This window comes from Phaseolus vulgaris, chromosome 1, assembly GCF_051622355.1.
Source record: "Phaseolus vulgaris cultivar YP4 chromosome 1, ASM5162235v1, whole genome shotgun sequence".
NCBI lineage: Eukaryota > Viridiplantae > Streptophyta > Magnoliopsida > Fabales > Fabaceae > Phaseolus > Phaseolus vulgaris.
Window position 1 is genome coordinate 54241571 of NC_143498.1, and position 120670 is coordinate 54362240.

At 32.3% G+C, this 120670-nt stretch overlaps 16 protein-coding genes and 1 non-coding gene across 27 annotated transcripts; 8 read left to right on the forward strand and 9 right to left on the reverse strand.

The window, feature by feature from the left end:
- Window positions 1–15496: 15496 nt before the first annotated feature.
- LOC137816122 (putative clathrin assembly protein At4g40080) lies at window positions 15497–17812 on the forward strand. Its single transcript, XM_090294846.1, is given in 2 exon segments — window positions 15497–16128; window positions 17261–17812. Coding segments are annotated over 2 exon segments (1014 nt in total). The 5' UTR covers window positions 15497–15625; the 3' UTR covers window positions 17772–17812.
- Window positions 17813–19660: 1848 nt separating this feature from the next.
- Window positions 19661–21924, forward strand: LOC137815188 (uncharacterized). The gene is made up of 2 exons (XM_068618264.2): window positions 19661–20123; window positions 20642–21924. Exons 1-2 carry the CDS (start codon window positions 20064–20066, stop codon window positions 21725–21727), a joined length of 1146 nt encoding a protein of 381 aa, XP_068474365.1. The 5' UTR covers window positions 19661–20063; the 3' UTR covers window positions 21728–21924.
- Window positions 21925–24210: 2286 nt separating this feature from the next.
- On the forward strand, window positions 24211–26131 carry LOC137815189 (uncharacterized). Its single transcript, XM_068618265.2, has 3 exons — window positions 24211–24811; window positions 25373–25629; window positions 25711–26131. Exons 1-3 carry the CDS (start codon window positions 24312–24314, stop codon window positions 25992–25994), a joined length of 1041 nt encoding a protein of 346 aa, XP_068474366.2. The 5' UTR covers window positions 24211–24311; the 3' UTR covers window positions 25995–26131.
- Window positions 26132–27672: 1541 nt separating this feature from the next.
- On the forward strand, window positions 27673–28292 carry LOC150029706 (uncharacterized). Its single transcript, XM_090294849.1, has one exon. The coding sequence runs from the start codon at window positions 27737–27739 to the stop codon at window positions 28061–28063; it is 327 nt and encodes a 108-aa protein (XP_090150975.1). The 5' UTR covers window positions 27673–27736; the 3' UTR covers window positions 28064–28292.
- A 3589-nt stretch (window positions 28293–31881) lies between these two features.
- On the reverse strand, window positions 31882–32546 carry LOC137815185 (RING/U-box superfamily protein). Its single transcript, XM_068618259.2, has one exon. It carries the CDS (start codon window positions 32485–32487, stop codon window positions 32110–32112), a length of 378 nt encoding a protein of 125 aa, XP_068474360.1. The 5' UTR covers window positions 32488–32546; the 3' UTR covers window positions 31882–32109.
- A 3164-nt stretch (window positions 32547–35710) lies between these two features.
- On the reverse strand, window positions 35711–40745 carry LOC137815187 (uncharacterized). 3 transcript variants are annotated; one of them, XM_068618261.2, is made up of 15 exons: window positions 40286–40745; window positions 39100–39236; window positions 38878–38989; window positions 38595–38738; window positions 38271–38375; window positions 37979–38062; window positions 37768–37883; window positions 37533–37634; window positions 37324–37437; window positions 37173–37229; window positions 37021–37087; window positions 36817–36870; window positions 36604–36678; window positions 36354–36389; window positions 35711–36165 (listed from the first exon to the last, which is right to left on the reverse strand). In XM_068618261.2, the coding sequence occupies exons 2-15, from the start codon at window positions 39117–39119 to the stop codon at window positions 36052–36054; spliced, it is 1200 nt and encodes a 399-aa protein (XP_068474362.2). In that variant the 5' UTR covers window positions 39120–39236; window positions 40286–40745; the 3' UTR covers window positions 35711–36051. The 3 variants fall into 3 exon arrangements, with proteins under 3 accessions (XP_068474362.2, XP_068474361.2, XP_068474363.2); XM_068618260.2 differs by having other exon boundaries at window positions 39100–39233; window positions 40286–40649; XM_068618262.2 differs by lacking the exon at window positions 39100–39236 and having other exon boundaries at window positions 40286–40640.
- A 3231-nt stretch (window positions 40746–43976) lies between these two features.
- On the forward strand, window positions 43977–44049 carry TRNAR-ACG (transfer RNA arginine (anticodon ACG)). Its single transcript has one exon. It is a non-coding gene; the product is annotated as a tRNA-Arg (tRNA).
- Window positions 44050–47396: 3347 nt separating this feature from the next.
- SUFE2 (sulfur E2) lies at window positions 47397–48338 on the reverse strand. Its single transcript, XM_090294860.1, has one exon. The coding sequence runs from the start codon at window positions 48217–48219 to the stop codon at window positions 47656–47658; it is 564 nt and encodes a 187-aa protein (XP_090150986.1). The 5' UTR covers window positions 48220–48338; the 3' UTR covers window positions 47397–47655.
- Window positions 48339–51828: 3490 nt separating this feature from the next.
- LOC137815190 (alpha-galactosidase) lies at window positions 51829–57743 on the reverse strand. 2 transcript variants are annotated; one of them, XM_068618266.1, is made up of 14 exons: window positions 57548–57743; window positions 56757–56916; window positions 56397–56654; window positions 56031–56205; window positions 55557–55618; window positions 55278–55441; window positions 55042–55139; window positions 54209–54267; window positions 53958–54092; window positions 53632–53873; window positions 53387–53534; window positions 52814–52889; window positions 52644–52694; window positions 51829–52291 (listed from the first exon to the last, which is right to left on the reverse strand). In XM_068618266.1, the coding sequence occupies exons 1-14, from the start codon at window positions 57607–57609 to the stop codon at window positions 52077–52079; spliced, it is 1905 nt and encodes a 634-aa protein (XP_068474367.1). In that variant the 5' UTR covers window positions 57610–57743; the 3' UTR covers window positions 51829–52076. The 2 variants fall into 2 exon arrangements, with proteins under 2 accessions (XP_068474367.1, XP_090150991.1); XM_090294865.1 differs by lacking the exon at window positions 52814–52889.
- Window positions 57744–59190: 1447 nt separating this feature from the next.
- Window positions 59191–64587, reverse strand: LOC137815193 (O-fucosyltransferase family protein). The gene is made up of 11 exons (XM_068618270.2): window positions 64072–64587; window positions 63642–63692; window positions 63438–63528; window positions 62859–62935; window positions 62291–62379; window positions 61817–61936; window positions 61043–61159; window positions 60818–60961; window positions 60606–60729; window positions 60324–60515; window positions 59191–59944 (listed from the first exon to the last, which is right to left on the reverse strand). The coding sequence occupies exons 1-11, from the start codon at window positions 64366–64368 to the stop codon at window positions 59585–59587; spliced, it is 1662 nt and encodes a 553-aa protein (XP_068474371.1). The 5' UTR covers window positions 64369–64587; the 3' UTR covers window positions 59191–59584.
- A 3014-nt stretch (window positions 64588–67601) lies between these two features.
- Window positions 67602–75090, forward strand: LOC137815191 (sphere organelles protein-like protein). Its single transcript, XM_068618267.2, has 14 exons — window positions 67602–67921; window positions 68120–68184; window positions 68292–68546; window positions 69199–69396; window positions 69787–69993; window positions 70388–70424; window positions 71859–71942; window positions 72549–72738; window positions 72831–72868; window positions 73452–73646; window positions 73841–73912; window positions 74006–74161; window positions 74500–74695; window positions 74781–75090. The coding sequence occupies exons 1-14, from the start codon at window positions 67730–67732 to the stop codon at window positions 74969–74971; spliced, it is 2076 nt and encodes a 691-aa protein (XP_068474368.1). The 5' UTR covers window positions 67602–67729; the 3' UTR covers window positions 74972–75090.
- Window positions 74423–78504, reverse strand: LOC137815192 (protein-tyrosine-phosphatase MKP1). The gene is made up of 2 exons (XM_068618269.2): window positions 75878–78504; window positions 74423–75187 (listed from the first exon to the last, which is right to left on the reverse strand). Exons 1-2 carry the CDS (start codon window positions 77828–77830, stop codon window positions 75170–75172), a joined length of 1971 nt encoding a protein of 656 aa, XP_068474370.1. The 5' UTR covers window positions 77831–78504; the 3' UTR covers window positions 74423–75169.
- A 4215-nt stretch (window positions 78505–82719) lies between these two features.
- Window positions 82720–87983, forward strand: LOC137815195 (E3 ubiquitin-protein ligase RGLG5). Of its 7 annotated transcripts, none has more exons than XM_068618272.2 (13): window positions 82720–82906; window positions 83144–83452; window positions 84350–84434; window positions 84524–84664; window positions 84765–84878; window positions 84954–85051; window positions 85627–85706; window positions 85772–85877; window positions 85969–86096; window positions 86651–86834; window positions 87349–87405; window positions 87500–87635; window positions 87718–87983. In XM_068618272.2, exons 1-12 carry the CDS (start codon window positions 82895–82897, stop codon window positions 87578–87580), a joined length of 1395 nt encoding a protein of 464 aa, XP_068474373.1. In that variant the 5' UTR covers window positions 82720–82894; the 3' UTR covers window positions 87581–87635; window positions 87718–87983. The 7 variants fall into 7 exon arrangements, with proteins under 7 accessions (XP_068474373.1, XP_090151119.1, XP_068474372.1 ...); XM_068618274.1 differs by having other exon boundaries at window positions 82802–83055; XM_068618276.1 differs by having other exon boundaries at window positions 82866–83052.
- Window positions 87984–88350: 367 nt separating this feature from the next.
- On the reverse strand, window positions 88351–95480 carry GLE1 (nucleoporin GLE1-like protein). The gene is made up of 15 exons (XM_068618278.2): window positions 95293–95480; window positions 95014–95193; window positions 94783–94935; window positions 94312–94435; window positions 94015–94163; window positions 92806–92968; window positions 92350–92590; window positions 91549–91658; window positions 91203–91273; window positions 90845–90926; window positions 89774–89848; window positions 89586–89669; window positions 88968–89099; window positions 88762–88884; window positions 88351–88688 (listed from the first exon to the last, which is right to left on the reverse strand). Coding segments are annotated over exons 1-15 (1914 nt in total). The 5' UTR covers window positions 95295–95480; the 3' UTR covers window positions 88351–88463.
- A 2038-nt stretch (window positions 95481–97518) lies between these two features.
- Window positions 97519–100707, forward strand: LOC137815199 (sieve element occlusion protein). 2 transcript variants are annotated; one of them, XM_068618280.2, is made up of 7 exons: window positions 97519–97817; window positions 97990–98097; window positions 98190–98635; window positions 98794–98906; window positions 98997–99124; window positions 99364–99852; window positions 99977–100707. In XM_068618280.2, exons 1-7 carry the CDS (start codon window positions 97614–97616, stop codon window positions 100592–100594), a joined length of 2106 nt encoding a protein of 701 aa, XP_068474381.1. In that variant the 5' UTR covers window positions 97519–97613; the 3' UTR covers window positions 100595–100707. The 2 variants fall into 2 exon arrangements, with proteins under 2 accessions (XP_068474381.1, XP_090151006.1); XM_090294880.1 differs by lacking the exons at window positions 97519–97817; window positions 97990–98097 and having other exon boundaries at window positions 98531–98633; window positions 98794–98881.
- Window positions 100708–100852: 145 nt separating this feature from the next.
- Window positions 100853–106793, reverse strand: LOC137815198 (putative multidrug resistance protein). The gene is made up of 7 exons (XM_068618279.2): window positions 106550–106793; window positions 106346–106400; window positions 105820–106001; window positions 105277–105734; window positions 103975–104515; window positions 101709–103681; window positions 100853–101285 (listed from the first exon to the last, which is right to left on the reverse strand). The coding sequence occupies exons 1-7, from the start codon at window positions 106733–106735 to the stop codon at window positions 100916–100918; spliced, it is 3765 nt and encodes a 1254-aa protein (XP_068474380.1). The 5' UTR covers window positions 106736–106793; the 3' UTR covers window positions 100853–100915.
- Window positions 106794–112289: 5496 nt separating this feature from the next.
- TEL2 (terminal EAR1-like 2) lies at window positions 112290–115307 on the reverse strand. The gene is made up of 5 exons (XM_068618281.2): window positions 114466–115307; window positions 113672–114302; window positions 113208–113327; window positions 112980–113121; window positions 112290–112882 (listed from the first exon to the last, which is right to left on the reverse strand). The coding sequence occupies exons 1-5, from the start codon at window positions 115025–115027 to the stop codon at window positions 112586–112588; spliced, it is 1752 nt and encodes a 583-aa protein (XP_068474382.1). The 5' UTR covers window positions 115028–115307; the 3' UTR covers window positions 112290–112585.
- Between the last annotated feature and the right edge of the window lie 5363 nt (window positions 115308–120670).

The following is a 120670-nucleotide window of genomic DNA, read 5'->3' on the forward strand; positions in this document are numbered from 1 at the left end:
TCTCTTTTTGTCCTGCTTACTTAATTATGTGGATTTTTTTAATATTTTCCTTTCACTTTTGGCATAGTATATGATATATTCCTTGTATATTTAGTGGGTTTATTTTTGTTTATCCACGAAAATACTTGAACACGATGTGTCAACCATAGCTGAAAATCTTATATATACAGAATAATTGAGGTGTCCCAGCTTTCATTCATGGCTTATTATTTGATTAACTTTTGTGTATGATTGAGGAGGAAATTTGGGGATGCAGATTTCCGTACCACCATAAGAACAATATTCTATATCCAATCATTCGTGTGCTAGATTTTGAAAAATTATGAGTTGTACTCTATCTCTTTTGATGGGTGATGAATAATTTACACACATAAACATGATATTGAAAACTGATTACATGATTTCAAAGCGAATTATTTATAATATTAAATGTAAAAATAAGGATCCTGAAGTTCAACACTCGATGAAGATCGAACCGATACAACTAAATTGTGCAAATAAAAAATTAATAAGACTAAACATTAGGTAATATACTTATATTTATGATTCAAAAATTCTAATCCGATACAATAATAAATGTTACATGATAATTATATAAATAGACACAAATTTTAAGAATCATGTCCGTTCTAATTTAATACTAAAGACACAAGTACCGAACACTGAAATTTCACCTGAGCGTTGGACTGTTTTTTACAAGTACAGTTCGAACTTGGAGTTCACGGAGACAGAGCAGTACTATGTTACGAAGTGGACTTTAAGCCTAACTCAACCCCATAAAACCGGCTAATAGAGTTGAGGATTGCACCCACTTATATACAATGAATTGTCCTTATCTCTAATCGATGTGAAATCTCCATCAAAAGAAGATTACGAAGACTACTTAAAAAAAAAAAAAAACAGATGGACCGAAAAAAAAATCGTTGTTTTAATCCCGATCCGAATAGATAACAATAAATCTATTAAAACAAGTATTTATCATCCTGCACAGCAAATACATATCAGTATCTGTATATACAGTGGACGGTGGAAATGGATACACGTGATTGTAAAGTTGTTGGCAAAATAATTTTAAATTTTAAAATATTTTCTAATTTATATATTTTTTAAATGTTCAAGTATGATCCTAATTTAAATTTTTGAGAAGAACCAAGAAAAAAGAAAATGGTTACTTCAGTAATGTTGCAATCAAAACACATTAGGAATGATTAAAAGGTGTGATGAGGAATCATGGCAAATTCGAGTACATACGAATTGGTCAACAGCACATGTTAGACAATAAGGACCAAGACAGATTCAGCACTCATAGGTTCAGTCTTTTTCATTCCAATTGCTACCATTCTAGGCTGAAAGGGAAATTGTGATTTTGAAGCCCTAATATAAAATTGTAGTAAAATTAAATAAACATTCAACAAAATCTAAAACTAATTTTAATCACGTTGCTTATCAGCATATATAAATTATTTTTCTCACTTTTATAAAACAAGGTCTATATAAAGTAGATTATAACTAATTACATAATAATTTCAACGCCACGCTTTAAATATAAATATGTGAAAATAGATTCAATGCATCAATTTGAAAAACTTATAACTAGGACCAAACTAAACAAATCTGATTTTTTTTTTCTATTCCATTCAATATAAGATACAAATAAATCTAGGTCATATTATTTTTAAACAGTAATTATATTTCAAGAATATATATATATATATATATATATATATATATATATATTTGAACGGGGTTGGGGTACAGAGAACTATTGAGAGAGGATTCTTCTTCTACCCTTAGTTGATCGGATTGTACTTCAGCTTCCTTCCTCTCGCAAGCTCCTAACTCTTACTTACTCGTCTCACTTTTTGGTCTTCTCATAGTCCAGACTCGAAGGGTACCTGTAGAAGACACTTTGACGCTCAAGTCAGTAAAGGTGTTCGACGCTCGGTTAGGGAATTGGACCGTATTTAGGGATGCATTACCTAGTTCTTAATTGTGGATCCTGATTGAACGTAATTGAATTTGTTCTGTCGGTCGACCCATTGACGTGGGCCAAGATCTTGATCAATCCAGTGGTGGAGACCGAGACATGACATCAGTCATACTGCCCCTTACCGATACAATATATGAGTTGTCTGGATTTGTGGTCAAACCGGTCGTCACCGTCATAATAGGTTTCAACAAGTATATCCAGTATGATGTGACATCAAACCGCACATTACTATCTTAATTACAAATATTTTTATTATTAATATATATATTAATAAAAAATGATTTCATTACCATTTATGATTCTATGATGTGAAACATCATTAATAGTTTATTTATGTCTTTGACAATCAAAATGAATGATCATAATGAGCAAGATGACCACACTAGAAAGAACAAAATACAATTAGTGACTCAGTATTCATATACCATATCATTATCAAAACATTATAACTTATACCTAATTTCATTTCATTATAGTATTTTACTTTATCCATCAAGTTGCAACTTTGAGCCCTTATGTAAGAATTAGAAAGAAGGTCCTACAATGCAGAAGAAATAGTGGTTTGTGTGGGATAGTTGAGCCAGCAGAAGACGGCACTACATCTTATGTCTCTGTCCTGTGTGTTCACAAAACCATGTGACAACCCTAAATCAATTTCTTGTTCTCCCTTTACCCTCCCATGCGTCCCCTTCCCAAAACAACACAATCAACATAAATTCCTCTTTTTCCTTCTTTTTTAACCAAAGGGACCCATTCTTTTTCTATAATGTTCCCCATTCAAATTCCTCATCTAGCCCATCACTGCAAACACAATCATTCCTTTTACTCATTCATTACTCATTTTCAAAAAATCTACCAACTCTTACTAAACTTTTATTTTTATAATTTAAGTTTAACTCAACTTCATAAAATCAATTATAAAATAATGTTCGCACCTGTTTATGTACGATAAAATGATTTAATATCTAATCGATGTGTTATATATTATGAAATAATTTAATATCTAGTGGTAATTATTTGTTTAGGGTTTAACAAATTCACACCCATTAAACATTTTCTTAAGTTACTAAACAATGGATCATTTGTTGTTTTTAATATAACTAAACATCCTCAAAGATTCGGCAGATTTAAACAAATCAAAGTGATGTGTTTCTGAGCTAGAGAGGAAGAAGGAGAATTCAAATTGAAATTATAAGAAATTAGTGTGGACCTTGGATGTTGTTTGCTTTTTGGTTGTGTAATAGACACCAAATTTTGGCACTTTGTGGAATTAGTGCAAAGTTTCGATGGTGTGTTTGGCACGTGTACAGGAGACAAAAGAAGGTGGGATGTTTCTTTCTTCGTTCCTATATTTTTATTTATTTATGTATTTTAATTTTTGAAATATTCAAATTATTTTTTGATAGTTTTGGGTGATTTTGAAATAGGGAGAGTTTAGTAAGTAAAATGTATTTCTGGAATAGAAAATAAGGAAGACAAAAAAATCATTCTGAAACACAATTTTTTTACTTATATATGAGTTATAATATGTATGTAATTCCCCATCGTCATTGCTTGCTCTCAACCGTGTCCATGAAAATACATAGAAGAAAGAAGGAGAGTGGTATGCATTGACTTTGGGATTTTTAAAAACTCTCAGGTTATTTTGTAAATTCACATGAATGTAGGGTGCAGGAAACAAGTATAGGGGTGCAGAAAGAAAATACAAGATTGTGTGGGTAGTGAGTTCATGCTTTAGTTGGGCCCTTGGCCCAATTGGTGTATCGCGGTCCATTTGGATTCCCAACAACAAGACCTAAACCCAGCAATAAGACTTAAAAAGAAGATAAAATAGATAATTTTATATATTTTTATCAAAGTGAAAAAAATATTTTATTTATTTATTTTTCTGAAAAAAAAACTGTTAAACTGGAGGAAAAGGAGGTAATGATATTATTTAATAAAAGAAGAGAGAGATAAAATAATAAATGGTATTAAATGAAGTGTTTAAACTGTTGGAATATTAAAAAAAGAAATAGAAGAAAAACTGTCACAATATTAATGGAGAGAGAGAGAGAGAGGATTGAAGAGTTAGATAAAACCTTACTCAGTTGATGAGAATTTTGTTGCAGAAAATTCAAATCCTTAAAAATACCGAAGATTGTATTTCCTTAAGTTAACCTAAATTTCTTAACCTTAAATAGATAGATTTATCTTACTCTTCAATTTCTTTAGTTTTTTCATTAATTTTAAATTAGTTTCTTTCACTGCTTACTTTTCTAAATTAGATTAATGCTAAAATCTTACTCTTTTAAATATTTCATTGTTATTTATAAAAAAATATAATTATTTATAAATCTTCTTATTTAATAAGCATTTTTATTGATTCTGGATGTTTTGATACTTTAAGTAATTGTAGAGCGAGTATTAGAAACAGACATGTTTGAGAATTTTTTTTTTAATTAAACCCACATACAACCTTTTTTATTATATAATTGAATCTTTAAGGAAAATTCACTATATCCAATCGAAAACTTCAGTCCTTAATATATATAACATGAAAAAGAGTATATTAAACTTCCCTAGCGTGAGACTATATATTATAGGTGGTCCATATTATAGATGGTCCGATAGCGGGTGACACGATAGGCCCAACAAATATTCGCTAGGATAGACTCGAAATGACTCCGATACCATATTACGAAGTGGACTTTAAGCCTAATTCAACCCCATAAAACCGGTTCATAGGGTTGAGGTTTGCACCCACTTATATACAATGAAAGACTCTAATCTCTAGTTGATGTGGGATCTCCAACCGTTTAAGTTAAATTTTTTTTAAAAATTCTATTTTGACTTTAAATTTGAGAAATAACATTGTTAGGGTCAATTAACGTATTCGAAATATTATTCATTTTTAAATTATGATTTAGCTTAAGTAAATTTCTTTAGATTTTTTTATTTTGACTTCAAATTCGATAGATAACATCGTTAGGTCAATTAACGTATTCAAAATATTATTCATTTTTTTATCAACAATAAAAAAATTAATAAATATGAATCACTTCCTGAGTAGTTCAACTCTTGTACATAATTGCACTTTATGCTCCTCCTACTTACCAAGAAACGCCTATCATAATGACAAAACCGCATACCCTGACAAAATAAAACTTGCAAAAAAGACATTAAGAACCCAACTTCAAACAAACCAAAGGGTTCAAACACCAGTTAGAGTAAAAGATCGAACCAAATCGAGACTTTGGAATAAAACCAAGACCAAACCCTTAATTGAGTCATTGTGAACATTTCACGCATCAGTCACGTCATTTTTAAAGATGACATTGTTCTTATGTTTCCAAATTTCACTCACTATTCTAACTCAAATTGCACTCCAAACATCATTAACTGAATGGAAGTAGATGTTTTGTCACGATTTTATCTTTAAAAAATGTCTGAATGAGTTAAAGTAGGAAGGATAAATCATTATTCGCCTTGATTCCATGTGACGTAATACTATATTGACGGTACCGGAACAGTTTATATAAGGGAAGATGTTTTTGTAGCTTAGCATTCTCCTGGTGTCCCTTCCTTATTCCTTATGCTTCCATTTCACTTCCTCTTTCTTCCTTTCTTTATTAACAAGTTATTCATCATCACCTTTCACACCATCATCAAACACATCATCTGCATGAATTCTGCACACATCATGGAGGTGTCCCTGCACCATCTCCTCATTCTGCTGCTCTCTCTCGGCCATTCCTTAGTCTGCGCCAAATTTCACTGGAGTCCAACATACCCTGCAACCTACGAGGAGATGAGCCGCAGTGACAACGTGAAGGCCTCACTCAGCCTCTCCTTCTCCTGTCTCTTCATCTTCTTCCTCTTGTTCCTTTTCCATAAACTCCGGGAGCGTTTTTGCCCCCTCCCGACAACAATCACCGAAGCGATCAAAAGCTGTCCCACCTTCGATTTCTCCGAGATGAAGGAACTGAGCGTGGGGAACGGGGCAGAGGAGTGCGCGGTGTGCTTGGTGGAGTTCCAAGACTCCCACACCGTGAAGATGCTGCCGCTGTGCCAACACGTTTTCCACCAGCACTGCATCGATCAATGGCTAGCCTCTCGCCTCACGTGTCCCATTTGTCGCCAGAACCTCATAACACATCATACTCAACTCAACATCACCGAAGTCCCATCACCAGAACAAGAACAACAAGAACAAGAAGAAGAAGAAGAAGAAGGTGGTGAAGATGAAAGTGAGGTGGCAAGGGAACAGGTTTAACGATGAGTGGCTGAAGAATTTCGGAGTTTCGCCACCGTCACAGATTCGTAGGCGTTGATTGTCGTTTTTGTCTCTTCTCTTTGCTCAATTAATTGCTCCTTCTAGTTAGCTTCATGTACATATTCACCTGCATATTCTCTCTATAATAACCATATCTATTATATTTCTAAACTACTCATCATAAAATAAAAAGCAATATTACTTGTATAATCGTTTGAATTAAAATATCATTAATTGATCCAAATGTTTGTATTATTATGAACAAAAATTATCATTTTCCGAATAAACGTACATCATATGTAAGTGTAATGTTAAGGTGTTTGTTTTAGGAGGTGGGATAATTTTTTTTTTATATTTTTTTACTAAAATGAAATTTATTTTACGAAAATTATGTATATAGGTAAGTTGTGTGAAACTGACACAATTTTTCTCAACGGTTAAGGTAACGGTAAAGTTGTGTCAACATAATTTGAATGTATTTCACGTTAATCCAATTTCACTTTAATTGTATCATTAAAACATGATTTTTTTCACATTGTATTATGAAAATATGATCTTCAGAAAAAAAATTGTATCATATTGACATGATTTTTTTATATCTTATATCTGTATTTTTTTTTCATAAAGAAGAATCCATTTTGGTAAAAGAAGGCAAAAATTGCTTAAGGTGGAGTAGCACTATGAGTGGTCCATGGTGTAGACGATTTTGAATGGTGATTGATGTTTGAACTAGGGTTTGTTCCGAAGCAGGAAATTTGTGAAATAGAGTGAGGTGAAGGTTATAAGATAAGGTGCATGAAAACAAAAATGTGATGGGTGTGACTTTTATTTATTCATGAGGTGCACCTTATTAATAAATCATGTCACGTGAAACCTATGATCCATTCGATTACATCACTTCAACTATCAATTATCAATTATCAATTATCAATTATATATATAACTCCATTAATAATACTATTTTATACCACTTTTTCACTTAATTAAGAAAAAATTCATTCTAAAAGTGTCCTAATTTTATTTCCTTAGACACACTCAAACTCCATCTGCACCTATTTTTTCATTTATCAATCTATCAACTTCATCTCATCATATGACAAGTTTCTTAATATCATACTTAAGACTACGTACTATACAAATATCTATTTTTTTTTTATAAAATGTAAATATATTGAAAGTAGAATACAATCAAATCATAAAACAATCTATTAAAATTATACTCATATTTTTGTTAGTTTTTAATTAATTGAATACATATAACAATATATTTAAATACAATAAACAATATTGTTCAATTCTTGGTTTTTGAACTGAAAATCAAATCAAATCAATCATTCAAAAATAAATAAATAATTGTTTGATAGATTTTTAGTTGTTTTTTTTGGATGATTTGATTTTGAACAATTAATCCTGACTATTATATACTTTTTAAATTTTTATTTGTTGATAATTAAAATAAAGTGTATATAAAAACTATATTTGTTTGGTGGATTTTATTTCTTTCAATGAAACTTTCTATCTTTCAAAATTATATTTTCTATGATCTTTAATTTTTAATAAACTTAAATTAATGTAGAAATAATATTGGAGAAAAAGTACACTAAATGTTGGAAAAATAATATTTAATTTTAGAGACGTTATGAGTCTTTAAGTTGAAGGCTTTGGTAAGAGGGATATAGATTAAAAAACGGTTTAGATATTTGGAGTATTAGTGATAATTTAGGAGTCAATACAGTAGATAGTGGGGTGTTAATAGAATTCAATAAATCTCTTTGGAGCCCAAGAGAAGAGTACAAACTTTTTCTCTCTCATTCCTTTCATTCTAATTACATTCCTCACACCATCTTCAAATCCCTTTATGTAACCTTTATTTTAATTTTATTTATTTTAAAATAAGTTTTTATTTCATTATTTATTTAATTAATGAAATAATAAATTATTTTTATTTATCAAAAAATAAATTTATCCAGTTAAAAGATAACATTAAAAGAAGTTACAAATGATGTATTTTCTTTATAAAGACAGAAAATACACATCATTACATTAAAAAATACAATTTATAATTTTATGATTATTTTAAAAAAGAAAAATAATATAATTAAAAATGCATATATATATATATATGTGTGTGTGTGTGTGTAAGAATAGCATTAAAAATTTATATAACCGTTGTTTGTAAAAAGATAAGTTATTTAATTATTTTGAAATAAAGAGAAATTATTCTTATTTATTAAGAGGTAAAATTGTATAATTAAAATATCACTCTAAAAAATTAATAAATGATGTATCTTTTTATATAATGGTATGAATTTCACATTTTAATTTTTTCAAATAAAATTATTTAAATTTAGTCAACCTAAATTTAGGTTGAATTGCAAAATTAAAATTGAGCACATCGTACCAAATAATAGATACACATGTATGTTGAATTATTAAATATTTATTTTCTCATCAAATTTAAAAAGTATTATTTCTTTAATCATTTTTTATAATTAAATTATTATTAATATTTCTTATTACAATTCTTTATTTTGTAAGGGTGTAATTTCACCATTACTTAACAAAAAAATGACATTTCTATGCATATTTTTATTCTTATTATTTGAAAAATTGTAAAATTTGAAACAAAAAAAGTATATACTAGAATGTGGAAAATATTAACATTGTATATATTAAATTCGAGTTTTTTTTTTCTTTTGAGAACACGATTCTTTTCAACCTACTTGCTTTTTAGTTTATGACGTGTTTTTTCTTCCTTAATTATTTTTTATGATAACATTATTTAAATTTAGTCAATTACATAAATAGAACTTCTCAAACTAATAATTTGAATTTGTTTAAATATGTTAATTTTTACAAACTATACTGAATTATTGAATACTAAAAAACCTAACTTTTAAAATACTAACTTCCATGTTTCATTATTCTAAAGTCGTCATTGATTATGGTGTTCATTAAAATAGTGTTGGTGATCACTTTTAGGTTGTCATTCAGGATATCTTTATTGAAAGTATTATCCATCAATGATTTTGAATTTTTTTAACACTTAACCAATCGAAGTCTTGCTTTTTTATTAATTAGCACACGTCATTAGATAATTTTTTTAAATTTTATTATGGATAAATTTTTATTGTGTAAATGGTTTTTTTATCATGAATAATTATTTAAAAAGTAAAATTGTAAAAAGTTATATATAAAAATTTATATTTTCTCTACATTGTTATAAATATTTATTATTGATATTGTTCTCAAACAGGGTTGAAACTCAATAGAACGATTGTCTTTCTTTTCGGTAAGTTGGTCTACTCTCCTCTCCTTCATCTCGAATGAACTCCTTCATCTCCTATCCCTTCTCCACTTCTCGTCTTCGTAAACTCCGAATTCGAATGGTACCTGCAAAAGATACTCCGACGCAGAAGTAAGATTTAAATGTTCGACACTCGGTATTTTTAATACTGAATGATGACATACCTAATTATTGGAATGTGCCTATTTATATCATTATCATGGATCCTTTGGTAGTGGGTCAGACTAAGGACATTAGTCGTAGTTAATAATATATTACCTAGTGCTTGATTATTGATTAGTTTCATTAATCTTATTTGGAGACGTGATGGTTTTGGTCAGTCTTGATCGGATATGGATCTCTACTCAATCGTACGGACCCAACTGGTATAGAAATAAAAATATATTATTAAATTATGAACAAAATTTATTAAAAATAAATATTTTTATTTAATCATAGATATTTTTTTTCTTTGATACTTGTACTGTCTAGGCCGAAAGGTCAACCGAAAGGTTGTACCAAAAGTCTCGACCGAAAGGTTGTACCGAAAGTCTCAACCGAAAGGTTAAATATAAAAAGTAAATAAGTAAAATTAAATTAGTGATTATAGCAAAGCCCATAAGATGGGCCCAAATGTACAGGTGTGTGTTTTCAAAATGTTAGGTGCAAAAAGAAAAGACCCAAGTAACTCTTAAGCCCAATAAGAGAGCCTTATAAATAGAGGTTCAACTCAAGAGGTAAGTAAGATTCAATTGATCTGATGAACATAAAACTATATCTGACTTTGGCATCGGAGCGCCTTGCAGGTACACACACCCACCTGTGAGGAGAAGAAGCCGAGAGCCCAACCCGAGAAGAAGCCGAGAGCCAAACTCGAGTAGGAGTCGCGAGAGCCCAACCCGAGAAGAAGCCGAGAGCCAAACTCGAGTAGAAGCCGCGAGAGCCCAACCCGAGAAGAAGCCGAGAGCCCAACTCGAGGAGAAGCCGAGAGAGTCCAGCCCAAGTTCGGAAGATTTGTAAAGGAGTTGATCTTATCAACCTTATTCTAGTGTTCTTGGTCCTTGTTGTAAGAACATTTTGGCGCCCACCGTGGGGCCGAGAAGTAGCTGAAAAAGGTTGAAGACAAGATGAATCAAATGAGAAGAACAAGGTGGAGAGCAATCTGGGGAGCAGAGAGATAATCAAAATTCCATGTCAATGGCTATGCTCATGCAGTTACAAAGAGAGTTCGAAACACTAAAGAAAAGCAATGAAGAAAAGTTAAGTATGTTAAGGGCAGAGAATGCATACATGAAAAGGAAGTTGAATGAAGAGACGATTTTAAACACATCGTTTGAAACTGTTCAACCAAGAACACATATCCACCAAAGGGTACATAATGAGAAAAGATTTGAAACTACAAGGAAGAGAATACCAGAGACTTCTGGTATCTTTGTAGGAATATTTGTTAGGAGGCATCCATTTTCCGAAGCCATTATAGAAACCCCACTGCCCGAAAATTGGAAGAATTTTACCATGGAGAAATATGATGGAGGTACAGATCCTGATGAACACATTGCAGTATACACAACGCAGATAAGTTTGTATACGTGGAATGATGCCATTTTGTGCCGAGTATTCCCAACAACTTTGAAGGGAGGGGCTGAGTTGGTTTACTCGGTTGCCACCGTTATCCATTGATTGTTTCAACACTTTGGTAAAAAAGTTTGGAGCTCATTTTGCTACAAGCCGACCACATCATCTGACATTAATTGCCTTAGTGAATATAAGGCAAGAAAAGGGAGAATCCCTAAGAACATTTATGGAGCGCTTTGGAAAGGTAGCACTAAATATCCGGAATCTCAGTCCGAAAGTCACCATGCATCATATGATTACAGCACTAAAACCGGGACCATTTGCCGACAGTCTTTGCAAAAAATCGGCAACCAATCTTGATGAGTTAAGACAACGTGCATCAAAGTTTATGCAGATGGAAGAGTTGAGAGAATTTCGAGGGCGGATGAAAATGATAAGAAGATAAGTGAAAAGGAAGGAGGACATTCGTTTAGAAAAGAAAGAGAATAATTTCGTAGCTGAAAGTTTCAACAATATACACCGTTGAGTAGTAATGGAGCAAGAATCTTACAATAAGCAATGGCAATAAAGATAATCTCACCACCAAAGAAGGAAAGAACTTCAGAAAGAGCATATCAGAGTAAACATTGCCAATACCACAAGAATCATGGTCGTCATACAGAAGAATGTGTAGCTTTGAAAGATAGAATTGAAGAATTGATTCAAGTTGGGCAGTTGAAACGCTTTGTTAGAGATGGAGGGCTAAGGAGCAGACAAAGTCCAAGGCAGTTAAACACTCATCATTGTATGTAAAACCTTTCGGTCAAGGATGATTTTTCATGTACAAAGAAAGTCTTATTCAAGATTGAAACACTTAATGAAGAAGTTATTCATATGAAGAGTCAAACTGTTAAATCCATCAATGCTTCGCATACTTCAAACCTCTCGGTCCAGGATGTTTTCACTCCAGGTGAAATCCCTCCCGAGAGTGTATCTCGTTCTTCAAACCTCTCGGTCCTGGATGCTTTCACTTCAAGTGAAATCCCTCCCGAGAGTGCATCTCGTACTTCAAACCTCTCGGTCCAGGATGTTTTCACTCCAGGTGAAATCCCTCCCGAGAGTGTATCTCGTTCTTCAAACCTCTCGGTCCTGGATGTTTTTACTTCAAGTGAAATCCCTCCCGAGTGTATCTCGTTCTTCAAACCTCTCGGTCATGGATGCTTTTACTTAAAGTGAAATCCCTCCCGAGAGTGTATCTCGTTCTTCAAGCTTCTCGGATCAAGATGTTTTCACTCCAGGTGAAATCCCTCCCAAGAGTGTATCTTGTACTTCAAGCCTCTTGGATCAAGATGCTTTCACTCCAGGTGAAATCCCCTCTCGAGTGTGCTTCATTCAAATCAAATCTCAATCAACGGAGTTCTTATTTAAGAAGTCGAAAAGTTATAGTCCGAAAGGTTGGCAGAAAACAAAAACCGAGAGGTCTTCTCAAAAAACCGAAAGGTTCCAATACAAAACCGAGAGGTCTTATCAAAAAACCGAAAGGTTCCAATCCAAAACCGAGAGGTCTTATAAAAAAACCGAAAGGTTCCAATACAAAACCGAGAGGTCTTATCAAAAAACCGAAAGGTTCCAATACAAAACCGAGAGGTCTTATCAAAAAACCGAAAGGTTCCAATCCAAAACCGAGAGGTCTTATAAAAAAACCGAAAGGTTCCAATACAAAACCGAGAGGTCTTATAAAAAAACCGAAAGGTTCCAATACAAAACCGAGAGGTCTTATCAAAAAACCGAAAGGTTCCAATACAAAACCGAGAGGTCTTATAAAAAAACCGAAAGGTTCCAATACAAAACCGAGAGGTCTTATAAAAAACTGAAAGGTTTTATTACAAAAACCGAGAGGTCTCATTTTTTGCATGGCAGAAAACAAAAACCGAGAGGTTTTATAAAAAACCGAAAGGTTCCAATACAAAACCGAGAGGTCTCATTTTTTGCATGGCAAAAAACTAAAACCGAAAGCTAGGATCCGACACGTTGGTTATATTAGGTGATATATGGTGCGGTGAACGTGAACAATCACATCTTCACTTTATCTTTCATGCACATTTGTGATAAATAAAGATTATTCACTAGCAAATAATTGGGATACGTGCAAAGTAAATAGAATATTATATATAACTTGATGTTATACATCCAAAATAACCATCAAGTGGCTGGGACAAAACATGTTAAAGAACCCTGGAACTTTACTTGGGAGTTCTTACAAAACAACAAACTAAAACAAGCTATTCGGCGTCGGCATGCCTATCATCATCAGCACCACCATCTTCATCTTCATCTTCATCATAAGGAATTTCACTGATGGGCATCAGTTCGTCATTATAAAAATCTTTGCCCATGTCGAAATTTCCAGCATCCAATGGAATCTTGTAAAAATACTCGGCTTGCTGGAGAGGTTTTTCAAAACCCAACTTGTGTTGCTGAACAAAATAACCCTCAGCTCGAGTAACCCTTGAATTCAACTGGTTTATCACAGATTCTAAACGAAGATTATTATCAGCTTCAACTTTCTTCGCAGCAGAAAGATCAGCGAAGTTTCCTTTCAAACGTTGAATCTCCTCGTCAAGGGATAACTTATGAGCCGTTAACTCAGTAATCTCATCCTTCAGACTCTTTCTCGGCTTCATAACAATCCTTAGCCTTAGACAACTCTTCAACTTGGGAAGTTAAGGATCTGATCTTCTCATTTGATTCAGTTGCTTCCTTTTTCAATTTTTCAAGTTCAAAAGAAGAAACAACATCCTTAGTCTCTTGTCTTATTGCTTTGCCAATTAGTAAAGTCCGACTAGCAAGCTCAATCACCGAATTTGTAAGAGAAGGAATAGTAGCCTACGAGAACATGTCACGAGAAGAAGCATTGGGACTAGTATGCACAAAATTCGAAAGGTAAACGCCTTCAAACAATTGTTATCAATTTTCAACAAGTTATAGGCCGAAAGGAAATCCGAAAGGTAAACACGACTTCAAATATTATGTTATCAATTTTCAACAAGTTATAGGCCGAAAGGAAATCTGAAAGGTAAACGGCTTCAAACAATTATCAATTTTCAATAAGTTATAGGCCGAAAGGTTGACCGAAAGGAAATCCGAAAGGTAAACATCTTCAAAAAAAAGAAAAAATTATGTTATTCAAGACTCTTACTAGATTCAACCAACTCTTTATTCAGCTTCAAGATCTATAGCTTCTTCACTTGAACTCATATCACTACTAGCTTTATTCTTCACAACAGAAATGATTCTTCACAACAGAAATGATGGCAGATGAAATAATTGAATGAATATCCTCATTCATCTCAATTACTTTCCTGATAGCCTCGTTACTCATATCCAAAAATTCTGTAAATTCATCAGAAATAGAAACAGAGCTTGAAGAAGACATTATACCTTTTGAGAGTATTCAGTTCAATCTTTCTGAATCAATAAAAACAAAAAACCCTTCCAAACGAAGCGTTACGATATCACAATTATAACTCATCATGTCAATCGGCATAATCAAGAAAAGTATACGAAACAAGGCAATACTTTGATACGAAAGGTATTAAATACAAAATTTGTCCTTTTCATTAGGCATAACGTCTTTTTCAAATCCTCATGCCTGGGGGGCTAGTGTACTGTCTAGGCCGAAAGGTCAACCGAAAGGTTGTACCAAAAGTCTCGACCGAAAGGTTGTACCGAAAGTCTCAACCGAAAGGTTAAATATAAAAAGTAAATAAGTAAAATTAAATTAGTGATTATAGCAAAGCCCATAAGATGGGCCCAAATGTACAGGTGTGTGTTTTCAAAATGTTAGGTGCAAAAAGAAAAGACCCAAGTAACTCTTAAGCCCAATAAGAGAGCCTTATAAATAGAGGTTCAACTCAAGAGGTAAGTAAGATTCAATTGATCTGATGAACATAAAACTATATCTGACTTTGGCATCGGAGCGCCTTGCAGGTACACACACCCACCTGTGAGGAGAAGAAGCCGAGAGCCCAACCCGAGAAGAAGCCGAGAGCCAAACTCGAGTAGGAGTCGCGAGAGCCCAACCCGAGAAGAAGCCGAGAGCCAAACTCGAGTAGAAGCCGCGAGAGCCCAACCCGAGAAGAAGCCGAGAACCCAACTCGAGGAGAAGCCGAGAGAGTCCAGCCCAAGTTCGGAAGATTTGTAAAGGAGTTGATCTTATCAACCTTTTTCTTGGTCCTTGTTGTAAGAACAATACTACTTATTTTTATATATATTTACTTGACAAATGCTTTCTATAATAAAATATTTTATTATAATAATAAAATAATAATCTATGAAGTTGGAAATTGAATGTAAAATCAAACCATCATTATTTTTTGTTGTTGTGGAAGTAGTTTTTTTTATTATGCTTGATAGATAATCAATCACTAATACTAATAATACACCGTTGTTGGCCTTGAAGAAATTAAGGAGCCATAGTTTGCTATCTTGTACTGTCTTGTCTCTTAGCGTGTACGCCTGTGTCTCAAACTCTATTAGTATGACCAAACTCAAAGACCTCATCGGCATCATCAAGGACAAAGCTTCGCAGGGAAAAGCCGCCGTCCTCTCCCAACGCGCCACTCTCTCTCTCCTACGCGCCACCAGCCACGATTCCTTCACCCCTCCCACTTCCAAGCACCTCTCCACGCTCCTCACCGTCGGTGATGGATCACGCGCCACAGCCTCCGCCGCCATGGACCTTCTCATGGATCGCCTACAGAGCACCCAGAGCTCCGCCGTCGCGCTCAAGTGCCTCATCGCCGTCCACTACGTGTTAAAACGCGGCAGCTTCATCATGAGGGACCAGCTTCCGTACAGCGGCGGTGGCGGCGGCAAGAACTACCTTAACCTCTCCAAATTCCGCGACAGGAGCAGTCCCGTGTGTTGGGAACTGTCCTCGTGGGTACGATGATACGCTAAACACGTGGAACAGCTTCTCTGGGCTTCCAGGATCGTGGGCTTCTTCCTCGGCGTCGAAGCTGACCAAGACTCAACTCAAGGGTAACACTTCTCAAACTCAGTCTTTATATCCACCAATGAGATTTTTGTTGTTGTTAATGTTCGAAAATTCTAAATTCTAAATTTGTGATTTTTTTTATTATTATTATAGTTATATATTTTTTTAAAATATTAGTAATATTTACTCATATATTTTTTTAATATTTTGATTATCATTTAAAATTTATTAACAATATATAAATTTCTCATATTAATTCTTAGCCATTTAAAGTAAAATATCATCAAATTTTATATTAAATAAATTTCATTAAATATAAAAAAAGTTTTTAAAAGTGTGGATCCCATATATATATATATATATATATATATATATATATATATATGTATGTATTTTGATTCAATTAAATCTTATAAACTTAACACATATATTTAAGTATCAACAAGAAACAGGTTAAGTAATTAAAATGTATAAAAAAAGTAAACATTCAAGATTAAAATGAAGCCAAACATTTCAATTTTTTAAAACCTTGGTAAATTAAAATCACAGAAAAAAGAAGAATGAAAAATAGTTTGATGCATACCAACTACCAAACCCTATTAATATATATTATTATATTATTAAATAGGTTGTAAAGCGTTAGTGTCTTGTTTTATATGGTCTCAAAGAATATTTTTCATAAAATAATGAAATAGCATTCACCAATATTGAAACCTGGTCTTTGAAATTCAAAGGTGATGATGGTTAGCCACGAAGCTACTCAAATTATTTAATTGAATGTGAAAATAGTATCTCAACATTTTTTTTTTCACACCAATCTTTTAAGTTTAAAATATATAAGATCAACGAATTTATAAGTAATACAATATTTTGATCGAGTTGAGAATGCATTTGAATTTTGAAATATATAGATGAATAGATAAGTTAACTTAAAATATAAAGTTTTTAACATAAAATTTGTTACAGGTAGTTAAAATAGTATATTTATATTTTTTTTTATCACATCAATCTTTTAAGTTTAACTAAATATATAAGATGTACAAATTTGACAAGTAATACACTATTTTGATCGAGTTGACAATGCATTCGAGTTTTGAAACATTACATTTAGGTAAACAGACAAATTAAGTTAAAATGAAAAGTTTAATGTAAAATTTGTTATCGGTGTAATTTAAGATTGTTAGGTGGGTCATGGATGAAAGCAGGAGAAGAGAGAGCTTCAGGTCTTACCAACAGTGAGTTGTTGAGAGAGACAAAGGCTTTGTTGGCAGTTGTTGAAGGGATTGGGGGAATACCTGAGATAACATCCATGGAAGGGAACAAGCTAGTTTATGAGATATCAAGTTTGGTGAAAGAGGATGAGAATGTGACGTTGGACGAGGTGTTTGTTAGAATTAACGAGTTGAGAGAGCGTTTTGAATTTATGAGTTTTGGAGAAATGGTGGAGTTGGTTTACGTGTTCAATAGATTGGAGAAGTGCAGAGAGATGGTGATGGTAGGAGAGAAACAAAGATTATTGATGGATTTAGTAAGAGAAATGAAGGAGAAGGCTGAGAAGATGATGTTTAATGAAGGTAAAACGATGAGTACGCACAGGGCAACAAAGTCAGATAAGTTTGAATTTCCAAATATTTTTATCAATTCTGTTGATTTGGTCAAGTTTCCCTCTGCAAGATTACAATGTTAATTATTTTGTAAATACAAATTGTACAACTTTTCCCTTTTCTTGTGCTATCATGCATCTTCTTTCTTAAAAGTTCATATAAGCTCCACACTTAAATTAAGGTGAATTAATACTAGAAAAATATTATTTATGTTATTTTTACAACTGTACATTGAAAATCACTACTTTATAACTTTAATTTGATTAATGAAACTTCAAAATTGATTTATTGCATTAAAATATTATTTTTCATTCTAATTGTAATATGTTGCAACTTAACATATCAATACTCTTAATACTATTTTTTTTAAAATATAATACAAAAAGATTTGTTGAAATCATGGTAGTAAATATTATGCGATTCACGATATGCATTGCACAAAACGATATAGTTCAACCCTTCCATGATACAAATCAATTGAATAATAATTTTTACTCCCATAACACAATTGTATTGTGAAAATCGTTGAATCGCATAATCGTTTTGTTTCATATAGCGTGAATCAATAGAGATTTAAATATTATACTCACGTGAACCTCCTCTCCTACATGAACCTCTTCTTCTCTCCTTCAATAGCGATGATTATCAATCTTGTGACAACGATAGTAATTTACAACTTTATTTATTTAAATATGTATAGATCGGGGCAGAACAATTCAATACTCTTAAATATCGTTTGACTGACTAGTGTAAATACATTTAAGTAAATTGGAGATACATGACTCATTAAATATAAAGTTCATTACAAACTATATTTTTATTACTACATTAACAACCTCCAAATATTAAATATTCATTTGAACACTTCCAACCAAAAATGAATAAAAAAATATTAATAAAAAACACGACATTAAAATAAAAATCAATTGTCCAACCCGATAATATAATCCCTTACAAATACAAAATAAATTAGTTTACTATTCATATTCATACCAAGGATTCAATTTTCAAAAAAATCCTATTTTTAATCTTTAATTTTACCGTTCGTCACCGAAAACAAGTCGGAGAATCGAATTCTAACTCTTTTTATTTTCATTTAAATTATATTGATTATTATTTTATTTTTTTGTGTATTATTAAAAATATTTTAAAATAAAATCATGAGAAACGATAATCAATAAACATTTTAAAATTATATTAGTTTAAAAAAAAAGAAAAAAGATACGTATAAAAGATATATACAAATTTTAAAATAGTGTTTTAAATTACTGAATTATAAAATATAGTTAGAATATGTAGATGATGAATCATGTTCATACATTGTAACACATGTCCAAAGTGAGATGAATGTTACGTGCAATATTAAGACACAAATTATTTAGATATTTTTATTTTATATATTTAAATTACTAAAATTCTAAAAATCATTTAAATCAACACTTTCAACTTTATGATTCAGTGTATAATATTTTTCAAACAAATTTAAAATTTCATTTTAAAGTTATTTTATTTTTTACTTTTATGTAGCATAAATTAAAATGATTATTATTATTACTTATAATTATATTTTTAACATTTTTAGTAATACATTGGAAATTATTTTAAGGTTATACACTGTAACAGTGCGCATGGCCGTAGCTAATATTACCCAGTAAAAAACTGAACATCCTCGTAAAGAACGACATCGTCTTGGGTACTATGCTGTCTTATTCATAAAGAGAACAACTCACCAACGATGTAACCTATGACTTCGTCTTTACCACCATTGACATAGTATAATGAAAAATTTATATTTTTATTTATTTGCCCTCATTTTTTAATACACGCTGTTTACATTAAAAATCTCTTTTTTAAAGTTAAAATTTTGTAAAGGGTTGAGATCTTAATTTTAAGATTTTTGTGAATATATTTTAATGAGAATTTGTTATGAAATTTAAATATTAATTTAAGATGTTGAAACGGGTTTATGCGTGACTAAGTAATCATAAGATATGTTCAAATGAAACCAAACTGCGAATAGAAAAACGCGTGTAGAAAGAAAGTGTTTGTTTTTTTTATCGTTAATGGTGAGTTTTTGCGTTGGTGATATTTGTATAAATACGCATTTGGAAGAGGCGGTGTTTGAGAAGAACATCATCAACAGAACAAAAACAGCCAAAGAGGAATTCTGCAACGGAACTTCCTTTTTTCGGCTTTCAGTGTATCTGTTTCTGTCACCACTGCAACAAAAACCCTTCTTTACCCTTTCTTTCTCTGCTTTTACCCTTTAACGCGCATTCCTTGTTGTTTCTCACTGGAATACGATTTCGATCGGAGCGAGGGGGTTTATACAATCAATCTCGTTTCATTGGATTTGGATTTGGATTGAACTCTTTATGATGTGCTGTGCCGGTGGACATTACTGTTCTAAGAAGAACAGTGATGTTTGTGGCCAGGTAATTGCAAGTTTCATCTTTTTGCCGTGGTTTCGTTTGCCCTTTTAGTTAATCTTGTTTTATTGATTCTGGGTGTCTTCTGTTTGATGAAAAAGGATTGCATTTTATTTGCTTTTCAGTTAGGGCTGGTAATGGCCATTTAGTACACTAATTGGCCCTTTCACCTTGTGTTCATATGGTTTCTGTGCTCTAAATATTTTGCTATTTAAGAAAGGATGAGTTTCAAAGGTATTTTTAGCAAATATGCTGGACTGTTTCATAGGGTAAATGGCACATGCATAGACTCTCAATTCCTTCATCATTTGATTTTGTTCTTGACAGAGGGAAAGGGGTTTTAATGGGATTGGAATGGATGCAGAATTAACCAATTGTATTTTGGGGATTTTTTTGGATGTATATGATATGTTCATGATGTAGCTTTAGTAGGCTATAGTTATTGATTATAACATCAGTGTTCTTGTGCATGATGTTGGGGAGATTTTCTGATAAATTTCAATGTTGATTCTTTGATGATGCAGGAGACAAACATGTCAAGAATGTGCTGCATTTTGCGTGGGTTGGATGTGAAAACATTAATATTTATTTTTGCTGTTGTGCCAATGTGCACATTTGGCATATACTTGCACGGACAGAAGATCTCCTACTTCCTTAGGCCTTTATGGGAAAAACCTCCAAAGCCTTTCAATGTCATTCCTCATTACTACAACGAAAATGTGTCAATGGAAAATCTCTGCAAACTTCATGGCTGGGGAGTTCGTGAGTTCCCAAGACGTGTGTACGATGCTGTGTTGTTCAGTAACGAATTGGAGATACTTAACTTGCGCTGGAGAGAATTGTATCCTTACATAACACAGTTTGTTCTGCTTGAATCAAACTCCACATTCACTGGTAGGCCAAAACCTCTGGTTTTCAAAAGCAATCGGGAGCAGTTCAGATTTGTGGATTCCCGATTAACATATGGAACCATTGGTGGGAGATTCATCAAAGGTGAAAACCCTTTCATCGAGGAAGCATATCAGCGTGTTGCATTGGACCATCTCCTTAAGATAGCTGGTATCACTGATGATGACTTGCTGATTATGTCTGATGTTGATGAGATTCCTAGTGCTCACACTATTAACCTCTTGAGATGGTGTGATGATGTGCCTTCAATCCTTCATCTTCAGCTGAAGAACTATCTATATTCATTTGAGTTTCTTGCGGATGATAACAGCTGGAGAGCTTCTGTTCACAGGTATCAGAGTGGTAAGACAAGGTATGCACATTACCGCCAATCTGATCACTTGTTGGCAGATGCTGGTTGGCATTGCAGCTTTTGCTTCCGCCGGATCAGTGATTTCATCTTTAAGATGAAAGCTTATAGTCACAATGACAGAGTCAGATTCTCTCATTATTTGAATCCCAAGAGAATTCAAGATGTAATATGCAAAGGGGCTGATTTGTTTGATATGCTACCAGAGGAGTACACCTTCAAGGAAATCATTGGTAAAATGGGACCAATACCCCACTCATATTCTGCAGTTCATCTTCCTGCTTATCTGCTAGAAAATGCAGACAAGTATAGATTTCTCTTGCCTGGAAATTGCTTGAGAGAGGACAGATGATCCTAGGATGCTAATTGATGATGATGATACACTTTTATTGACACAGATAATCCTCATACGGTTTGTAAGATTATTTTGTTCTCCAGAATTTTTTGTTGTGTTAGGACAAATTCTTTGATCTTGGGGACAATTGTGTACATAGTTTACACTTGAACTTCTTTAAGTTAATCTATTATTCTGTTTAGTTTCATTTCAGAGTACATGTTTGTGGTCATGAGGTTGTGTATATTTTGGATTTGTGTGGCTAATTATGTTATGAATTAGTAGTGATAGTGATCATTAACTCAATTGGATTAATCATCATAGTTCTCATTCAAGAATGTTATTAGTGATAGTATCTCATTTTAAGATTTTTATTCAAGAAAACTGCAACATTACCTATGTTTTCATAGTTGATTTCTAGACTTACCAAGGTTTTGTTTAAATAAAAAAATAGAATTTATTATAAATAAAAATTAATTTATGCAAAAGTTTACGAATCAGTTTTGAAGACATTTATATAAGGAGAGTTGTAGAAAAAATAATACTACGAGCATATATACATTTTATGTGAAATTAGAACATTGATTTAAACACTTGTTGAATACAAGATTAGATGGGTTTTGCTGAGAATTACCAATAATCACATTATTAATGAGCTTAAATATTATTTAATAGATCATAATATTTGTTTTTTAAAAAAAAAAAAAATTTGATTGTAACCTAGAAGAATGTTTTGAAAATTCCAACAAATTTTTTAGAAATTAGTTTATAATATAATATAATCTAATTTTAGGGAAATTCGATCTATTGGTATCAATTACAAATCAAACAAGTAACACAAATTAAGGAAAACGAAGAAAAATAGAATTAGGTAAGAAATAACAATTTCACAATCCTTAAAGATTAATAATTTTAAAAAACTTATCATTTTAAATAAAAGAAAATAAAAAAAATGAGAATAGAAAATATTTTAAAATTTTTTAAAGCGAGTATTTAAAAAAAAACATATTTTTTCACTCACAAAACAAGTCAAAACTTCTTATACAAATTAACAAATCACTTAATTATACTATAGGTCTAATAATACTGTTAACCAACCAACATGGGTAATCTGTCGTTAAACTTAAGAATGAATATTAATATGATCTTAAAATATTAATTAACTCTAATGAATGTAAAAAAAATATATTCTGAAATGAGTGCATGTATTTAAGGATCAAAATTAACTCATACAAACCAATATGATGAAAATAATTAATGGTTGTTTAAGTTAATAATAAGTTTAATGTTTTATAATAAGAAACAGATTAAATTAGTATTTTTCCGCGAATAAAAGATGAAATTGATTAATGATATTAATTTTTGATATTTTAAACAGTGAATGAGTGGAGTTTGGTGGTGGAAATTGATTAATCCCTCATATGATGGTGGAAACATCAGAATTAACGAATGAGATGCTTTTCCATGGACTCTTACCAATTCAGAATCAGATTTCTTGTTTATTCCTACACCCAACCCATGCCAGTGGGCTTTGGAATTTTTTGCCACCAATTATATTATTATTGTTTGTTGTTGTGGTGCCTGTGGGCTTTGAAATTTTTAGCCACCAATTATATTATTATTATTGTTATTATTATTTGTTGTTGCTCTCTAGAACAGAGTAAATTTTATATTTTTAATTTATTATATCTTTTTTTTTTCTTGGAGTTTCATATCAGGTGAGAGAGTGGAAGATGAAAGTCACAAAACAAATCAATAAATTAAAAAGTAAAAAGAAGAGAAAGAGTAGTAGCATTAGCATTGCATGCAACCTATACTTAAATAATATGACATCGACATGAAGATACTTATAATCTCTAAAATGTAGGATAAGTGAATACAAATCTATATATTATATAAATTGATGTAGAATACGAAAATACAAATCTACATATTATATTAATTGATAGTAAAAATTTATGTGCATAAGAATGTTTCAGGTTTTTTTTAGAAAAAATGATGTTTTTCATGACTAGTTAAAAAAATTTATTGTTTATTTTTATAATCATAACAAAAATTTATACAATAATTTTAAGTTTTTAAAAAACTAATGTATTTTTTTTTTAAAATTATACAGAATTGTTAAAAAATTGTTAAAAATCAAACAAATATTTTTTGAATTCACACGTTACCGGCCATAGTATATATATATATATATATATATATATATATATATATATATATATATATATATATATATATATATATATATATATATCCAGAGACACACAATTTAATTTAAGAGTAATGTTCGATTCTAGTAGAAATGCAATGTACATATATAGAAATGGTGTGAAGTCTGAAACATATATTGTGAGGAACTGAAAAGAGGAAAATGGGAAGAAAAAACATGGAGGATTTAGAATAAAGCTGCTGCAATAATTTAATAGCGCACTCTTTAGTCCAACCCTACCTTTCTTCAAAATTCCCTTGAAAGTGGAGAAATTAAATTCCCATACATGGTTATCACGGTACAAGTATGAAGTGCCTATAAAAGGGTCAACAAAGATTGAATCAAAATCACACTAACATCAAACTAAGCTTGAGTTTGCAACGAATAAGCATGCAAAAGAAAATGGGGTTTAACCAGTACCAGCAGTGCTATGGTGATGAGAGGATGAGGATGGATGCTCGGTCTGAGGAAGAGAGCTATTTCTTCCAAGAAGAGTCTTGGAGCTACGACAACAACCACCACAACCAGCACCCACCCATGCACATGAACACCCTTGGTGCTTATGATCAGCAATTCACGCAAAAACAGCCATGCAATGTGGGGGGAATGTTTCAGGAAGGCATGCACAGTGGCCATGGCTATGCGCATCATGGGGGTGGCAGAAGGTTCCCTTATGGTGGCAGTGGAGGTGGTGGTGGTGGTGGGAGGTTGAATTCTGGTGGCCAACGCCATGAGTATTTCTCGGAGGAAACTAAGTATGAGGAGTCTTACAGAGAGGAGCATAAGGGTGAAATGAGATACCATCAGAATAACTGGGGTGGTGAAACTAGCTATGACAGGAACATGAAGTACAAACCACACAAAGTTCAGTGGACAACAAAGGGAATCTGAATTGCTTCTAATGCCAATAAAACAGTTCTGATAAAATGTGTGCTTTGATGTTTTCTTATTTGAATAAGTTTAGCCCTCTGTGTTTGGGTGTTACTTCTAATATCATTACAACCTATTATGCAATAATATGAAGTTGTCTATGATTATGATGTTCAACGAGACTATTATAATACTATTATAATATTTTAAGAATTAATTTTCAATTTTTAAAGCATCTTATTCAAATTGACACAAATAATAAGATTTAATATATGAAATCACATAATTAATAAATAATTTATTGATAATGCAAGAGTAAATTGTTTTAGATTACAACTACTGATAAAAATAGAAAAGTGAAAATAATCTTTTAGTGAGATGGATGAAAATCTTTTGTGCATTCCTTGAAATTAGTCATTAATTATTGGTGGGAAAGTATTAGTTGTATCAACAATCTTGCTTTGTTCAAAATTCCATTCAGATTGAAAAAAGTAAATTCGGATTGAAAGATGCAATCATGCAATAATTGTTATCTATCCAATTAAAATGCATAAAGTATATTGTAATATACACTATATAAGGTTCTCTCCATCATTTGAAATAAACAACAAAACTAAACTTGAAGCTTCCACACCAAACATCATGAGAAGGAGCCTTGTGTTTCAACAGAAATACTATGATGACAGTGGCACATGGATGCAGACTCAGTCTCAGCAGCAGAGCTACACCTTCCATCAACACTCTTGGAGCTCTGATAACCACAAACCATTTCCAGAGATGTCAAAGCATCACCATGGAAAGTTAGGAGCAACACCCAAGAAGAGATTTGGTGGTTTTGGTATGGACTTTGAACTAAATTATATAGTATTTTACACTTTAAAAAAAGTTATTGATTTATATTTTTTGTCTTTTTTTTTAGTGTTTCAAGAAGGCATGCACATGCAGAGTGACCATGGTTTTGGACATGCGCATCATGGGGGTGGTAGGAAATCCTCTTATCGTGCTTTAGATGGTGGTGGAGGTTCCAAGTTTAATTCTGGTCATGAGTATTTCTTGGAGGAAACCAAGTGTGAGGAGGTTTATGCAGAAGAACATTATGGTTCAGTCACTGCTAAGGTGAAAGAAATGAGATATCAGCATCAAAACTGGGGTGACAGGAACAAAGTTATGAGCATGAAGTGGTGGACAACAAAGGGGCTCTAACATACAAATTACTTCCTCTGCACTTCTTTTATGCTATATCAATACAGCAATAGTAAAGTGTGTGTTTTGTTGCTTTCTCATGGAATAAGATTCCCCTGTATTTCATATTTCAAGGTGTCCCAACTCTTATACAAAAAGTAGTCTTATACAGATACTTCAAGGTGTCCCAACTCTTATACAAAAAGTAGTCAAGACAAACCTGCTCAACACTTGACCTACAAACATACTTCAAACTGTGCAAATCACCAAACCAATCCTCAAATGAAAGATATGATAAGCCACATCAACAGAAATCATCATCTACCTTATCAAAGTCCTTATATCACGTCATAAAGACAAACTAATTGTTTTGGACTAGTAATGTAATACTAGAGAAATGTACACAATCGAAGTGCATCTTTGACTTTAAATCAAATTTCATCGAGTTGGATCTATTGCCAACCTTGTTTTGCTTCAATTTTGTCTTGAAATTCAGTTTGCAATTAAAGTAAAGGAATAATGATTTGGTAAAAAAAATTATCTATGAATAGTCTAGGTCTACAAACTAATGTGTTTGTTTGTAATAGGAAAGAGGTGCGATGCACTCATCCTAACAATGAAATGATCAACTTGAATCCCGAAAAGTTTTATGTGGTGAATTTTCAAAGGATGAATCAAATGAGGTGTTTGCATGTGTGGCTAAAATTTCATATAAGAGGGGATAATGCAGTTTTGTTTTACAAGCAAAAATAATCTTGTCACATCTAAAGTCCCCTTTTTTCCATTACTTTTTTTACAATGATTCTACACTCCACCACTATGTTGTATAATTGGAACTAATTTTTTTTTAAAATACAAAATGGATATTCACTTAAGCAATAAAGCAATAATAAAAAATAGAGTAAAATAGAATAATAACACCGATAATATTTAGTGTGGAAAAACTTCTTTAATTTCAAAAATAAAAACGCCCGATACTTAGTTCAGAAAACATCTTCACTATAAGATGGAATACAAAGTTTATCTAGCATCTCATTAAGATTTCTAATATCACCATTAAAATAAATATATATTATCTCATTTATTTCTATATTGTTATTCTCGTTTGCTTACTTCTCTCTTCTTCGGAAGTTTCTTTTATACAAAGAATGAGAGGAGAACTTATCACATAAAAAGATAGTAAATAATTAAAGTTCATCATATTTTCAAAAAAGTTATAATTTCAAAACTTTTGAAATAATCATCATTAAATATATTTAATGAATCGGTTATCAATTTTCATGAATGAATTGTTTCTAAAAAACAAGTCTTCTGAATTGCATAATCCAGGAATAATTCCCTTCAACCATCTCCAACAACTACAGCAGAAAATATAAAGAAATCAAATTGAATGGTGATGACAATATGCAATTGCCAATTATTCTGGTGTCCACTCCAACTAGCTTTAAGAGATTCCTGTCCATTATATATTCCAGTTCTCAAAGATCCACATTTAATTTTCTTCATTTTTGCTTAAAGCTCTTTATTCTGAGAGAGAGGGGTATTAGATTCAGCCTTATCATCACAGAATTTTTTGTCTTATTTTGATAAATGTCCTATCATCATAGAATAACAGCATATATGTATATAACCCACCAAAAAAGCAGAGTAGCAATATATTCACTTATAGTTGGTGTGTGTATATATAAACATAGACATGGTGACAAAAACAAACAGATACAGAAAGAATGATGAAGGTGTAAGTAACAGAAGAAGGTGGCAAAATGGGAAGCCAATACAGAGGGTGGTGCCCTTCCAACGATTACCATGTCCATGAAGTAACAGGACCTGCACTACGCAAACGCTCTGATCGTCCCCTACATCAGAAGGGTCGTGTGGCCTTCAAAAGCATCCTTGAAGAGCCCATAACAGTGGCAGCAGAAGCAGCACCTGTCCCTGATAATCCTGTGCCACAAACTCATCATGAGACCCCAACTGCTACCAACCATGCAAGTGGTTTCAGGAGCGTGGACCAAAAAGCTGATGCCTTTATCAAGAGGGAGCATAGAAGGATTGAACTTGCCAGGCTCAAGTCTTTGGGACAAGTTTAGTTGATGTTATGAGGCCATGCATGTGCAGGGTTGTCATATATATTGGCTACTCTGCAACTATTCATATACTCTTAAGGCCATGTATCTATCTTCATTTGAGTCTCTTTTCATTTTCACCACAATAATGCTTCAAGTTATAGTTAATCAGCTTCCACTATCTCTGTTCACAAATTGAATAATAGAATCAAAGTCTATTTCTTAACATGTATAAGAATTATATAAGAAGAATGTGTTAGACAATTACATCATGATGAGATTTAGACTACAAATTTTGTAAAAAGATGTCCATCCACTGAACATCCTCTTCAGGTAGCAGACCTGCATGCGTGTTCAAATCCTAAGTAATACAACAATTTTTTAAAAAACTGGTTCATCATGTTTATATTTCAAACGGGTGGCAAAAATTAGATTGATTCTTCCGCACATCCAAATATTCTTCTTTCACCTCCATAATAAAAAATGTCCCTCTATAAGAATTACCCGTAATCTAGAAGTTTTTTTTCTAAATTTTTATAATTAGTAATTATATAATCTAAATTTCAGATGCATGAGATATAGAAGTTTTTTTCTAAATTTATAATTAGTTTTTTTATTATATAATTTAAAAACCTTTTTTCGGATGCATGATTAGTTTCCGAATTAAATAATTCAAAAGTCTTTTTCAATATGAGATTAGCTTTGAAAGTCTTTTCTCAAATGCGTGTCCGGATTACATAATCCGAAAGTTATTCTCAAATCCAAATTTCCAGAGCTTTTGAATTATGTAATCTGAAAATATTTTCTCAAATGCGTGTCCGGTGTCCATATTACATAATCCGAAAATTATTCTCAAATCCAAACTTCCAGAACTTTTGAATTATGTAATCTGAAAGTTTTTTCTCAAATGCGTGTCCGGATTACGTAATTTGAAAATTACTCTCAAATCCAAACTTCTAGATTATATTCTAGAATACCATTTTTAAAAACTATAAAACTATATTTCAGTAAACTTTTTCCAAATTCAAGATTAACTTCAGAGTATGAGAGTGGCAAAAAAAGATTAACTTCAGAGTATGGGAGTGGCAAAAAAACATATGGAGATTATGGAGCTGCAGGAAGAAAAAGTCTCAAAATTAATGGGACACCTCAAAATGTCAACTTTACTTTGTAGCCCCAAAGCCCACTTTCCACCCACAATTCATTTCATGTTTTAGAATGAGTAATTTTTTAAACGATATCTGAATATAATTATAAAAACAAAAAACTTATTTTGTAAATCCGAGGTTGAAGTAGTTCTTAATCCAGTTTTAAAATATTTTTTAATCAGTTTTTCAAAGATAAAAACTATTTTCTAATCTATATTTTATACTTTCTAAGCATAATGCGTTAGTTGTTTGTTATTTTCGTTCACTTTTTCCCCTCTCTACTATTTTTTTTTATTCTTATTAACCCATTTTCTCCAACCTTTCTAATCCAATATTACAAATTCATTTAAGTTTTTAAATTTTTTTAATCTTAAAACTAAAATAACACTAATGGAAGCCTTAATAAGTAGTTAGTCGTTAGATTTATTGCACCCTACTTCACTTGAGTAATTTCAAAATATTTGTGTCACCGTGCTTATTTAAAAATCGGAATAAATATTTTTTAATGTATCTTATTTGAACTTAAATATTAAATTAATTTATTTCTCAAATAATATTTTATTTTATTTCTGTCTCAAAAAAAATGCCATTTAAAGAACTTTTTTTCATGGTGTTAAAATACTTTTTTTCACTATGTCAATCAATATTAATATTTACAATATTTGTTAAGAATAAAATATAGAACAACAATTTATTTAGGAAGTAAAAGTTAACTTTTTATTCAAAAACTAAAAGTAAAATTTGATAATTCATTAGAGAAAAATATAATTTATTTATTTCAGATAAATATCAGTACCTTAATTTGCGTAAACTCAAAAATTAAAAATGGTTTCTTAACTCAAACCATGTAAAAATATCATTCAAAAGTCAACTTTCTGAACCCAAATAACACTGTGTTTATATTTTATTTTATATTTTTTTGGGTGGAAAAGGTGAATTCTATTTCCATTTAAATTAACTTGAAAAAACTTTTCACTAACTTTTCATTTAAATTTACTTATTTTCTGTAATACCACTTTCTGTCAATCAAAATCATACCCTCACTACTTAATAAAAAAATAAGAAAAAATTAAAGCAAAAATTAAGATGCAATATTTAAATTAATAAAAAAATGAAGAAAAAAAAAACTTTACATTCAAATGAGTAATGTGGGGGAGGGGAATCATATTTAAACACATTTTATTCTTATGATATTATATCAAGTCAAACATGATATTGATCTATTTTTAGAATACTATAAAGGACAAAGAAGTACTTTTCTGATGAACAATTATTAATATCTCCCTTAAATTCATAATGCAATAATTGTACTCAATTTTTTTCCCCTTCTTTTTACAATATTTCTTAATAAAAAATACTAAAGATTATAGGCAGGAATGAAAAATCAAATGCTAAATATGACCAAAAGATTTTTCTTTCAAACTAAGAATATATCAAAATTCAACGATCCAAGATAAATGAGAAAAAAAGTGTTCTAATCCAATCTTACAAATCATTTATACAATATAATATAAAATCTTTAAACATAGCTTTTATGTTAATATCGTTTATGTTAATAGTTAATATAAGATTTTCGAAGAAATAATTTATGTTGAGTTGATATAAAATTTTCAGCGCATAGTTTATGTATGTTGATAGTTGATATAAGAGCATAGTTACGCATAGTTTATATTGAGATTTTCTAATAGATTTATTTTGATTTATATTAAAAAATTATTTATATTATGTTGAGATTTTCTAATAATCTTATTTTAATATAAAAATTATTTATATTATAAAATATTTTTATTTTATCGAAATTTTCAACACTTTTCTTTCAACAAACTACTCACATCTAAACATTCCAACTCTAAAACACCCTCATATATACAAAATTTTACTATAATAAAATCATTTTAATAGTTTTAATCATTTTAATACCATATTAAAATATACTCGTTTTAACATGATATTATAAATACTTTAAAATCGTTTTAACACGATATTATAAAAAAAATCATAAAATAAAAAAATAATTGTTATTATAATTAAAATAAAAATTATTGTAACTAAATTAGATATTATTTTAGAACTATAAAAGTTTTAACCAAATTTTTAATATTAATTATTTAATCAAAATTTTTATTATTAATTATTTAATCAAGATTTTTATTATTAATTATTTAGGTTTTTATTATTAATTATTTAATCAATATTTTTATTATTAATTATTTAGGTTTTTATTATTAATTATTTAACCAAGATTTTTATCAAGATCTTTATTATTAATTAATAATTTAATCAAGATTTTTATTATCAATTATTTAGGTTTTTATTATTAAGTATTTAACCAAAACTTTTATTATTAATTATTTAATCAAAAATTTAATTATTATTTAATCAATTTTTTTATTATCAATTATTTAATCAATTTTTTTATCAATTATTTAATCAATTTTTTTATTATCAATTATTTAGGTTCTAAAATTTTTTTATTATTAATTATTTAGGTTCTAAATTTAATGATCTCTAATTAACAATTTTTTTTCTTATGATTTTTTTTTATAAAGTTAATTCAACAACCTATTTTTTATATCATCATTATCACCTACAATATTATTATTTTAATATTTTTCATATTATTTAATTACAAAATTACCTTTTATTATATATATAATATTATATATGTATTTATATCTTGTTGATAAAACTCAATTGTGAAAGTATGATTTCTCTTTAGAAATTCTGAAATTCAACTCGAAATCGACTCGAAACAAAGAAGGCATAATTTTCAAGTTTCAAACACTGCCACTTACAAAACCAAACCAACCAAAGACAACCTCATCCGTCATTAACAGGTTTACAAAAAGCAAGAACTAACTAACTCTGCTATAACTGTGTATATATATATATATATTTGTGTATGTGTGTGATGTGACATGTCTAATCCATGGAACGACACAAGGGGCATGTGACGTGTTTGTTATCGAACCATTTTTCCAAACAACCTCTGTGGAAGTAATGTTTGCAAGGCAACTCGCTAACCTCTTCGTTGCCTTCAAAACGACACAAACAAACGCAGCACTCCACCATTGTCTTCTTCCACAATGCCTTGTACTCTGTTATCGACACCCTCCTTTCTCCCGAACTTTCACGACACTCCTGTTCACTGTTCCTTCTAGAACCTCCATTTTCACTGCCACCAACAACTTGCATCATGGATCTGAACATGCTCTTCAACACACCCACTGAGAGAACCGTGTTTATCACAAGCACCGGAAGCACCCCTTCAGATGCACTAGGGAAATTCGACAGACCCATCACAGAGACACCAGTTAACAAACCCGCTTCTTGTTTCTTAAATACTACAAAAATGTTGTGTTGGATTTTATTATGTTATATAGAGAGACACACTGTACTACAGTGAGCTGTGTTGGTTCACACATCCTAACTACACTGTGGTAACCATAAGCCTACGCTTAACCGTGGTTGGGTGACCGGAGGAAGCCTTTAATTTACGCGTGGCAACACGTGGAGAATTCTTACGAAAAATTAATAACGGTTCAGAATGAAGATTGTGTGAGGAGGACACGTGTCCACGGCGATATGCGGTGGCATTAATCCGAGGTTTCTAGATTTTCTGCTGCTCCATCGTCCAAAGCTCTTAACCCTCGCCAACGCTTTCATTGCCCACAATCAATTATCACACTTCAGATTTTTTTTCTCTTTTATCATTCACTGTTTACTGTACTCTGTTTGTGTCTGTACGATCGTGGAAATCTAATATATGCTAAAAATCAATAATTAAACATTAGATAATATATTTATATTTTTAATTATGTGATTTATGTTTTCAATTTTACTTAATAATAAAAAGTTTATAATAATTATATAAAATACAGATTTTAAGAATGAGTTATGTCTATCAAATATTGAAATCTCAAAATTTGAATAGTGTCTTTGTAAATATTATCTAAATTTAGAGTTCACAGTATCGAGAAGTAAAGAAGTAAAAGAAAGTATCGAGAAGTAAAGAAGTAAAAGAAAGTATCGAGAAGTAAAGAAGTAAAAGAAACGTGAGAGAATTATGCAAATAAAAAATGAAAAAATAAACAAATTGATCGAGAAGACCATAGTTCTCGAGTCTATAATAATTACATAAAACACAAATTTTAAGAATTAGGTACGTCATCACATAGTACTATCATGTGTTAAATATCAAAATTTTATATGAAGTTTGAAGTGTCTCTTACAGATATCATCTAAACTTGAAATTCACTATATTAAGTAGAAAAGTAAAAGAAGTGCAAAAGAAATACTCAAATAAAAAATGAAAAAATAGACAAATCAACCAAAAAGTAAGACAATAGTTCACAAATCTCATGAAAAAATAAACAAATCAACTGAAAAGTAAGACAATAATTCAACTAATTCTAATCTCATTTAATAGCATTTCCCATTCTTCATTTTAGTCTAATTTTAATATAGTATTTTAAAGATTACTTCAACTGAGAATTTTAACCTATATTAATTTATATTTTATGATAACAAAACAAATATAATTTCTGTAGTTTTAATAAATAAAAAACTACTGTTCATATGATTTTTCATTTTTACAATTTATGTATAAGATGGTCGTAATATTGTTTTTCTTATTTACATGAATTTGTTAAAAAATATTTATTTTGTGAGTAACATTATACGTATATATAATTTTTAGTGTTGTATCTGCGTACACGTGTGCGATGTTTCTTCTTAGAAGAGATGTGACATTACTGCCAAACAAGATACAGCGGCAACGCGGTTTTTACAAAAAGCTGATTGTCAGAATAATTTTGTTATGCTTTTATTCATGTGTGATTCCTTTTATTATGACAAACTGTAAAAAAAATGGAAAAAAATGTTTTATGTTTGTTTATCTCAGGAAATTTTAAATTAGTATTAAAATTACGCAGACATGATGTGTTTATTTTATAAAAAATAATTTTATAATATATTTATTAAAACTACATGAAATTATTCGTGTTACATCGAATTTTACATAATTTAACATATATATTGTAATAATATTATTTATATTTTGAAAACATATTATATGCTAAAACAAAGTGATGTGATGAAATATCAATCAATTTTTTAAATAACTTTTTATTGTATGTGTATAGGAACATGTTATAAGTTAAAAACAAAAACAAAAACATTACAGAGAAAGTATTATATAATGAAAAATTGATTTAAATCAATACAAATAGAGTTATAACATCATGATAATACTTTTCGTGTTCTATAAAAAAACATTAAATGAAAAATAAATACAATTAACATCTTGTTAAAAGTAATATATAATATATTTTTTGCTTAATTAAAAACATTTTTAAAATTATAAAACTAGAATTATTCACGTCATAAGCATGTAGTTTATGTTACGTTGAAGAATTTAACGTCTAATCCTTAAAATTAGCATCACTAATATGATCAAAAGAAATTTTGTTCATATTCACTTGCCTCTTGCCGTAGCATTGAAATATTTTTGAAAAATGATTAAAACATGTTGCTTTTATTTGTAGAAAAGGCAACAGATGTATGATAACAAAAAAAGAAAAAAAAATGAAATCTTCTTTGGTGTTTGGTCTCTGGGTGCTCTTGATAAGACCCGTAAGAATATTCTTTCACTAAAACCACTCAAGAAAGGAAGGGAAAAGTGAGAAAAGAAAGAAAGAGAAACGTGTCAAAATATAGCAGTTTTGTTTATTTCACATGTTATCATAATTCTCAGGAAGAGTTAGTTTCCTTTTCAGAACTCCATTTAGTGTTATTTACCTTAAGAGATGCATAAATTTAGTCTCCTACCACTTGAGAATCGAATTATTTACCTTATTTCACTGATATGTCTTTTACCAATAATACTGTAATAAAATACCAACCTTCAAAAGCAGATAATACTTTGAACATTGTAATTTTCAACAGTCCCAGTTGAATGTGGAGCATGTTTTTCAAGTTCTGTCAAACATGTCACCATCTTAACCAAACCAATTCATTCTTTTAGAAGTGACTCGTTATTTATTAAGCTTTCATCAGTGGTGATGATTTCATATTGCAATTTCAACATTTCTGATTTTCCCACTGGTGATAGGTGCTAATTGGCTCCATTTTCTCACCTTCCACTGTATTGGTATGGAAACATCATTTTGGTAGGAAATATTCAAACTCACATGTCCAAAAGTCTGTAGTTGTTTTCTTGTTCCTGAAAGCATACACTTGTTCAAATATTGAAGAATCTGGTTGAGTTGTCCTCATTGCAGAGAGTTATTAAAATGTTGGATTGATACTTGAACAAGTTGAGTTGATTAAACTGATGGCAATCAACAACAAAAACAAAAGCGTCCCCACAGGAACCATAAGGAAATGAATCTAGATAGTTCACAAGAGTTGAACATGTGATGACTACTTGTCTTCGTGTGGGTTTCTTGTGTCGACACATGGAAAGCAATATATTTTATAATGGAAAAATAACAAAAATGGACATTATTTGAATACTGTATGATGATATCAAATTTTAAATTTTATTACATTATCTGAGACATAGAATAAACAATAAGAACTGTAGGGTATGATGATTTAAGGTTGCACAAGCATATTTCTATTTCTAAGTATAAGGACTTGGATCATGTCACAATCGACTTATGCCGCAATAATAATTTTCTTCACTTGATTAGCTCAATTTAGGTACAGCAATTCTCCGTGGAATTGATATTTGATCTCTAGCAGAACTCTAGATTGTGATTGCAAAGGAATATATACCTTCTTCTAAAAAATCTGTGCCTAGTTATGGTGGTAAGTGGTAACGATATGTGTGTGTACAAGTTAACTTTGGCTGTGGTACCCCTAATGAGCAGTGGAATTAGATGTGTCAATTCCTATGGACTTGTAATACGCGTCTTCTGCACTTGCCAACCGAGTCTGAAACATGGTCCACTCCTTTCTGCATCTCTCCCTCACCTAGCATCAACAACATTTCAACATCAACAAATCTCATTACCAAAATCAGTGGCAAAAAGACTACTTCCATTATGACACACACCATGTCTACAATAGACTTTTAATGTGGGAGAAAAAAAGGCAAATTCATATCATGAGAAGGAAAGTAATTGAACTAGTAATGGAACTGGTAAAAGATAGTGACATACCCCCTGCCATGGTGCCTTTCCTGTTTTTGTTTCACCCTGCAAAGAAAGGAAATATTAAGAAGCATTTTACAATGTGATTTTTGAGAGAAATTTATAGTCTTTACGTGAGGGGTGGTGTTGGAGATCCCACGTAAACTAAACTAGACATTAAGATATTTCATTTTTTACGAGTGGGTGCAAACATCACCTTATAAGTCGGTTTTACTTAACAAAATTGTTTAGTTTGGAGTAATCATGGCAAAGAAAATACCTGATTCCCTAGAGAGGGAAGACCTTGGTGAACAATCCACTGAGAATCAACAACTCCAATCTTCTCATGTGCAGGCTATATCAGAAAAAGGACAATAGTTTAAAGCTCATAGAATCATGTATAGATTGCATTTTATTTTCCAATTTTTTTCTTTTCATTGCATGTGCTTATCCTGAGGTCACACCAATTGAGAAAATGAGAGAATGGACTCACCTCCACACATCTTCTAAGAGCAAAATCAAGACCCCACCCATGGACCAAGTCATTCTGAAAAGTCACGTGGTACAAGATAACTTTAGAAAGTTCTTAAAGAAATATTAAACAACTCATGGAACAAACAACTAGCCAAAGACTCGGAACAAACAACTAGTCAAGGGGCATCTTTAAAAACAATCAAGACTTGATTAACCAGAAAACCTGAATCATATGCCACACGCAGCGCCATGCATCACGGGAAAACACGGGAGCCATGATTTCAACAAATCTGCATTTGTGTAACAGTGACAACAGAATTATATACAGATCAGTAGACAAGATAATGTAATGATAATACATCAGCAGTTACTTACGCTGCACAAGGAGGCAAATGAGGATCCGAACACCATCCTGGTTTCTCCATTGTCACTCTAATAGAAATACAAGAAAATAAACAGTTAATGCATATTCTTTAAAATAATAACAAGCACTAGAAAACTGGTGCAGTATTCCAATCATACTTACTTGTGAACTTCGCGATCACCTCTTCTTTTTGTCATTTGCCATGTCAAGCCCTTATTAGGTTCCAAACCAGGCTGTGAAATCTCCAAGCCGTGCTTCCTCACCAATTTTATGTACCTACACATGAAACAAGAGAGGCACATGAAACTTAGCTTAAAAACAAAATACAATAAAAACTTTTAAAAAGTATCCCTCTCATATCCAATACTCACTCTTCTGCATCGAAATGTTCAACACCTAGGTCTTCATCCCATATGAATATATAGTCATACGGTGCCACAATGTCAGGATGCAGAAACCGCTTGGCATACCACCTAACAGGGAAAAGCTAAAATTGTCAACATAGTAGCATATTTGAAATTAGATTGGCAATAAACAACATTTATTGCAGAAATCACAACGAAATTCTATGATCTAAAAAAAATAATGAACAGCTTGGCTCCTTACCATTTGGTCTGTTTGCGAGCACTCACATGAATAGCCCGCTTTGACCATTCAAACTCATCCCATTCAGTTGTTCGGCCATCATAGTGAAATAGAAGGACACTGAAATTCCCCGAAAACTGTTCGAGCAAAATTTTTGTTAAACAAAATTTTAGTTAAAAGACAAATAAGCAAGCATATGCAAACAGAGAGAGATGAATGGACTGGTTAAAACCTTTTTCACGGCTGCATCAATATTCTTTTTCTGCTCATAGCCAACAGTGAAGGTTACAAGGTATTTTGGCTTGGACGTTAGATCCTGAAAGTGTTAACTTAGTTAAAAGCTCTGTGTCCACTTAATATTTGTTTGTTTTCTTTAATAAAAGCAAGCAAATAATCTGACCAAACATATGAAAAACTTCTTTTTCTAGTCCTTTTTACCACCATGTAGCACTTAAATGAAGGGTCGATATAAATTTAGCTTCATTCTTTTAATGCACAAAAAATGACAAGGTCAGGATACACACCTCACTGGGCTTACCCCACAATCTACGCAGATAAAAGTCCGATTCAGCTTCAACAATACCAGGAGGTAATCTTTCTGCACCTCTTGGATTTGATGGAACCCAAATCTGAATAGAAGCAAGAAAATGAGGAGCAAGTGATTGATCAATAATTAGATATACAGACTCACTAAGTAGCCATTCTTGGAAGTTGGAAGCTTTTATTAATATTGCATTTTTGAACAAGAACCTTGAAAATGAGAGTGTAAAAAGGCATGGATCATTAACTGCCTAGAATTCCCATTGTCTTAAAATGCCTTAATAAATATAAGAGGATACAGTTTGTACCTTTGATGTATCATTTAATGCTTTAACTTGAGATGAACTTCTCTTGTTACCATTATTCATAAAAGACCATGCCTGGCGACCTGTATATCTGTCTTCAATATAGGAAAGATCAATGGAGGGAAGCAGGCCAGATGGGAGATTCAACTGCAAATTGTTAAGTACTGTTAGCATAACATTATCATGTTCAACAACATGAAAGTTTCATGATGAAACCATTCACAAGAATTTGCTTCTGCACAGAGTATGATGTAAATATGAGAGGAAGGAGATACTCAGTCTGCACCTTTGTTATTGACAATGTTGGAACTGATACTCCTATAAAGAATCCGAAAACTATACCAATAAAAGTAGTCACAAAAAACCTCATAATTTCACTTGGTTTTCTACTAGCAGAACTGCAGCAAATGAAATGGAAACGTTCAATGTCAATTGAAGGGAGTTGATGACCGTAACTAGAAAAATTTCTTGTGAGAAAAACAAAGTTAGCTATCACAAACAATTAGACCTTCGAGTGATGATCCCCATTTATGTTGGAACTTCTGTAAAATGTATGTTCATAAAACTATATGCAGGAACTATTCTTCACAATTTATCAATTGGCAAGTATCCCCCGTATAAGAAACAGCTACGCTAGAAACCCTGCTAAAGGAACAAAGAAGAAAGAACAAGAAACATAAAAAATTTGGAACCAGATAATGATTCTAATTTCAAGACAACACAAGGGATAATTGTTTTATGAGAGAAAAAGTTTGCATAAATTGGAACACAAAGCATACAATATGACCTCAAATCCCCAACACAGCCAGTGGCATTCACAAGTAGTATTACTTTACTCCTATTCATGAAGTTGTTCCACAACCCAAGAAGCATGGCAACGTATCATAGCACCATTGTGTTGAAGTTTTCAACCATATCAATAGAATGGCAGCTATGAAAGCAAGAGCACCTCTACAAGGCACTGTGGGCTAGTGTACTATAAATTGCCAAGAAGCAAAAGCAAAGAAACCAAATTTAGCTAACAGCCATTGAAGAAATACACCGAGTTATATATGAACCATAAGCAAGAAAAGCATGTGCCTTTCCCTCAATAGCCTCCGAAATTAACTCAGTTAGGTTGGACAACTCATGTGACATCTTTGACAGAAGATGATACGGATTACACAGACCAATAAAGAGGATAATGACCCACAACTTCCTGGCTAAACAATTGCAAAACCATGCGGCAGTTCCTATGTGAATATAGAAACTGCCATTAAAACATTCAAATAAAAGGAAAGAAGAAAAAGGAAAGAGAAAATATAAAACTTACCATATGTGAATTATTTTATTTTCTTAGTAACATAAGGATTTACAAAAAAAAACTCTCTTGAGGAAACTAATTATAAGCTTTTAAACAGGCACAATTCTCCAGCGTGATAAAGACGCAATGATTGTGCCAGACAAAGACTGAATTCATAGATCATGTAGCAGCATCTTCGTCTCTAAACTGAACCTGTATTTTAAACTACGACCCATATCCTAAATTTATCATTCTTTTTTATCTTTCTTTCAGAAAAGAAGGGAAAAAAAGGGAAAACCGTTACACGGGGTCATGTTTTAGGGAAATTCAATCCTACTAATTGAAGCTTCCAACTTTAGTTCATCGATTCTGCAACAGTAAACACAATAAATAAGAGAAAACAAAAACTTACCAAGAACCAGTCGAAGATCTGGGCAAATTTGGAAGCTTCTCTGGTAAAAAGCAAAAAAAAACACCCCAAATGTGAGGAGTTTGATGGTGTTGATCGAAAACAGAGGTGGATATTATAGAAAGAAAAAAGATAGATTTTTTCAGAGGCAGACACGTATAGAGAAATTAATGAACAATGGAATCTTCTTCCCTCTCTCGGTTTGGGTTTATAGCACTACCAAACAAGATCTTTGGAGTTTAAACAGCATGGAGGGTCGTGTTGTGGTCCTGTATTTTGCACCCTTTTGAGGTTTTGGGTTTTGAGTACCCTATCTCTTCTTCTACTTCATCATACAAAATAAAATATGTGGAGACAGAAAAAACATAAACGGTGATCGGTGGTTGTATTTGAAAAAAATTCAAATATAATAAAATAAAGATAATAAAAAAATAAATAAATAATGATGTTATTTATGGGGTGCTGTTTGGTTAATTGGTTTAGGCAAAGATTAAGGTGAAATGAATGAGTTAATAAATTCCGTGAGGTTGTTTCTGTTCCACAGTGAGTGCCATGTGTTGTCACTAAACCAAACAAGACAAAGACCACTCTCCACTTTTTTAATTATTTTTTATTTTTTTATTCTATCAATGAATCTTTAAATATTACAGAATGTTTGTTATTTTAACAGAAAAAGAATGTTTGTTAAGAATAGTTGTTTAGATTTACTAAGGTGTAAATAGTTTATTATTGCATTCTTTTTTTAATAAATTTCTTATTTCCGACATTATTTAAAGAGCTAAGAACGTGTTGAGTTAAGAGTGTTTTCGTACATTTTCATTTCACATTTAATGTATATTTGTGTCTTTTTGAAAACCATTATTATTTTACGGTGCGTATTCTTCTGAATAAATACTTATTCTTTATCACTAAAAATCTTATAAATAATTTCATGTATTTATATTATTCTAAATTTATGATAAACAATTTATACTGTGGTACAACATTATTTTATTTGTACGTAATTTCCTTTTGAAAATTACTGAAATATTATCAAATAAAAAATAAAATATATTTAAAGGAAGAAACGAAAAATTTATAAAAAATGCTGTCTTACAAAAATAGCTACGATTGAATATTACAATTGTTTAATAATTACAATTAAAAAGGTTTTTGTTCAATATAACTATTATAGTTTATTAGGATAATCAAACTATTTGGAGTAGCTTTAACAGATTCTATAAAAAGAATAGAAAAAAAATATATAAATATTTGTGTCAGCGTTTTTAATATATACTGTGTAATCGTTTTTTGTGTTCACATTTTTAATATATAATATAATATAAATTATAATTCTATAAATATTTTATAAAAACATATTTTTTCACATTACTTATTGAAAAGATAAATTAATAAAATACAAACCAATTAAATAAAGACTGTGAAATAATTCATGAGATATTTTATATTAGAAAACATAAATGAAAAATAATTTTTAAAAACACCCTATTTGATTAATTATATCATATTATTCAAATTATTATCAGTTTAAAAACAATTTGTAAGAATGGAGTGATGGTATCATTTTCACAAGACTACATGATCTACGTAAGGACAACATTTTGAACATTTCTAATTAATTATATAATGATGGATAATGTTCAAATTAAAAAATTGATAAACTTTTTAAAGATTTAATTAAATGTTAAGTTTTTTAAAAAACATTTTATTAAATACTTGAAACTTTTATATTTTTCGGGTGTGAAGTAAGCAAAACTAACTTCATATTTCTTACTATATGAAGAGAAGTAGAGATAACATAATTAAATGGCAGGAGCTTCATTAAAAAAATATAAAATTTTGAATACTTAATAAAAAAAATCTAATAAAAATTTAATTAAAAATAAATAAATTTACATGAGACTTGAAATTTAATTAAGTAATTTTTAATATACTATAGACGAATTAATATTTAAAAAAAAAACAAGACAATTGTTATAAGAACATTACTTAATCATTGTTTGTTGTTTTGTTATTATCAGAAGATTGGTTTTATCTAGGTTTGAGGTTTGTGAGTGTGTGTTTTGGTGATAAACCATGCACATCAAAAGAGCTACCAAACAACATCATAAAGCTAAAACCCAACTATTGCACCACACAAAAGCTCATTCATACCTTCTTTTATCATCCCTAACCTTTCAACCAAATCGCAACATAACACCACCTACCACATGTTTCCATGGCTTTTTTCGTGTAAGTAAAGTGCATTCAACTCTTCAAACAAATATGACCACTTTTCATTATTTAAACAATCTTCTATTTTTCTAAATTGGTATCTAATTAGCTACCGAGATTTTTAACTACCAATTATTTAGATTCTAACGCAAAAATCTTAGCAGCTAATTAGATACCAATTTAAAAACTATTTAACAATGATAAAATAGATAAAGAATTCATTATCTATATATAGATATAGATACTATAGATAAACGGATATACCTAAAAAAAAGCATTTATTCTTTAATCGTCTCGGAACAATATCTAAATAGATAAAAGAAATATGTTATGTATGAGAATATAGAGTACAAATTTATCTGAGTATTTATTTCCGTGAATATGGAGAATAAATACTCACACAAATGAATTTTGTCTCAGAACCAGATTTGAGCTGGTGACACAAAAATTTTCAGTCCAAACTAATTTAGAAACCATTTAATAATAATATAAACTAATTAGAAACCAACAATTTTTTTAATTTTCAAGAGTCATTATAGCAACTAATTATTTTTTGTCTATAAAATTGATTTTTATTTCATAATTTTCTTGTAATGAAATTTATGTAATCATGTTTACAAAATAAGTTAGAAAATTATTAAATAAGTTAGAAAATTATTAAACCTAAAAGCCTAAATAATATACTAGCAACAACATTTCTTTAGAATGTTATATATTATTAAATTAATTTTTTATAATTTCTTTAAAAAAAATACCAGTAATAAAACGTTAGATAAAAATAAATCAATTAACCTAACATCCTTCTAATTCTATAACTTAAGAACGAATGGTTTGTGTCATATAATATTAAAATGAGTTTATTTGAATATACATCTATCAATTTTATATTTTAAAAGCGTAAGTTATAACAGATAAGAAAATCTTGAAATTTTATGATGATAATAAATAAATAAATAAAATATTATTATTTTAATAGTTGTTGTTTTTACCCAGTTGATTTACAGTTTCTTAAGTAGTTGAGTGAAATGTAAGTAAACTTTATGATAGGTAAATAGGTTATAACAACCAAGTACTTTGTGTGGTTCCACCATAGTACACTTTCTTTTAATTTCACCATTTTCAACTACAAAGAGGGGACCAACTTATTAAATGATCTCAAATACTCAACAAATTCAAATCACTTCTATAGTTAGGCATAATAATACCATAATTAATATTCATATTCAAGAGTCAAATTAATTAAGAATACTCAAAGAAATTACCATAATCTACTTTTTCAATAAAAATTAAAATTGCAAGTATTTAAACAATTATATTACTGCAGCCCCTTAGCCATCAAACACATTATTGGTTTGAACATTACAAAATTAACAGCTTTTAAATTCAGAAAGAAAAAAAAAATCATTTAATTTATATGTTTCTACATTTTTTGTTTAGTAATTAGGTATAATGAATGTATAATGCAAATAATTATCAAAGGGACTCCATGGCCCAATGGATAAGGCGCTGGTCTACGGAACCAGAGATTCTGGGTTCGATCCCCAGTGGAGTCGTTTTAAGTTTTTGTTATTTTTCAAACATTTTGGCATATATGTGAATAAATATAAAGAACATTTTTATAAATTAATTTATATATTTTTTTAATTAACTCAAAAAAAGGATCCCTTTATAGTACTATCTTGAATTAAGTTGAGGTCAGATTACCTAGAAAAATATCATCCATTTTATTCTAAATCTCAATTATTTATTAATTGTTTTTACAAAAAAAAAAAAAAAAACTTTTTCTAAGATTGAAAGTGACGGGGTGCAGGAAGAAATGTTTATAGGTGCAGAAGAAGTTGCCTTACGGAACTTGTCTATAGTTAGCTTAGTTTTGCTTCTATTTTCATAGTGGACAATTTCTTTTTACACCCCTGCTCTTTTTCGCCACTCCATAAATATTAAAATCCCCACTTTTTTTTCTTAAATTTAAATTTTTTCTTCACTATGCAATTTAGAAACGTGTCAGCAATCTGAAACTTAAACGTAAATAGGATTATACAATTTAAAATAATAATTTGAAAGTCAATTTTAATTTTCAAACTGTATAATCCAAAATTTGAATTTTTTTATAAGAAAAAACATTTGAATTGTGTAATAATGAAATAGACTTATATATTAATACTAAATTACAAATTTTGAATTTTTTTTATAAAGAGTGGTGGAGATTTAAACAAGAGATGCAAAAAAGAAGGACAATTTTGATTTTTGGACATTCATGAAAGTGAAGGAAGAAACTATTACAAAACAAAATAGTCTTCATGCTTTACCAAAAGAAAATCAAATCAAATGAAGGAGTTTTGAACTTTTCATTATTTCTCTCTTATTTTTTTAATTTCATTTCTTTATTGTATTAAAAAATATATACAAAACAACCACTTATTACTATTTTAACAACCTCTATCTTCTGCTATATTCGAAACTTCATACTATGTCCGATTATTACATCTAAAATTAGTTTTGATCAGTATTATCTAAATAAATTTCGTTTTATCAAATGCACATAAGTTAGTATAAATCAAAGTCGTTTTTAATAGAATTATTTTAATTAAACCTTTCTGGTGTAAACTTTAATTCAAATGCGTAATGAATAATTACATGTCTAAAAATAAATTTAAGAATAAAAGATCATTTTCGTTACAAAATGAGTAATTCACTCACAATTCACATACAGATAAAAGAAAAACTTAACTTTAAAACGTACGAAAATAATAAAATAATTATTGGATAAAGTTAAGTCTAGGAAGAGTATTAATCAAATCACACAGTTTCCTAGGTGAATAAATAATATAGAATCTTAATTTCTATAATAAGACAATGATGTCATAATCCAGATTTGACCAAAAAATCTTATCCATGCACTAGATCTGTGTTTTGACTTTTCTGCCTACCTTTTCTTATACTAACTATTCAAACCAATTTAATATATAACTGGAATAACCACTGCCACCCAAATAAATTTCATTTTTAAATACAACCTAATCTAAAGCTACTAAGTCTCCAATGAATTGGATTATAGATTAAGGAGGTTAAATCCTAGATTAACCTCATGTTCATGTAATTTTTTTTGAAGTGTCCAATTTCTCCTTTGCTCACTCTTCTAAGTATTTGGGATTTATTTTCTTTTTATGTTTAGTATTCAATTATTTATAGTGATGATAAATCTCATATATTACACTGATAATTCGATTAGGTATAAGTATCGGTAACTCAAATAGTGCACTACAAGACTCTGTCATCTTAACATATCGAATATTCGACCAATACACTATAAATCCTCATCGTCTTTTAGTAATACACTACAAAATCTTATTATTTTAATGTTTACTAATACACTAATCTTATACTGAAACAAAACAAAGTCTTAAAAAAATAAATTTTATTTCTTTACCATCATGATACCTCAATTAAAATTCTTAAGATAGTTCTCTCTTGAATTCTTTTATCAAGATAAATGGCAGTTTCTCTAATCCCAAACCCAACTAGTAAACATTATACTTATGTTTCATATACAAGGAAATCAATACTTATTTCTTGTGAGTAGGATATATTTTCAAGTTTTCTAATTTATGAAGAAAATAAATTAAAAATACTCAATAATGCATAACTTTATTTGTATTTGTTCTCTATAAAAAAAAAGAAGTTTTTTTAATAAAATAAGCAGGTCTTTTTATGTGTTTGTAATTTATTTATTTTAAAAATAAATAATGTTACGTTTTTAAAGAAATGAACTCTATCTACTCCTTAAATTATTTTTTAAAACTTGTCATGCGAATTATATGAAAATCATATTGAAATTTACCTAATAATTTATGAGAATCAATGCAGCAGTGACAAAGAAAGTATTGTGTCAAAACATAATCTAATAGTAACGTCGTGCATCACAAGGCAAATTGATAAAACCACCAAAGATGCAGAAAAATCAGCTAAGAAGAAATTTTGGTCAAAACCTACTTTCACACGGTTAACAAAAGACAGAACCAAACATCACATCGCCTTCACATTTCTCATTGGACAATATTTACATATTATACTATAATGACCTTAAATTAAATTAAATTTATGTATTTTTTTTATTGACAAAAAAAATGTGTTATAGTATTCAACTTTTATACACAACATCAACCAGAAACATTTTAACACATAAGACTACCACAAGAACTAGCTCACTTCAAAGATAACAAAAAACAATCTACCAACCAACCTCAACCCTTCAAAAGTTTTTAATCGTATACAAACCGGAGATTATAGACACCAATTCAAGATTTAATATCATTATTAGATAAGTTTTATGTTGCATTAACATATCATATCTTAAAATAGGGTCACATCACACATAACACATACTTAAGTAAAGAAGAATTTTTTTTATTGGTCTAAACATTAATACGATGATAATACATTGATAACTGACAACTTTTTATAAAATCACGTTACAACTTCTAATACTATTATTTTAATATTTTTTCATATCATTTTATTCAAAATTTACTCTTTATTATATATATATATATATATATTTATTTATTTCTAAACTCGAAACATCAATCCAAAACGTTGTTAAATATCATTATATTTTCCTAACAACATTTGTATTCACAAGAGAACAAGAAGTGGTAGAAAGAAAAAAAAAAAAAAAAAGATACCTAAATATTAAAGGTCACATTCATATGTGAGCATCAAATATATCAGCATCTGCATATTTGTTCTTCAGCAACAACCATCGATGAACCTATCATAATCATAATAGCACCACATGTACACGTAAATCACAACATGCCAACACTTCTCACTCCCCTTGTTATCATCAATGCTTCAAGAAAAAGTCAGCCATGGAATATCCAGGTTTTTGAAGCATCTGTTAGTTTAAACCAGTCATATATAAAATGTAATTCTTGGCAATATCAAATATGAGGACAAGATGATCCTAAAAAACAATAAAAAGTAACAGCATGATATTCCAAAGAAGGTGCACAAGGAATAGATAGAGATGTTGAGCATATCCAATAGAATGGAATTTGCATGCTGTGATCAAACACACGACCAAACCAAGAAAAGTTGAAGAGAAAACGAAAAACTACTGTTACAAAATTTGGTGACTGAGAGGGAAAAAAATGAATTCAGAGCAAATCTTTAGCGGCGGTTTGCATGGTGAACAAGACGTTGTGCCACGTGTTGGTGCGCGAGTGGGCCTTCAGACTCATCCCCAATCCGACATTGATGTCGGCCAAATCGTCCCTGTCGACCATGAGCACATCCTCCGGCTTCGCGCCGTCGAGCATCCAGACCAGACACCAGCAGAACCCTTTCGAAATCTCGGAGTCGCTGTCGGCGCGGAACCGCATCCGCCGCCGCTCGTCCATCTCCGCCACCACCCATACCTGGGTGGCGCAGCCGCCGACGCGGTTGGCCGGGACCCGGTCGGCGTCGAGGAAGGGCGGGAGGAGGGAGGCGTAGTGGAGGAGGCGTTTGACGCGGTCGATGGGTTGGGAGAGAGAGGTGAACTCGGCGGCGAGGTTGCTAAGCTTGTGGGCGACGTTGGATCCGAGTTTGGGTTTGGTGCATGGGGCGTTAATGGCGTTAATGGCGTTGGATTTTGAAGGAGTGAAGGTGTTAGGTTTTGGAAAAAGAGGGGAATTGAAAGAAGAAGACGAAAGGGTGAATAGGGTTGTTGGAGAAAGCATTTTTATAATTCAAAAATAATATTTATTGAATTGCCATTGTTGCAGATGAGAGAAAGGAATGAAAATGGAAGAGAAGCTGAGAAAGGTAAGAGACAAAGAGAGAAGCCCAATTCTTTAACCCGCCAATTATTCAATATCTCACTTTTCTAAATCACAAATAATAGTTTGATAACTCTGAAATTTGTATGAAATTTTTTATGTGATGAATTTGGGAATTAGGATATAAATATATATGATAAAAAATAAATTTATAATTAAATTATATAAAAAATATTTAAATAATAATATTAAAAAAAATTGAGTTCTCAGTATATTATTATTCTTTCTAAATATCCTTTTTTTCTTACTAAATTTAATCATTTCTACTATAAATATTTTTAAATTATTTAAAAATTTATTTTTATGACATATTACATTTTATACTACCAAATTTAATCTAAATATATTTTTGTTAGAGATTATGTAGACTCGACACGGATGATCTGATAAGTCCAAGTCAAACAAACCATAACTAGGCTACGATAGATTTGAAATCGGTCTGATACCAATTTGAAAAATAAATTTTAAACCTAACTCAACCTCATAAAATAATACAAATTTAAGAAGTGAACTTGAAGTATCACTCAATCTCATAAAACGGGTTTATAAGGTGAAGTTTGCACCCACTTATATATTATAAAATGTCTTAATTTTTAGTTAATGTGATATCTATGTATTATTCTTTAAGAGATACAATTTAAAATATGTTATTAAAAAATTAATAAAAAAATTATATAAGTATTTATTACATTATTCATCCAAAATATACTATATAAATAATTTACTATGATAATATATATTGTATTTATATATTTACATATTTTTAAATATAATGTATCTAAATTCAAAAGAAAAAAAACTACAAATATTTATGTACGTAAAATCAAACAACATCCTCAACGTAGAACTTATGATATTGTTTGTTTTTGTATTAAATTATAATTTCAACTATCGTAAAATAATACAATAAAATCAAACATGTATTATGATTTATCAATATTTATGATTCATTCAACTCATTACATGATATTGAACACAATTCATATAAATACTTAAGACAGCTTTTATAATATTTTACCAATCTCAAAGCTTAACATATATAAGATCTAATTAAATGTATTACATGCAAATGTATTTTCATTGGGTTGTTTATCTAAACTCTCACAATACCATGACTAAATCTCATGTTTGAGTGGTTAATAAAAAAATTTATAAGATTTTCACAACCTATATTTTAATCTTCTATATGTTTAAAGTTATCAAAGGAAATATGAAATCTCATTGTTATATGGAAAAGTTAATGTGATATAATAAAACTTTGTAACATTAACTTTGATTAAATTAAATTTTTATCGTTATGATATGCAAACTATAAATAATAACTAAGATATGATTTTTTTTATTTAAAAATATAATAGAATATTATGCTTTGATTATGAATTAACTCACTTATTTAGTCATGGATATAATTTAATGAATAGGAAGATTGGTGTTTAGATATTATGTTCTTGACTGAGGATAATCCATACCAAATTAATTTAATCCTCTTAAATCTTTCTCATGATGCAATGGCTTTCGTCACTTCTTTGAAATAAAATATCAAGTGCTTGACTTTAACAAAGAAAAAATTTCTTTGATGTAGTCAAATGCATTTAAGTGTATATATAATAATTTTTTAATGAAAAAGTTGATTTATTTTTTTAAATGGGTTTTTTTGTAGGGAATGAAAAAGCTAGCATAGGAGAAGAAATAGAGTGTGATTCAAGCACAACATTTTTTTTTTATTAATTAGGTTTAGAATTTGGCCATTTTTTTGGATGATTAATGTTTCACTAATAGGTGAATGATGTCATTGAATTGATTTGTTCATATAATCACAAAAAAGGAAAAAAAAAATACTCTTGTCAACAATCTTCGTAATATTATACAAATTTTCTACTTACCTTTACCATAACATTTCTTATGAGAAATTTGATTTAATATTTTTAAACAATTAAAAATTAATATAATCATCGAATAGAAAAGGTATATTTAGAAGGGTTAGTATAAAAATAATATACAGAAAAAAATCATATAGTTTATGAAACTTCAAAAGTTTATTAACATAATTTACTCACCGAATTTGTCAAATGACTAGATAATTATTGGAAAATGTAATGATCACTATGAAAAACAGTAACAAATATGAAGACAAAAGTATTTTTGAGAACCATATAATTAATTGCTCCAAACCAATACAATTTACCATAAAAGTAAATATGTTTGTTTGAATAAATAAAAAAAAGTAAGGGTTAGATATGTTTTTAAAGTTCTTTTAAGTAAAATTGTTTTTTTTTTTTTGTCTTTAGTCCAACTTACATTTTTTTTTAATACTTTTTCAAAATTTTAAATATCATAAATACTTATAGTAAGATTTCATAAGAACTTCAAACAGTTCATTCATTTGATTATATATAAGCTACTTTTGATTATTTGATTATATACTAGAAATGTATCATTTTCAGACTTTTTTTATGCGGCAAAAGAATTTATAATGTGAATTAAAATATTAAAATAATTTTTTATTATAATTATTTAAAAAATTTAAAATTTAAACTAAGAACAAAAATCAACTTCTTATCCATCATCTCGTCTCAACTTTTATTTTGACATGACATTTAAAGAAAAATAATTTTATATTTTTTTAAACTTTAGATAATGATCAATGTATTTAGCTTTCTAATTGGCATTTGCATAGACCAAATTGATTACGGGCACTATCAATAGCTAAAAACAAGAATTAAAGTTACTTTTTAATGTTTGTAGTAACATTAATCAATGTGTTGATTTGAAGAATTAAAACAATAATTCACTCTGCTTTTTGAAGTATGCAACAAAATAGGTTACTTCAGTGTGAAGCCATTTGGTACTTCCTCCACCTTCTAGTGGGTGCTCATTAGGAAAATCACTAACCCTTTAATTTAACAAATACAATGTGTTTTTCCTTCATCCCACTTGTGTGTAATACATGACCGTTGGTATAAGAAAATCATTCAATATAAATCAATTTCAAAGACAAAAAATAATTAGTTGTTATAATGGTTAAATTAGAGATATTTTAGAGACAAAAAAAATAGTTTCTAAATTAATTTATATTATTCTTAAATAATTTCTAAATTTGTATTTAATTAGTTAACAAGGTTTTTCCTACCAAATTTAGAATCTAAATAAACTATCTAACAATAATAGAAACTAATTTATAAAATAAAAATTATTTTAGTCTAAAAAAAGGTTGCTAATTTAGTCAATTATTTTTTATTTTTAAAATTGGTTTCAATTCAATGATTTTCTTTTAATGCACATTTTGTTTTCATATTTTACAGCTCAAATATAGAGAGATTTTTTTTTATCAAGACACTTCAAAAGTCAAAAGTGTCCCAACCCTTATATTGTTTTCATATTTTACAGATCAAACATAGAGAGATTTTTTTTATCAAGACACTTCAAAAGTCAAAAGTGTCCCAACCCTTATATTGTTTTCATATTTTACAGATCAAACATAAAGAGATTTTTTTTATCAAGACACTTCAAAAAGTCAAAAGTGTCCCAACCCTTATATTGTTTTCATATTTTACAGTTCAAACATAGAGAGATTTTTTTTTATCCAGACACTTCAAAAGTCAAAAGTGTCCCAACCTTTATATAGATAACCTTTATATAGATACAGAGAAATTCAACCCTTATACAATGAATCCCAGATCTAGCTCAAACATAGGGAGTGGAATAGAATAGGAAAAATTCAAGCTAACCACTGAAATGCCGTTTATCTACTTAAGGGACTAGTTGCAATTCAGAACAATCAGTGCACTTCCATGCATTTCCACTGTTTGTGATAAAGTCCCTTCAGTTATTTCTACAGCATCTCCACTCCACACTTCACTGCCCTCACAAGAACTCAAGTCTCTGCCAGGAAGGAACTTAGCCAGATCAGATGCCTGTGCAGATATCACCGTCTTCTGTTCACTTAGATTGAAGAAAGCAATATAGACTTCTCCTACACAGAGATACAAACTCCAATGAATTCTTTAATGTGACATGCTACTAGTTCAAACTCAACCAGTGTCTGGCAAATATACATAAATGTAGTTTGTCTAAATTTCATGGAAATCTTTACATGTAATACATCCATTATTCTTAAGTGTTCGTTTTCTGAATTCGAATAAAACCAGATCAATCAATTTCAATTGGTTCAGATGATTTACTCCCTCTAAAATTGAACCAGGCATTGATTTTTTTTTTTCTATTTAAGTGCTTAAATCCCCATGATCAGTAATTTCTGTCGGATGCTTGAATGAAGTTGCAGAAAGAAAACAATCAAAATTTATCTGTATTTTTTGCTAACAGACCTTTTCTTCCTGTCCCAATCCACGAGCGCAAGCCACCAGAATTAATAGTATCTGCAAAAATGAGCAACTTGCATCATGAATATTAAATCAGAGGAAAAAACAAGATAAACTCAACAACTGCATGAATAAAAAGTCATTCTAGAAAGTGGTGTGTATTTACAAAATTTCACCTTCGCTAGACTCCACTGTTGCACACAAACCAGAATAACTATTGACCAGGGTCCCATTAGGATTCAATTCCCACATCTGTTGAAGACTCAAAAATCAATTTCTAACAGAATACACAAAAAAATATATATGTAAAAAATGCATATCTAAATGTTATTGTTGGAGATCCTACGTCGACTAGAGATGAGGAGAACATTTCATTGTATATAAGTGGTGCAAACCTCATTCCATGAGCTGGTTTTATGAAGTTGAGTTAGGCTTAAAGTCCACTTTATAATATGATACCAGAGTCATTTCAAACCTATCCTAGCGAGTGTTTGTTGAGCCTATCGTGTCACCCACTATCGGGTCGCGCATAATATGTTATCCCATGCACGAGCTGTCACTCTCGGCATGAGAGGGGTGTGTTGGAGATCAAAAAACTTGCGAAAGTAATATTAAGATTGGAATAAAAGCGATGTGCACAGCACAAGCAAGATTATCTTTGAAATTGTATAAACCCCAGACAAGATTGCAAAAACTATGCACTGGAGCTACAAGCACCCTTGCAAAGCCTAAACATAGATTAAACATACCTGATTTGAATCCCACCTGCAGGGAGAAAATGTCCCTCTCTTGAACTCTTTAGAAGTGAGCTTGCGTTTCGGAGAAGCATCCAAGCAAAATTTTATTCTGCTTGGTGCAACTAAATGATGTTTCCCTTGATACATACTCACTTCATCTCTGTATCAGTATCCAATCACCAATTTCTGTTGTTAACAACATTATTATTCACATCAGGGTTAGGAAAAATGGAGAATAGAAAGATCAGCAAGATTACAATGGGAAGTAAAGTTCTCTTTTGTGCACACAGAAAGGGGCAAGATGCTTGTTTCCTAAACTCCTTTTCCAGCATATTCTTTCAAGATATTGGTTAAGGCTTTCACTAGCCCAACCCCTTGCCTTTGACTCGGTGCACCTTGTGAGGCCTAATGAATGCCTGAAAGTTGTTTTTATTTCTTTGGCACTTCTTCTCATACTAAGATCCTGATCTTCACTCTTCACACTTGTGATAAAAGGAAACTGCCAATGCAGCAAATAAATATGATACTAATTTGATGAAAATATTATTCCCTCCACCCCAAAAAATTTAGATGGCTCACATACCTCCATATTATTTGAGCTAAAAGAATTAATCTCGAGAAGGGTAGGATTTGTGATAATATCATATGTGGTAGGATCAATCTTCCGAACATCCCCACCATACATAAGGGGAGACTTTGCCATAGACCAAAGAGTCATCTGAGGGATAAAAAGGCATTCACTCAGTCTATTGATGATGCATATACAGTTGTAAGCAGATTAAAGTTAACACATGAATATATCAGAAAAAAACTTAGCTGTGCTTCTAGGAATACCTGCGTCTTCTTTTCTTCCGGATTGAGGTAACTAAACCTATGTGGACCTTCATTTGAACCTTCCAAAAACAAAGAAAAAGTGAAAATGCAGTGTCATAAACATAATCCGTTTTCCTGTCAGTCTAAATTTAAACAGCTTGTGGCAATTTTCCACGATGAGATTACAGAACATCTTTTGAGTTTTCTAATCGACCAGTTTCAGTGAACCTGCAATGTCCTCATCATAGTAGAGTGAATGCTTAGAATGCCACAATATTCTGGTTTCATATTAATGAAAACTGAAGTAATTCTGGTAGTAGAATCGAGATACAAGTAGTGTATCGGAGAGCTCATATTATGAATCGTAAATTGTTTCGTTATTGTGAATCGTAAGATTCATAAACATTAAAAAATTTAATATATACTTAAATATATAAGATATGTATACATGCAAGATACAATAAATTATATATATGTATATATATACCACACAATTTCACCAAAACAACCTCTATGGTGCATACATGTTATTAAACAAATTATGTCTATCTTTTTTTATTTACTCATTTTTTAAAATCCACACTGATTCACACAATACGGAATCGTTTCGTTTCGGGATTTAACGATTCTTTGTGCGAATCACATGATACAACTAAGATTCAGGGACGAAAAAAATTCTTCACACGATTCGTATCGTGGGAGGGTGAAACTGAATCGTTTCGTACGATACGTATCGTGAATCGTAAGATACTAACTACTATTCAGTCTGTAACCACGTTGTTTATAGCTAACTGATTAAAAGAACAAGAGTTGTGATAAAGGAAAGAGAAAAAGTAGCATCCCAGCCTCATTACCAGGATCAGTTAGCCATCCAAAGGGTAGCATGTCCAAATCAGGCCAGGATTTCCCCATTAAACCTTTATTTCCTATCATATTAGCATTTGAGAAATCCCTGATAGAATCAAATAAGTAAAATTGTATGATGTAATAATAATGGAATAACAGATAAGGGATTCAGAAATAAAATAATAGCGAGGTACTCTGAAGACAGATACAAATGTGTTGAAGTAAAATATAACGAAGTAACCACCTTGCAATATCAAAATGTGATTTGACATCCTTCCATGTATCCCAGTCATCTCCTGTTATACGATACATATTGACCAGTCCAATGACATCCTTGGCCATGGCTGGTGTCACACTAGTTCCTGGAGACAAAGAATATACAATGGGGCGATCAAACTCCTTGAGAACCTGGATTGAATGACACGTAATTAGTAGCCTCCAAAGGATCTTCCATGACATTACCAATCTCAGTTTTCAGATGAGAATAAGAGGGACAGAGGGTAGAAGAATTCCAGAATAATACCTCTGACACATAGCTTATTTCATTTAAATCAAAGTCATCCCCGAATACACAGTCATGTTTTACTGCATGGAAAGTAGAAAAGCTGTTAAAATAACTGCTAGTGGAAGGCATAACCCCTGAACTACATGCTATAGTTTTGAGTACTTTCCCTTGGTTTCTCACTTCAGCATAACCCCTGAATTAAAATATGAACAGATAGGCAATCTACAGTGATGTGATATGATATGAAAATATTAATTGAAGTTTATTTATAAGACCATTAAACACCTAGTCTACCTAATGAAGTGTCAACAATAATCTTAACAAAAAAAGGGTATACAACTATATCAGAAATAAATACAAATGCTTCACTCATCCAAACTTATTGGTGCAGATGCAATAAAACTTTGGAACTCTTCAAGATTTCTGTCAATGACATGAATTTGTTGTGATAGACCATTATAAAATTAGAATGTAAAATAGTAGTCCAATTACCAAAATCAACATCCCATGAAGCATACTGCTCATAAAGGGATCTCAGAAAAGCTTTCCCTGCTCCCAGCTTTGTATTCACACTCATGAAACCATGAGGCATCCATGCACAAGCCCTTTCTGGGATTGCTATGTCTCTTGCATACCACACTCGACCAGATTCTTGATAAGCACCTCCCTAAGAAATTGAAAGATATCAATGACAACCTTTAGATTAATGTATACACAACATCCTCAGTTCCTGCTTTGTAATGTTATATTTCAGAGAAAATGCCTTACATGGGGCATCCATTACGACTGATTTCTGTCCTTACGGAAGAAAGAAAGAAAGAAATATAGTTAAATTATGGCATAAATACAAAGCAATACCGTTTTTGTATCAAGGATAGGGGTGTTCGCGTTTACAGCTTGTGTGCTAATCCCTCTCATGACATGAATCCCAAATTTTAAACCCATTCCATGTACTTGATTAGCTACTTCAGCAAATCCTTTCCCATTTTCAGAAGAAGGCCACCTTCCTGGATCAGGAAGCATCCTCCCCCATTCATCAATCACATCAAATCCAAGAGAATCATGATAAGCACCCTCAACTTTCCTTCTATACCAGAGGTAATCCACCACAACATACTACAAAGGGTTGCAGGAAAGTGATCATATCTATATCTAACAAAAGTACTAATAGCATATCCAAACTCATTCACAAGCTATGATTCCTCACAGAAACTATACCTCATATCCATGACCATGGAGACGCTGAGAAACTATTCCAGCACTCTGTAAGAACTCTTCTTCAGATATTGTCCAGGAAAAGGAATCATAGGAGTTCCAACCTCTTGGTGGAATGCTAGCTTCCTGTCGGCCACTCTCGGATACATTTTGAGTCCACACACTGATATGACAGAACAAGGTCACAAAGATTTATACATCCAGAGATTGCACTAGGACATGATTGTGCAAATTAGAATTCAATTTAATCCAATCATCATTACTACTTTCTGCAATTAGTTAGAACAAAATTGAAGCTTGCTCATAAATTTAAAACTTGTTCCACAAACATAGTCCCAATTGAAGCTTGTTTATAATTATTCAAGAAACTATTCATGCTAATCAACATAAATGCTCCAAAAGTGTTGTTCCGAACTCAATTCCGAGAGATAACATCGCTAGGTTCAACCGCATCCAAGTATTGTCTGCTTTGGAAATTGGTGTTCCGTCACTTGACTTTAAAATACACCTCTGTAAATTGAGAGAAGAGTATCTAAACTGCTCTTGGTCTCGACTCCGGAGCGATACGAGACTATATTGGCACGGAACAATTGTCTTGGGCAAAGTGAAATTGAGATGCTGATTTTAAAATTTATCATAGATATATGCAGCTTTTATCATGCGGTGATGAAATACTATATTTGAACTTCAAAAAACAGCGCAAAAACTTGATAGGTTTTGAAGAAAATTTTGCAATGAACAAGAAAGCATGAGATGAGCGATGCGATTGGTGATCAGAGTCCGTGTTAATATACCTCTCAAAACATAGAGAAAGGAAGATAAAAAGGGAGATGGAGGATAAGGAGAAACACTTCATTGCTTTTGCCGGCGCCCCTGTTGCGTCACCAAGTTCAACGGACTTTATATGCCAACAATATATCCACTACTTTAGTTCGTTAGTTGAGACTTCGGAAACTATTATTCATGTCTTTAACATTCTCATTGAAAGCTAACAATTTGTTTGTAAAATAGGTTATTTATATGAATATTAAATATTTAACATTTTAAACAATTATTGACAGGGTGTGTTAGACATTCTTTCGTTGATGTTTAAATTTTATGAATAATACTGTTAAATTGAAGAAGGGATTTAAATTCTTTGGCTGGGCCTAACACGAATTTATACACTAGAACATATAACAGAAAATAAGATTTTAACATAAAAGCTAAAATTTTACACCATAACACACTTTATGCATCTTTATTGCAATAAAAAAAGGTTGAAATATATATCCTACATAAATTACAATTATTTATTTATTTATTAATATATTAATAATATTTTATAAATACAATCTTTCTCATCCACGGTTTAAAAAGTTATATAAAATTGAAGAAGGAAAATTAAAACTAAAGAAAGAAACACATACAAAACACTGACCTAAAAGTGTAACTTTCCCTTTAAATTGAGTAACTCCTAATTACAACTTTCAATATTATTATTTTAATATTTTTTTATCATTTAATTTTAAATATCTTTTATATATATATATATTTTAAGTTATAATTATCAATATTATTATTTTGATACTTTTTTATTATTTAATTTTAAATTTATCTTTTATTATATATATTTATTTTTAAACTCATCATATAAAAAATTGTACATATCCTCAAATTATCATTTTCCTATCAACATATATTTAATGCACTAGTTAAAGATGTTTTTGCTTGCATTTCAATAACTACAACGTTTTTTTTTTCTCTTTTTGGCATAGTCAGTGGTATAATGAAGAGTAGGGGGCATAAGAACACTTAAATTAAGAAACGATTGTGCTACTTCTTTATGGAACGTTGAATGAGGTTTGTTCCGCACCTGCAGATTCCTTGCCCAACATAGAACATTCAGAAACGACCCTTTCATTTTTGTATGGTTACGCTCTCTTCAGTCCAGATTCAGACAATAGGCACTACACACTAAACGCACACAGTAATATTTAATACATAAGTATATACTATGTATGGTTTGAGATCTTACCAAAGTTTTCTCATAAACTTCAAAGTTGTTTTTCGTACACATGTATATTGTTATTTTCTCTGTTACTTCTTTTACTGTATCGAATACATCAAATCCAATGTAACATGAAACCCGGAGAAAGAAAAGAATCCAAATTCAACTATCAGATAACCATTTACAGTTTTCCAGTTTCCAACCACTGGCTCGAGAAAACACCATGTTTCTTCATAAGCGACTGAAATATCATATCCATAAGTTTTCTTGTGATGAACATACTTCATACATTTTAGCTCCTCTATTAAAAGAAGTGAAAATAATAATAATAAATTATTTAGAAGATAAAAAGTTCAAAATTTCTATAGCATCTTTAATTACACTCTCCTACGTAATCATGAAAAGCTTTTATCAACCTGGCCCTCACATTTTGCTGCCAATGCATCGTAAAATCATAAAAACCTAGCAATGTGATTCATTAATGATTTGCACAATTTTGTTGGTACAAAAAATAATCATTTTTTTCCTGGAAGAAGAAAAGCGATCAGGGAATTGTTACATGTTAGATGAAAAGACACAATCCACCTGGTGTCTCGGCAAAGAGAATACTCAGAATAGGAAATCTGTTCATTAAAATGATAACCAACAGTCCAATCTCATTCCCTTCAAGCCATTATCTCTGCTTCAAATTTCTATTTACTGCCCCTTCTACCTCAAAGCTTATATTGACAGGAGCCCACACGTTTACCCTGGAGATAGATAGAATTCATAACTTAAATGGCATATTTCTCCCAATTGCATCTTGAGTAAAGTCCCAGTGTCGTTGATAAAATTGCGGTAATCAGGCTCTACACATGCATGGAGTCAGAGGGTTCTCCCAGAGGTCATAGTTAGGGAAAGTCTCTTCTGGCAACCCCGTCCGCGTCTGGTGAGTAACAACAACATCTTCTACAAAAGTAGCCCAACCCATGTACGGGTCCCCAAAAGACTTCGACATTAGCCCTTTGTCAGGCTTAATTGACTTTAGACGGTGACCCATGTATCTACGGGCGCCAATAATCAGCTTGGCAAAGTTGCCTCCATGGGTCATCACGAATACATCTGACTTCAAGCACACTAAGAAGTCAAGAGCTGCTAGGCTTGTCACATGCTTTCGGAAACCATCTAACTCATCTTTGGTTGCTAGCTCCTCCTTCGTAACCTGTTGTCGAGAAAAGATTAATCACATTGCAAAAGAATCAAAGGAATTCATACATGAATTGTGACAAGAAGATGAAGTGGAATTTTTTTTTTCTTTCCTAGAAAAACTTACGGAGAAGCCAGTTCAAACAGACTTATATTTGCTATATTATAATGGATAAATAAATTTTTTAGAGCAGGAGAACATTGCATCATTAGCTTGACTCCTTGATAGCCTTAACTGACATTAGAATTCCATGTCATGACATGACATCACCTCATTCACTACATAATAATGAATGTCATTTTCATCAAAAGCAAGAGAAAGGTTCAAAAACTTCAGGGCTTCAAGGAAGCACCGTGCTCGTTTTCTATAATTTGTGGTAGTGAAGAAGCCTTACCAGATTAGGGAACATATTTCTTAGTGGAGCCATCCGGTTCTGTCCACCATACACCTGGCCAGAAGCTACGTAAATTTGAGTTTCCTTAGTATAGCCCATAGCCCGAAGAATAACGGCCACTTCTCCAGGCTCTAGAGGACATCGTCCTTCCTTACGCTTCTGCAGAGCTAATTGCCACAGGTGGGAACCATTCTGCATTTTTAACAAAGACAATGTGATCAAAATGCTCCAATAGAAGGTTCTTAGAGCTCATGTTGATTTGATAAAAAGTAGGATGGCCACCTTGTACCGTCGAGGCCACTCCTTTTTTCTATACTCAGCCATTTTGACTTTCTCCTCTCTTGTCCCCACAAAATCACAGAATGATAATCCCACCATTCCTTTCTCAAATCTAAGATGCAAAGCCCTGTTTACAGTAAAATGCTTAAATCGCTTGGACACTATAACAAAACCCCCATAACTCAATCAAGATTGTGATCACAAATGTCACATACATATAAGGATTTGAACTGCCAGTTTGGTTTCTCATTCTCGATGCCAGTGAATCAGCCATCTGCTCTATATCAGGAAGAAATTTCAGCGCATGATAATTAACTCTACATCTCAGCTTGTTGATTTCAGGAGGAACATTATCATATCTGAAACAAGAACTGAAACATCATGACACAATCAATTACATACAAGAAAGACATAGAACATATATATCATCCTTGGCCTACCCCAGCCTGTCAACAAACGGTTTCAGAGCCATAATCTTCTTCTCCTTGATCCGTGGCAGAACATTATCAATGTAAAATTGTGCTGGTGCATATTTTGGAATGTTTTTTACAGTCCGTCTGAATGACAAGATACATTTGCTTTGTTAGTCAACACAAGTGTGTACTATATCACAGAAGGCATCAAATCAATACCAAACACCAACTATCGGAAACCTCTTGCTTGACATCGTTGGTAACAATATCATAAAGCTAAGAGAAACATGTAAGAAGTTAGATGATCGAAAGAATAAATATAGACAGAACATTATTTGTGTCTTCTCTGGCCATAAAACCCCCTCCCCAAAAAAATCATCACCAGTTTAGGACATGTTTAATTCACATGTAATTTAAATTCATAATTATCATTTGTCACAAGAACCAGCAATTCCACCAAAACCAAAGATAGCTAGTCTATGGATGAAACAGAAAACCGACAAAAAGCTAACTAGCTCTTTACATATCTATGTGTCTCTTATCTTCAAAAGAATCAAATAAAAAAGCACGGGAATCTCTAACTTCAAATTCATAATTTTCATGATATCAGGTCAATGGTCACGAAACCCAACACTTTAATCAGTACACCGATAAAAACAGAAAATAAAAGAGTGGTTGAGGACATATTACTCCATGTTTAAATTTTAAGGGGAAAAAGGGAAATATTTATCCATCTGGTATACCCACTAGGGATTTAAGTTTTCAAAAGATTAATAAAAAATACAGGAATCTCTATCAAACCTTATGCTAGAAAATAGCTCTGATTTATCAGTAAACCATGTTGGGATATCACGTACAATACGAACGTCATACTTAAGGTAGTCAATGAAGTGATCCACATCAAAAATGTCTTCAAATTTCCTGAAATCATGGAATTGCATCATCATGGTTAGAATGGAGGTCCGTCTTCAAAATCTACCACCCCAGGCAAGAAAACTAACAGATGACTAGTTAACCATGACTTTTACTTTCTGTCAAATGTATTTTACTAAGAATATCATTAGACAACTTAGGATTCCACTAAAACCATGATAAAAGAGGGATAAACAGTGGGTCTAATGTGTAAATGATTTTTCATGAGAGCCAAAATGCAGAGTTTTTCATGTAAGGATTAACCAAGAAAAAGGTGTCAACTGCAGGAACAAAATTATTAATTTAACCTAACTAAACTTGTCTAAACAACATGAAAAAAAAAAATTGGAAAAGAGATCTCACGTTTGGTCTTTCCAAATCTGATCCTGCTTCAAAACCGGCAAAATAAGAGTGGCATTCATTATTTTGGCTACAGCCACTGCATTGCATATCTGCATTTTAAAAGATTTGGAAAAGTAAATAACTGAGAAAATATTACATGATAATTTTATTAAACCTTCCACAGACTGTCATTCAATGTGTGAAACAAGAAAGTGAAATCAGAACCATTTTGCATGAAGACCTATTTTGAACAGAAATTCTAGTGGCATTGCAATTTGCTAGTGCACCAAATTGGATATAGTATAGTATTGGGATGGCATGGCACCTTAACAAAGTAAATCAGTCTCCTTAGGTGATTCTATCAAAAAATACTGTTCTTTTCTTAGTGTATTTTTTTACTTTCTAATTATATCATACATTTCGAAGAACATTATGTTCACATATAGTTTACAATTGGAAGGAAATTCTCCAGCCAATGGCTATGAAAGAAAAAGCAGGCAAACAGTAAAATGTCACGTTCAAGGTCAATTTCAGTAAAGAAAAACAGTCTAAGATAGAGAATATCACAATGAAAGAACATATCTCATACCGCAATTCTTTGCTGATTTAGACCACCCTCAGCATGGATGAATATATAGCCATTTGTTTCATTTTCATGAGGAAGCTCTACATGGAAGTATAAAAGTACTGTGAATAATAGCAGTAATACTAGAAACAACATACACACTGGTATGAACCTATTCCAAGTAACATAAGAGATGAATGGTAGAATATTACATTAAGAAATTAATGAAACAATTAATTTGAAGATCACTTTATCAAAAGCCATTGTTAAAAGTAAAAAAAAAAACTTAATAATTTGGCAGAGTTTTCCTTTTTAAATGAAGGAAGAAGAGAGTGGTGAAAATTCTTAAAGTCTATTCACTGCACTACAAAAATCACATTGCAGTGATAACTAAATGGTAACATCACAGTCTTGAGGGACAAATTTTAATCGCTCTGACTTGATGCTACTGGCAACTGCAAAATATGTTAAGTTGTGACAGCTTCTGGATGAAGAGATATCGTCATTACTTAATTTCTTAATACCCTGTTTTGGCATGGCTTGCAATGCTGATGAGATGTTAAATAAACAAATATATTAATGAACAGAGAAAACCATGGAAACCTGATAAAACACCATCCCGGCGCTCAGCACAGGGCCTCCAAGATGTTGTGGATGAGAAAGGATTTTCCCAAAGAGATGGCGATTCCTTAACCTGAAAATAATACCAAAGAGGACATGAGAAGAGAAAAAACACCATTGTCATTGAATAATAGAGAAGGAGGAAATGAAATGAAAACCGAAGCAGTGGTCCGTATGAGAACTTACGTGTGGGCAATGAAGAACAATGCCGTCCTTTTTACACAAGTAAGGGGCATTCTACAATAAATTGAACACGAATTCAGTCATTAGGAACTTGCCAAAAACAAAGAGTAAGAAATATGACTGCACCAGCCGAACTACTCCATTTCGTACGAGAAAAAAAAATACACGCATTACATGTACAGCTAATCGTAACTGAAGTTACTCAATAGCTGAACATTACAAATCAAAATCAAAATCAAAATAAGAACAATCTATTGACTCCACATACAAATTCCAGAGTAATTTAATTCAATTTCAGATAAACAAAATAACAGTAGAAATTACAGATGAGAGATTTCGTTTTCCACACACTACAGGCGAAAAAGGATACAGTGCATTATTAGTAAATCTCAACGCATTAGTAAATCTTAAAACGCAGGCAGAGAGGACTCACGAGTTTATGGAAGATTGTGAATACGGATACTAAGCCAACGAGGAGAAGAAGGAAGGTGAAAAACAGTGAGATCCTGGAGTGGTGAGGCGAAACCCTAGGGTCGTCGTTTAAGAAGGAGCAGACATGCCGGTCGCGCTCCTTGGACGAGTGGCGATCGTGCTCGTCGTCGTCGGCTAGGTGGCTGTCCGGAATGAGAGGGGATGAATCGCCGGCGCCGCCAACGGCGACGGCGTCACGCTTCATCGGAGAATTGGAGGCTCGGCTGCCGAGCGAAGAGGAGTGGCGGAGCTCCGCCATGCTCCGTTTGGGAATGGAGTTCGTTCGCTCTATCTCGTTCTCTTTTCACTTTCTCTCTCTATCACTAAACTGAGAAACAGTATGAAGTGAGTGGTTGTTCCTCTTCTCTTACCAACGCAGGAGAAAGCAACGTTTTCTTGTTGTGGGCGAGTCCCATGTGATTTCAGATCCACCTCCTTCCCCTATTTCTTTCTATTCTTTTCCACAACCAGCAACTCTATCATCATCATTATTATTTTTTTTTTTTTATTATTATTATTTCTTCTAAGTCTCTTAGATATTATTTGAAACTTAAAATTTCATAATAAAATGTTTTGATAGATTAAGAGAAAAATATGCCTATAAACTAATTTCACATAGACTCTTAAATAATGTAGAACTAAATTAAACATCTGTGAAAATTAATTATTATTGTAATGTAATATTATTATTATTGTAGTGTAATGGGTGAATATGATGTTGTGCGCTAATGAGTCGTCTGCTGATTTTGTCACGTAATCAGCATGTAAATAAAGGACAATATTTACTATGGAAGAATGTTGGTAATAAACTCAGATACAATAAAGATAGACCAGAGAGAACTAGTATATATGTATTAAGAGGTACATGAAAAAGATAAATACACACTAGCTAAGAATATATTTATTCTTGGCTACACTAAATGTTTTAGACTTGAAATCGTTAATACTCTTATTTATATTTTTTTTTACTGTTTTTATAAAAAAGACAATAACATTCATGATTTGTATGAACCAACTTTCAAAATGGAAAGAAATAAATTATCTGTATCTAACACATACAACAATTCATGATTATCTTATATTTACTCACATCTTCACCCAATATGGTAAGAGAGTTATTGTAATTTCATTGTTTGTCTTGCTTTATTATTTTGGGTTGAAGGGGGAAGATACATAAGTTTCTATTTTTGTTATGAAAAAAACTTCTACATATAAGGCATTTAAATTTTCATCTATACATAATCTTCATTCTACTTATAGTTAAGGTAAATATTTCAATTTTCCATTAGTCTTGCTATGTGAAAATATATCATATGGAAATAGAATGGATGACTAAAAAAACTAAAGTGTTTGATTCATAAACACACAAAGTATGAGATATAACTATACCATATACCATTATATGCACAAGGAAGATATTTGATAGTTTCTTTTGTCATCTTTTAATGGCACAATTTTACTCTAATAAATAAAAAATAATTTATTTGTTTATTTAATAAAACAAAACAAAACAAATTTTATCTTAAAATAATTAATTACATATTTTAGAATTAAAATTAATTATGTGTATTAAAACTACACAATTTTAAGTTATATTAAATAACTTTTACAAAATTAGTTAGCTTATTAAAAAGGTTAATTTTTTATGTGTTGTAAAATTGTATAGAAAAACTTATATGTATTTAGGTTACTCAGAATATTATAGGAGAACGAAAAAAATTCTTAAGATCCAATTAACATTTTTTAAGCAAGCAAGAGAAATTATAGATATATTTTTTATTTCTAAAATATTGGATCCTACTCATATTCCCAATGTTAATCCAACTAATGGGATTTCGTGTTTAAGAAAAATAATTTGTTGACATTTTAAACTTTGGTTCCTAAATCTTCTTCTAAAACAATGAAATAGTTTAATATGATAATTGAACATTAATATTAAATAACATATATATATATATATATAAAGAAAAAGATTTACAAATTTTTATCTTAATATTTTGGATTAGAAATAATATCAATCTTTTATATAAATTTTATTTTACTCATCTTTTATTAAGGTTGAATTTTTACGATTTTTTTTTCTCAAAGTACTCAATAGTAGTAACATAACCCATAGTTGGAAATTCAATGTATTAAAAATCTTTCTCCAAGTATGAGTCTAACTGTCCTATTTAATATAAAATGTTAAGTAACATATAAAAAAAAGGACCAATAAATCTCTTATTAATATTTTAAATTGAAGGTAGTTTCATTTTTTATATGGAATTGACTCATTTTCATTAACATTAAGCCTTTCCTATAGATTATCATAAAAACAAATACTTTTGTACTTATGAAATTATATATTTATATTTTCATTAAATATATTTTTAAATGTTTTTATTATAATTATTTACTTGTCATGTGAAATTAAATTCAAATCTTGAATATGATATTTTGAATATGAAATTTAAGATTCAGGTTCTTACTGTATCATATTTTAAATGTACGTTACTATTATTGATATTTAATTTTTTCAAATTTAAATTTTCTTATATTAATTAAAAAACTAGTCAAAACAAAATTATATTATATATATATTTAAATTAGATTAGTCAACATGAGAAACACAAAAATTAAATATTTTGTGGGTTATGATGTTGGTTTGACACTATATTCTATAATGCGATGATGAAAAAAAAGTGTATCTAAATAAAAATCATCATTATTTTCGTGTTTGTTGGTTTTTTTACTTTTTATTTTCCTTCTAATCTAATATGAGTTCTCAATGATTATGACTTTTGTGTTTTAAGTTTTAAGTTTTTTGTTTTATTTTTTTTCTCATCTTATTTTATTTTACAATCTTTGAAAACTCTTCCCAAAATCAACATGTGTTATCATTCAAATATTATGATTTTATTTTTGGTTGATATGAAATATTTATCATAAAACAAAATAAACTTATTAAAGTGATATGTGTTTTCATCTAAATATTATAATTTGGTTGATATGAAATATTTAACATAATCATTCCGAAATGCACGAGAATTGAAAAACAAAGACAATTTTTCCTTATTATTTTATTTAACTTATAATGTTTAATGTTTCGTTAATGCTTTAATGCAATTACTGAAGATATTTAAAGTGCTGTTTTATCAACATAATAGAATTTTTATCACTTTAATTTTGATTAGAAAATAATTAAATTAAGATTTCATTTTGTTCTTCTACCTTCCATATAACGTGTACTATGTTAGTAATAACCATTGTTATAAGAGGAACAACATATAGTATCTTAATTCAATTCCTTAATTCTTTCACCTATTAAGTGCATTTACAATAATAATCATAAGAATAAAAAGGTTAAAAAATTTAAATTCAGAACTTCATGGAATGTCTAACAGGTTTTTAAATTTAAAAAATGGGCTAACATAATTTAAAATCGAATTAAAAAACAATTAAATTTGGATTTCACTCTCAAATAATTGAAAAAAATAATAAAAAATAAAATTTTATATATATATATATATATATAAGTGGGAGAAGCGTTCACAGGCTTAGCAAGGGTTTAAGAAGCGAATCGGAGAGGAGCAATCAACGGTGGCCGGAAAATCCGTCTCAGCGGCGTCGCACTGAAGGCGATGGCGGAGATGGTGAGACTTCGCGTGGTGTTCGAGGATCGTGGCATGCTGAGTAAGTCAAAGAAGAAGGAAGGATTGAACCGTTGTTGGTTTCTGCTTAAACCCCAACACAGCACCATTTCTGATGTTGCCTCTCATCTGCACAACGCTTTCCGTCTCCACCGCACCTGTCCCCGTGGCATCATCCTCTCGGTATGTCTGCAGATGCATGCTCCATCGTTCTTCTGCACATCTTCATGTTCAACAATCATGAAACAGATTTCTTAGAATTTTATATATCGATTTCACGATTCGATATGTTTATTGAGTTGCCGAGTATATCTCTTTGCCGATTGAAATTTGTTGGACAAGTGTGGTGATTCCGTTTTTTCTTATTGTATTTTAATGCAGATGGATGGTTTTGTCATACCATCTTTTGAGTCTACTTGCATTCTGAAGGATAAGGACATTATCTGGTGAGTTTATACTGTTATTTCTGTGTTTTTAAACCGCATTCTATGATGTTCCTCTCGTTTCAGCTTCTGCTTACGGTGTTATATCAATGTGTGAATATATGTGGTAGTGTGAAAAGAAAAGGAAACACATGGACTGATGATAAACCTGCAATGCTGTCACCTGCGACTCGTGGGTATGAATCTATAGACCTTCCAAATGTTCTTGCCATCGAGGGTCTTGAAGAAGAGTCTGGAGCAGAACAAACCATGTCCCAAGAGGATAACGATGACAAACTAGAAGATGTTGTTTGTGTGGAATCTGAATCGGATGGGAAGGCAACCTCCAAGAAACGAAAAGCTTCAAAGAAGCTCAAGAGCCCTAGGTTAGTTCTGTCCTCAAATTTTGAATTGTTGGTGCTACAAAGCTTTCAGAGTTCTGATAGATTTTTTCCCAGGATTTTTAAGGGGTATTTTCTTTTCTGAATGTTGTGGAATCTAGTTTTTGTTTTCTTTTTTTGCTCCGGCCAGAAAGTACTGAAGTTAAAACAGGAGCAAAAGGATTTGTACACAGATTACTATTATCACGTTGACAGAACATATTTCAGAAAGCATCAGTACAAAAGTTACATAAACAAAACTAAATCTGATGGGCTGGTCAGTGGTTAGACATCCTAAGCTCACAATACCACAAGCTGAATGCCATGGAATCCATTCAGCCAAAAACTAATCCCGTTTGCGGTAATGTGAGCATAGGATTCCGAACACTACCCATCTGTTTTAGTTTTGTTCATGTAAACTTTTGTATTAATGCTTTATGAAATATGACATGTCTATGTTATCATAGTAATCCATGTATCGATCTTTCTGCTCCTATTTTAACTTCATTTGGTTTTTAGTGCATGATTAAGTAGGGATCTCCCTTTTCTCTTCAGAACCTTTTTTCTTTTTCCTTGTTTTTGAACTTTGGAAGTATTTATTTGACCATGTAAACGTTATCTGGGTTGTTGACTTTATTCCCTTATCTTTGACATTCAGTCAGAAGAAGATTAAGTTGTCTAATACTGAAAACCTGTCAGTCATTCCTGAGGAGGAAAATGAAGACTCTGTTCATCACCAATTGAGTATTGTCAAGGACAGGAAGAAGTCTTCCAAGTTATCTAGCGATCTAAATAGGTCAAGCAACCTTGATAAACAGAAGAATGACAAAAGTGATTGTCCAAGTGACGAAACAAGGTTCATTTTCATCACTTGTGATTTGTATGACATGTCAACTGTGTATCTTTTCCTTCTATGATTGTTCATTGCACAGTGCATATTTGGTACTTTCTGGGCAAGGCAACTAGCTGATATAATTTTATTGACAATTTTTTGCGTGCATGTCTGTGATCATTTATCTTGGTTATTTTTTGTTTATATGTTTTTGTTATCATAGTAATCTATGTATCGATCTTTCTGCTCCTATTTTAATTTCATTTGGATTTTAGTGTATAATTAAGTAGGGACCTCCCTTTTCTCTTCAGAACCATTTTTCTTTTACCTTGTTTTTGAACTTTGGAAGTATTTATTTGACCATGTAAACGTTGTCCGGGTTGCTGACTTTGTTCCCTTATCTTTGACATTCAGTCAGAAGAAGATTAAGTTGTCTAATACTGAAAACCTGTCAGTCATTCCCGAGGTCCACGAGGAGGAAAATGAAGACTGTGTTCATCACCAATCGAGTATTGTCAAGGACAGGAAGAAGTCTTCCATGTTATCTAGCGAGCTAAATAGGTCAAGCAACCTTGATAAACAGAAGAATGACAAAAGTGATTGTCCAAGTGATGAAACAAGGTTCATTTTCATCACACTTCTGATTTGTATGACATGTCAATGGTGTATCTTTTCCTTCCCTGATTGTTCATTGCACAGTGCATATTTGGTACTTTCTGGGCAAGGCAACTAGCTGATATAATTTTATTGACAATTTTTTGCGTGCATGTTTGGTGATAATTTATCTGGGTTATTTTTTGTTACTATGTTTATGCTTGTAGATTAAGAGGAGAGCTTTGATGGAGTAGAAAAACAATATTCCTTTTTGTTTTATGTATAGATTGTTTGATTCTTCAGTTCCTCTTATTATTTTCATGCAATTTTAAATCCTTGTCCCTTATGACGAGGATGTTGATTTCCGGAATATCAGAAATATAAAATGTTTTTCCTTATTTTTCTCTGATATGTTGTATAGGTTTGTTCAGCCTCAAGATGAAAGTGGAACTAAAAAGGTAACACTTAATTTCCTTATCCTGTTTGCACTGAACCAAGTTGTTAAACTTGAGATTCTACTTATACTTAAAATTCATATAGATACATATAGTATAACATAAATAAGAGAAAAGAACCCATATAACTCTAAATATTTAATTAAGCTTAAATTTATAATGATGGATTAATAAGCATAAGAAAGTCAATAGCTAAACCTATATAGAACTCGTAACTCGCAAGACATAAACAACAAACAAATAAACTTATAATATTGTATTAGTGCCTAGTGATTACTCCTAGTACAAAACACACACATGAACACCTAGACTAGACCTCTAAAATAGATCAACCAAATTAAATCATAATCACTCAAGAGATCCTCAATTCTTCTATCTAGCTAGATGATCAATGAAACGCGATGGGGACCAAGTGAACCACATAAACAGAGCTGAAGAGGCCAAGGAACCAAACAAAGAGTCAAATAACCTTAAAAGTGTGAGAAAAGTGTTGGTTTAGTGGTTTCGGCAACAATTTGGGGCCATGGTTTAGAGACGCCCAAAATTTGTGCCAGAGGTTGACAAATACATATAAATGACTTAGAGATCCCAATAAAAGATATTACCAAATAATAATATATAGGTGGGTGTAAACCTCACCTTACTAAACCGGTTTTGTAAGATGGAGTTAGGTTTAAATTCTACTTTCTCAAGATGGTATTGAAGTCATTTATAGTCTATCATAGTCAAGTTTGTTGGGCTTATAGTGTTACTCGCTATCAGATCCTCATGTATCCCAACACACGAGATGTCTACTCCTTGGTTTAAGAGGATGTGTTGGAGATCTCATGTCGACTAGAGATATAATCAAATATTAATATGTAGGTGGGTGCAATCCTCACCTAACCAAACGAGTTTTATGAGATATTGAGTTAGACTTAAATTCCACTTTGTTAAGATGGTATTAGAGCTTATCGAAGATCTATCTTAGCGAGGTTTGTCGGCCCCCCTTATTCCCAATCTTGATATCCTCAACGTGAGGGGTTGTGTTGGGGATTCCACATTGTTTAAAGATATGACGAAATTATAATATGTTTGCATCCACCTATATATTATAATTTGATCATATCTCTAGTCGATGTGAGATCTCCAACGTCAACAAAGATGTTTTCCTCTATTCTTATTGTTGGTGTTACAGAAAAGTTGGTTTTGGGGCTTGTGTTTTATGGGGTTATAGGTTTCAGAAGCCCTACATGCGACAAAAAAGAAACCTGACCCAACGTTGGAAGTTGACACATGAAAACGAGACCCATGCAAACTTGGAAAACTCTCTAATTCCACTGATTTTATTCTGTTTTAATGGTGAATACATACTTTGCTAGTGCATCTCTTAACTAAAGAAGGGGGAGTGACAAGTATTTACACTTTACTTTTATTGATTTTATTTTATCTTTTCAGTTGCCTAGTAGAAGTGCTCGGCGGAAGAAAGCTAAAAGAAGATGGCTGAGGGAACTAAAGTTAGAGAAGGAAAAGCAGGAAAAGGTAAACTAGTTTTATCATACTGCTGCAGATATTACCTTTTATGAGATTGGATCTTATGAACAGTGTTCTTAAATAGTTTCTACTGTAGTTCTATAGTGCTATTGTATTGTAGAATTCCTTGGGTTTGCAATCATGATTTTGTTCGCTGTTATGGCATAATGATCAAGGAAAGTCTCAATACCTTCATTTATGTTTGTTCATCTCTTGCATCCTCTTGACATCTTTGGCGAATCTTGGTCCGGCTAATAGAATTTTTTAGTTAATTTTGGGAAACTTTCTGCATTTGACATACACATATATTTCAACTGTTACGAGACTTCTGCTATTTGCCTGCACATTATTCTCTATATGATATATAATGAATTGTTCTCTTGCTTGCCATTTTCCATGAACTTGACAGCACTGCTTATGGATTCACTAGCTCTATTAGATATTGTTGAGTTATCGAATTTTTTTGGTTAGTAAGATGCCTAGCCCAGGCCACATAATTTGCAAGGGTTGAAATCATTCACCTGTTGTCTTGGAGGTCATTTGTTTATAAGCTTACTGTTCACAAAATGTATAATCATTATCTGAAAGGAAATGTTCTTCTCTTCAAATTGTCAGCTCCCTCAGACTACAGTGCTTGAAAAAGACGGACCAGTATTACCTATCAAAGATAATAAATGTGTTGTTTCTGATGTACATCAACAATCTAGTGAACATGATCAATCTGATGAAGAGAGTGAAGAAGATGATGACATTGTTCCTGTGGAAATTAGACCAGGGCACATTCGGTTTGAGCCCCTTAAAAAAGGTCTGAATGCAGATCTCATCTATAAAGTTTGATGAAGTAGAAATTAATTGCTTTCATGATCTAATATATGTTTAATGGTCTATTTAATGCAGATCAGGATCAGGCAGTACCACAGAATCAGTTTTCAGTGGTTGGTTTGATTTCCCTCAATTAAAAGATTCGCAATTTCAGCTGTGTTTTACTCTCAATCATAAATTAGTCAGTAAATAAGTCATATTGTTAATTTTGCCAAAAAAAAAAGTACCATGCATTATATTATCATTTGCATTTGAACTTCTGGGTTTTCAGACTTTAGCGTTTGATGAAGGATACAGAATATTCCTCTTGGAAGTGACTTTTGATTGGAAAGTACAAAATTTACTAAACAGCCTTTTCTTAGAAGCCTGGTAGGTATCAGGGAGAGGTGGGAGGAAGCTAACAAGATTCTTAGGATTATTTTTCGATTGATACTTTTAGAGGAATCAATGTGACTTGTTATAAATTTTAGAGCATTTGAACCATGTAATGTAATCCATTAAGTTCTAGAACTTACTATGTTGAGTAATTACTCAAAATTTTTGGTGCAAATTGTATTTCCATGTTAGTCTTGTATTATTGTCAAAATCTTGCATAAGATAGAGATTAATCTTCTTGGTGTTTGAATATCAGGAGATATGCATTTATTTTTGCCCTGATATTTCCATTGATTTGTAAATGTTATCTGGATCTTTCAGGAAACATTTCAGTGGAATGGAATCACTAACAAGAAGAAGGGCCAGAAATGGGGTAAAGAGAGAATGTCATTCCATAAACATGATGAGTACGAGCATTCTAGTCAAGAGTATCCCACAGTTCAAAATGCTGAAAAGGAACCCACTATCAATGTAGTAGATTTTGATAAGTTTCGCCCGCATACCGGTTTGCCTAAGGTATTTTTCTTTCCTCCCCCCCTAATTAATGTGTACTTATGGCAATTCTCATTCTGCTAAGAATAGTTGACAATTAGCCCATGGCTGTGAGTTAGGAGTCCTTTCAACTTATCTGTATTCTGTGCTTTGAGTCTGTAAATTATGTTGCACGGCACTCTTTTGGTGCTTTTTAATAACTTAATCATACACTGCAGGAAGGTGATGTAATTGCTTATCGATTGATCGAGTTATCAGCATCTTTCACTCCCGAAATTTCCTCATTTAGGGTACGTACATATCAATTTTGCTTTTGAATTACATTACAAAAAATCTTGCGTCAGAAGTTTAATTTAATATGTATTTCAATTATGCCCTTGCAGGTTGGGAAAATATCTCAGTATGATGCTAAATCAAACAGGGTTTGGCTGGAACTGGTTTTAGACTATCCATTTGACTTTAAGAAAGAATCAGAGGAGGATGCATCTTCTTTTGAACAGTCTGATGCATCCCTTTATCGGGAGGATGGTTCTTTAGAGGTAAAGTTACTTCATTTTACTTATTTTTCCCAATTATTCCATTTTTGTGTCATAGTTAATATGATAGGGGGAAATTCAATATGTCCACCATGGTAAATAATGTACAAGAGGTGTCTGGTTTATTTAAATCGAATGAATTCATAAAACGCAGGTTTGTATAAAACAATTAATTTCCATACATCTTGTGCCAATGCATGTGTATTTTATTTTATCATACTCTATATCATGAAGAAGCTATAAAACCTTGACTGAGATTGAATGTCTGAAAAACTTTTCTTTCCAATAAAACTATATGCTGATTGTTTATTTGCTTGGAAATGACTGTTTTCCTTCTACAGATAGATTATGCATCACTTGTTGATGTTCGAATGGTTAAGCATGGCCACCCTGATTCGAAAACTGTAGTTGTTTCTAGGGATGCATTCGTCAAACCAACAAAAGCAACTAATGGTAGCACTGATGGAAAACTTACGGGTGATCAAACTACCGTGGGAAGTTGCCAGCCAGAAAGGGAAGGTCTTATCCCTGCTAAAGGTAATTACACTTACGATTCTTGGAGTGTTGGTGTGTAGAAACATTAAAACATTTTGACGCGCTGAACATGTGGATTTCTTTACAGAAAATGGGGAAGTAAACGTGTGGGAAGAAATTAACAAGGAATTAGAAGCAAAAAAGGCCAAGTTGTCGCAGGATAACGGCTGGAGCACCAGAGGAGAGAGCTCAAGCACGCGCTCATGGTCCCATAGAGCCATGAGATGTAGTGCGTTGGGTCCCACAATGGCATTTCTAAGGTCCAACAATGGACTTTAAAGAAACAAGCTTGTACCACAATGTCACCTTTCCGCAGAATTTTGTATAACTATGAAGAAATTACTGAAACCAGCTTTTTGGTATATATATGAACAAATTACCGAAACCATCATCTGCAATGCTGGCTGCGTGTCCTGATCTCAGTATGTTATAGGCAAAACATTTGAAGTCTTATTCTTATAATCCATCTTTCAGATGTTATGAGTTGCAGTCCTCCTGAAACCCAAGTAGAAAATAGAATCAACTTCTACACATAATATGAGATAGGATTACTCACCATCTCTTTTAACACAATTTTCTGATAAAGTTCTGTTAGTTGCTAAACCGTATTGTATCTAAGCCCTGAAAACTAACACATGTTACATATAGGTTTTGAAATTTCGTTTTGTTTATTAATGGTAAGCAGCAACTAGTGACAGATGATGCATCATCATTCTACAACACCGTAACCTATTTCTACTAACTTTGTACACACCAATTTTATCACATTCTCGACCAGAAAATCATTGAAGCCGTAAACTAAGAAAGACAGACTCCATATTCACTTAGGAGCTTTAAACAACTGTTATATGCACAGTTCAACTACAATTATAGGTATGTACATAATCTATGTTATTCAGCACTCACGGAATAGTCTCAGCGTGAATGCAATTCTACATCCAACATTTACACAAATCGGGCTCAACTCGCATCTCATTTTCTTCTCCTGTATCTCAAGCTCGGCCATCATTTTACATAACTCTGTGCCACTATCCTCTTTATAATTTTTTTCACTCTTGGGTTCTAGACCTGAACTAATGATGTAGTAATCAGAAATTAGCCACGTTCCCTTGTTTTCACCTTGCAAATAGCATCTTCACCACACTATCATCTAAGTTAGGCAAAAGAGAAAGACAGTGATCTTACCAGGTTCTTGGGGATGTGAGAGGTCTCACTGGCTGAGGATAGCAACATCAGAGGTGGTGGATGACTTCCCCTGCGCTCTGCAATGGAAAGGGAAGAACCTTTTAAGGGCAAATTAGAGTTTGCCCCTTCGAATGAGTAATGAGCTGAAAATGCCTCCAAGGGTGAAGAGACAACTTCTTTGTGAAGTGAAGAGGAACTTTCTGAGAAAGATGTATCTTTAACATAAAAGGGTTCAGCTGATTCAAGGCCAGATGGTGATGGCTGCCGAGAAGACACAAAGGACAAGTCTGACCAATTGGTGGAGGAAGGTGAAAAGGTAAATGAGCTGCCGTAATCAGAACTTGAAGGTGAAAGTGTTGGAGACTTGGAATTGAATTTTGGGCTGCAGCTTATAAAACAGGGAAAGGGATTTGATGTGCCAGGAGGAGACAAAGGCAATGATGAAGAAACACCATGAACAGAGAAATCCATGGCTTCATGACTATCTTTTTCCCTACCTAAGCTGCTATTTGGATAGCATTCAAAGGAATCTGGTGATCCACAGGGATGTATAGATGATGGTGACAAAGGCTCATCTGCAGCATGTTGGTTTTCAGCTTCCACAATTACACTGGATTGATCATTGCATGGGGTTGAATCAGCTTCACTGGCCAATCTGGGGGATGTGAGTAATCCACTAGCGAACTTCCGTCTCAGTCTTGCCCAACCATGTTCTCTAGCAGGAAGACAAGTTTCCGATCCTGGATCAGACAAGGAAAAAGGTGGAACAACCCCACCAGCAAGTGCCTTGTGGAAAATCTCAAAATCCAAATCATATGCACAAACTTTTCTCCCCATGTCTTCAGAGGGCAACACTGGTTCTTCCTCCATGACCCCACCTTTGTCAGAATCACCAGAAAGAGCAATCCAAAACCCAGGTGGTTCTTCATCTTCATGGATGCTCAGAATTGGACCCTTTGCCTTCTCATAACGGATCACCTGAAAGGCTGCACTTCTTGCATAGCATGACATCACTGAGCTACAATGTTTCCCATTCCAAACATAGATAGCAGAAGGAATATGAACAATGAAGGCCCCACGAGAGTCAAGTGCTCGTGCACCTGGCTGGTTTACCAACTTGGGGACCAGATGAAGAGGGTCATAGGGGGAATGAGGAGTCATCCGGTACATCCTGAGAATAGAATTTGGACTTGCAGGCATAGCATGGACCCGTTTCTGGCACTGCAAAAGTTGACTGGCAAAACCCATGTTTGGGTTGGTCACAGCCCTTGCAATCTTCACAAACTGAAAAGCATCTTCAAAGCTCTGCCCCTCCCTCCACATGATATAAGCAATTACCAAAGTCGTTGATCGAGAAACCCCCTGACAGCAATGGACAAGGACACGCCCACCTTGCTCTCGAACATCCTCAAAGTAATCAAACACATCATAGAGAATACATGTGATGTCCTCCGTGGGGCTATCCTGCAGCCAAAGTGTCCTGTACACAAAATCACCTTTGAAATACTCAGGACAAACAAACCCCACACAGTTGAGCACATGAGTGATTCCATTTTTCCTGAGGAGTTCATGGTTCTTGGCCACTGTGTCACTCCCCAAGTATATGTGCTCAGCAATTCTGGAACACTCCTTGTCAAAGAAGGCCAATTTCTCCCTCTTGAACAGAAAATCCTGGGTGGGTTGACTTGAATCATTGCCTCTGACAGAGCCTCTGGGAGTCTGAGGAAGTGGCCAAACTCCAAGATCATCAGATCCAGCACTAGGCCACTCCTCCACGTTGCGCTTGTTGATCGAAAGAGGCTGAAGGGGTGGCAACAGTGGTCTTGCTTTGCTATTTGTGGGTGGCTTTCGGCTGTGAGGAGACCTATCAGACCATGAAACCGAACGAGAGTAGATTTTCCATGCAACACCGCTACCCCCGGTGGCTTTCTCCTTCCCCTCCTCCCCTAACATGTTGCCAAAAAAGGGTACTCTATAAGATGAAAAAGACAGACACTTGATCCACACCCATTAACGCATTGCTATTCAGTCTCGAGTACAGAGGGTAAAATAGAAAAGGGGTTAAAGTTCAGAAGCGTGAATTGGGAGGTATTTGCAGTTTTGAGTCTACCCTCTTGCGTTCCATATTCCCACCTAAAACACTTGACCCTGTCTTAGTCTCTGACTCTTTCTTTGGTACTATACATATGCATGTTGATAAAAGTGAAGGGAGAAGGAAAATTCGAAGAATAAGCCAGCAGTCAACACAGGAAAAGGTGGTTACAGAAAGAGAGTGCCCAATCTCGCCGTCCTGCAGGAAAGAGAGAAGAGGTTCAGGGTGATGTTCCCATGCAACAGCAGAACAGAACCTTGTCCATAAGAACAGAACAAAAGATGACAGAACAAAGAGTGTGGTTGTGTTGTAGTTTAGTTGGTTGGAGCAGTCGAAGGCATTGAGGCAGAGCAAGTAGCTAGCCACCTAAGAATTCCTCACTATCATCAGTCATGGTCTTACGTTTGGACCACGAGGGAATGAGTCAAAGTGCCACGTCAGGATGAACAATTTTTTATTTCTTTCCTTCGCAAGAGCAGTGGCAAAACTGAATTTCTATTAGGATAAAATAATTGTTTTTTTTTTTTAAGTTTATTAGTTTTCTTTTTAAGATTTTTTTCTATTTTGTTTTCATATCTATGTAGCATAAACACTTATACGGGATACAAACACAAAGATACCTATAATCTTTAAAATATAAAATACGAGATACGAATCTATAAATTATATAATTATGAATTATATAAATTGGTAATAAAGAAAGATTTATCTGTTCAAGTTACAATTTTTTTAGGAAAAAATGTTTATCATGACTAGTTCAAAATGATTTGTTTTTTATTTTTATAATCATATTAAAAATTTATATAATAAATTTAAGTTTTTAAAAAATTAATGTATTTTTTTTTAAGTTTGTGTTAGAACTAACTAGAATCGTAAAAAATCCAATGAATATTTTTTGAATTTGACACTTTCTTAATAGTGTCCTACAAATGTTAGTGTATGATCCAGACACACCATTTAAGAGGCGTGTCTGAATCTCATAACAGATAATAATTATAGCTATTTTTAATTACTTAATAAAGTAATATTTTATATTTTAATTATTTCTATATTACAATATATGAATAATCTAAATTTACAAATAAACAAATCTCTTAAAAATATTTAACTCTTTGGCTCATTATTTTCCCACTAGCTTCCTTTATTTTTGTTAGTTGTGTTGAATCTAATATAATTCTGTTTTTTCTCAAATTCTATATTTCATTTATCCCTCTTTCTCTTGTTTTTATTTTCACTTTTTTCAGTTCTCCTCCTCCATCCAAATATATTTTAACTGTTTATGACTAGTCAAATTATACAGTTGGACTTTATTAATTTTTTACAAACTAGAAAAACTAACTACCACAACAATTTAGCAGAAAGATTAAAATATGAGGTAATCTCATATTACACATTTTTTTAAGGATAGAACATTATAGCACCTACTTATAATTATAACATTGATATGAGAGAGAATTCACGTCGTAAAATTAAAATGAGTAATCATTGACCATGGAGATTAATTGATTAAGATTCAGTCAGATTAGTTAGAGATTTTAAATTCATTTGTTAATGTGAAACCTGAGTTTTTCTCAATAATTATTAACAATCATTCTGTCTAATGTCAATAGTCTTTAACAAAAAATAAGTGTGAACCATTAAAAAAAAGTGAAACGTGTAAAATGTATTAGTCATTTCAAAGTTACAGTCTCAACCAAGCTCCAACTCTCCACTGCTTCCCTATACTTAATACAGTCACCTTGCATATATATATATATATATATATATATATATATATATATATATCACAATTTAGATATTTATTTAATGGTGATGTTTAATTAATTTGAGATCTAAGATGTGAGAAAGTGTGGTCAAAAATTCGTTTGATCGAGTATATCCGATTATTTGATTATTCAGTGTTTGAGGTATTGTCTTCTTTAGAAATCGATATTCTATCTCAATGAATTAAAGTATATAAATTGTTATTAAACTCGATTTCTGAACAACGTAGAAATATAAATTGTTATTGAATTCGTCTATGGTATGGTCTGTTTTAGAGTCATAATTTAGCTCGAAGAAAACACAGAAAATAGGTTATGGTATCTTAATGCATACATAGCAAGCACAGTGAAGGATTCAATTTTTTAATGAGTCCACCACCCTTGCTGGCAAACCAATGATATATATGTATACATTAAAGGTGAGTTGTGAGTAGTTGAACATAAGGAAAATAGTGTAGAATAGGAAATTGGGAAGTTATTGGAAAATAGTGTATGAAAAGAAATAAAAATAGAAAAGGGTCAAAGAAGGTGGCGATGGAAGAAGAAGAAGCCTTCCAAAGTAGCCGCCGTAGAATTATCTTCACAATCACGTCATTACATTACATGATCATCCCATAATGCATTACCATCAATATTACTATTTCATCCTTGCAAAATCTTCAACCACCCCACTTTTGTCCTCTTCCTATATCAGATTAGTAAAAAAAAAATTAAAAATTTCAGATTAATTACAAACTGTTAGGTCAAGTCGTAAGTACGAATACTTATTTGAATGTCGAATAACCTTTATAGGTATATTTTTATGGGATCGAAACTTAAAATTAAAAGAAAGAGAGAAATCAATTGTTCAGTCAGTTCTAGTTAATATTTTGGCTCAGAACACAAATTAAATTAATTTATAATATATTTAAGAACTAAATATAATTTTAATTTCTAAATTTAGTACTTACAAATTAAAAAAATATTTTTCAAAATTTGAGAAATTAAATATTATTTTATTTTAAGAGATGAAGAAAACAGTTAAAGCTAATATTAATGTTGTTATGAGATGTTTGTACACTATGAAGTAGTGAAAAAAAGGTATAGAATAAAATAAGTTGTGGATAGACAAATTTAGATGATTGTGAATTGTTTAAGAAATGGCTGTTAGTATTAGTGGTTTTCAAAATATATATAACATTTTTTAAGCATTTGGTAATTGACATTGACAACTTACCAGTTTCATTTTTTAAGTAGCTTCTGAAAAACAGGCCCAACTAAAAAAAATATTACGGATCTTTATTTAGTCCAGCCCATTAAGATAAGGCCTTTTGGTTTTGTTAAGGGGAAGATAAGAAGCCTGGGCTTTCTCTTTCTGCACCACATGAATACTATCTGCACTCTCATACTAACAGCAAAAAGACTAGAATATCCTTCTCATTGCATAACAGTGTGGGCGTGCAGGAAGAAAAACGTAGGGGTGCAGGAAGAAGAAGCCCTGAAAAATAGGCCTAACTGAAAAAATATTACGGAGCTTTATTTAGACTAGCCCATCAAGATAAGGCCTTTTGGGTTTTGTTAAGGGGAAGATAAGAAGCTTGGGCCTTTTCTTTCTGCACCCCATGATTACTACTTGCAGTCTCATACTAACAGCAAAAAGACTAAAATATGTTTCTCATTGAAAATTTTATTCTAATTTTTTAAAAAAACTTATTTTAAAAGATTTTCAGAGTATATAATCCAAAAATAAATTTTATGAAAGATAAAATGATTATGGGAAACATGAAGAAAAAGTCTAAGCTTATGGAAGGACATTGTTATTGGCACACCCTCCAAACTACTATAATAACAACATTTTCCAAAACATATTGAAACCTTAGTTTATGTACAAAAATTAAATATAAAGCCATAGTTAAAGTATGTTTTATATACCAAATATATTTCAATATAAATACAACATCTCAGTATACAAGATTTGATGAGTTAAAATGTTTTTATTATTAATAAATGGTTATATATTTTTAAATGGTATGCAAACTAAATTAAATTTATCAGAAATGTTCATTGAACAGTTCTTATCAGTGGGGCAGAGTCATTTGATAATGGCTTATTGATGATGCAAATTTTTCAAGATGGTTACTGAATTTGAAAGCTTCCTTGAAATAATGTCCCACTTTTTAGGAAAAGTTTCGTAGTAAAAATGGCATTTAGAAGGAGTAATGAAAGCAATGTTTAGATTAAAGTTAAACATTATTTTTCTTTTAGTATTGTTCAATGGATTTTGCTAAACTGCTACAAAATCTTAACAAATCTTTACCAAACTCGAAACCAAATCAATAGGAAGAAGACAAAGAAAAAGATTACACCTGTTATTACGAGGAAGGATCCACGGAGAAAAATAATAAATATATGTTGCAATGTGCATTTTTCTATGGAATAAACAAACAAAGAACATTTCGTGTTAACTTTCTGAAACGATTGAAAAGTACAATCCTAGTTACTCGTCAACACGACACAAACAAAATGCGAAATTTCCCATGAAACCTCTCAAATGTGAACATAAAGAACCATTTAACATGTATGAAAAATTCAAGCATCATTATGTATGAAACATATTTATACTTGTAGTCAGAGATTAAACATAAAAAAACATGATTTTTTTTATATACTATTAAAAAATATATTAATCATTATTATAATTTTTAGCCGGAGTTTGTTTGTGTTATTCGCTATAGATCACTATCAAACTACTCATAACATATATTTTCACACACCACAAACAAAATTAATAGTTTTAGCTTGAGAGGTATTGAAGAACCTATATCAGCTAGAAATTAAAATATTTCATTATTTGTAAATGAATGTAAAACTTATCTTATAAACAAATTTTATGAGATTAAAAATCATTCATCAATTAAAAATTAAAATATTTCATTCTTTATAAAATATTCTTTATAAATGAGTGTAAAGCCGATGAGATTGAGTGTTTTAAGATATCCTTTTCTTATATAGATAGTTGGATAAGGTGGTGTTTTTTTAATAATTGTTGACATAGACTAATCTTAAAGAAGTTGTTTGAAGTGGAAGAAAGGGGTGAACACAGTTGACTTGACCTTGCTAGATTCCTTGTCACAGCACTCTTCTTCTCTCTGTCATAATTGATTTGGTGTTCTTGTTCAAACAATGAATCTGGAGGTACATCAAATTCTCTCACTGTCTCTCTTGCTCTGCTGTCGGTGTTTGTGACCTCCAAATTTCGTTCACAAATTTTGAGCTGAATTTTGCACACCCAAAGTTTTTTTTTTCAGTTTCCCAGAAATTTATTGGTTGCTCAGTTCAAAGTTGTGAGCTTTTGTCCCTTTTGGTTATTATAGTTTGATTCCCTCACAAAGTTATATATACAAACATGATGTGTGCGTTTTGGAGTTGCAGATAGAGACTTGGACAGTTTTGGTTGCTATTCTGTGCATCTTGGTGTTTGTTGTGAAGGAGTTTGTTATGGGGGCCAAGAGTTCAAAAGAAAGTGGTAGGAGGTATGAGTTTGGTGCTTCTTCATCTTCCTGGGATCATATCAATAATAATTATGGTGGATACCCCCCACAATCACCATATCCTTCTTATCAAACACCTCGGCACCAGCATGCATCTGCATCAACTCCATTTTATGATAATGCTCAGCCAAAAAGGAAGCTTGATAGGAAGTATTCAAGGATTGCTGATAATTACCGTTCCTTAGATGAGGTAATTGGATCATTGCATGTAACAGTGCTTTCTGCTTTTCTTATATCTCATCATCATAAAATATAATCAGTATAGTGTAAAATAAGAGTTGAAAGTACTTCTGTGTTATTGTTCATCAGCAATTATTCAATCTCCTTTGATTTGCTTCATGTCATTATCATTCACTCTTGTGTTGTTGGGGGTTACAACTTACAACATTGACTTGAGTTAAATAAGCATACCCCTGTTATGCCAATCTGAACTCGATTTGGCACAGTTCACAGGAAAAATAGAAACTAAGATAAAAGGAAGGAACCCATCTAATTCATCTAGTTCTCCAAAAGGGTGTGTTTTGAATTGTTCTGCCTGAAATCAGGGTTCACTTTTCTGAGTCTTCTGCTATGAGAATGGAAATATTTAAGCTCTTAAGTAGTTTCTTTATCAGTTGGAATTAAACACATTTCAGAATGTTTACAACAATTCACACACCCTAAGTTAGACTCCTTTGAAAGCTCTTAAGTAGTTTTAACAAATAATTATGAGAGCAATCTGATTTAGTGTAATGATAAACAAGAGATCCATCTCTTTGTTACATCCAAGATTTTACTTTTTCCAAGAAAAAAGGCCTCTAGAAAAGAGAGGTACAGAAAAACTTTCAGTATGTGAGTAAACTAATCTAATTGTGCATTGAGGTTGGCTTCAGATATAAGGATGAAGCCAACTGTTAGATGCTTTATGCACTTTTCTTTTCTCAAGTTTCAGTATATTTGTTTAACAATTTCTCTATTGATTGTACAAGTAATCTCATGCAGAATTATAGATATATCAGACTAGCTACTCTTGAAATTGATAGAAGTTCTACAACTACATAGAGAAAATACACAATATTTTTGTCCAATAATGAAGTAATGAATATAGGTTACTGCTGAACTTGCAAATGCTGGGTTGGAATCTTCTAATCTCATTGTTGGCATTGATTTCACAAAGAGCAATGAGTGGACAGGTGTTATCTCTTACTCACAATTTTTTTCTTGAATATTTTGTGAAGAGTTTATAATGCTAAATGGTTATATATGTTACTCTGAAAACCAGGGAAGAGGTCATTCAATCGAAAAAGTTTACATGATATTGGAAGTTGTCAAAACCCGTATGAGCATGCAATTTCAATTATTGGGAAAACTTTATCTGCTTTTGATGAAGATAACTTGATTCCTTGTTTTGGATTTGGAGATGGTAATGTCTGAAAGGAATCTAACTACTTTTCCAATGAAGTTGTTCTGGTGTCCAGATTGCAAACATGATTTGTGGTTCTCCTTTGTCTATTTTCTTTCAGCTTCTACACATGATCAAGATGTATTTAGTTTCTTTTCGGAAGAGAGGTTCTGCAACGGATTCGAGGAAGTTCTGTCACGATACAGAGAAATTACTCCTCACCTCAAACTTGCAGGTATTGCATTTAGATATTATCTTAGAAGTTCTTTAATTAGGTTCATCATCATAACTCACAACATTCATGTGACAGGACCCACTTCATTTGCCCCTATCATTGAAATGGGCATGACTATTGTTGAGCAAAGTGGTGGCCAATATCATGTCTTGCTGATAATTGCAGACGGACAGGTAATTCTCTAGTTCATATCTATGTAACACAAACACTGACATAGAATACAACACGGACACATATAGGGAGATACGTATAATTTTTAAAATGTAGGACATGCGGACACAAATCTATATATTATATAAATTGACAATAAAGATTTATGTGCATAAATATGTTTCAATTTTGTTTTTTAGTAGAAAGATGTTTCTCATGACTGATTCAAAATGATTTGTTCCTTATTTTTACAATCATAATAAAAATTTATACAATAATTTTGAGTTTTTAAAAAATTAATGTGTTTCTCATTTTAAAATTGTGTTAGAATCGTGCTAGAATTGTCAAAATTCAACAAATATTATTTGAATTGGATACTTCACCGATACGTGTCCTACAATTGTCATACCAATATCGGTGTTTGATACAGACACACCATTTAAAAGGAGTGTCTGAGTCTCATAAGTTCATATTCTCACTATTGAGCTGAATTTAAGTACTTTTCTGTATCAGTCGTCTTAAGTTTCATATCATATATGAAGTTGTGGTTGTGCTCAGTTATAGGGCTTCAAAAACTGATGCTCGGTATTTATCACAGGTGACTAGAAGCGTAGACACACAACATGGCAACTTAAGTCCACAAGAGAGGAACACAATTGATGCAATAGTTAAAGCAAGGTAAAATTTTTGTTTTCTGGCTTGCAGAGTACAATTCTGCATTCTTAAATTCTCTTAAATTGCAGTGAGTATCCACTTTCAATAGTTTTGGTGGGAGTTGGAGATGGACCATGGGATATGATGAGGGAATTTGATGATAACATCCCTTCTCGAGCATTTGACAATTTTCAGGTTTGGTGTAATTCACTTGTCATTGTTTAACTTTTCATGTTCAAATCTTTCTGTCATACTGAAATGTGATATTTTATTCGGGTGAATGTAGTTTGTGAATTTTACGGAAATAATGACAAAGAATGTAGATTCAACTAGAAAAGAGACAGATTTTGCCCTTTCAGCTTTGATGGAGATACCTTCTCAGTATAAGGCAACCATAGAGCATGGCATATTGGGGTACAATCTTAATATCATTTCATTTCATTAAAAATGGTATTTGTAGCACACACGGACACTGATACGACACAAACACATAAATATATATAATCTCTAAAATCTAGGACATAGGGACACAGATTTATATATTATATAATTATGAATTATATAAATTGACAATAAAGATTTATGTGTACAAGTATGTTTCAATTTTTTTATAGCAAAAAATGTTTCTCATGACTGGTTCAAAAGAATTTGTTTCTTATTTTTGTAATTATAATAAAATTTTATATAAAAGTTTGAGTTTTTAGAAAATTAATGTATTTTTCCTTTTTAAAATTGTGTTAAAATCGTGCTAAAATTGTCAGAATTGCAACAAATATTTTTTTAATTGGACACTTCACCAATACGTGTCCTACGTACGAGTGTCGGTGTCCGATATGTGTGTTCGACATAAACACACCATTTAAGAGACGTGTCCAAGTCTCATAGATATGTAGCCTCTTAAGCTGGGTTTTTCTAGTCTATAATCATAACTAAACTTGAAAATTACATGTCTTCATTGATACAAATAGTGGAAGGAGGGGACATTCACCAGATAGGGTTGCTCTACCCCCACCTCTTTATGGTAGAACTTCTTCCAACATCAACACAAAATCAACAAGGTCCAACAGTTTTCAGCAGAGGCCACCTACACGTACCAGCTATGACAACAGTGTTCACACAGAAGCATCTGCAAGTTCTTTATATGATAACAAGGTCTTAAGTCGATGCTAAACGTCTTTCCTATTAAAATAAGATATACTTTATCTTTCCACTCTTAATGCCACATCATACACTATTAGAAAATTATTAAATAGAAATCAATTTTAAAGACAAAAAATAATTAGTTGTTATATTGACTAGATTAAATACTATTTCAGAGACTAAAAATTATTGATTTCTAAATTAGTTTTGATTGTTGATAAATAGTTTCTAAATTGGTATCTAATTAGCTACCAAGTTTAAACTACCCATTATTTAAATTCTAAATTTGGTAGCAAAAACTTTAGTAGCTAATTAGATACCAATTTAGAAACTATTTATCAATAATAGACACATTTTTTTGAGTTTCCAAAATAGTATCTAATTTAGTCAATATAGTAATTAACTATTTTTTGTTTTTAAAATTTGTTTTTATTTAATGATTTTCTTGTAGTGATAATGATAAATTTTCATTTCTGTATCCCTTTAAATAGTGGTTTACATAATAACATGGCTTGGTTTACTGAAGGTTTGCCCGATTTGTCTGACCAATTCGAAGGATATGGCCTTTGGGTGTGGGCATCAGGTGACCAATTAAGTTACATGCTGCTGCTAATTATTAATCTTGATTCTTGAATTGAAGTTTTTTTCCTTCTCCAACGCATTTACTGTTGTTGCAGACTTGTTGTGAGTGTGGAGAAGACCTCCAATACTGCCCCATTTGCCGGAGAACGATCCACACTAGAATAAAGCTTTACTAGTTAGCTTTGCTCTAGAAGTGCTCTCAGTGGAAATATAGCTCCTTTCAAGAATAAGGTTGGTCATAAAAGTTGCATGAAGTTAGAAGGTTACAAAGTGAATGTTCCATTAACATGCATTTGACTTGATTCATAAACAGGGCTGCAAAAAGAATGTGCAGAGTTGGTGTGGTTCTTTTCACGGATGGTCGAAACTTGTATGCCCAGCTAGGATCAACAAGTGTTGTTTACATAAAGAATTGGCCTTCCCCGTTGGTGGTTGTATATATGAAGTTCGTGTGTGTGAAGGCCTCATGTATTTAAATAAAGCTACTTGTTTATAGAATACTTGCCTTGTTGGAAAGAGTACGTATCATACAAATACTTGTTATTTCTTTATGGAAGAGGAAGCAAATTTAAATGTGTTCGGATAAGCTTTAAATTGTTTACATAAATTGTTATTTAATTAAGCTTAAAATTCAATTAAAATTCAATTCTTAACATGATATTAAAACTATTTGATGTTTGAGTTTATTAGACCGTGTGTCCCATTAACCATAACTGTTATCAGACCACTCATAAACATATATTTTCACAAACAAGTTTGTAATTTTATTTTTTATAAGTGAATTCAAACATCGTCTTATAAATCAATTTTATAAAATTTGAGTTTTATAAGATTATATTTGACTGAAAATTTAAGTCTTAATAGAAAGAAACCAAGATCAACTTATGCTTTTATTGTACAATCCCCAAATCACACACACAATTACTTCTCATAACGTCAGTTCAAATAATCTGTAAATGAATTCTTCCATTTTCAGTGTAAAGGAACTATTATCCGTTTATGAGAGTAAAATACATTAAATTAGCTCAATTAACCTATTTTCTACTGTAGTAAATATTTTCAATAATTAACATACACATTAGATAACAAATTAGACTGCAGGCTCCTTCCTTCTGGTTCTTGAAGGAACTTCTTATCTTCTATATAAGTCTGTATTTCCGTAATCGTCTTCGTCAATTCTGGTATATTCCGTGATTTCAAATCAACTAAAAAGTTCTCAGAGACGACGTTCAGCATCTTTAAGAATTGAGATTTATATCTTCTAAAGAGAGCGAATCCAGCCATCTGAGAGAGTAGAATTTGTTAACCTTAACAGATTTATACAAAAAAAAGTACCTCAAAATTCTAGATTGCTTACTTGCAAGAATGCATTGAGTGCAACAGCTGTGTATTGATTTGCTGGGAGTGCGTTCAAGAACCTTGCGAGCCACGCCCAACCTTCTTGCAAGCCGTGGTAATTTTGAACGTTTGTAGTTTCAGTCTGTTGAAACAAACAAGCATGGTCAAGTTCTCAGTGAAATCTGGTCAATGTAAATCTCTCAAAATTTGATATTCGTGACAGACCTGAACCAGTGCACCATACACCTTCATGTATGATTCTAACCGCTTTAAATAATCTTCTGTACTTTCCACCTTTCCATCGGCTTCTCGATAACCAATACTTCTGAAGTATGACTCCTTCGATTGGAAGACAGACTGACCACAGCAAAATTATTAATACAGATTCAACCCCAACTTTTGTAGATTATATTTGAAGAATACATGTGATCATTTATTAGAATAAATAATTAACCTCCATCAATGATTAATGCAATAAATTTAGTTGAAATATTTGAGGCAGTGAAGAATAAGGACAAGTACGAACTAAAAGAGATTTTTTATATATCTATATCCGACATTGCAAAATTATCGTTTCTGCCTGAACTAAATAATCGTTCTTTATGGAATGTCAACACTGTAGCAGTTACAGTTAATGCATAACCGTGTTGCTTATCTCAGAAAAATGGGGCCAGACCTGTTATTAAGATAAAATGTGATATAAAAAAGGACCAATAAATTAATTTTATGTAGAAAAAGATTTCCCCACCTTCAATATGACTTAAAGACAATTCAAGTTTACAAAATTCACTGCTTCCTCAAAACCACACAACCATATATACAATATCTACAACACGAAGGTACCTTCTTGTAAAGCAGGTGCTTTGGAACGGTATACAGGCAAGCCATGTGAAGCTCAGCAAGCAAAATATCCATTGCGGGTGAGATCTGCCTTGCAAATGATAAATCAATGAAAACTGAACAAACAACTGTTTTTAAAAAAATATCCATTCACTCTATGCTTCTCTGGATGCTAGGGATTGAACATGTACCTGAGATGTAACAAGAACGATGACATAGGCACTTGCAAAGGGAGCATTGCCGGGGTTTTCACAGTACGAAACAACCTGTGAAGTATGACATCAGTTGGCAATTAACTTCGTCTACTAACATCCACAGATAGGTAATCAAATTCCCATTTTTAGCAAGATTTTGTACCTCATTTCGAGCATTTTAATGCCAAATTACATGGATTTTAGCCACATTATTTGATCATCATGTGGTTATGATCACGTGTCAAAAGAAAGGTCTTCACGTGGCTTACATCTAGGCTATACAAAGGTTCACTAATGGAGGCACGTATGAGGAGAGAAGATTGCATGTTTAATTCTATGAAAGGGGAGAGAGGGAGATCAAGAATGACAACAAGGAAGTTAAGAGGAACATCATGGTAAATAATATCTCTAAAAATTTGGTCTAACTGAGCCAAATAGCATCATGCAGTCAACCTCACCAAGCAGGATAAGCTTGTTTGCTTTAGTTGAACACTATTTTGCCTAATATCAAATTTTAGAAAATATAAAATCAATGAAGTAGGCATTTTTCTTGAATTAATTTACTCGTATATTATTACAAAACCATTCTCAATGCTGGAAATTATATACCAAAGAAAGGCATTAAAATATAACTCTCTTTTATAAGGATTCAAAGCAAAAAGGAGGATAATCATAACTTATCGGTAGTATTTTAACTGTCAATTGACATCTACAACAAATCACTGAACCCAGTTTAATATTAAGGCTTAACTTAATTATGTTTGTAGTTCTTGAAATTTAGGATAATTCTGATTTTGGTCCCGTTTTATCCCTTAAAATGGAAAGAAAATTATGATTTTAGTCCCTAAACACAATATTTGAAGGACCAAAAAGAATTTTTAAAACTGTTTTAGTCCCTCAAATTTAGGATTTAGGGACTAAAACCGTATTTTACTAAATTTGAGAGACCAAAAATGATTTACCACAAATTTTAAGGAGTAAAAACATATTTAATCTATTGTTACTGCCAGGCTGTGTTTTAGTAAAACAGAAAGAAAGAAACAGTAACGGTCAAAGATATGAAATTACCTTTTTAGCAAATATCTCAATGCTGATTGATTGAGGATATCGAGGATCATTCAAAAGTTTAATGAGTTCGGTGGCTTTTGACCTACAGCATGTTTGAAAGAGTAAACAGAAATGTATTACTAATACTGTGTTCAAGGATAGGGACTGCCTTTATTGCAAATAAAATCCTTGGGCAGTCTCCGTTTCTAAAAGTATTCTTGTTACTTTTAGGCACAGGTTGAAACATTTCTTGAACAGTTTTGCAACAGAAACAGATAGAACATAAAATTTTGCCCATTAAAAAGAATCGAAAGTACAAGGAACAATAAAAAGTTAATAGATAAAAGTATGCATTAGCAAAATTAAATATTCACTTTACCTGACATTGTCTCTTACACCCCTTATTTGCCTTATATTCCGGGAAATATTACCCTCATGACGGGTGTAATCCTGAACAAATGTTGACACAAACAAGTCACATGTCACAATCACAGTATGCTAGCTAGACAATAAAGTGAGATAGACAAGCAATTTTCTTGTGCTGCAGAAATTTCAAGCCTCAAATATGAAGGTGCATATAAAAGTCATTAAAAATGTACATTATACTAGAATAACATTGAATTAAAAAATATGACAAAAACAATCTACAAAAGTTTGTATTGCTTATTGCCTGTAGGTTAGAAAACCTTGAGGTAAATATCCCCAACATCTAATTTCAAGAATACCTCATTAGAACTTGATCTTATCACTTGGTTTTTGTCACATAGCTCTTTCAATTTCTGCAGTCTCCCCTGTTCTAGATTCAAAGCACTTGCTGCAACTCGATACATATTACCTGAAGATTGTGTATGCCAATGATTTCTTGGATGATAAAACATGTAAAAACTAACAATACATAGATGATAGATCTAAACATTCAAGCAGAGAATCCAGTTGGGGACAAGTTGAAGTGCTTGTCTCTCCCCCTACCCCCCTTCTCCAAGCAATCCAACATTTAGATATCAGTACACAAAAATTATTCTTTAGTTCATATTTAGTTTCATTAAGTATTTTAAACCCTGCAGTTTTGATACAATAAAAACAATAATCACGTGAACCTTTTGATTTACGAAAGAAAAATTAGTCATTGAATTGCATGTATATCTTATATAGAAAATTAATAATGAGACCGTGCATAAAGTTATCTCTTGCAGTTCAACACATCAATATTTTTATTTTCCATAGCAAAGCATCAAACCAAGAACAAAAGACGCTAAAGGTTTAAAAAGTAGGATGGGGGAGTGTATGAAAGGAAACTTTTGCAATTAACAATGTGGTAACTGAAGATTAAATAGAATATTCAAATGTCTTAAATCACACCAAATTATGCGCGTAGCCTCGCCAAATGATGTTGATATGACAGAAGAAAACTAATTTCTTTAGAATAGAAATATGGCAAGAAAAGAAAATTTCCAACCAAGTGATAGACTAATGGTCTGAAAAAAGGTATAATCAATATAATAGAAGGTAAAAAAAGAAACTAATACCATATTCCTTGGTTTCAGCATTTGGTAGGCTTGAAGTAGTATCTGTTGGATGCCCGGCAGCTTGTCGGGTTCCTCCAGAAGTAACCCTTTTGGAAATTTCATTTGCTTCCTTAACCGCTCTTTTTTCAGCTTCTGCCACTGCTGCTCTTTTTTCAGCTTCCATTGCTGCCTGATTTCTGGCTTCCATTGCTGCTTTTCTCTCAGCTTCTCGTTTTGCATCCTCAGCAGCTCTAAGTTTGGCCTGCACCCACAAAATTTGAAAATAATGAATGAAAGGGCATTTGGGCCAAAGTTTCTACTTTCTATAAGGAAAATTAAGAAAAAAGGTTGTAAAGATGTGCTAACTAACCTCATCAAGCCTTTTCAGCTTCATGTCAAATGAAATTTAAAATCATACATGCATAACAATTTGACAAATAACTAGCACAATCAACTAAAATATAAAGATTCTGGTACCTCTGCTTCAGCTTTAGCCTTTTCTTGCTGCAGCTTTTCAAAAGCAACTTTTCTCTTGGCCTCTTCATAAGCTGCATCACTTCTTATTTTCCTTTCTTCTATTTGTGATCTGAGTTCACGATCCCGTTGAACAGCTGTCAAGTGATTATCAAGTGCTTCTGCACTAAAAGAAATTGGAGAGTGAACAACATGATACTGTTTCTGGTACTGAATTACAGAACGACAATGTTACAAATGAATATTCAGTTTCTAACATGTCTCAGCTTCATACAGGTCCTAATGTTGTGTCTTCTCAAGAAATTGTAACAAGTAGGCCTTCTATGACAACAAGAGCTAAGGCTGATATATTCAAGCCTATAAAACCTATGCTGCTGCCATCAATACATAATATGATCATAGAATTGAATCTACCGCAGGAAAAGAGGCTTTAAATAAACCTGAGTGGTTTAAAGCCATACAAATAGAGAATAATACTCTTATGTCTAACAACACAAGGACTTTTGTAGATTTACCTCCAGAAATGCAAATAAAATTTTAAATCTAAGTACAATGCAGATGGAAATTTTCAAAGGCACAAGGCTATATTAGTAGCATAAGGCTTTCATCAAACAAAAGAATTTGACTTATCTAAAACATTCAGTCATGTTATCAAACCAGCAACTGTTCGTGTTGTTCTTTCTCTTGCAATCTCTTCCAATTGGCCCATTCATCAAGTTGACATCAATAATGCTTTTTTACACGGTGATTTAGAAGAAACAGTATCCATGCTACAGCCACCAGGCTTCACTTCAAGTGATAAAGGAAAAGTATGCAGATTAAATAAAGCTACCTACGGTCTAAAGCAAGCCCCTAGGTCTTGTTCCTATAAACAAAGTCAGACTCTTTATCAAATGGGTTTTCACTCGGCTAAAAGTGATACATCTTTATTTATAAGGTTGACCAAATCTTCTACAATTCTGATCCTTATCCACGTCGATTACATTATTATTATTGGCAGCTCTAAGTTGGAAATTTGTGTCATCATCTCTCCTTTACACAGGCTGTTTTCTTTAAAGGATGTCATTTATATTACTTCACTTTGAATTAGATCTTCACTTTGTTCAGAACACATTAGAAAGACAATTCATTAAAGTCTGCCAAAATGTAGAAGAAAGAAAGAATCATAATGCCTAGAAAGAAGAGATGAGTGGGGAGATATTGAAATCTTACATCCGACGCTGATATTGAGTGTCAAACTTCTTATCCAATTCCTGCCTTGTTTCTCTATATTTCTCAACTCGAAGGAGGGAAGAAGCAGAATTCTGAGTTTCATTCACCAAAGCTGTCTCCAATGCCGAAATCTTATTCCTAATTTCATCCTGTCAACCACAGAATAAAACAAACCATGAGTTTGATTCGCAATTTAACAGAAGTTATACAGTAATCCACCAGACAAATTATTCAACTTTCAACTGATCAGTCAAACAGGTAACAAATGCACTGACATCAATCAACACCATACCTCACCTTAACCCTAAGCTGGTGTTCCTGCGCCAACTCAAACAAGGAACCTTCTACCTCTCCCAATTCATCCATCAAGCAAGGTCGCACTTCAAAACCAGAAACAACGTCTGAATCGTCATCACTGTCACTGAGACACCAAAGGAAATGCAAACATTACTCTCAAAACACCCAATATAAAGACAACCCCAATTTTTCTAAAAATTTAAAAGATCCATATTGACATTTCCATTATTCAACAGACATAACTTATGCACGGTTCCCTAGGTACTTTTGCATTGTTCTCTGATCAGAATTATAGTTTCTCCTCTATAACCTGGATAATCCCTAATGTAAATCTTTATTACGCAAATTACCGAGGTGAAGGCCCAATTCTAATCTGATAACAAAAGAACCAGCACTTACATAACTGCAGCTAAGTTTTTCCCCTATTCAAAATATTTGAATAAACAAACATAGGGTTCAAGAAATACGCACCTCAGATAAAGTTCATCACAAGTGAACCGTTTGGCGCTGCCAGCTACTACCAATGCTTTGTCTACATGATCATCATCCTCGCTCTCTGAGTCCTCCATCTCATACTCATCGGCTCGCAATACGAAACCTCTACCCTTCTCGAGTTCTCTCCCACTGGACACGCCTCAACCGTCAACACAGTTCAAATTGGCATCAACCACGACAAAAAGTTGAAAGAGAGAAAAGAAGTACCGAGATCTGGTTTTTTCGAAAGGTATAGAACGCTCGGTGGAAGACGTAGAATTAGCGAGCCTCGTCTCCAAATCGTTGAGTTCCGAAACAAGATCGTCAAAGCTCCAATCAGGTTCCGGCTCGGCGGCAACGCCATCCACTCTTTGCGAACAATTACGAATATTCAATTTCACAGCTCCCCTACAAATGCCATACCAAATTGAAATTCATTTCTCTGGATACGAAACAAAACCACTGAATTTGAAATTGCAAAATCACTGAAAAGAAAACAGAATCTACATTGCTCGTTCGGTACTTGAAACGACGACGAGCGTTCAGCGGCGACACCGTTAGGGGTTTGGGAAGCTACACCGGCGACTGAACAACGTAGACGACACCGTTTTCAAATTTTGGGAGTAGAGTTTAGCCGCGATTAGGGCTTGAAAATATTATATTTGAAATCTTAAAATATGGAAGGTACTTAAAATAATTTATCAGTATTTGGATCGAATTTTAAAAATACACGAAATACAAATTAAAATTTTAAAAATCGAACTAAAATCAAATAAGAGAGGTTAATTTAGTTTGAATTTAATTAATACAAAATGATATTTAAAAAATTCGTACGCGGTTTTATTTTGTCATTGAAAAGGTTAAATAACATTTTTTAACTGTAACTACCTTTCTAAATAGTAACAAAAAATAAAATATATGTAATTATATTCAAATGTAATAATTAATTATAAATAAATAAATCATTAGTTTTATTCAAGTTATTGAATTTATAGATTATAAATTCAATACTCAAATCAATAATTATTAAATTAACTTATGTTAATAAATTAAAATCATAACAAGAAATTTGGTTTAACTATGAATAAAATTTTATGTTAAAAAAATTATATATATATTGAACTAATGTGATATTAATTTGATTTGGAAAGAAATATGCAAAAATGTTTGTCTTAAACATGTTTATGGGTATAGGAAGTTTTATATTAACCATCAAGCTTTAACACAATAATTAGTTTATTGAGGAAGAATAGAGACTCATGACAAAAATTGCATTAATAGTGGTGTTGTATTTTGTATATCACTCAATTTTTTTTTATTTAATGTAAGACTTTCAAATTATATTTACAAAGTCATGTAAATATGCAAAATAACTTCATTACAAAATAGTAAAAAAAATATTTATAAAAGTGACTACTATAAGTTGACATTCTTTGTTTTTTTTAGTTGTTACTAGTGTTTTGTAATATGGATACTACAACAATAAAATCTTTCACACACCCATCAATAACAAAATTAAAAATGTTTAATAACACTTTTGTTCCTAAAAAACTATCCAAAAATTAATTTAGTCTCTTAATGGATGGGTTTGCAAAATCAGTATAATTCGTCTAATGGATGTGCAAGTATGAGTTTACTCATTAGATCAATTTGTCATTGTGATTTTTTTAATATTGAGAACAGAAACTCGAGAACACTCACCGTAAAATTAAGAGATTAAATCGATTTTTTATTAGTTGTATTAGTAATAAAATTAGTATTAAGTGAATTTTAAAAAATAGAAAGAGAATAGAAGTTGTGATCAATATGCACAACTTAAATAAAATAACAATATAAAATGTATAGAAAACAAAAGTTATTGCAAACATAACTTAATGAAAATAAAATAAAAATCAAATTCATTATAGATAATCACAACTTATACATAATAGGAAAAGAAAGTTCAACTCTTTGCTTGTAAAATGGTACTTCTCTTAAATATAAAGGAACGTTTTACAATACTAACTTATTAATTCTCATAATAATTTATAAGTTACTCATTATAATCATTATTGTGAGAAATTACATAAGATGATAAATTTTAATGATATACAAAACTTTCCATCTTGGAGCATGGAGTGAATGTCTTCACACGATTATCGTAAATAATATGAAAAAAAAAGGTTCAGAATACTCTTTGACATATTTATTTTATAAATTTCTTATTTGAATTTCATAAAAAATTGTAATTTTCATATCCGATTTAATATATTTTTTTTATTTTGTAGTTTTTGATAAATTTGAATCAATAAAAAGATTAAAGAATATTTAACACCCTTATTAATTACACAGCCTTGGAGTGAAGAGTTGCACTAGCCATGATCAAAGGCAACAAAGTTTGTGTGTTGTGATGTGAGAAATTGAGAATCAATCTTTCCAAAAAGAAGACAAAGCTCTTTTTCTTGCCTTATGACAAGAGAAAAGCATAAGAAAACAACAGTTGTATTGATTTAACTGAATCCACTTTCACAATCTGAGGTTGTATTGAAAAAACTGTGATGGATAGGCACTTTCAACTACCAGGTTCGCATGCTAAGTAACACTAGTTACTTCACAAATCCAAGAAAAAGTTATGAGATACCAAAATAAATAAAGTGAAAGAGGAAAAGAAAAAGTAACAACACATTTTCCTTTTGAAGATCATATAAATTAGCATAAGCATAATAAGAATACTTCAGTGGCAGATTAGAGACATGTTGATGGTCCCCATTTAAGAACAAAACTAGTATTTGATCTTCTGTTTTGCCCAGATCAAAAGAATATAAATATACAGCAGCAAGAATTATCCAATGATAGAAGAACCTCGTAAATTTTCTATTGTGGTGGTGCATTTCAACCTTGAGTTCCTTTTTCCTTTCTCAGTTTCAAACATGCATCGTGAAAATCTTATAAAGAAGCTTCTCCTCACGCATGATTCAGATGGTCGTAGGTTGGATTCTGAGGCAATTCTTCTTGCTGTGGGCAACATTATGTTTCATTCTTCCAAAATAATAGTAATTTTTATGCCCCTTGATACGCCCTTCATGCTGTAACTATACACTCATGCAGTCTCATACCATCTTTAAAATTATTGGTAACAAGGAATTCATCAAACTGAGTGTGGCATAGAAAACATATTACCTGTATTGAAGCTTTCAGATTATGATTTCTATTGGCTTGTTTCAGGTGACTTCTGATTTATATTCTGCTTCCTTTCAGAAGAAGGATATAACTGAAATTGAAACCATTGGTTGTAGTGAATCAGTAGGATTCATCGTCACAAAAATATGCAAGGTACTTCTCATCTTCGTTGTTTTGACAATGTGAGTGCATGCATTTACAGTTATTCGTATGATTAACGATTAACATATCTATTTTATTGGCAGATGCTCTGCAGATGCTCTGTTGAAGGTGATATTAACTCAAGGGTCATAAATTTGTTTGATGTGATAGGGAAGTATAGCTGGGATGCAAAAGTAGTTCTAGTGCTTGCTGCTTTTGCTGTGAGATATGGTGAATTTTGGCAACTTATGCAGCTATATCGTGGTAACAATTTGGCAGCTTTAGTTTCAAGTATTAAGCAACTTCCCTGCAACTTAAAGCCACTGAAGCTACAAATCAAGGCATTGACCTTGTTGGTTGAGACCATGATGGATGTGGCTATGTGTATAATTAAGTTTGAATACTTGCCTCTTCAACACGTGGAGCATGGAAATCATATGTTCCAGGTCACAAAGTCTCAGATATACGAAGCTGCATACTGGATCGCCAGAAGCTGTTTAGCATGTTTTTCTCAACTCAAGAACTTCACAACCAAGCAACATGAGCAAGTGCATGTTTCTTCTCTTTGAGGCTCAGATCAATAGTGTCAAACATGCATAATTCTTTTATTTATTTGAATAGTGTCTCATAATTGTTCATAGTTTGAAATGCTTGTAAAAGAATTGCCTAGGATGATATTTTGATGTATTCGGTATTCACACATTTCAGGTACTCAGATTCAGCAATAATTGCTGCTTGGGAGCTTTCAAGTTTGGCTTATAGATTAAGTGGCACATGCTGCAATCTCAGAAGACAGGTGGATCTGTGTCGGGAAGAAATAGGTTACTTTTCAGCTTAATAATGCTTATATTGACAGGTTTATTAAACAATTCTGGTTTATGTACTAACATAAGTGATTTATAATGTTTCAGAGAGAAACTTGTATCAGAGGCTGTTGGATCTTGCTCGTGAGGAGCACATTGATAATCAGAAGATTCTCACTTTATTTTTTCCTTCCAAGAATTACTTGCCACTGAAAGATTGCTCAACAGAAGTAAAGGTATTATTGTCTTTGATTGTCTGGTAAAGATTTTGCCTTTATTTTTTGAAGAGTTAGATCAATAGGTATGTGCAAGCAACACCCACACATATTTTCCTAACCACAATCACTTTTAGAAGGATTACATTTCTTAATGGCTCTAGTTTTTGATTTGTTAAAATATTTCAAAAGATGCAAGTTGCAAATATATTCTTTCTAGCCTAAGCAATCTTGTAATCTTAATCCTCTTTTATCTACAGTTTGGTGTGTCTGAGCTGAAAAATAAGGTAGTTCTGTTGTTGATCACAAAACCACAGCTACTGAACCCAGTGGATATATTCTTACTTGTCCAGCAAACATGTGATCATCCTCTGAATGAGAGGCTGAAGAAGAGTTATAAGATTGTGTGGCTTCCCCTTCCATCCTCTGATTCATGGACTGAAGCTGAAGAAAGTAGTTTCAATTTTCTGTCAGATTCCTTGCCTTGGCATGCTGTCCGGAAACCAATGTTACTCAGCTCAGCAGTGGGCAAGTACATAAGGAAACAATGGAACTACAAGGATGAACCCATCATGGTGGCTCTAGATTCAAAAGGGAAGGTCACAAATTACAATGCTCTTGATATGATCAACATTTGGGGATCCAAAGCTTATCCCTTTTCAGCTTCCAAAGAGGAAGAGCTGTGGCAAGACCAGAATTTGACAATGCAACTTTTGCTAGATGAGATCAACCCTCTCCTTGCTTATTGGGTAGGAGTCTGATTCATAGCATATTTTCATGCAGATTTTAGCAGTTTTTTTATTATAAAAGCTTTCATACTATACAATTTAATTTCACGTGAGTTACTAGATTTGACATTGTACAATGTGTCAGGTTGAGCAAGGCAAAAATATCTGCCTTTATGGGAGTGAAAACTTGGTTTGGATCCAACAATTCAATGATAAGATATCTGAGCTCAAACGAGCAGGTCTGCAGCTGGAAACAATATATGTGGGTAATAGTCAATTAGGTGAATATGTTAAGCAAATAATGACAAGAAGTGGTGAAACGAGTCTCAGTGATCCACTTTCCTTCACAAACGTGCAATTCTTTTGGCTGAGGTTGGCGAGTATGAGAAGGTCTAAACTCAGACTAGGGAAGACACCAAGTTGTGATCATGTACTAGCAGAGTTGTCAGCTTTGCTTAAAATGGATGATAGGGAGGAAGGTTGGGCAGTGATTGGAAGTGGGGGTTCAACTGATATTATTAGGCTTCAAGGGATGCAGGTGATGGAATTCTCAAGGAAATGTTCTGAGTGGGGGGAAGAAGATATAACCAAGTTTGGATTGTGGGGTGCTCCAAGAAACATCCTAGAAACTGATTTTGTTGCAGGAAGTTGCACTCACTCTTACTTTGTTCCCTCAAGAGAAAATGAAGAACTGAGTCAAGGAACTGTATTTTGTCAAGTGTGCAAGCGTCCCATGAAGAAGTTTGTGGTGTACCAGCCATGAATGAGACACATACAATAGGTGAAATGACCTGTGTATTTGTTGATCGTGGCTCGTATTCTGTAGACAGAACAGATCTAGGGAGTGGAGTGGAACCAAAACCAATTCTATTTGATTTTTTTGAATCGATTTTGTCTCTATTTTAATGTAATTTTGAAGTGGTATGAATATCATGTCATCATCCTAACGACTGAGACGAATTACATTTTCGCATTTCATGTGTTTTTGTTTGTATTTCTGTTTAGTGAAGACATTCACCTATAACAATGATACATTTTTACAGAACTAATCTTTGGAATTCATGCGCATATTTTGCATATCAGCTCATGTTGAGAGGTCTTGTTGTAGCCTAGTCAAGGAGTAATAGGCCCCATTTGATCCAATTCTCAATAGCTCTGAGTGCGACCCTTGTTCCACCACCTTCCCATTTTTAATCACAACTATGGAGTCAACACTTTGTATTGTTGACAAACGGTGAGCTATAACCACACATGTTCTTCCAACCATCATTTTCTCCAATGCCTCCTGCACCAGATTTTCTGACAGACCGTCTAGAGCACTTGTTGCCTCGTCTAACAGAAGGATTGAAGGATTCTTTAGTACTGCTCGAGCAATTGCTATCCTCTGCTTCTGCCCTCCTGATAGCTGCACTCCTCTTTCTCCACAGTAAGTATCATATCCATCTTTCATTGAACTACATCACTTAAACTGTGTTACTAAAGGCAACAATGTTTTCTATGTTCTTATTGCAAAGAAAGGTTAAAAAGAGTAAATAGTACATGAATTCGCATAGAAATTACAAAGTGTCATCTATGTTAAGTTCATTGGCTTTTACTTGCAATAGCAAATCACTTAAGTTTGCTGATAGAGCAGTTATAACTTATGATTATAACTGGTAGAACAGTTATAACTGATAAAACAATTACAACTAAAAAAGTAATTACAACTGAACATCTAAAATATTATATGAGATCATATTTATCATCTAATAACTTTTACTGTAATGGTCTTAAATGTCATGCTAACAATGATTTCTGATTGGTTTAGTGAACAAATTTTAACAGGCTCAAGGCATTGAAATTACTTCTATTTAAAATAAAAAAGAGCTAGAGTCTACCTTATAAACTCATGAGCATTTGAAAGACGTGTGGCCTTTCTTATTTCATCTTCTGATGCATCCTTTTTCCCATACACAATGTTGTCACGTATAGTTCCTGCAAAGAGAGTTGGCTCCTGACTAACCAAGGCAATATGTGTTCTCAAACTTCTCAAGTTAAATTCCCTTATGTCACAATTGTCTATGGATATGGATCCCTTCATGGGGTCATAAAATCTTTCGATTAAGCCAATGATGGTGGATTTACCCGAGCCACTTTGTCCCACTAATGCAACTGTTTTGCCAGCTTCAATATCAAGATTGAGGCCCTTGAGAATCATTTGCTCTGGCCTTGTTGGGTATGAGAAAAAAACATCTCTAAGTTTTATATGGCCCTTCAAAGTATTTTTACACTTTCTATGCCTAGGATCTTCTGGTTCAATCTCACTTTTCCTATCAAGTATTGCAAATACTGAACTAATGGCTCTTCCACTTTTAGCTATGTCAGAAGTTGCACTTGCTGTCTCTGCAATTTGCCTACCAGTGCCCATCAAAATGAGGAAAACTTGCAAAAGATGTTTAGATTCCACCAGCCCTTTATTCAATAACCGGCCTCCATACCAAAAAGTCAAAGTTATAGATGCTGTTGTTACAAAATATGAGACTGACAAAATGGAACCTGAAATCCATGATTGCTTGATGCTTTCCTTCTTAGGGCCTTCCATAGAAGTTCTGAACAAGTTCAAAATCCTTTTCTCAGATGAAAATGCAGCAATAGTCCTGTGGTTAACAGTAGCTTCCATTGCCAATTGACTACCTTCTCTCTGAGCCCTTCTTGCTTTTCCTGCCATATTTTTCATGAGAATGTTTTTTGAGTAGAAACATGCAATGATCAAAGGCTGCATTGCAATCATGACAAGAGCCACCCTCCATGTGACAATTAAACTAAGAACAAAAGCCAATAAAGCCATAACAGAAACATTAACTAACAATGACATTCGTTCTGCAACAAGGGATCTAACCAAGTTGGCTTCAGTTGCCAAACGAGCACAAATTGCTGCACTGCCATTCTCCTCTTGGTCAAACCATCCCATCTCAAAAGTTAACACCTTCTCTAGCAAATTTTCTCGCACCCTTTTTAGCAAACTCTCCCCCATAATGGTAAAATTGTAATGCTGAAGGAGGCCTGAAATGAAGTAGACAACAGCTATGCAGCAGAAGATGGAGGAGTACAACCTGATTTCTGATTTGATGCGAGAGTCATCTTTTATGAAGTAGACAGATGCAACTATTCCCAAGCAATAGGAGTAAATTGGTTGGCATATTCCAGAGCCAATGGCCCCTAAACACCCAAGCAAAGCATGTCTCCACTCAGGGGAATTCATTCTTAGTAAATGCCATTGGGAGAAGTTTGTATGAGAAGATTTCTCAAAGTTTTCCATGTTGTAGTCATCAAAGCTAGAGTCTACAACACTGATTGAATATATGGGACTAAATGGCTGTGTTGAGCTAAATGCATGATGAGTTGGGCTACTTTGCCATCTCGAATTTTGGCTTCTATGTGTACCGGTAGAGTGCTGGTTCCAACCCACAGTAAGATTTTCCATAGCTAAGGGACTCTTGTTTATTGGATGCAATGCAATTTCGTTTTGACTTGTTGCTTGTTGAAGCTGTAGCATTTTTCTGTAAGCCCCTCCTTGTCCATTGTTCAGTTGGAGTAATTCATCATGGGAACCACATTCAAGGACTCTTCCTGATTGAAGAACTACTATTGAATCAGCATTGCGAATTGTTGAAAGGCGATGTGCTATGATGATTGTTGTCCTTCCTCTAGAAGCCTTATCAAGGGCCTCCTGAACTAGTCTTTCGGACTGTGAATCCAAAGCACTTGTGGCTTCATCAAGTAGTAGAATTTTGGGTTCTCTTATTAAAGCCCTTGCAATGGCAATCCTCTGCTTTTGCCCTCCAGACAACTGAGCACCGAATTGTCCCACCTGAACAACAAATTGAAAAGTCCTAAGCAATCAAATTGAACAAAATAAACAATGTATGTATAGTAAAGTACAAAAAGTTTAGATGTTGTCATCGAATTACAAAACTAATATGCATGACCATTTTTTTTACTTTGATAATAATTGCCTCAGAAGTCTTATCTATCAAGATTTGTACTTAGTTATCAGTAAAAGCTTTTATACTCAAGGCTCATAAAATTATTGTCTAGTTAGGATCTTGCTGATAAAAATCAAAGTGATGAGAAGTATGGAATGGGACAGAACTCGTAGCTTACTTGAGTTTCATATCCATTAGGAAGTTTGACAATGAAATCATGTGCATTTGCTGCCTTTGCTGCGCTTATAACTCCATCCATTGAAGCTCCTTCCTTGCCAAATAGAATGTTCTCCCTTATGGATGTTGCAAAGAGAATTGGCTCCTGATTTACCAGTCCCATCTGGGACCTTAACCACTTAGGATGCAGTGTCTGTATATCATATCCATCAAGCAATATCTCACCATAAACAGGATCATAAAATCTTTCAAGCAAAGAGATTATAGTAGATTTCCCAGAACCACTCCCTCCAACTAGACCCAGTGTTTTACCAGCCTGCACTTTCAGATTGAGTCCTTGGAGAATCAGTGCATCTGGCCTTGATGGGTAACTAAACTCAACATCTTGAAATGTGATTTCTCCTCTTGCATGAGTTAAGACCTTTCCTTTTTCTATATAAGAATTTATGCTTGGCACTCGATCAATCATCTCAAAAATTCGGGTAGAAGCTATTGTTGCCTCTAATATGAAACCAAGATTTGGGAGTGCACTCATCAGAGACCTGTCCATTTTAAAGTTAACAGACAAGGAAATTAGCAAATGAAGTCCCATGAACAAGAGAAGCACATATTTCTCCAATTCAACATTAGTTAAACATCATATAAATTCATTTTCCTTTTAGTTTTTGGATTGGAAGTGACATTAGTTCACTTATGAGTAGGCTCGTGAATATATAAGGGACCCACACTTATTTTGTGTCCAACCATGTTATTAGACTATTTTTTAATGTGTTCAACAAAGTTTCTGCATTTACATCCTATTTAGCATAAACACTGATACGGATACATACATGTAAATATGTATAATCTTTAAAATGTAAGACACGAAGACACGGATCTATAGATTATATAATTGTGAATTATGAATTATATAAATTGACAATAAAAATCTGTGTACACAAGTATGTTTCCGTTTTTTTTAGCAAAAATATGTTTATCATGACTGTTCAAAAGTATTTGTTTCTTATTTTTATAATCATAATAAAATTTTATACAATAAGTTTGAGTTTTTAGAAAATTAATGTATTTTTCTATTTTAAAATTGTGTTATAACCGTGCTAGAATTGTCAGAAATTCAATAAATATTTTTTAAATTAGACACTTCACCTATACGTATCCTATAAGTGTCGTATGAGTGTTGATGTCTGATATATATGTCTGACACGGACACACCATTTAAGAGGCGTGTTCGAGCCTCATAGCAGATATCAACATGTTCTCCCAATAACCTGTTAAAGTTTGAAAAATTATTGATAATACTCACAGTCCTCCCCAAATGATGCATATTTCAGCACAAAACACAGGGCCACCACTTTCTCCTTTTGTCCTGACAAGAACACTACCAACCCAGGATTGGAATGCCCAAGTAGCATATAGCAACCCAATGCTACCGATTATCACTCCCTTGATTTGACCTTGTTTTATGCCAATCTCCATACTTTTTTCAAGACCCAAGTTGAAAGCTTTTATTGTTTGCTTCTCACCCACATATGAATAAACAGTGCGTATTGATGAGATTGCTTGTTCAGCTATGCTGCCAGCAACTCCATATGCATCCTTCATTTTATTTCCCAGCTCTTTCATGGCCTTCCCAAATATGATTGCCGGCATGATCATCATGATTGAAAATGGAAAAGCAGCCACTGCAAGTCTCCATGAAAGGAAGAGTGCCACTATGAAGCTAGAGAAAAAGGCTGAGAGGTGACCCAGACAATTGGGCACCTGCAACAAACACACATAAATGATTTACCACTAAGAGTTCATCAAAACAAGGTGGAAGGTTCTATAAATAATTGAGCATGCATACCTTATCAGCTATGGTATCTTGGATTGTTTGAGCATCAGAAGTTATGGTGGCAATAACTTGGAAAGTTGTGGAATCAGTTTGCTTGTCGAAGAAACCAACCTCTTGCCTTAGGACTGATTTAAGATACTCAATTCTCATGCGGGAAGTTTGTCTCTCTGCAGTTCTTGTCCAACACACCCCTTCTGCAAAATAACATAAACACATGCACTCTCTTGAAATCAATATTCAACTCTTTCTGTTTTTTTTCAACCAATATTGAGCTCTCATTACATCAGACTTTAAAGCTTAATCAACCTCATAAAAACAGCTTATAAAATAAGGTTTACATACTCTAATCTACAAAAAAGTGGAACATGAATTCTGAAAATTTGAAAAGGGGAATAATTACTTTAGCTGTACAAGGTTTTTTTCACATAATGTTTTACACATATCCATGATTTGCTACACAGTAAAAAGCACAAAGTTCAAAAACCCTAGTTATCATTAACAATGGAAACCAAATATCTAGAATTGCAGCAGTGCTTACCTATAAAGGAGGATAAAGCAACCCCAATTGCAACACCAAGCAGCCTTAGAGCGTACTGAAAGAATGATGACAGAACTTTGTCAGAAGCAAATGAAAGATTTGGAATATAAAAAACTCTATTCATGCTGTAGAATGCCATCATAACTAACAGCAAGAGAAAGTAATGCAACCATGGCTTCAGTGATGACCTCACACACTAATTACCTTGTCTATAACATGGTTGGACACAGAATGTTCAGATCCACCTTCATAATCATCTATCAAACTGCCAAGAACAAGCATTGTCATAGGGGTTTGTAGGCCACCCCCAATGCAACCCAATGTCCCAAAGAGTAACAGAAATTTGTCCACTCCATCTGCATAACGAAAGAATCCACCTTTGCTACCCATATCCTGGTGGGATTTCTATGCATGCCACAAAAATCTTAACTTCTTCAACACCCTATTCTGTATAATACCTATCTTTGAACTTGTTTTTAAGTTATTGTAATTTTCTATTTAGAATTATGGCCACATGGATTGAGCTACATACATGATTTTAACATTTGCCGGCTGCACTTGTTTTCTAATTGCGGATTCCTCAATTAATTCCTTGTCACTAAGAGACATCATGTTATAGTTTGATTGAACAAGACACTATGATTATATTATTTTTGTATAGTTTTAATCACAAGAGACACATATAATGTCCACACACGAAAGACGAGGAAGATGGGTTACAATTCTGCATAATTTTGGTTAATTAATAGAGTAGGAAGATGAGTTAGAATTCTGCATAATTTTGGTTAATTAATAGAGTGCATGTAACATCACTAAATTCATAGTACGTCATGTTAATCATACGAAAATAACCATTATTTTTTCACTTTTTTTCAATGAATAATCTAATCAATCTCACTTACACTTTTGTGTTATGCATTTCCTTTAGCTTGGAATGATGAGAATAGAAAAAATTAAACTACATAGGACAAATGAAAAAATAGGTTAATGTGTCCAATGTGGGAATAAAAAAATATTTGTTACCATAAAAATCTCTAACTCCCAGGCAATAAGAATCTTATGAATATTTTGTTCTAAATAATTTGTTTTTGGAAGTGCAGGTAAACTAAATCACCTTGAATCTAAAGAACATTAGGAGAACAACATTTAGGTGCTGTTTTAAAAACAAAAATAATATTATGAATTTCATAGAAAATATTAATAGTTTTTGATACATTCTTTATTTATTTAATTAGTTATTAATTTACTCTAACCATGTTTTTAATATTTATTGATTAAGTATGACCTTGAAAAAAATGTATCATGGATTTTGTAAAACGATAAGTAATTTTAAATATACTTTTCTCGAAAACGTAATATATAAATTAAATCTTTTGGGTAGCCCTCAGTTTTGGGTTGAATTTTTTGAATTTGGTCATCGAATACAATGAACAGGTTAGGTCATTTGTTCTGATTTTTAAAGTTGTGAATTGAATTTGTTGGTGAGATATTTAATTTTATTAAAATCACTATTTAAACTTATATTTTTTTATCCATAAAAATTAAATACATGTTAAAAAATTTAGAACAACAGTGAGTTGTCGTACTTTGTGACAGAAGTAGATTCTCCAAAAACATCTATAGCAGGGGTTTAGAGAAGAACTAAATGGATTATGGATTATATAAATAAAAGTGATTAATTAGAATAAGGTTTTCTACGAAGGAAGACGCATAAAAGAGAGGGTGTCCGTACAAATGGTGTTTCCAATGAAGTTCAGTGTCCAACTATATAAAGACAAATGTTTATTAATTAAACATTATGATACTATTTCTACTGAAAAGTTTTAAATTTATAATATAATTTGTTATATAATTGTTATCGAATCATTTATAAATATATATAAACTGGTTGGTATTTGACGAGTTAGTCTCGGTGATCGACGATATCAAAACATATTTCAAGACACTTAATAAATGACATTAATGATAGTTATGAGAATTTTTTTTAGTCATGTCGGGATTATGCGGATAACATCTCTTCAAATATACAAACATATTCATATACCAATATACCTCCCTATAAATCTTATAAATCAGGGAGCACATTACAAATCAATGAACAACTGATATTCAGTCTATCACAAGTGTCAGTGACTAAACACTATAAAAATAAACTCTTTGCAGAGTTTAATCAATTTACAAATATACACTTTTTACCCAGATTACTTACTTGAGCATCGAAGTACTTTTTCATATCAACTTCGACTCAACGTTAACAATCAAGAGAAAAAACTCGAAGAATAGAACGAAGAGACAACCGACACGCCAATAATTGTACAACAAATTTCAGATAATATTTAACTCACTTTGTTTATGTAAGTACAATATAATTTTACGTATGAATTAATAGTAAAAAATAATAATGAAAATTCTAAATTAACTAAAAATTATATACAATATATAGGTGGAGAAACTTATTTTATGAGTTAATTATTTTACAGTGTTGAGATAAATTTCGAATAATATTAGATATTATATATAGTTTAAAAATTTGTGAAAGAATTAGACATAAACCGAAAGGTAGAGAGAAACGTATATTTATGTAAAAAGTATTTAGTTAAAGGAAGTGATACGTGTAAGGGGGCAACCGTGTGACCTTGATTGCATCGAAAAGTACATCCACCACGCATGTCTTCTCCTCATTACTAACAAATAGACAACCAACCATTTTAAACCCTAAACCAACATCTATCTTCAAAAATTAATACCTTTTCTTCTCACTATTATATAATTTTAAAAATGTCTTAATATTCAAAAGAAATTCCCATTCATCCACAATTTACAAATTTCTTCGTTACAAGAGAAGTTTGCATCGTCAGAGCTTGTGTATGAGAAAAATATTATGGGTGGTTCGATAACAATGTTTTCGTCGGTTGACCTGGGTCATTTTTATGTGTGGCTTGTCTTCACGAGCTAGGACACCTTCGTTCTACTCCGTTTGTGAGTACCTGAAAAGAAGTGAACAAAGGGGCGCCCTCGCGGTCGTTTGCACTCCGACGATCAAGTCAGCTAGTGAGAAACATCAGAGGGTGACACATGAATAACTAGTACTGTGTTGCCCTAATTGTCTGTGCGTACAGTGAGTGCATCGTGAAACAATTAGGGTTTTCGTGACTCTGTGTCAACTGTGAGAATTATAGCGGGTGACAGGATATATCCAACAAACATTCTTTAGAATAGATTTTAAATGGCTTTGATACTATATTACGAAGTGAATTTTAAGTTTAACTCAATCCCATAAAACTGGATGAGGTTTGCATGCACTTATATACAATGAAATATTTTTATATAGATGTGGGATCTCCAACATTATATAAAATTGATAATAAAGATTTATATGTATAAATATATGTTTTAAATTTTATTTTTGCTAAATTTTTTATTTTTTTTAACAGAAAAATAAAATATTTGTTCCGTTAGAATAATGAAAGTGTGGGAGTGGGTACAGAAAAAGTCATATAAATTCTAGAATTTAAAAAAAAAAATATGTGTTTTGAATATTTTGGATTGAGTTGGAAATAATGTGCAGTTAATGTGAGAAAGAGAGAGAGAAAGAGAGACAGGATACGAGGTTTAAGATGGGAAGGGGAGTGACGTGGGAAGCATCAGGTGGTCCAGGTGTCAAAACCCCAGAGAATCAAATGAGGAAAAGAACAGGTGAAAAAATCTGACAGAGATGTGAAGGTGGTGGTGCTGTTGAGTTCTTTCTCTTTCTTTTTCTTCTGTAACTGAAAGCTACACAACAACATTAAATGGTGTGTCAAAAATATCATGCTCCACATTCACCACAACACAAACAAAAAAACACCACACTACTAAGGATTTTTTATCAATCAAGTTTAACTTATCACAACAAATTATTAAAATAAATAAATCTTAATAAAAATAATTATATTATTAAAAAATTGTCTTATTAATTTTAATATAATCAAATTTCAATTAAAGTTGAATCACCTTTTATTTTATTTGTAGAAGTTGTCACCTGAGACTCGGACATGTCTTTTAAATAGTGTGTCGGTGTGTTTGTGTTGACACACGTATCTGAAAGAGAAAAAACAATTTTATTTAAGTCTTTATATTAATGAGTAAGTTTAGTTAGAATTCATCAATTATTATTATTTCATGTTTTAAATATTTACTATATCTTTACATGAATGATACAAGGGTCATTGATGATTACTTGTCTTATTAACGATTGATATGACTGTTGACTGTTGTGTGGTTTTGTTCCCTACACAATAAGTCATCAAGACATTGATATGACTGTTGACTGTTGTGTGGTTTTGTTCCCTACACAATAAGTCATCCACACATCTAAAGAATATCATTGATAAGTATACTATAAACTTAACTTCACATGTTACTAATTAAATATCTACTAACGCGATTTTTTGTATTAATCAGGTCATAGCGTGAATATAACATCCTAAAAGGTTGATCCAATTTAAATTTTTAAAATCTGAAGTGGATGACACTAAATGTTTGTAATTTTTGTCTTTATCTTTTCATACGATATTCATAAAACACGTATTAGTGAAATGTGTAATTTAAAAAATACATTTAACACGATTCTAACACTATTAAAAAAAGAAAAATATATAAAATTTTTAAAAATTCAATTTTATTGTATAAATTTTTATTATGATTAAAAAAAAATAATCTTCTATATATTATTCCAGAGAAAATAAAAACATTTCCAGGCCTATATATATATAAAAAGGAATATAGAAATAACCATCAATGGCCAAAACACAGTTTTCTATTTTATTTTACCTAAAAAAGGCTCTTGATTTTTTTAAACAACAATCTCGTTAAGAAAATTCAAGTTAAATTAAAAATGTTTATGTATGAATTACTGTTGAATCGAATAGCTATTTTTCTTTTTCAACTTCAGTTTTAATAATTTATTTATAGATGCAGCAGATCTTAAGAGACCAATAATTATATTTTAAGAAAATGTTAATTAATTAATTAATTAATTTATTTATTTATTTATTTATTTACTCGAGGCGTAATAAGCAATAAATTTTAGGTTTGTCAGCAAAGTCTTTTTCACGATTCACAGTGAAAAATTAAATCTCTGCAAGCATAATAAAAGACCCAGCTATGCCAACGATTTGACAGTCATGTTTTCACTGTATTAAATAAAGGTAAACCTTTATTTGGTACTAAAAGAATTTGAAAAACTAAAAAGGAAGAAAATAAAAAATAATCTTGCAATTCATAAAACCCATTTTGTATTTTGGTACTAAAAGAATTTGAAAAACTAAAAAGGAATAAAATAAAATAAAAATTTACAATTCATAAAACCCATTTTGTATTTTCTTTAGTTCCACCAATTAACATCTTCAATTTTACATAATTCTATCTTTTTCTGTTCGTTTAGCTTAATTTCTTCTCTACCAAACATTAAAAACTAGCTCATTTTTACCTTAGACTTAACACAAACTACAAAAACTTCATTAAATAATAATTAAAATAAAATAAAATTAATCATTACATTAACTAAATTTAATTTTAAATCTTAAACTCTAACCAAAAATATTATTTATATTTAAAGCAATTTCTGTGTCTCTATAATGATTTCTAATAATAATTAATTATTTTAACTTTTAAAATTAATTATATTTTGATAATTTTCTTATAATACACCTACACAGATATAATAAAATTAATTTAATTTGATGTTCTTTTTAGTGCACATACACGAACGTAGTAAAATTAATTGTAATGTGATGATTTTCTTTTTAGTGCACAAACACAAACTTAGTAATTGTGAAAAACAAACAGCTATGGTTTTCTATGTTGTCCATGATTGAGGTTTCTGTGTTGGTAAATAGTTCATTCCAAAGCAAAGTAAACACACTGCATTTTAGTAGCAGAAGCTAGAAGGGAACAGAAGTGATTGAAAGAGCAGAAAAAGAAAGGTAAAAATGAAATATCACTGGAAAGAAAAAGAAAAGAAAAAATGAAGAAATTGGAGGAAAGGTGAGCAGTGAGCAGCAAGAGGTTCGTAGGTACGAACACGAAGAGAAAGAGAGAGAAAGAGAACACAGGTGTGGCTCGTTGCTCAACCACCTTAAATGCTGTCTGTCTGTGCTACCTAGCTGATGCTAAATTCATTCTATCACACATTTTTTTTTTCTTGATTCATTCACAGTCACAACACTACAACTACACTATACTATGCTGCTACCCTTCTCAATTTACTAGGCTTCCTCCACCACCCACTTCTGCACCATTCGTGTCATCATCATCACACACGCCGCCGCTTTTGCTGCTCGACACGTCATCACCGCCATTATCATCGCAGCAGCTTGGAATTGAAATGGGTGGTTGGTGCTGCTGCTGTTTGTTGCTGCTGCTGTTCCCCACTAATGGAAGTGGCTCAGTGAGTTCCCTCCCATCTCGAGGTGGTGAAAACACCACTGGCAGGTAATGCTCCATCTCGCATGGGAACTTTGAGTTCTTAAAGTGCTCCTTCAATGCCTCCAAACCCTTCATTATTGTTCAAAACCATTCTTATGACAATCTACCGTGCCCCATCTGAGTAAACAAAACAAATTTGAATTCTTTTTAGTATCATCATACATACCTGAACTCTTGCATAGGTGACTTCACAGATTTTTCTTGAGTTGAAAACCTCCCAATGCTGAAGGTGGAAGGCCTTGTAGAGCCTGAGTGTGGCCTCCGAGGATGTCATGTTCACGAACCCATATCCCACGTTGCACTTGTTGCTGTTCCAAAACACAGAAAATCACATTTGCAGGGTGGTTTGATTAATGGGTTTTGGTTTAAGGAAAAAAGATTAAAAATTTTATACTTGAAATCAATGGGGAGGTACACGAAGTCGTAGGAGGATAGAGGCTGCTCATCGCCGTCTGCAACCTGCTCGTTGCAGTGTATGCAGTGATTATCCAGCATGTTTAATAGCAACTTCTGACTGCAACATACACACACACACAGAATATAAAATGCTCAAGAATTTCAAATCAAATAAAAAAAAAAAAAAATAGACAAAATACTAATTCATACTTTAACTTATTCAATACTAATTCATACTATCATTATACTTTACACAGTACATCTCACTCTCTCTCTCTCTCTCTTTCTTGATATGCTTTTATATAAACACTGTTTACATGACTAGAAAGAAGAAGCTCAATTGGTGATCTCTCATGGTTTGAGCTGGTCCTAGCAGGTAACATAAGATAACAGGAACAGGAAGAGAAACAGAAGAAAAGGAAGCAATGGAGTGTAATAAAAGTATAAAAAAGAGAAACGGACCTGTACTTGTTGGGAATGTTTTTGATCATGACAGTAGTTCTAGGATCTTTGGGACCAGACTCGACAATGGCATCCTCTTTTATTAGAAAGCGAGCTTCGTGTTTCTTTGCTTGCTTTCCCTTCCAGTGCCTACTTCTAGGTAGTTGCTGTGGTTGTTGTTGCTGTTGCTTAGTGGTTGCTACCACTAGCGTGGTCTCGCAATTCTGCTTTCTGCTAAGATTCCTCCTTGGGGGGCCACCACCATGTGAGTGCTGCTGCTCTTCAACCCCATTTCCAACATCCCCGGTCAAACTCATTGACCCAATTGCCTCATCCACAGATTCTTCAACCTTGACGGGACTCTCCAATGATTTCTTGCGAGCCAATTGAGGGTGGGAGCTGTGCAGGCGAGGAGCATCAAAACGGCGTGGTGGGGCATTGAAATCGAGAGGAGTGGCTTTGGATGAAGCAGAGTGGTGGAAGAACTTGCGAGTGTGACCACCGGGTCTGCTGAACTCGATGATGATGGGTTTCCCGTGAATTTGCTTGCCGTTCATGTGCTTCAAGGCCTTGGCAGCGTCTCTGGTGTCGAAGAACTCCACGAATCTTTGGTTCTTCTTCCATGGCGTATCTCTCAATTCCTTGATGGGACCTATGCATTCACCCAAAACAAAAAAAGGAGACACAAAAAGTCCAAGACAAAGACATCTCAATCCCATTATTTATCAAATGAGGAAGCTTAAAGCAAAAGTTCTCATCACACAAATATTATAATAACAGGAAAGTGCAGAGAGAGAGAAAGTTTGCAGAAATACCAAAAGGGTGGAAGAGTCGACGGAGGTGGTCGGTGGAGAGGTGGGGGTCGAGGTTGAAGACGACGAGGGTGCCTTGGTTGTGGGCGTCTGGGGTGGAGGAGGAGGAGGGGAGGACGTAGTGGGCGGAGACGGGGCGGGCGGAGAGGAGGCCGGGGGCGGCGGGGGCGAATTGAGGGAAGTGGTGGTGCATGGAGCGGATGGCGGCGAAGGCGGACTCTGCATGGCGGAGGTCGTAGAAGTGGACGATGAGGATTCCGTGGCGGAGGGCTTCCGTTTGGAGGGCTCTGACGTCGCCGAAGGCCTGGAGTTCGGCGCGTAGGGCGGAGTCGGAGGTGAAGGGGAGCGGCGTGAGGAGGAGGGAGCGGGTGGAGGAGGTGGAGAGGTGCGGCGGCGGCGGCGGAGGAACAGGGTGTGGGAAGGGTAAGGGTAATGGTAAGGGTAGAGGCAGAGGAACAGGGTACCAATGGCATTGAACAAGAGGGTTGCTTATGGTTGGTCTGAACTCTTCAGCTCTTGGGTCCAAGCTTCCCTCCAACCGGACAATGATTCCGGTTTCTCCCATTAGATCAACAACACTCTTTTTCTTCTTTCACTTTGCTTCTTCACCTCTGTTCTTATGTCTCTCTCTCTCTCTCTGTTTTTTCTGTGACAGACACAGAGGTTTTTTTGTGTTCTGTCGGAGTGAGCCCTCTAAAAAGGGTTACAAAAGAAAAGCAAAGAGAGAGAATGGAGAAGAAGAAGAAGTCCGAGTCACACACTCACTCACCAACTCACTAACTCGCTCTCTCCACTGTTTTCCTCATTCTCCACTTTCCTATTGAACCCAAAGTTACCAAAAATGTACTTTCTCTCACACCTAATGCTATCTTATGCTTCCACCATTTTACTTTTCTACCCCTCTCTCCCTCCATTACTCTATTCTTCTCTCCATCTTAATCTATTCATTCATTATTTCTCACAATTTACACTGTTCAAGACCAACATTCAATGACCTAATTAAAAAAATTACCATTCAATTTGGTTTATTTAATATGTTTTTGACTAATCTTCTCTGCATAATCTACTCTGCATACATTCTGTCATACCCTTATGGTATGTGTTTTTTTAAATACATGCCCATTAGTTAAAACAATATAAAGTAAGAATCTTTAGCATATTCAGGATTAAATTTCAGTGTTTTTTTTATAGACTCATACACTGTATTGTAACTGTTATCTCTTGCAATGTTATGACATAAATGGTCAAACCAGAATCCAATAAATGAACCCTTTGACCAGAGTGGCATCTTCCATTTGAGTTTTTGCAAAGAGTGTGATTTGTTTGTGAGACCTTTTCATTCACATAGTGAAACCATGATGCTTGATTAATTAAATATTAATTAAGGTTATTGATTCTCCATTGAAGGTTGTTGTTGAAGTTGCTTTGCTGCATAAAACAAGATATGCCAAAAGAGGACAGCAATAAATGGCTCCAATGCCTGCTTGAGTACCGTACTATTTCATGTTTTTGTATTTTCTACTGCTCATTATGCTTTTTCTGTGAACACTTCCTTACACCTCTGATTTTTGTGACACTCTTTTTCTTAGCTATTTTCACTTCTCTCCTTTCTCATTCATTCATTTCTTCTATAGGCCCAAACACACAGCCCATAAGCTGCCTCAAACTCATAAACTCAAATTATAAAAACAAAAACATCATGGTATTCTGCAATCACACAAAACAAAACCTCTCATGAACCATGAAAAACTCTACAAAAGACAGCTGAAAAAGAATGATGCATTATTATGCAGAGACAAGGGTGGATGGTTGTTGTTCTGTAAATAGTGGTTGGGTGGGATTATGAATAAAAAAATGGAATTTGAGTTACCATTGGCACTGCAATAATAAGTTTAATAATTGTCTGTTTCATTGAGTTAGGATTCCAATCTGCTGTGAAAAGTGAGATTTCTGAAGTGCTGAACCTATTTTATTCTCACCATTTGATTCTTTGCATCACACTGCCTCCATCTTCCACGTCTCTCCCATTGTCCTTTTCATGTGTATATCCATGCACCATTTTTTTTTATTCTTCTTGCAAAAGGTGATACAAGAGAGAAGCATCTCTCAGTTCTACTACCATGCAAGTTTTGTCACTTTTTTTTCAATTTTAGTTACAAAAAGTCCCTTTAAGAATATACTAATCTTTCTTTAACAGTGTAAAAATGATGTGTGAATATGATTTTTGATGAATAATTGTTGTATTTATGAAGGAAAAAAAAGTAGAAAAAAAATAGAAAAAATGGTGGTGTGTAGGGCAGAAGATGAGAAAGAAAAGTGGCGCTAAAAGTAGGTGAAAGCGATGTTTCCCTGTTTCTTTATTCACCATTCTTAAGAAGGGAGTAAGTACTACGTTATAACAAAACCATATTTACATTCTCATTTATTTCCTTTGCAATTTTGGAAGATAAATTTCTTTATAAATAATTTTTATAACCATTTTTAGGATAGAAAATAAAAATAAATATTTACAAATTCATTTTTTGGCCTCGAGTTCTAAATATTAGGAAGTGGACTTTAAGCCTAACTCAACCCCATAAAACTGGCTCATAGGGTTGAGATTTGCACCCAAAATGGCTCTGATATCATATTAGAAAGTGGACTTTAAGCCTAACTCAACCCCATAAAACCGGCTCATGGGATTGAGATTTACACCCACTTATATATAATGAAAGACTCTAATCTCTAGTCGATGTGAGATCTCCAACACTAAAAGATATAGGGCTATTGGATTATTCTTTCCTAAACATATTTATGAAAATATCCTCAAGGATTTTCTTTTATCTTCAACCAACCTCTTTTTTTTCTTAACAAGTTAAACTTCAATTATAATTTTATTTGTTGAATCTAAATGTTAACTATTTTATTTTCTTGTGAGAGGACACTAACACAAGAGGCTTGGTAACACAATAATCTTTTCAAGAATTAATCATGCACTTTTAAAATTATAATTTGTACAAATCATAAATTAGAATGCAGAAAATGGGGAAAGTAAGACTTCATTCTTCTTAGAAAAAGTTTTATTTTCTCTATTTTGGATATGTATTTCACAAATCTCAACTATATCTTTTTTAAAAAAAGTTCTCTAATTTAATTGTGAATAAGTTTTAAGAAATCTCATTCAATTAACATATATGAAAATTTGTAAGAAGATTCCACTTATATGTTTTTTTATTATGTATTGTTGCACTACTTATCCAGGTATAACATTCTAAACACTTGAGTCCAAACACCAGTACATCATTATATGAACATTGATTTTGGGTCTTAGTTCTTGAAACTGTAACAAAGATGTGATCTTATAAAAAACAACAAGTGATACATGATAACTTGAATCAGTGTACAACATTTTTTTTTTTACATAAAATTACAAAAATACTATTTTTTTTTATATGAATCGCAGATTGTATACTGGAACAGGTTGTCAATGCATCATTATTCCAGATACAAGTGATACATTGATAACTTGAATCACTTTACAATATTTTATTTTTTTACATAAAATGACGAAAATACTATTTTTTTTATATGAATCACAGATTGTATTCTGGAACAGGCTGTCAATATATCATTATTTCATGTACAAGTGATACATTGATAACTTGAATCACTCTACAATATTTTATTTTTTTACCTAAAATGACAAAAATACTATTTTTTTTATAGATGAATCACAGATTATGTACTGGAACAGGTTGTCAATGTATTATTATTTCAAATTCAAGTTGTCAATGTATCATTATTTCAGATTATGTATCATTATTTTATAAAAGAATGAAGAGAGGTTTGTAAAACGAGACATTGGTGAGCAGCATAAAGCATTGCACTCATCACAAGAACCAAAGTGCATGGGATGAAAAGAAAAGTATGAAGGAAGAGTTGATTAGAGACAAAAAAAAGTGGGATTTTGAACACAAAACCAGAAGGAACCATCCTTGTTACCAGCAATGTTTGCTGCAACCTCCACTAACCTATGCATATCTTCCATCATTTTAAATTAATCACCATAAACATCTCTCAAACAGATTTAACATTCTCAAATAATCATTTTCACTTTAATCCTTTTTCTCTCTCATTATTCAAGATCTTACATCAATTAAAAATTAAGACATTTCAAAGTATATAAACAAGTATAAATTTTATCTTATAAACTGATTTTATGAAGTTGAATTAAACATAAAATTTACCTTTTTAACATGGTATCAGAGTTATTTCAAACTTATTTTAAACGAGTTATAACCTCAATCTTAATACTCATTAATCCAAGTGGAAAAACATGATAGATATTATAATGTGATAAAAAGATATAGAATTTTGAAATGCGGAGTGTGAATGGAGAACCTTGGGGAGTGGTCGCGTGGCGCGGGACCACGGACCAAGATGTCATACTACAATGTCTGTCGGGTCACTGTGGCAAATCGTTTCGCAATCTTCACGTACGTGTGGCCAAAACCTTAGATTTTTACTCTCTTTTTCTTTCAACACAAAGTGCCAATTTTTTAATTAGTTCAACCTCTTCTCTTTCTCTGCTCTTTCACTGTTCAATCATAAACAAAACAAAAACCTTTTAAATATACAAATCAATGTAAACCCTATTATTTTAAGATTTAAGATACATGGTAGCTTGGATGAACTTCAACATAAATTGAATTCACTTCACCCGTCACAATTTCCTCTTTTAAAAGAAATCTTGATAGATTAAAAGAAGAATATGTATTTAAATTATTCTTAATTTCAACTCTAATGACATTATTGTGCATATCGAGACACACTTACGTAATTAGAGAAAAAATTGCACTGCACCCAATACATTGATATGAAATGTCTGTTTTGTCCTTAATGATTTAAAAAGTTGTCACGTAAGTCAAATTACAAAGTTTTGAATATGCAAGTCCGAAACTAATACATCTCTCCCAGATTTTGCCATCTGAAAGCTTACTTGAATAACATAAATGACCTTCCGAATATCAAGATCCGTAGACAAACATAAATGAATACTGGATCTCGATCTTCAATACCATTTACAACACAACATTCTAGATATGAAAATTCAGAACTCATAAATCATTTCCAAATATGATCATCCGGAAGCTTAAATGAAGTACGAAAATGACCTTCGGATATTAAAATCTGGAATATATAACAACCACTTCCGAATTTTTGCATCCGTAAGCAAAAATGAAGTGAAGGGCAATGTTGGGTTTTAAATTTTGTGTTGGGTGCATGTGTTAAATGAAATGGTGCATGGAGAAATTGCCCTCATTCGTTAGTGTGATTATTTTTGTTGGGCCTTTAACCCTCCTTGTTTTTAAAAATGGTGAATTTAGTAACATGGAAAGGCTTCGCAACATTGTAACATGGTTTCATTTTGATAAATAGAACAGACTCTGTAAGATCTAAAACTTTTGTTTTCTGACTTTTCTAATTGCAGAAGCAAACAAATGATAGCACATGCGTTTGTGGCAGCTAGATTTTGGTCAGCTTCAGGAAGTTAAGTTTCTACTTTATTTACTGTGGTCTTCAACCAGTTCATGGTATTATTACTATTAGTTTGAGGATCAGAAAAGGAAAGTGTTGCATGTCCCAAATCAGACTGTTTTTTCCTGAACCTCCATATGTTCTTCTTTCATTCCATATACAACATGAAAATATCTTTTTAACCTTCCTGTGCCACTCTCATAGAGTAGTTTTCGAATTATGTAATCCAAACACACATTTAAAAAAAAACTTCCGGATTACATAATCAAAAAACTAATCATACATATGAAAAAAGACTTCCGGAGAGGTATTTTTGGAAATATGAAAATGTATGGAAGTGAGAGAAGAATATATGGAGGTGCAGGAAGAAACAGTCCCCAAATCAACGTCACCAGATAATGATTGCAAACCCTCATCTTTTATTGGCAATTGCTTCCTGCACCATATAATTGCACCCAATCACAGGGGAAATATCAAAAATACCCTTAAGAAAATGGGGTACATATAAAATTACATTTCGAACCCCCTTTTCCAGAACACAATAATCTCTTCTGGATAATTTTTTCCAGAATATATTATTTTCAGTTCTGGATTTTTTTTTATCCGGAATGGAATTTTGATTTTCTTTTTCCAGATTTTTATATCCGAAACACAAAAACCTCTTCTGGATTTTTTTTGTCCGGAATGCATT

Bases quoted from the DNA above. Each gene is read 5' to 3' on its own strand.
- LOC137815188 (XM_068618264.2), top strand. From the start codon at position 20,064: ATGATGTGCTGTGCCGGTGGACATTACTGTTCTAAGAAGAACAGTGAT. The intron at 20,124-20,641 runs GTAATTGCAAGT...TTGATGATGCAG, and splicing joins ACAGTGATGTTTGTGGCCAG to GAGACAAACATGTCAAGAAT.
- LOC137815189 (XM_068618265.2), top strand. From the start codon at position 24,312: ATGCAAAAGAAAATGGGGTTTAACCAGTACCAGCAGTGCTATGGTGAT. The intron at 24,812-25,372 runs AATTGCTTCTAA...ACACTATATAAG, and splicing joins TGGACAACAAAGGGAATCTG to GTTCTCTCCATCATTTGAAA. The intron at 25,630-25,710 runs GTATGGACTTTG...CTTTTTTTTTAG, and splicing joins GAAGAGATTTGGTGGTTTTG to TGTTTCAAGAAGGCATGCAC.
- LOC150029706 (XM_090294849.1), top strand. From the start codon at position 27,737: ATGGGAAGCCAATACAGAGGGTGGTGCCCTTCCAACGATTACCATGTC.
- LOC137815185 (XM_068618259.2), bottom strand. From the start codon at position 32,487: ATGGGTCTGTCGAATTTCCCTAGTGCATCTGAAGGGGTGCTTCCGGTG.
- LOC137815187 (XM_068618261.2), bottom strand. From the start codon at position 39,119: ATGGGGATCATCACTCGAAG. The intron at 37,635-37,767 runs GTAAGGAGCCAA...TTTCCCTGTTAG, and splicing joins GCTCGCAAACAGACCAAATG to GTGGTATGCCAAGCGGTTTC. The intron at 37,088-37,172 runs GTAAGTAACTGC...ACACAAATGCAG, and splicing joins CATTTGCCTCCTTGTGCAGC to ATTTGTTGAAATCATGGCTC.
- SUFE2 (XM_090294860.1), bottom strand. From the start codon at position 48,219: ATGCTTTCTCCAACAACCCTATTCACCCTTTCGTCTTCTTCTTTCAAT.
- LOC137815190 (XM_068618266.1), bottom strand. From the start codon at position 57,609: ATGAAGTGTTTCTCCTTATCCTCCATCTCCCTTTTTATCTTCCTTTCT. The intron at 55,442-55,556 runs GTATTATTCTGG...CATTCAATCCAG, and splicing joins AAATAAGCTATGTGTCAGAG to GTTCTCAAGGAGTTTGATCG. The intron at 53,535-53,631 runs GTAATCTTGCTG...ATACTGATACAG, and splicing joins AGAGAACTTTACTTCCCATT to AGATGAAGTGAGTATGTATC.
- LOC137815193 (XM_068618270.2), bottom strand. From the start codon at position 64,368: ATGGCGGAGCTCCGCCACTCCTCTTCGCTCGGCAGCCGAGCCTCCAAT. The intron at 62,936-63,437 runs GTTTCCATGGTT...ACTTCCATGTAG, and splicing joins CCGGGATGGTGTTTTATCAG to AGCTTCCTCATGAAAATGAA. The intron at 62,380-62,858 runs GTATGAGATATG...TTTAAAATGCAG, and splicing joins TAAATCAGCAAAGAATTGCG to ATATGCAATGCAGTGGCTGT.
- LOC137815191 (XM_068618267.2), top strand. From the start codon at position 67,730: ATGGCGGAGATGGTGAGACTTCGCGTGGTGTTCGAGGATCGTGGCATG. The intron at 70,425-71,858 runs GTAACACTTAAT...TTATCTTTTCAG, and splicing joins ATGAAAGTGGAACTAAAAAG to TTGCCTAGTAGAAGTGCTCG. The intron at 74,696-74,780 runs GTAATTACACTT...ATTTCTTTACAG, and splicing joins AGGTCTTATCCCTGCTAAAG to AAAATGGGGAAGTAAACGTG.
- LOC137815192 (XM_068618269.2), bottom strand. From the start codon at position 77,830: ATGTTAGGGGAGGAGGGGAAGGAGAAAGCCACCGGGGGTAGCGGTGTT.
- LOC137815195 (XM_068618271.2), top strand. The intron at 85,878-85,968 runs GTTTGGTGTAAT...GGGTGAATGTAG, and splicing joins GAGCATTTGACAATTTTCAG to TTTGTGAATTTTACGGAAAT. The intron at 86,835-87,348 runs GTCTTAAGTCGA...GGTTTACTGAAG, and splicing joins GTTCTTTATATGATAACAAG to GTTTGCCCGATTTGTCTGAC.
- GLE1 (XM_068618278.2), bottom strand. The intron at 91,274-91,548 runs GTATTCTTGAAA...ACATTTGTTCAG, and splicing joins TAAGATCAAGTTCTAATGAG to GATTACACCCGTCATGAGGG. The intron at 88,885-88,967 runs GTCTGTCACGAA...TTGTTTCAACAG, and splicing joins TGTATGGTGCACTGGTTCAG to ACTGAAACTACAAACGTTCA.
- LOC137815199 (XM_068618280.2), top strand. From the start codon at position 97,614: ATGATAGAAGAACCTCGTAAATTTTCTATTGTGGTGGTGCATTTCAAC. The intron at 98,098-98,189 runs GTACTTCTCATC...TTTTATTGGCAG, and splicing joins TCGTCACAAAAATATGCAAG to ATGCTCTGCAGATGCTCTGT. The intron at 98,907-98,996 runs GTTACTTTTCAG...ATAATGTTTCAG, and splicing joins TCTGTGTCGGGAAGAAATAG to AGAGAAACTTGTATCAGAGG.
- LOC137815198 (XM_068618279.2), bottom strand. From the start codon at position 106,735: ATGGGTAGCAAAGGTGGATTCTTTCGTTATGCAGATGGAGTGGACAAA. The intron at 106,002-106,345 runs GTAAGCACTGCT...GTTATTTTGCAG, and splicing joins TGCTTTATCCTCCTTTATAG to AAGGGGTGTGTTGGACAAGA. The intron at 101,286-101,708 runs GTAGACTCTAGC...TAAGTGATGTAG, and splicing joins AATGCTCATGAGTTTATAAG to TTCAATGAAAGATGGATATG.
- TEL2 (XM_068618281.2), bottom strand. From the start codon at position 115,027: ATGGGAGAAACCGGAATCATTGTCCGGTTGGAGGGAAGCTTGGACCCA. The intron at 113,328-113,671 runs GTCCGTTTCTCT...TGTATGTTGCAG, and splicing joins AACATTCCCAACAAGTACAG to TCAGAAGTTGCTATTAAACA. The intron at 112,883-112,979 runs GTATGTATGATG...ACAATAATGAAG, and splicing joins TCACCTATGCAAGAGTTCAG to GGTTTGGAGGCATTGAAGGA.